Source organism: Scylla paramamosain, chromosome 15, assembly GCF_035594125.1.
Source record: "Scylla paramamosain isolate STU-SP2022 chromosome 15, ASM3559412v1, whole genome shotgun sequence".
Lineage (NCBI taxonomy): Eukaryota > Metazoa > Arthropoda > Malacostraca > Decapoda > Portunidae > Scylla > Scylla paramamosain.
This window is the reverse complement of record NC_087165.1, coordinates 14887761-15031939: the sequence shown is the minus strand read 5'-3', so window position 1 is coordinate 15031939 and position 144179 is coordinate 14887761. Positions and strand designations below refer to the sequence as shown.

General features: G+C 38.6%; 6 protein-coding genes across 23 annotated transcripts in view; 4 read left to right on the top strand and 2 right to left on the bottom strand.

Moving 5' to 3' along the window:
- The window catches only part of LOC135107509 (cell surface glycoprotein 1-like), a 197507-nt gene extending 177918 nt beyond the window's left edge, over window positions 1–19589 (top strand). For 10 of the 14 annotated variants that reach the window (XM_064017461.1, XM_064017462.1, XM_064017468.1 and 7 more), the window contains 3 exons: window positions 13186–13313; window positions 14671–17530; window positions 18366–19589. In XM_064017461.1, coding sequence (XP_063873531.1) covers window positions 13186–13313; window positions 14671–17530; window positions 18366–18625 — 3248 coding nt within the window. In that variant the 3' untranslated portion in view covers window positions 18626–19589. Of the gene's footprint in view, window positions 1–7674; window positions 9201–12534; window positions 12686–13185; window positions 13314–14670; window positions 17531–17643; window positions 17725–18365 lie in introns of those variants that run through there. The other 4 variants (XR_010271797.1, XR_010271798.1, XM_064017460.1 and 1 more) reach the window with 4 other exon arrangements.
- A 7255-nt stretch (window positions 19590–26844) lies between these two features.
- Window positions 26845–72961, top strand: LOC135107507 (SURP and G-patch domain-containing protein 1-like). 4 transcript variants are annotated; one of them, XM_064017457.1, is made up of 11 exons: window positions 26845–27528; window positions 35117–35202; window positions 42542–42729; window positions 46157–46274; window positions 55865–56002; window positions 62634–62830; window positions 65310–65437; window positions 66554–66674; window positions 70401–70561; window positions 71738–71864; window positions 71981–72961. In XM_064017457.1, the coding sequence occupies exons 2-11, from the start codon at window positions 35139–35141 to the stop codon at window positions 72005–72007; spliced, it is 1269 nt and encodes a 422-aa protein (XP_063873527.1). In that variant the 5' UTR covers window positions 26845–27528; window positions 35117–35138; the 3' UTR covers window positions 72008–72961. The 4 variants fall into 4 exon arrangements, with proteins under 4 accessions (XP_063873527.1, XP_063873525.1, XP_063873524.1 ...); XM_064017455.1 differs by lacking the exon at window positions 26845–27528 and adding an exon at window positions 27541–27879 and having other exon boundaries at window positions 55877–56002; XM_064017454.1 differs by lacking the exon at window positions 26845–27528 and adding an exon at window positions 27541–27879.
- Window positions 72962–78676: 5715 nt separating this feature from the next.
- On the bottom strand, window positions 78677–95689 carry LOC135107505 (arylsulfatase H-like). Its single transcript, XM_064017453.1, has 11 exons — window positions 95389–95689; window positions 93848–93951; window positions 93509–93640; window positions 91060–91223; window positions 90698–90868; window positions 90116–90348; window positions 89134–89309; window positions 87710–87894; window positions 86231–86348; window positions 82685–82877; window positions 78677–79249 (listed from the first exon to the last, which is right to left on the bottom strand). The coding sequence occupies exons 1-11, from the start codon at window positions 95550–95552 to the stop codon at window positions 79111–79113; spliced, it is 1779 nt and encodes a 592-aa protein (XP_063873523.1). The 5' UTR covers window positions 95553–95689; the 3' UTR covers window positions 78677–79110.
- Window positions 95690–103500: 7811 nt separating this feature from the next.
- LOC135107504 (ionotropic receptor 21a-like) lies at window positions 103501–115104 on the bottom strand. The gene is made up of 11 exons (XM_064017452.1): window positions 112299–115104; window positions 111404–111549; window positions 111103–111196; window positions 109707–109859; window positions 109007–109154; window positions 108679–108830; window positions 108120–108271; window positions 106077–106386; window positions 105689–105847; window positions 105164–105313; window positions 103501–103917 (listed from the first exon to the last, which is right to left on the bottom strand). The coding sequence occupies exons 1-11, from the start codon at window positions 112788–112790 to the stop codon at window positions 103744–103746; spliced, it is 2130 nt and encodes a 709-aa protein (XP_063873522.1). The 5' UTR covers window positions 112791–115104; the 3' UTR covers window positions 103501–103743.
- A 7268-nt stretch (window positions 115105–122372) lies between these two features.
- LOC135107503 (peroxisome assembly protein 12-like) lies at window positions 122373–136627 on the top strand. Of its 2 annotated transcripts, none has more exons than XM_064017450.1 (9): window positions 122373–122580; window positions 126064–126172; window positions 127434–127636; window positions 130396–130487; window positions 131870–132004; window positions 133456–133618; window positions 134817–134908; window positions 135776–135896; window positions 136447–136627. In XM_064017450.1, the coding sequence occupies exons 1-8, from the start codon at window positions 122461–122463 to the stop codon at window positions 135888–135890; spliced, it is 1029 nt and encodes a 342-aa protein (XP_063873520.1). In that variant the 5' UTR covers window positions 122373–122460; the 3' UTR covers window positions 135891–135896; window positions 136447–136627. The 2 variants fall into 2 exon arrangements, with proteins under 2 accessions (XP_063873520.1, XP_063873521.1); XM_064017451.1 differs by lacking the exon at window positions 122373–122580 and adding an exon at window positions 122583–122702.
- Window positions 136628–141994: 5367 nt separating this feature from the next.
- The window catches only part of LOC135107502 (protein fem-1 homolog A-like), a 15386-nt gene continuing 13201 nt past the window's right edge, over window positions 141995–144179 (top strand). The window contains exon 1 of the mRNA XM_064017449.1: window positions 141995–143902. Coding sequence (XP_063873519.1) covers window positions 142199–143902 — 1704 coding nt within the window. The 5' untranslated portion in view covers window positions 141995–142198. The remainder of the gene's footprint in view (window positions 143903–144179) is intronic.

Here is a 144179-nt window from a genome sequence, read left to right as displayed (position 1 = left end):
CATATAATGTATTTAAATTATAATGCTAGGCTGTCGGAAATATACATCAATAACAACAACAATAACAGCAGCAACAAGAACAACAACAATTGCACGTCTCAATTTTTATCAGAGCCCCAAATGAACATAGTGGCATCCGTAGGTTTTATTGCATATTCACAATTCTTCGCCTTGTGCTCCGAAAAACGTGATGCAAGTACTGGGTCTGCGTTTCGTTCTGTAAGTAGGTGTGAGTGAACATGCATTATTTTTAGTCCTAATTTATTTATTTATTTATTTATTTATTTTTATTTTCACTGTGTTAGAATACAATTTACTTGCAGGATAGACTCATACACACTTGACAAATCCATACTCTCTCTCTCTCTCTCTCTCTCTCTCTCTCTCTCTCTCTCTCTCTCTCTCTCTCTCTCTCTCTCTCTCTCTCTCTCTCTCTCTCTCTCTCTCTCTCTCTCTCTCTCTCTGAACCTCATAAAAATATCAACACAAATCTAATTAATGCAGCACCACAAGTTGGAAATAACTCGCGCGTGACTCTTTGCCTCATTATGCAAGGTAAAAGGAATTAAAGTGAAAGTAGTAACGAAAAATTCATCCCACGCTTCATGGTCTCCCCACCACGGCTTCCCTATCCCGCGCCGTGCCTGTGATGGCTCTGATAGCTGTGGCTTCTGGCTTCTGGCTTCGTCCTTCCCTTTGATGCTTGTCAGTTGTCGACGATGTTTTGATGTGCTGCCTCAGTCACCCCTTGATTTGCCGTGCGGTGGGGCGTTTTATTTGGTGTTGGCAATATTTTGTTGTTACTGTTGTTGTTGTTGATTTATTTTTTTATTTATTTTTTTTTATTTATTTTTTTTTATTTATTTTTTTTTTTAGATGACCATGCTTTGGATCAATTGCATTAGTTTGGATGTGATTTGCATTCATCATTTTCATTATACTGTTATTTTAAGTGTTGCATTTCTTTATACAGAAGTGTGATGAATTACTGCAGATGTATTTACATATATAAATTACTGCTCTCTGCGTGACTTTTTTATTTATTTATTTTTTTATTGTATCGTGTTGACTTCTAAGGTTAGTTACACAATATTTACAGATGTCAGTGTGTGCAGCTTTTATTTTGAATGGACATGTGCTGTGATCAGTTACATATATAATTTTTACTTCTGTTTTCTTTTCTTATATCAAAGGTACTCTACGATTCAGGATTAAAGTGTTTTTATGGGTTTTGAACCAGACAGTTTATCTGCCCGTCAGTGTGTAGCCAGGCGACCATTACTCCTTAGACTTTTTAGTTATTTATTTTCTATGCTTTTATTTTCTATGTTTTTTTAGATAACCATGTGGTGAATCCACTTTCAAGTATTTATTAGTATATTATTTACTCCTTCATTTCATTACATCAAAAGACAATACTGCTGATAAGTTATTTCTTCGAGTTTTGAAGCATTACATGAGCAGCAGGTAATGCAGGCACCTTTAAATAAGCCGTGGTGTGCATCCATACACTTATAGATATTCGTTACCGTGTTTTATTATTATTATTATTATTATTATTATTATTATTATTATTATTATTATTATTATAGAAAATACGTTTTGTGTGTGATGGTTCTCTCTTTTTCTTTGTGTTCTCTGAGATCACACAAGCGGCAGGGAACTCAGTCACCTCGCGGTATATATCAGTATGGGAGGAATTAATGCCACAGACGTAAGCAGAGGAACACTATTTATTCCTGTCACATCGTACGCACTTACCTACATACCTACACACCTCACCTTGCAGCAGCAGACGGACGACCTTGGCGACGCCCTCCTGCCAGTTCCTGCTTTTTAGCCGTGTTTACGTATGCTAATTCATAGGAGTGCTGTCTCTGAGTTATTTTTTACTTTTTACTTTATATATATATATATATATATATATATATATATATATATATATATATATATATATATATATATATATATATATATATATAAAGCTGCTATCCAATATGCTTAGTTGAGATAGTTTATGCAGTAGGAGGAGCAGCAGCATAAGCACAGTATTGCAGTGTTTAAGGTGTGTTGTCTCTGGTTGTAGTCCTGGCAACAGAAGAACGTCAAAAAAACAATTAATAAAAAGTCAGAATACTTCACCAGGTCGCTGTTTCTTGCTCTCCTCCTCCTCCTCCTCTCCTGCGTCTCAGTTTCATAATATACATGACCTCTTCAGACAAGTGTTCTTTCGCTTTCGTATCTCTCTCTCTCTCTCTCTCTCTCTCTCTCTCTCTCTCTCTCTCTCTCTCTCTCTCTCTCTCTCTCTCTCTCTCTCTCTCTCTCTCTCTCTCTCTCTCTCTCTCTCTCTCTCTCTCTCTCTCTCTCTCTCTCTCTCTCTCTCTCTCTCTCTCTCTCTCTCTCTGCTAACAATTCATGATTTTCCAGACTTCTCTTACAGTTAATTTTCTCATAAGGTCTGTTTGGGTAATATTTTATGTGTAGAACTTGGATTTGTTCTCTCGGTGCCTCCCTCGATCCAGGCTGCCACTCTCACGACTTACATAAAGAGTTCTTGGTAAGACATGTTTTAACACACACACACACACACACACACACACACACACACACACACACACACATCAGTGAAGGTGACTAACATTACAGTGGCGTAACTCCACAGCATTCCGCTGCACGACTTACGATGTGTTGCCGTGGCGTATTGTTACATTTCCCGGCGGTAATGGATAGGCAAGATGGTGGGGAGTCGCGAAGGAGGCCTGGAATCTGACATAATGTTTTCGAAGTGAATGAGTTACTTTCCAAAAATTCGCTTCCCTTAATTCCTGGAGTATAAGAAAAAAATACAAAACCACCCATTTTAGAGCATCTTAGTGCGTGTATGTGTGTGTGTGTGTGTGTGTGTGTGTGTGTGTGTGTGTGTGTGTGTGTGTGTGTGTGTGTGTGTGTGTGTGTGTGTGTGTGTGTGTGTGTGGCCTTGTTGCCGTCAGCACCGCGCCCTTACTCCATAGGTGCTTCCCACGTGTTCCCGCGGTAGTGGTTGAGAGGACATGAGTAAAAGCAAGTCAGTAACAAGAGAGAGAGAGAGAGAGAGAGAGAGAGAGAGAGAGAGAGAGAGAGAGAGAGAGAGAGAGAGAGAGAGAGAGAGAGAGAGAGAGAGAGAGAGAGAGAGAGAAGGGGGATGGGCAATAGGAGAGATTTATTAATGGGGTGTGAATGAGGGAGGGGGAAGAAATAATCCAGTCCACCAAAGGGACTGAGGGCTTGTCTTCCCGCCCGTGCCGCGCCCTGTTGGCCCACCTGTCTCCACCTGACCTCCTCCGACACTCCCTTGACTCTGGGGAAGGTGGGGGAGCGTGAAGAGGGAGGAGCACCTGGCTGTCACCTGACTTGTTTTGGGACGACTAAAACCAGCAGTCTCACCAGCGTTATAAATGTCTTCTTTTTCGCAGTTTTTCTGTCCTTTGTGCGATCCACAGAAAACATTAAAAGCTTTTGTTATATGACATCTGCTTGGGCAGATGTCATACCAATACGACAAAAATCAGCTCAGATGCACTTAGAACGGGTTAGGTTGAAATATGTAAAGTTAGATAAAGTTAGCTCGGGTTAGCTTAGGTGAGCTTAGGTTACTTCCCTAACCTAACCTATTTCAAAATGCTGAACTATTCACAAACTATTGTTGATATTCTTTGGATGCAGAAGATTTTCACAGACACATGTTTTTATTTGTTTTTTTTATTATATTATATTTTGTTTATCTATATTTAGGGAATGTTAGGTGATGAAAGATGGCATAGTGTAAGCAAGAGTTATCCAGTGTGGGTCATCCATCTACTCTACTTCTGTTTGTATGTCAGGCAGGTGTGAAGACCAAAGTTCACTCGTTGCAGTTCATGAATCGCCTGCCCGCTCACGGTGAGCACGCTGTCTTCTGTCTTCTTGAGTTGTCGGGCGCCACGTGTTAATTTTCTTTTTCACTCACATTGTCGCCGTGACCTTCCATCCATGATCAGCCAAGCAGGGCTTCCGCCGCCCCGCCGCCCGCAGCTGTGTTGGGGAGGCAAGACCATGCCTTCACTTCCCCCTCAGTGTGCACCACACACACACACACACACACACACACACACACACACACACACACACACACACACACACACACACACACACACACACACACACACACACACACACACACACACACACACACACACACACACACACACACACACACACACACACACACGAAACGAAATTCCTCGCTACTTATACGTTAATTTCTCGCTTTATTTATTTTATTATTATTATTATTATTATTATTATTATTATATTATTATTATTATTATTATTATTATTATATTTTGTTTTATTGTTACCGGTTACGCGTCTCTGCCTCGTGTGTCTGGTTTCTTTCTTAAATCGTGGGTAGTCAAGGAGTCCAGCTCGTTGCCTCATTTTTCCTCAGTCTGCTTGGTAGCATTGTGTAGCAGGTACGCTTCTCGGCATTGTATTATTATTGACTCACGAAAGGAGCAACATCAGAAAATTACTACCTTTGTAAATTGTCACCACCAAGCTTGATTAGGACCTTGGGAATCTCGGAGGTTACTGACTGCGTGCATTGACTGAGGCAAGAACACCGTCTCAAAGTTAATAAGTGTACAGTTACTTAGACAGGAACTGAACTTTCATCTAAATGTCACGAATGAAAATAAATGTAATGAAGTCTTTTTTTTCTCTCTCTCTCCATGGAACCTTAAGGAAAAGAAATCATTGGCGTATATTTAGCGGAAATGTGTGTGTGTGTGTGTCAAGTTATACAGGCACGTGGCGTATGTCCAGTATACTAGTATTTTGACCACCAGCGTTGTCATTAGCTGTTTGACCTGTCAGAGGTTGGCTGGCGGAGTGAAGCATTCCCTCAAGTCATGCCATAGGAGGCTCGTGGGTCACGCGTGGAGCCTCAGCGTGGCCTTGGGAAGTCAAGCAGGGTGTATAGGACAGAAAGCAGTATTGGTTGCATTTTGCTCTTGTAATTACCACCGCCATTATTGTTTTGTAACAGGCATGTGAATATAGTGCAACTTCGATAGGGAATACCAATATGAATGTTGGGATGTGTGAATCTAAGTTTGATAAGAAAAATCTGCGTTTTTTTTTCCCCCGTGTGTGGAGATATTGGCGATTGACTGCTATCGTCGTGCTTTTTCTCTCATTTTAAAACGCATATAAAATTAATATATATACATAGACAACACTCACCGAGAGACCCTTGGAACAGTCAATATCACTATCCCTTGACCCCACAGGACTTCTGATGGTTGTATGGGTATAGGCTGTGGATGTGGTGGGGTGAAAGGTAGGGCGGGGCGAAGCATGTAGTACAGATGCTGGGATAGGGTGTGGTGGTGGTGAAACTGAAAGAGGATTACCAGTGTTGTGAGGGGTGAGTGAGGTTGGCTGTCCCTGTCCCCACTGAGCGCAAGGCAGGGCGGCATGGACCTCACTGGGGAATGCTTGCAGTGTTTTGTCTCCGCGTGTGATGCTGATGTGAAGGTGACTGGCGATGGTTATGAAAACTGTGTCGTATGATACCAGGAAATGGGAAGTGGTTGTACGATTGTAATCTTATGTCAAAGGTGCATACATTTACTGGCTTGGCGACAGACAGGTTAGATTATTGTCATTTCCCCTTGGACTGGCTGACCTGACCTGACACTGCTCAGGTGAAACTAGGAAATCACACCCTCGTGAAGCGGGTAGCGACAGCACCACGTGGTTTCCACCCTCACCTGGTCATGATGCAGGAACATTTTTAATTGTGTGCATGTTTACGAAGAAAAAAAAATCAGTGTTTATTTATCGTTAACCAAGTAAGGATACACTTCAGGATCTGAGAGAGAGAGAGAGAGAGAGAGAGAGAGAGAGAGAGAGAGAGAGAGAGAGAGAGAGAGAGAGAGAGAGAGAGAGAGAGAGAGAGAGATCTTTACTTCACGATTTAGCATTGTTGTTATAATGGTCGTCGTGTGTGTATAGATAACCACATTACGAGGACTGAAAACAGTTGTTCGGCATATTAGTTGTGCTTCGGACCTTCAAATAAAATTCAGCCTTGACTTGAAAGCGGTGGCGTCACCCAGAGTTGCAACCCAAGGTGCTGCTGTTAATGAACGTCAACCTTTTGTTTTTATGCTGACTTTTTTTTTTTCCCTGTGCGACTGCCTGCTATCTAAAAAATAAATAAATGAAATACATGACATTGATTTTCTCCTCACAGGTGCTACATGTTCTTTTTATAACGAGGCCGAGCAGTAAACTGGTCATATGCGCCATAGATCAGTCGTTTTATCATTCTGATGCATCTGTTAATTTTGTAGTAATGGTATTGTGGGAGTTACAAAATTAGATATTACGAGGCAGTGATGGGGTGGAGGAGGCGAGGACAGTCCGCAGCGTGACTCGGCAGGATAAGGACGTGTGGGGGAGGGAGTACGCGCCAAGACTCTCCTTTGTTATTGTGGCGGACTGGGACCACGTGGACCATGTTCCCCTCCCTTCTTCCTCAGCCATGCCTGTCCGCCTCTGCCTCCTCACCCCCTCCTAACCACTCCCTTCTCCTGTTGCCCCTCTCCTCTCTTCCTCCCACCCCCTCCCACTGCATCCCTCCGCGCCATCTCCACCCACAGAACCCAGCAGACCTCTCTCGTGCCCTCCAACCGCCGCCCCCCCGTCTTGTCGTCTCCCGCATCCCCCCATGCCTCTCTTCCCGCACCCTTCTCACGTCCAGCCCGCCAATCCCTGGCCTTTCTTCTCTGCCCAGTCCACACCCTTCTCCCAACGCCCCATTTTCCCCCACCCCCATCACACGTGTCTTCCCTCTTAATCCAAATCTCAGGATGTTCATTATTCTTCACGTTTTCCATGATTTTGCCGTCTAGAAGACATCCCTGTGCGCGTGACCAAGAAATGAATGAGGTTCTGTACTTGCGTCGGATTCGTTTGGTTTTGTTCAGCGTTACCTTAGTGGTTGTCATCTTGGGAGAATATTCTGTGTTCTTTTTTTATTCGTATCAGATTTATTTCTTCATTTATTTGGAAAAAAGAGACTGGAGAGCAGCATTAAAATTGGCATAGAAAAGCTGAACAGGATACCCGCGTTGAGGCTCGGTAAGCCTATTTTAGACCCGGCAGACTGGGACACCTCGTTCCCACCTCATCTGTTCCCATCATTGTCACGCCGCGCCTGCTGCAAACTTACATCACTTTTTTTTCCTCTTCAAACGTGAGTTATGTCTTTATTTATGAGTGATTCCCTGCTTCTTGGTTCACTAATTGGTAACCTGGCTTGCCAACCCCACGCCTCACACACTCGACTGATCCCGCGTGAGGTCCATCTCCCCCATCCCCAGTTTTCCTTCCGTTCCCCCACCTCCCTCTTCGCCCCGCCCCACTTGGCCGCTGCCGCCCTCCAGGTGTTACTGACTCCTCCTCAGCAGCACTGGTCAGAGGTGTGCTCGCTCCTGCATCTAGCATCTCTCCTCATTCACACTCGTGGTGTTTCACTTGGTGGTCACAAGTGTCCTAGTTGTGTGGTGTGTGAGAAGTAGCATTTGCTCGAGTCGCGCCCCTTGAACTGTTGTTACCCTTACCGTATTGCGTGTACCTTCAGGAAATTAAGGACACTGGAAGACTGAGGAAAGCCACCGCAAGGCTTCGGCTTCTTGGTAATATGATTAGTGCCTAAACGACGTGTGTGACCAGAACACAAGAAAACTTTCAAGAGACTTTTTCATTCGCTTGGTGCCAGACTTCATCTTACCTCTGCCCTCTTACAACGCTCGGCTCGCCAAACAGTGCTTGTGCATGCACAAGTGAAATAACGCTGTCAAGACAGATGTGCTAGACTGTCACCGTTCAGTGTTTTGTTTTGGACTGACGTAAGTGGTTATATGCAGAGGTGATATAGGTGCACACGAAATAGTATCTTTGGAAAGTGAGAGTGACCTTAGAGTGCGTGATGCCTAGATGCCACCGTGGCCGGAAGAACCCGCATTTAGCGGGTCACGACAACCTGAAGATCAAAAGTCATGTGACCCGGAACGAAGACGAAACCGCTGCTCGATACGAAAGTCAGACAGATTCCGCTTTGGAGAGCAACTCAACCGCAAGGAGCGGAAGCCAGAGCAAGGAGGAGGCCGGTTCAGAGGCCCCATTGCCCTTGACAACGGGGAAGGGCAAGCGTCACGGAGACTTGCTCTCCCACAGGTTCTCACAAAGTGAAAAAGTCTCAGAGCTTACACTGTCTAACGGCCTGTCTTCATGCCACGATTCTGCGGTATCTAGTTGTGACGGTGTTTCTTCCTGCAGCTCTCCATCTCTTGGGACGTTCTCAGTGGAGAGTGGCTGCGCCGACCAGGACAGCAACATATTAGACCTGTCTGATTCTTCTTCGTATGCCAACACCACTCCCTTGAAATCGTCTGACGGTGTCGCCTTCACGGGACGTCTCAGCCGCAAGAACGCAAGGCGGCGACGCCAGAGAAAGTACAAGAGATTAATGTTAAGACAGAAACGAGAAATGGCAAATCTCAGTTCCCAAAATTCTGGCTGTGAGGATGTGGAGGCTGTAAATCAAGAAGCTGAAACAGAGGTGGGCGAAGAAGTGATTCAGTGCAAGGCAACATCAGCTGTCAGCAGCGTGGATGAGGATGAAGTTATTACTATCATCAACGATAATCTCCAGGATTTGAACGGGTTGGAAAACACGCAAGTGGTGGACTGCATAACTTCTGAAGATAGTGAAGATATTGTGATAGCAGAAATACTTGAATCTGAAGAAAAAGAGTCTGGTAGTCAACGTAACATCCCGAGTCTGGTAGTGGAAGATGAACCAGACACACACGAAACTAATGAGATCCCTGCCGGCATGCGGGAAGAAGTGTTGTTGCACCCTTCTGAACAGCTGGAATTGCTTGACGTTTTGAAGGCGGTAGATAACGATGATCCTGACATTGCTATTTTCGAAATTAAATCGAATACATTGATAGACTCCGAAGACGACGACGAAAGTGGAGTGCATACTGAAGGCAGCAGCGAGGGCAATGGGGAGACGACGGGAGAAGAGTGCCTCGTTAGCGAGGCAGTGACCGAACAGCCGGATGTAGATGAAGCGGTGTCTCCTGATGTTGCGGAAGCTACAGGTAAGACAGGCAAAATCGGCAAAATGTTCAACACTTTTCTCCTCACTTTTCAGTAATTTCCAGCAAAGCTTTAACTTTGTCGTTCTGTCACTTATAAACGTTGGCCAGCACTTTACAAAATCTTAATAATAATAATGAAAAGTGACAGGAAGGGATCTGATACTGACAAGGTGTGACGGGGAGAGGTGATTCTGACATGTTGGGGACAAGGAGGGGTACTACCAACAAACGTAACGAAGATATGGCTCCGACAAAATCCAAGTCAAAATTTATTTCTACCATATTAAGCATATATCACGTACGTACCTATTGTTAGGATAAAAGCCGGACATTGCGCCAGGGAGGGTGTTAGTACTGACAGTTGTGACGATGAGATGAGGACAGGTATGACGGGAGATGTACTGACACGTGTGGCAGCAGGGATGGCATTATGGGAACAGTGGCACTGACAGGTGTGACGGAGAAGTGTGGCGCTGACGGGTGGCACCAAGGGTTGTGACTGACAGGTGACGGTGAGGGGGTGTGGCGCTGACGGGTGACACTAGAAATTGTGAGTGACAGGTGACGGTGAGGGGGTGTGTCGCTGACAGGTAGCACAAGAGATTGTGTCTGACAGGTGACGGTGAGGGGGTGTGGCGCTGACGGGTGACACTAGAAATTGTGAGTGACAGGTGACGGTGAGGGGGTGTGGCGCTGACAGATAGCACAAGAGATTGTAAGTGACAGTGAGAGGGTGTGGCGCTGACGGGTGACACAAGAGATTGAGTGACAAGTAACGGTGAGGGGTATGGCGGGGTGGGTTGCGGTGTGGCAGGATGGAGTGTATCCCAAATATATACAACACGCCAGCCGTTTCTTTCCTGCGTGACTGTATTACTTTTTTTTTTTACCGTAATGATCCCTGAAAAGAATACCTGCAGTTTTTTCTCTCTCTCTCTCTCTCTCTCTCTCTCTCTCTCTCTCTCTCTCTCTCTCTCTCTCTCTCTCTCTCTCTCTCTCTCTCTCTCTCTCTCTCTCTCTCTCTCTCTCTCTCTCTCTCTCTCTCTCTCTCTCTCTCTCAGAAACGGCATAGTTTGTTCTGTACTTGCACATTCTCACTCGGCTTAAGCATCTATCGTAATAAGAGGTTATGTATTTCGGCAGTGCTGTTAATTATCTTCAAGCACATTATTATTGTTGTTATTGTTGTTGTTGTTGTTGTTGTTGTTGTTATTATTATTATTATTATTATTATTATTATTATTATTATTATTATTTATTATTATTTATGTTGCTACTACTGCTGCTGCTGATGCTGATGCTGCTACTGCTACTGCTAATAAAGTTGGCATTTTTATTATTCAGACTGATACATTGTCTGATTGTCTGTTTGTAGTTGTTATCTGATTGTAGTTTGAAATTAACCACGTCTGGTATGAGCACTGCCAACCATCCATTGGAGTTGGTGACGTAGGTGGTATGAGCACGCGTCGCCTCCTTACCTTACCTGCTTGTTACCATCCTTGTCGTAGAGGCGGGACAAACTATAGAAATATCTGCATTGTTTCATTATTATTATTATTATTATTATTATTATTATTATTATTATCATTATTATTATATTATTATTATTATTATCATCATCATTACTGTTATTACTGTTGCTGCTGTTGCTGTTATCATTATAGTTCTTGTTACTACTACTACTACTACTACTACTACCACCACCACCACTGTTATTCTTCATAGATATATTTCAATGCTAATTATACCTAACAATTGAATAACAAACACAGAAATAGAAAATTATGATAGTTTCCTCGTGAACAAAGGAACCAAGGTTGTTATAGAGGCGGAGCAATTATAATAAAGGTGTAGTACTGATTAGGAGCCGGCGTACGTTTTTGGGGGAAGAGGGAGGTGAGTCATGGATTCGTCTCCAGCTAGTGACTTCCCATGAATGATATTGATCGTGGTGGTCCAGTGTAGCGCCCCCTGCCTCGACTCGCTGCGTACTCTTGCCAGGATGCATAAGTTAGCTTCTTGCACGCGAGGAAGAGATCGGAAGACGCCCGGCGCAGGCGAAAGTCTTCGTTGATATTCAGCTGTCACCCCAAGAGTTCATACGGTGATTTCATGCCACGCCGACTTCTTAGTGTGGTAGAAATTAGAGAAAGCTTTCGAGTTGTCTAGTACTGTTGCTGTCGTCACCTTAACCTTATTATATATCATTCATCTCCGTCTTCGTTATCTTTGTCTTTCTTCTGTTCCTTCATCTTGCGTCTTAGATCCTTATTCTACTGTTTCTTTCTCTTCTGACCGCCGTCGCTTTGTCTGGCTTCCTAATTCGTCCTAGTCTGTCATATTTCACTTAGGATTTCTATCGATCTGTCTCACTTCCACTTCCGAGCACCTTACTATTTGTTTTTCTTTTCTTCGTGTGCACCTGCCATTCCCTGTCAAGGCAGAAATAAAGAAGCCTGTGCTATATGCTGACTTCGTGCCCGCAACACCCTTACGTAATGCAGCCACTGGATACAACTCCACTGACGCCACAGTACCGGTACACCTGCCGTGTTGCGGGGGTGAGGGAGACGAAGGCCAGAAGAGTTGGTAGAAGATTAATTTGTAACAAACGTGGATATCTTGGATATTTTTCGTTTTCCTGGTAACCTTGCGATGTATAGTGCGCACAGGTGAACAACGTATGCCTTACCTGACGTATGCATGTATATGGGATAATCGTCTACCTTGATGTTCCATAATGTGACATTACAAATTATTTTTGACTTTAAGAAAGAAACTTGTTTTTCGATCTCTTCATAATTGTAATAATAAAAACAGCAAAACTGATGATATCTGGCACTCGTGTATTTAGGAAGTGTGGCTGCCAGGAGGCTCTTTGCTGCTTGGCTGACGAACCACAGCCGACCATATCCTAGGGAACTCAGCTAACAGTGAACCCCCCTTTAAAGCGAGAGAGAGAGAGAGAGAGAGAGAGAGAGAGAGAGAGAGAGAGAGAGAGAGAGAGAGAGAGAGAGAGAGAGAGAGAGAGAGAGAGAGAGAAAAAAATAATTTGCATGCAACATCGTTAATCATCATAACCTGTAATTGCATGCAGGTCGGCTTATGAGCCAGTATTAACTAGTGTGTATGAATAACGACACTTAGGAGCTCAGTGGTTGTCCTGAGAGGTGGTCTGGGACTGCTGGTGCGGGTTGTTGCTGGGATGGTTCATAGGCTTCTGTTTCGAATTTGCTGATGGTGTTCTCATATGTCATGACGAATCCTGACACAAGAAACCAAAATCAAATATTGTCGCATAAAATTCGGTATAGGAACTTAATCATTGTCTATATGCCTTTAGAATATTGAATCATTCGTCTGGCAGCTTATATTGCACCGGCGGCTCACCGTTAGTTCTTGTCGTACTGCAGGTAACCGGCAGTGTTCTCTTGCCGGCTGCAAGAGAGGGGTGTGTGGTAAAATCTGGTCTTTTCATGAGTGTAAGTGTAGTAACCGACTTATACATGTGATTTTTCCATATTTTTCGTGGATTTAGATGTATATTTTAAGAATTAAGTACTTTATTGGAGCCTATTGGTGATGCAATTTATTCGTTTAAGATTTATAGTAAAACTTCATGTGGTTCCAATGAATCCTTCGGTTATTGCGTTCGCTTTCTTGTATATCAATGGCTCGCAAATGGCCACTTCAGCACCGCCCAGCTTGCTATGTGTGAATATATGAGGACATTATTTGAACTGATGATAGTTGTAATATTTGCCTAGTTTGTTGAAGGCCTTAGGGAGGTGGGCCGAGGGCGGGCTGCGGTGAGCTGTGGCTGGGCTGAGGTGAGCTTGGCAAGAGGAAGGAGTGTCTACCACACGAAGAAAAGAGGAAGTTAGCGTTGTCTTTTGTGCTTAGGATGAGAGATAGGAGGGAGAAGAAATTTAAGTAGGTACAATTGTTGCCACAGTTACTTTAGTGGTTGTTCTTTTCCCAGTTGATGCTGCACTCGCTGAACTCGACAGTATCCCAGACGAAGTGTGTGAGTCGGGCGACGTAGAGGAAGAAGACGAGGAGGAAGAAGAGTGGTCATATTACCGTATGGATCTCCAGACACAGCCTCAGGTGAGTGTGGATTCAGTATTCATCCACCATCTTGCGCTGCAGCGTCATGTCCGGATATCCTCGCCTCAAAGAAAGTATATATTTTAACTTAGCGCAAGTATTTCTTCTAAGCAACCTTACTAACTCTTTCAAAATCAGTTTTCTCTCCATAAGTGTTCCATTATTTGTACGTGGTAACACATTCAGTGATATGTGATGTCCTGTATTAGATGATTGGATATGGTAAATCTGTATGCCATTCACACCATATTACTCCCACACTGTCATAGTTAACCACATGTTTCCTAGCATTTCCTTATGAATGTCACATTTACTTGTGTCCAGACTTTCCATTCAGGGTGTAAATTTGTATTTTCGAGACTTTACATGCTTGTAAATTTAAGGCGTATTACATTTTTTCCCAACAAAGCCGCAGGCTATCACTCAGTACCTCAGGAGTGTGCTCCAGTCACCTACCACAATATTGGAAAACAATTTTCTTCCTGTCTATTTCAGTCTGATTTTATACAGCTTCAACCTGTTAATATTATATCCTAATTACTAACCTTAAATCTAGTAACTTCTTGCTTTACCATTTTTCTCTCTGAGTACCTTAATTTCCCGCTCTTTTTAATCACTCTACACCAGATAGTAATATATGTCGCATATAGCATGTACAATATATGTGTGAAAGTTTTTTGGCATGTTATTAACAAAGATATAGCAATGTAGGTGTTGGTTATAGCCTTACATTAAAGCACTGAGTGTGGCCAGTCTGTCCTAATTCAACACATTTGTTGGCACCTATAATGTTCTCACCATGAGTTTTCTGACCCATCACTTGCCAGCATATATTTTTGCATATTTTAGCTTAAAAATATGTTATTCCAAATCCCTATACAATGGAGGAAGGTAATTTCACTCAAAGGGATGTAATACATCAAGCATTTGTTATGAGACGTTTTGTAATCTATTAACCATCTCTTATTTCACAATCACATGCCCTGAATATATTGTTCATACAGACCAATTATCCTTTCCAACATCCATGTCATTTCAAGGGAGAAGTGTACTGTTTAAAGAAGGAACTTCATTTTTACTGAAGTTGTTGTTAATATTGTAATTTTCAGTCTTGGTGCACATATTTAACCACTTATTCACAGCCTTATGCATGCTCAGTCAAGCTATCAACCATCAGTTTATGCTCAGCAAAGGAATATTATGTCACCCAACTTTACTTTCTTGCCCATTATCTTTGTTATGGTTCCTAGTTTGGGTAATGTAAATTATAGTGTGGGAAGGTGGTGCAATGCACTGGCAGTGATTTAAAATTATTTGATTTGCAGCCATATTGAAATTCATTTTTACCACTTGGCAGGGAGAAGATGTGCTGGTCCCAGGATCTTCAGAGGTGATGGACCAGAACAAAGACAAAGCAGGTGCTCCTTCAGCAGATATTAGTCAGGAGCAACCTCAGGAGCTGGAAACTGGAAATGGGCTAGCAGGATCATCCCAGGAGTTGATGGAAGAAAGTCACACAGATAATGTTAAGACAGATAATCAACCATCTCTGCTTAGCAAATCACCAGACTTGTTCCAGACTGAAGATGCTGCACGATTCAACAAAGAGACAAACTTGATGGAAACTTCCATCAGTAATGTTGGAGAATATCTAGATAATTATGAGCCTTCTTCCAGCCCCCATGCACCTGGAAGTCCCCGCTCAGTGGAAGGATTTGTGACCTCTGTGGAACTAAATACACCTGAAGAAATTGGTGGTGCCACTCATCCTCAGGATGTGAATGGTAGTGGAGTAGAGCAGTCATCAGGGCCTTTCAGTGTGTATGTTAGCTCCTCACCAGAGCCTGTAAGCCTTGATCCACACCTTCAAGCATCAGGAGACTTTGGCAGTGTATCAGAAATGACTAATGGCCAAGTAGAAAATGAAATTGAACCATCAGGAGACTTTTCACCTGTTGAAATAGTCCATGCACAGTCCACAGTGGAGGTTGTTGCATCACCTACTCCAAGTGAAAAGAGAGAGACTGAAGTGCCTGAGGTACCAACATCTCCAACAGTGCCTGTGAACCAGACTGTTGATGTCACTTTCATTCCAGAACCTGCAGTAGAGCCAACTGCAGAAAAACCAGTTCCTGTGTTTATCGATGAAGGTACTCCCGTATCAGAAGGAGAACCAGAAATCCCAAGTAATGTTTTGGCAGACACACACACTTCAGAACCTGTCACTGCTGACCTCCTTTCCAAGGAGCCATCAAGTGAACCCTTCATAATGGAGCAAGCTTGCACTGCAGAATCACCAATCCCAGAACAGCTGCAAGCATTAGTGGAGGGAACTGGCATTTCTCATGATGAAGCACCAATCTCAGAGCCAATGTCACCAGTCTTTGATAAAGCTTCACCACTCATGGAAGAAACACCTGTGGAAGTAGTGCCTCCTTCATCCATGGAACCCTCACTTCTTAGTATTTCTCCTGCCCCAGAACCATCTCCAGCTCTGGCTTCCCCAGTTGAAATGACACCTGCCAAACCTTTATCAGCACCCATGTCTCCTGTCCAGGAACCATCACCTGCACCCATGTCCCCAGTACAGGAGCCTTCACCTGCACCAATGTCCCCAGTACAGGAGCCTTCACCTGCACCCATGTCCCCAGTACAGGAGCCTTCACCTGCACCCATGTCCCCAGTACAGGAGCCTTCACCTGCACCCATGTCTCCAGTACAGGAGCCTTCACCTGCTCCCATGTCCCCAGTGCTAGAGCCTTCACTTCTACCCATATCCCAAGTGCAGGAGCCTTCACCTGTACCCATATCCCCAGTGCAGGAACCTTTGCCTGCCCCCATGTCCCCAGTACAGGAGCCTTCACCTTCACCAGCATCCCCAGTTGAGGAACCAGCTCCAGTACCAGCATCTCCAGTACAGGAGCCTTCACCAAAACCAGTATCCCCAGTTGAGGAACCAGTTCTGGAACCAGTGCCCCCAGTTGAGGAAGCTGTTCCAACACCAGTGCCCCCAGTTGAGAAACCAGCTTTGGTACCAGTATCTCCAGTTGAGGAATCTGCTCCTACACCAGTTTCTACAATTGAAGAATCAGCTCTGGTATCAACATTCCCAGTTGCTGAGCTAGCACAAGCACCAATGCCAGCAGTTCTTGACCATTCACCAGTGCCAGAACATGCAGTTGAGCAAGAACCTCCTTCAACATTATCTCCAGTTGTGTTAGAAACTCAGGCTGGATCTCCAAGTGTAGTCTCTGACATTATGGAAGCTGCTGCACTGGACACAGAAAAAGATGAAATTCAAATAAATGAAGGTACTGTTGTTATTCCTGTGGTTGCCCAAGATAATGTCAAAGAAACTAAACCTGAAGTTGCCAAATCTCCAGCAAAGACAGCAAAGACTCCTGGTAAAACTGCTGATAAAGCTGGAAAGCCAACACCTTCCAGATCAACACCTGGTAAGGCTACACCAACAAGGACTCCATCAGCAAGGACTCCGTTGACTAAACCTACTGAAAAGAAACCAACACCTTCAAGTCAAACACAGAAACCTACAGCTACTAGACCAGCTGCTGAAAGGACCACAGCTGCCAGAACAAGAGTCACACCAACTAGTAGTGCAACTTCAAAGCAGCCCCTAACAAAACCATCCACTAAGCCAGTACCAAGGACCACAACTGCAAAGCCATCAACAACTGCCACCACTAAGCCTGCTGAGAAGAAGGCTCCTAAACCAGCAACCCCTACAGCTCCAAGAGCTGCATTAAGTAAGCCAAGTGCAGCATCAAGTAAACCTGCTCAGCCCAGCACAGCTGGAAGGACCACCACCACAACAACAACAAAGAGGCCCATCAGTGCTCCTACAAAGAGAGTGGAGAAAACTGACACTAGTAAAGTAAATGGTACTGCCACTAAGTCCTCACCAAGAACCACAACCTCACGGCCAGCCACAACCTCCACTGTAACACGTAAGCCAGTATCTGCCACAGCCAAATCTGTACCAGAGAAGGAAACCAAAAATACAACTAACCGCATCCTTTCCACAACAGCCAAGTCTGTCCTGAAGCCTTCACCAGGTACAGCAAGATCAGTTACAAGCAAGGCAACTGCACTTACAAAGACAACAGGAAAAGTAGATGGAACTTCATCTACTACCACTACAGCATCCAAAGCAAGGATGACGTCTGTCACCAAGTCCTCTACTACCACTAAAGCAACAGGTAAGAAATTTATGGATGTAGTATGTTTTCTTCAATATTATATGCCACACACCCACTGGAAAATACCATTAAGGGTGACCACCATGGAAATATCTCCAGCTATCCCTTTACAGGCAGACCCCACTAACACGGTGCTGACTTTCATCCTTCACTGACTTTCTTCTGTGTTCCTCCACTATCCTCTAAAGTCACAGGTAATCTCTCTTAAATCCACTTCATTTCTTTCATTAATTATCTTTCCATTCTTTACTGTACTTGGATGTATTTCTTAGGATGTAACAAAATACTTTGTTAGTTGTTGAAATGTTTTGAACCTGAAAATGTAATTGATCTCCCCAGGCAAATCTTTGTAATTTTATAGATTAAAATTTCTGAAGAACAAGAATTACTTGATGGCAGATTTGCTGAAAAATTTGAGTTCATTGTTTTCACTGTCCAACCATGCTAGTGTGTGTGTGTGTGTGTGTGTGTGCGTGTGTGTGTACAGTACAATACAACAATTTTGGACCCTTGGTCATGGTGCTTGATAATGTAGGTAGCCCTTTTAGTATTAAGCCTCACTTTACAGTTTGACATTACTTAACTTGTGCTCTTGTAAACTCAAGAACATGTAATTTTAAGTATGTAATTTAGATATAAAACCTTCTTATAGTCCGCTGGTATAAATGTTATTTTGGTATAAACTGTTTACAGGACAAAGCTTTGCTTTTTAATTGCTCACAAGGTCCCACCAGATGTATTATCTACCACACTTTGCAAAAGAAATATTGTAATCATGGTATTTGTTTCAGTTAAGTTTAATCTCTCAATAATTTACACTTTTCTGTTATGGCAGGAGTAGCGGCAAAGAAGACTTTGGTGAGCAAGACATCGACCATCAAATCTAAGACAGCAGCAGCAGCAACCTCTAGTAAGATTCAGAAGTCAGAAGTGATATCAGCTCCTGTGACAAATGGAGAGAATAAGATTGCTCATGAAGAAACTAGTGTGGAGGTGATTGAAAAGTGTGCTGCTGAGGATGTTGTGCAGTGTTCCACAACTGAACAAGTGATAAGCACAGAAACTGTGGAAGTAATAGTGAATGGAGACCACTGAGTCATTTAAAGCCTGGGACTTTTATTATTACTCATAATTGCATTTTCAATATTAGGGTCCAAATATATTTGCAAGTAGTGGTCATCCTAGTCTGGTATCTCCATTTTTAAATAGTCAGGCTAACATGGGAAGGCATGGATGTTTGGATCCCTGCTTTTGTATAGGCACGTCCTTGCTAATATGGAAGATAATCCTGCTTTACTAATATGTACAGTGAATGATTATATGTTGGAAAGAATGATTACCCAGTATTGTATGTTGCTTTCCAGTTACTTTATCATAGCCTCATTCATTTTAGGTTCAAGCAAAACTTATTATAGGTGCATTCATGTTCATAATTAGAATTTAAGATGAAATATATGCTGTTTCATGATTTTCCTCACAATAGTATTGCATAGCATTATTCATGCAGTAATAAGATTACAGCTTTAAGTTGAAAAAATGTTTGTATTGTACATAGCTATGAGATTGTGTGAGGTGCTAGTTCTGTGTTGCATTCCGGTATTTTCATCGCTTAAATGTTTTGTACTTGAAATTTCCACCCATCCAGGCTTGTAGTCACAAGTCCAGTAAAGGCACCATGTTTTATACTTACATATTTCATGTTAGTAGGAAGGTGGAGTGAACAGTGAGCAGGTTGATGACAGGTGGAGAATGTGGATTTTACAAGTGGACAAAAGGCCATAAATGGAAAATGTGAAATAAAGAAGTGCCTTTTTCCATAATTTCATTCCAAGTTGTTGCTGAAAAAAAAAAAACAATGAAATATCCTTACTGTAGCTGTCTGCCTCAGGCATTATTTATTTTAATAAAACTTTTTACTTTCTTCAATACTCTGCATTGCCCAAAAGGATTGTATCTTACTAATTTGCTTCTTGTCACTACGATGTTATTGATATCGCACAAGCCTGTGTAAAATCTTAATTATTGTACTCTAATAAAGGTGAATATTAAAAATACAAAAGCTTGATATTGATTTCCGCAGTTATGTTATAGTTAGCTTATAGTTGTAAGATGATGTCAAATTAGGACCAAGAGAGAAGAGTCTAGTGATTTGTGGTATGAATAAATTAGTTGAAAGACATTGGTAACCAAGTGTGGCCTAATGCTACAAGAATCCCTTTGTGGTGGTTCTTCCAGCACAGCTGGTCTTACTATGTCCTTTCCTTCTGGATATGAAGCTGAGCTTTTTACAGTCTTAAGACTGTTAGGGACCCAGTAAAATTTCCAGCAATGGTCTCCACCGACCAATGCTAGTTCACAATTTGTACACATCCTGCGCAAAGGGCCCCACTTCGTAAATGTGTGCAAAAATGATGGACTTTAATATAATAACTAGCTAAAGCACTAGAGTTAGCTAAAAAAAAAATGGCAAGTATACTTGGCATCATAAGATGGAGGATTGTAAATTTGAACCACCAAAGTCTTTACACTGTCATTGTTTCTAATCCCTGTTATGTGATACAGGGTGACAAGCCGAGTGAGTGACACAATGCACTGTGGGATCTATAGGTTCTCAATAATTCAATAGCTTAATACTCATAATAAAAGATACAGTTGCAAGGCTGCAAAAATCACAACTTATCAGTAAGAATTTATCTGATACTCTACTCTAAATTTAAAACCTTGTGGCCATGTGGATTAGCAGAAAAAATAACCAAAAACCTTTGTGAAATTTGCAGTAAAAGTCTGGTTTTAAAATATAAGATCAAATGTTTTAGTTTTGAAAAGTCTACATAGAAATATTGGGATGGGTGGAATGAAAGAATTTATAAATCACATGAATGATAAAACAAATCAAGGTCATAGATTCAAACTAAAGACGCAGCAAAAGTCACTGATCTACTGATACGCACAGGCAATACTGTGTTATTAGCACAGTTCTTGTCTTAAGGAAGTTGATGCTATATTCTTGAGTTAGACCAGTAATTATTTTACAGTACTGGTCTAACTCAAGAACATAGCACCATCTTCCTTAAGACAAGAGCTGTGCCAATAACTTTTGGGATTTTTCTCTCTAAATTCACAGAGAAAGGGAGAACAACTCTAGTCATGAATGATCATCCTGAAGGGCTGAATATTCCACAATTGTGGGAATAAGGCACTAAATGGCATTAAATCAGAAGATAGGAGCCATGAAGAGAGAGATTGGTGCAGGGAAATTAAAGCAAAATTGTCCAGTATCATAACAATCAGTACTGTGTTAGGTTGCCCTGTGAAGTTAATAGTGCATTATTGCCTAACAATAATTATAATGTTGTTATTTGGGTTAACTCAGTTTTAATATTAAAAAGCTAAGGTCTACAGGTAATCACAATCAAGTATAATACAGTAACCCCAAATGAGCAACAAAGAGAATTAATTGAAAAAGTACCTGTCAAGATACTGCATACTTGCTACATCCAGTAGTAATGAAGGAAAGCAAAAGAACACCAGTTGGCATAATATTTGCAGTGCAGTGCTTAGTATGCATGAACAACATCCAGGATACTGCTATGAGAAGTCCTTATTAAAAAATAAATTAAGCTTATGGTACATTGCAATAAAACTATTCATACCAATGTGAGCTTAAAAAAATCTCAATCAAATAGCTGTTGCAGACTGTTGCAAGACAAAAATCTTGTGGTTTTTGTAAGTAAAGAGATATTTATGTAATTTCTTTGTCCTTAATTCCTCCTCCTCTTCCCATTATTCTTCTCATCTCCTCTCCGTCTTCTTCCTTGAGTTATGCAGAGGAAACAATAAATGAGTTATGAAGTTTGCAATACAGATAACAACCAAAGGACATACAACACACTGCGTATAGCCTGGCATACACACACTCACGCTGCCCACACACTCATTAAGCCTTAAACAGCGGTGATCATCTATTTAGGCGCAACCTGGCGGCTTGCTCGCGGCGGCTACCATCTATTAATGTACGTAGGGAGCAAGATATGGAACAATTACGTCCCCATACACATCAAACACATTATAAGTCTATCACCTTATATATATATATATATATATATATATATATATATATATATATATATATATATATATATATATATATATATATATATATATATATATATATATATATAACTAGTAGTTATAACCGGTAATATGTACTATACAAACTTTATAATAAGGTATTCCATTCACCTTATTTTTATCTTATGACCATATATTAGTATTGCATTATTATTATCATTATTATTATTATTATTATTATTATTATTATTATTATTATTATTATTATTATTATTACTATTATTATTATTATTATTATTATTATTATTATTATTATTATTATTATTATTATTAACAAAATTTACTATATTTGTTTCGTTTTCATTTTCAGTTTCATTAATGATAATAATAATAATAATGATAATAATAATAATAATATTATTATTATTATTATTATTAGTAGTAGTAGTAGTAGTAGTAGTAGTAGCAGTAGTAGTATTAACAAAAATATTGTTACTATATTTTTGTCATGAATGTAGTTATATTATAAATCGTTTATCTTTTGTTTCATAATTTAATTATGTGCATGCTGTTGCACTTTATATGTTTAAGTATGTTAACTGTTCCTTGTGATACCATCGTTGCTTTTCAATTATATATGTTCTCTGATTAATTCTTATATTTTTTTTTTTTTTGTGTGTGTTTTTTTTTTTTTCGTTTATTTTATTTTATGTATTTATTTAATTTTTCAAGTAGGCCATTGAGCTCTGCTTATTAAGGGCTATTTCTCAACATAATTGATTGGCTTTCAACCTATAACAAGCATGTTGAAGTATTTAAAGAAATAATTTCAACTGGAGCCTTTTGAGCGTGTGGGGATTGACTAGCTAATGGTAGGTATGAGGGGGAGATAAGGAGAGAGAGAGAGAGAGAGAGAGAGAGAGAGAGAGAGAGAGAGAGAGAGAGAGAGAGAGAGAGAGAGAGAGACAGAAGGTGCGCCGTCCTGGCCGATCGTTCCATTTCATTTCAAACCGGCGAGCGGGCAGGTGTGGACTCTGCCGTCGACTGCGTGACAAAGAAAGGTTTGGGTAAGTGTGGAATAGAATTGTACCACTCTGCTGCCATATGTCTGTTGTTTTGTGGCTGGACTGGACTTTCAACACCTATTCTTATCGTATCTGCCGGTATGTTCTTGTACTCTTCTATTTACTTGTTGAATTATTCGTTTGTGTGTGTGTGTCTATTCTTGCTCTAGCTATTCTCTCCCTTCTGTTCCTCCGCCTTAACCCTCTGTTCGATTTTTTTTTTTTTCTCCTCCTCATCCTCCACCACCCTCTTAATTCCTCCTCCTTTAAATAATGGAAAGTTTTTTTTCCTTGTTCTTTCATTACAAGAACGATTGCGCGCGTTTGTTGATTGAGCCTTTTTCCCCTTTTTTTTTTCCGTTCTCTCCCTTCTCTTCCTCCTGAACCCGCTATTCTCATTCCTTTTTTTACTCCTCCTTACTCTTCTTTCGCCGCCTCCTGCCTCCACCACCCTTTTAGTTTTTCCTTCTCCTCCCATACTAAGGCAGAGAATGCTATGACTATTTATTTTTACAAATTACAAATTAAAAGCGATAAACAGACAATGCGAGTAGTGTTTGCAAGTGTTATGACAAATTGTGTGGTGATAGTGGAAACACCGAGAGGATTAAAACTCTCTCTCTCTCTCTCTCTCTCTCTCTCTCTCTCTCTCTCTCTCTCTCTCTCTCTCTCTCTCTCTCTAAGTATGATGCATTCAGTCTTGCTAGTATTAAAAAACAAGCCATGATTACTTACATACTCATTAAAAACCTCAATCATTTGTTGCAGACCTGTGACAGTTAGACTACATAAAAGAATATCATCTGCATAACTAAAAACGTTAAAAGACTTGGAACCAATAACAACTCCACCATTATACGCTAATAAGGTATCCACAAGATCTTTGTAAAATAGGTTAAATAAAAAAAGATGTTAGTCCACCTTGGCGAGTACCTCTAGAGACTTGGATATCACCAGATAAATATGTTCCCCACTTAACTTGCACCGTAATTGATGTGTACCACGTAAGCAAAGTACCCCAGCAATCCTTAGGAATTGCTCCCATTGCCTTGTAAAAAATGACATCATGAGGTATAGCATCAAATGCTCCCTGGGCATCTAAAGAACATGCATATACCGGTGAGCCTCGGGATTTACGAGATAACATCTTGCGCTAGTACAGCAGCCATATTTGTACTCCGTCCTGTGACAAATCCAAACTGTTGGTCATTCATTTCATAACCCCTACAGTTATCTATAATATGCAATTCAAATATCTTAGAAAATACAGTAGAGACAGTAACTGGTCTGTAATCCCCGGGGGCCGATGGGTCAAGGGTTGCCTTTTTAAGTATGGGTATAAGGATGCCCTTTGTAAATGACTTGGGCACTACATGAAATTGTATGCACAGGGTAAGCATACATCCTAATAGAACTGTAACATGGCTGTCTGTGGCATATTTCAAATGTTCTACCATTATGCCATCCATTCCAGGAGAGCAACCATTGTTTAAAGAAGATATATACCTTCTTACCAAGCGGGCCGAAATCACGGGCTACAGTCGACATAACAGTTCTATATCTGGCGTCGGTTTCTGCCTTCGCACGACGCCTGGTGTCACTGAGGTCAATGAGTCTTCCCAGTTTTCAAACTTATTCCTGAAATGTTGTTCTAATGCCTGATTAGTAATATAATTTGTGTACATTTGATTTTTTTTTACTTCTGCTTGTTCTGTTCAAAATTTTCTTTAAATTACCACTCTTGTATAAAAAAAATTCAACTGAGAAATTAGGTCGTGCAAATCAGTATTCATTGCTCTCCTACAAGCAGCTTGATATGACTTTTTTGCTAACTTGTAACAGGAATAAACTTGGCCCTCACGCGGCCTATCACATGACCTCCATATCCTTAACCAGAATCGTTGTCTATCTCTAGTAACGGTGCAGTCGTGATTCCACCAATTTTTGCTCTGGTAACGACCTAAATATCTGTTAGGAGCATCTAATATCGCTTTTGTACACGAATCATGCATAATTGTACTCAACTGTTCACACATGGAATCAATAACTAATTTTGCCTCATCATGTGTATTAACCTTTGCAACATCAATAATCGGCAGGTTCCGTGAAGCCACCTTCATATGTTGAGAGTAGCGATCCCTAACTAAAACCAAAAAAAACCCGTAACACCAAAAAAAAAATCCGTAAAACTCCCCAAAAATCCGTAAAACCCAAAAAATCCGTAAAACCCAAAAAGATCCGTAAAAACAAAAAAAAAAAAAAAAAATCCGTAAAATAAAAAAAAAATCCATAAAACCCCCTAAAAAATCCGTAACACCAAAAAACTGTAGAACCCAAAAAAAAAAATCCGTAAAACAAAAAAAAATATCCGTAAAATAAAAAAAAATAAAAATATTCGAGAATCCAAAAAAATCGTAATATCCTAAAACTAAAATAATCGTAAAATAAAAAAAAAATTCGTAAAACCAAAAAATTCATAAAACCAAAAAAAAAAAAAAAAATGTCTATAAACCCCCAAAAATATTTGTAAAATTGTAAAACAAAAATATTTACAGAATCAAGAAAATATTCACATAACCAAAAAAATATTAAAATAAAACATACTTGTAAAACCAAACCCCTCCAAAAAATACGTTGCTTATACCAATAGTACGACGATGACACCAAAAGTACATTTGTAATACTAAAAACACACGTGATACCAAAAAATAAACATTCATAAAACCAAAAAAAGAAAATACGAATCAAAAATAAAAATTTTGTAAGACCCCAGATAAAAATAGAATGGATACTGATGCGGAAAAAAAATGTCAGAAACACTGCTAAAAAGAGAGAACCACACGCCACAGACACCGACCACAACAATGAGTGAATAAACATGAATATCAAGTTAACGTAAATATAACTAAATTTAGTACAAAAAGAGAAAACAATTACCGTAATGGAAGCTTCCTGACGGTCACTCCCACCATCCCTAGGCCTTCCACAGCCTTCCTACTGGTATCCTTGTCCTGTCCACCTCCACACACCATCCACAGGCCTTCCACAGCCTTTCCACTGGTCTCCTTGTCCTGTCCTCCTCCCCACACCATCTACAGGCCTTCCACAGCTTTCCCACTGGTCTCTTTTTCCTGTCCTCCACACACCATCCACAAGCCTTCCACAGCCTTCCCACTGGTTTCCTTGTCCTGTCCTCCTCCGCACACCATCCTCAGGCCTACCACATCCTTCCCACTGGTCTCCTTGTCCTGTCCTGTCCTCCACACACAATCCCCAGGCTTTCCACAGCCTTCCCACTGGTCTCCTTGTCCTGTCCTCCTCCACACACCATAGAAACAGACTGGGTGAAGAGTGAGAGAGGAGTTAGGCAAGGCTGTATATTGTCACCAACTCTTTTTAGCCTGTATACAGAGGAGCTAGCAGCCAGGATGAGAAGAATGAATATAGTGGTAAGTGTGGGGAATGATAAAGTATGTGTGCTTCTTTATACAGATGACGTAGTTGTTATGAGTGAATCGGCAGATGAGCTTCAAAGTTTGTTGGATGTTGTAGATGGGTATGGAAAAGACTTTGGAGTAAGGTTTAGCAGTGAGAAAAGCAAGGTAATGATTGTGAATAGGTCACAGGATGAAAGTAATGTGGATAGAGACTTGGAGAGAATGAGTTGAAACAGGTGCAAGATTACAAGTACTTAGGGATGTGGATGACTCCTAGTGGGTGTGCAAAGGCAAAGAATGAAAAGATAAGTATGATAAACCAGTGGGTAGGTCGACTGGGAAGCATGGCAAGGATGAGAGCAAGTAAGTATGACGTGTTGAGAGAAGTGTGGAAGAGTATGGCTCTGCCAGGTATAATGTATGGTATGGATGTGATTGCATGGAATGAAAGTGAAATTGATAAGTTGGAAGTGGGCCAGAATAGAGTAGCAAGGATGGCACTGAGTGCACCGAGGTGCACAGCAGTTGAAGCCTTGAGAGGTGATATGGGATGGAGCGCCTTTAGGGAAAGACTCGTAAAAGCCACTCTTAGGTACAAGATTAAGCTTGAGAGAATGGATGATGCAAAAATAACAAGGGAGGTGTACCTGTGGAATGAAAGTGGAAGCAAATGGAGGAAGAGGTGCATGAGAATGACAGACAGGAATGGATTGCAAGTTGTGTGGGTGATGAGAATGGCTAGGAGAAATCAAAATGAGTGTGAATGGGTGGTAACAAGAGGAGGCAGAGTGGGAGCCGAATGGGATGTGAGAAAATGGAAGAATGAGATAGACAAAGAAGTGAAATGTGTGGGACTGAATGAATGGAAGAATGAGATGGAAAGAAAGAAGACCCTGGAATGGTACAAGGAGAAAGAGGCCCCGAGGTATGAAAGGTGGTATGATGGAAGCCTGGGCGGTGATCTCTTCCGAGCGAGGGCACAGTGTATGGATGTGAATGCAAGGAGTTACAGGTGGTCTGAGCCCCGCAGCAAAGTGTGCCAGATGTGTGACATGGGAGAGGATGAGACGGTGGAACATGTGGTGCTGGAGTGTGTGAAGTATGCCAGAGACAGGAATGAGATGATGCAAGTGATACTGACTGAGTTAGGGCATGATAGGAATGAAAGAGTGGAGAAGACAGGAAAGGAATGGGTGGTGTTGTTGCTGGGACTGTGTAGAGAGGCGAATGAAACAATGATTGAGGCGGTGAAAGAGTTTCTGGAGAGAATGTGGCGTGCCAGATGTATGAACAATTAGGATAGAGGATGCTGTTCGTTTCTCTCTTTTTTTCTCTTTTTTTTTTTCCCCTTCTACAGGAGTTGCCGATCCAAAGGCCTGGCTCAGGAGTGATCCTGTGCCACCTCTACCATCAAGATCAAGATCTGGTGAGTGTCGCCTGCCTGTCACGGCTGTAGTGTTGTGTACTCAAGCCTGCAGGTAGCTTGAGTCAATAGCGCAAGGGTGTCTCGTATGGTGTTGTTAATAGTGCTGTGTAAACGTAGTTAGAAAATGTCTAACAAGTATCCAGTTCAAGTCAGGATGCGGGAAATGTCTAAACAAGAAGAAATTTTGATGAAGAAGAAGCGAGAAATCGAACGAAAGATGAAGGAGCAGCAGCACCATCCCCAGGCCGGGGGCAGGAAGGCAGGGGGCGGCGGCGGTGGCAGTGGTGGTGGTGGTAGCGGGGGAGTGGCAGTTCCTAGACATCCCCCACACCATGAACCAGCCAGCACAAGGTGATATATTAGTTCTGACCTCCAAAAAACTGCACACCAGTTGGTATTCAGTTACTGACAGTAAAAGGTCAAGCCGACACTTTTCTTGTTGATCAGTAGGAATTCAGTCTCATATTCTGATCCATAGTTCGATATATTACAAATTAGTTGGAAACAAAAGTCTCTCATGACAGGTATACATTACGAGCAGGAAGACATTACCTCACAATTATTGGCAAATGCCCCTCACCGGTGCACTTGTTAAGGTATTGGAAGGCATCACAATATGCATGGGCATTGTGCAGCATCTGACAAACTTATTACAGATGCACAATACAGCTTTAGAGGTAACAGGAGTTGCGTCACAAAAATGTCACTTGGATTACCAGAACAGTTGCATGGAGGATGACCACATCTTATGATTCAGACTACTTGGACTATGAAGAAGCCTATTATCGAGTTCCCAATAGAAAAACCAGTAATTAAATTGGAGGTAGTAGGCAAAGAGGGAAAAATGTATACTAAAGTGAATGGAGGGTTTCCTTACTGAAAGATATTACTGGGTGAACATGTCATGCAAGATCAGATTGCTTATCAGTAGTGAGTTACTCAAGAATTAGTGGTTGATATTTATTTCTTTACTAAATATCACTAGTTTTTATGCATTTTCCTAGTTTTTGGGTTATTTTGATCTTTTCTTTGATGAAACCTGTTGCATTTTAGTCTACTCATTTTCAGTCATTATTTAACAAGGTTAACAAATGCTTCATAGGAGGGCTATGAAGAAGAGGGAAATAATTGTGGGTTAAAAAGCAATGCTTCAAAAACAATTTGCAACATGTGTCATCTGCAAAACATCCAAAACAAACAAGGAATTAGAAGATATACCTTAAAAAAATATGAAAAAAAATGTATGAAAAAAGCTCTTTTTCCTGGTCCCAGTGAAATAGAAAACATGTTTTAAAACCTATTTTACCAGTCCCAGTAGAATAGACTGCCCCTCAGGCTATTTTGCCAATAAATATTTTTAATATTATGAAGGCAGGTAATGTTGAAAATAACAACACACTGATTTAACACAAATTTATTAGGTTAGGTTAGGACTTGAACAACATGGATTCTGTAGTGTGTGACTCTTGTCTTCAGTGGGTGTACCTGTAGTGTGTTGGCAAGAGAACCATGCCCAAGGGCAAGTTTTGGATTTGCAGAGACATTATGCCTGAAGTGCTTAAACTATTCAGAGTCTTCTATATTTCTTTTAAGAATTGATGATGAATAAATTATTTTAATTTGTGTTTTAACAACTGATGGTGAAAATAAATTTATGTTAAATCTGTTTGTTGTCATTTTTAACATTACCTGCCTTCATTTACTGGCAAATTACGCTGGGGTTTATCTCATCAGGACTGGTAAGATAGGCTCTTCCAAAAATTTAAGGAAAAAAGTTGCTGTTTTTTGTCGACAAAATTTCCTAATAAATGAATATATAACAAAACCATGGACCCTCTCAAGGACATTAACCCAACTAAAAATAACATAACTTAACTGGGGGGCAGCAAAGACCCCCAATGACACAAATCTAACCAAATGTAACCTAAGCTAACTTTACCAGGAGGACTTTGTCCCCTGCCACCTGGACCCATAAAGGATTGCTTACTGCATGCAATTGCCATAAATTAAATGTATATGTGAGTACAATAAAAATGCAGATGAAGAGTACACATGGAAAAATATGGATACATTTGAGTTGTGTACCCACCACCCATGTAATGGAGCATAATCATTGTACATCTGACAGCAGCTGAGACACTCTTGTAGCTGTTCAATTGTACCTCCCACACCAGTGCTGATCCAGCTCCCATGGAGGCAGCATCTGTGACTGCTCAGTCCAGCTTTGTATGGCCCATTGTTGCTTAACTTTGGACATCTACAATTTTGCTGCTGGGCCTTACCATGGGTCACCATAAGCTGGAAATGGAGAAAAAAGCTCATGCCTTGGCACAGCTGCAGTGGGGAGTGTCAGTGACTTGTGGTGGCTGATCTGTTTTAGTCAGAATAGAGAACCATGATTTGTATGTATATATTTTGTATCATAAATTTCATATTCCATAGAACTTGCATAGCTATACTATGTTAGAAGGTAATTTCATTCTTGGGGATGTATTTACATCTAACTGTAACTAATTGTCTTCATCCTCTCTCTCATTGCCACAGTGTTGCATCTCTTGTTATCTTCTACTGCTATTTTCATGCTAACTAATCTTCTGATCTTGCTAACTGCATGCCTCCCCTCCTCCCATAGCATTGATGCACAAGACTTTCTTTTTTCTCACTCCTATTCTTTCAACCTCTCTAAAGGGCCCAATAAACACTTGGCTGGACAGGCGAAGTGGTGTCACCCCATACACATGCAGGCGGCCTATCTGGCCACCTGCACAAACCAGGACTGTTTAGGCCAAACTGAGTGTGTATGGGATGTTGAGGCAGCCTGTGCATGCTGCCTCATGAACCTGTCATTGACAGGTTGCCTTTGTCCAGCCAGTGTCTGGTCAGGCCAGTTTGAACACATATTTTTTATTTTTTTTCTATTATTATTATTATTATTTTTTTAAGTTTTATGTAGAAGGGACACTGGCCAAGGGCAACAAAAATCCAATAAAAAAAGCCCACTGAGATGCCAGTCCCAGAAAAGGGTCCAAAGCAGTAGTCAAAAATTGAAGGATAAGTGTCTTAAAACCTACCTCTTGAAGGAATTCAAGTCATAGAAAGGTGGAAATACAGAAGCAGGCATGGAGTTCCAGAGTTTACCAGAGAAAGGGATGAATGATTGAGAATACTGGTTAACTCTTGCATTAGAGAGGTGGACAGAATAAGGGTGAGAAAAAGAAGAAAGTCTTGTGCAGGTGGCCATGGGAGAAGGGGAGGCATGTAGTTAGCAAGTTCAGAAGAGCAGTTAACATTAAAAATAGCACTAGAAGACAGCTAGAGATGCAACATTGCGGCAATGAGAGAGAGGTTGAAGACAGTCAGTTAGAGGAGAGGAGTTGATGAGATGAAAAGCTTTTGATTTCACCCTGTTTAGAAGAGCTGTTTGTGTGGAACATCCCCCCCCCCCCCCCAAACATGTGAAGCATAGTCCATACGTGGATGGATAAGACCCTTGTACAGAGTTAGCAGCTGGGGGGTGAGAAAAACTGGCAAAGATGTCTCAGAACACCTAACGTCATAGAAACTGTTTTAGCTAGAGATGAGATGTGAAGTTTCCAGTTCAGATTATAAGTAAAGGACAGACCGAGGATGTTCAGTGTAGAAGAGGGGGATAGTTGAGTGTCATTGAAGAAGAGGATATAGTAGTCTGAAAGGTTGTGTTGAGTTGATAGGTGGAGGAATTGAGTTTTTGAAGCATTGAACAATACCAAGTTGGCTTTGCCCCAATCAGAAATTTTAGAATGATCAGAAGTCAGGCATTCTGTGGCTTCCCTGCGTGAAGTGTTTACTTCCTGAAGGGTTGGGCATCTATGAAAAGACGTGGAAAAGTGCAGGGTGGTATTATTAGTGTAGGAGTGGATAGGACAAGAAGTTTGGTTTAGAAGGTCATTGATGAATAATAAGAAGAGAGTGGGTGACAGGACGGAACCCTGAGGAACACCACTGTTAATAGATTTAAGAGAAGAACATTGACTGTCTACCACATCTGAAACAGAACAGTCAGAAAGGAAACTTGAGATGAAGTTACAGAGAGAAGGATAGAAGCTGTAGGAGGGTAGTTTGGAAATCAAAACTTTGTGCCAGACTATATCAAAAGCTTATGATATATCCAAGGCAATAGCAAAAGTTTACCCAAATCTGTAAAAGAGGATGACCAAGACTCAGTAAGGAGAGCCAGAAGATCACCAATAGAGTGGCCTTGACGGAACCCACACTGACGATCAGATAAAAGGTTGTGAAGTGATAGATGTTTAAGAATCTTCCTGTTGAGGATAGATTAAAAAACTTTAGACAGGCAGGAAATTAAAGCTATAGGATGGTAGTTTGAGGGATCAGAACGGTCACCTTTTTTAGGAACAGGCTGAATGTAGGCAAATTTCCATCATGAAGGAAAGGTAGATGTTGACAGACAGAGCTGAAAGAGTTTGACTGGGCAAGGTGCAAGCACAGAGGCACAGTTTTGGAGAACAATAGGAGGGACCCCATCAGGTCCATAAGCCTTCCAAGGGTTTAGGCCAGCAAGGGCATGGAAAACATCATTGCGAAGAATTTTAATAGGTAGCATGAAATAGTCAGAGGGTGGAGGAGAGGGAGGAACAAGCCCAGAATCATCCAAGGTAGAGTTTTTAGCAAAGGTTTGAGTGAAAAGTTCAGCAATAGAAATAGATATGATAGCAGTGGTGCCATATGGTTGAAATAAAGGATGGAAAGAAGAAGCAAAGTTATTAGAGATATTTTTGGCTAGATGCCAGAAGTCACAAGGGGAGTTAGATCTTGAAAGATCTTGACACTTTCTGTTAATGAAAGAGTTTTTGGCTAGTTGGAGAACAGACTTGGCATGGTTCCGGGCAGAAATATAAAGTGCATGAAATTCTAGTGATGGAATGCTTAAGTACCTTTTGTGGGTCACCTCTCTATCATGTATAGCATGAGAACAAGCTGTGTTAAACCAAGGTTTGGAAGGTTTAGGTCGAGAAAAAGAGTGAGGAATGTATGCCTCTGTGCTAGACACTATCGCCTCTGTTATGCGCTCGGCACACAAAGACGGGTCTCTAACATGGAAGCAGTACTCATTCCAAGGAAAATCATCAAAATACCTCCTCAGGTCCCCCCAATTGGCAGAGGCATAACGCCAGAGGCACCTTCGCTAAGGGAATCCTGAGGAGGGATTGGAGCAATAGGATAAGATACAGATTGTGATCGGAGGAGCCCAATGGAGAAAAGAGGGTGACAGCATAAGCAGAAGGATTAGAGGTCAGGAAATGGTCAAGAATGTTGGGCGTATCTCCAAGATGGTCAGGAATACGAGTACCAGTTGCACCAGTTGCTCTCATGGAGGATACCAAAGTTGAAGGCTAGTTCACTAGGATGGTCAGTGAAGGGAGAGGAAAGCCAAAGCTGGTGGTGAACATTGAAGTCTCCAAGAATGGAGATCTCTGCAAAAGGGAAGAGAGAATGTGCTCCACTTTTGAAGTTGAGTTGACAGTCCAAGAATTTCATATAGTCAGAGGAGTTAGGTGAGAGTTATACAGCACAGTTAAATTTAGTTTGAGAGTGACTCTGTAGTCATAGCCAGATGTTGGAAAACTTTGAAGATTCAAGAGTGTGGGCATGAGAGCAGGTTAAGTCATTGCGCACATAAACGCAACATCTAGCTTTGGATAAAAAATGAGGATAGAGAAAGTAGGAGGGAACAGAAAAGGGGCCACTGTCAGTTGCCTCAGACACCTGAATTTCAGGGACAAAAAGAAGATGAGGTTTAGAAGAGGAGAGATGGCGTTCTACAGATTGAAAGTTAGATCATAGACTGCGAATGTTGCAGAAGTTAATGAAGAAAAAGTTGGGGGTGTCAAGACACTTAGGGTCGTTGTCAAAAGGGCAGTTCGACCTGGGGACATTTGTGGTCCCCTCCCCAGATGAGGACTCCAAGGCTAGTGTAAGAGTTGCCATGATAATTTTGAAATTTTGAGTGAAGGGTGTGTGTGTGTTATTAGGTGCTTGTAGTGTTGTGTGGAGGAAGAGAGTTGTCTTTAGAGGGCAGGCTGTGACTGCCCCCTTGTGTTGTGAGACACAAAAGGAAATGTTCAGTGAGGTCACAGATGGGTTTAATGATAAGTTCACAGTATCCCCTGATCCATAGCTTTAGACCTCACTGGGTGGGAGTAATTATTGCATGGGCATGTAAGGCGGCCTTGATGCCACATCTCTCTGTACAGCACTCAGCAGTTTACCATGAACATGCCTGGCACACACAAAATTTCAAGCTTTTGAGATTTGATATAGGTAGGAATTAATTTTTTATTGGTACTGAAAAAAAAAATACATATATTTCTCTATTTTATTTCTATATATAATGGCACAAAAAAATAGGAGTTATGGCAACACATTAGAATATTGAGCTGCATATTTTAAAGAAAAATATGCTTGAAATGTCATTACATTCAAATTAGTTTCATCCAGAATGTCAGTCTTCCATGCTCAGAAGCAGTTCACGTTTTTATCAAACATGGAATTTTTTTATTTTTTTTATTACTCTTTTACTCTTTCTCCTCTTCTAGATCTTCTGTAATATCTTGTAGGTCACTGCAACCTGCAACAGCTGCAGTTGCAAGTAGGTCTAACTCTCTTGTATCCATGGGAGGCCATGATCTTCATTCTGTTGTGTCTCACTAGAACTGAGCATTGCCTTCAGGCAGGACTGAGTAGTGTGTACACGGCTCGGCCTGTCCACCCAAGTGTTCAGCCCACCTGAGCATGTATGGGGCCACCATATGTGGCCTCAAGGCTGCCTCATGTGCCCAAACATGCTCAAACTGGTCTGACCAGATACTTGCTGGATGGAGCCAACCTATCAGCAACTGGTTTGTGAGACAGCCTCTCCAGCGGCCTGCAGGAAGCTTGCACAGGCTGCCTCAGCATCCCATACACGCTCAGTTTGGCCTGAACAGTCCTGATTTGTGCAGGCGGTCAGACAGGCCACCTGAGCATGTATGGGGCCTTTAATGCAAGAGTTAACCAGTATTCTAAGTCATTCATTCCCTTCTCTGGTAATCTCTGGAATTCCCTGTCTGCTTCTGTATTTCCTCCTTCTTATGACTTGAATTCTTTCAAGAGGGAGGTCTCAAGACATTTATCCTTTAATTTTTGATGACCACTTTTGACTCTTCAGGGACTGGCACCTGAGTAGACTTTTTTTTTTTTTCATTATAATTTTATTGCTCTTGGCCTACTACATAGTTGATTGAAATATAAAAATCCCATTAGAAATTTTAAAATTTTATTTCCATTTGAAAACTTCTGTCCCCAATATAGTAAATGGGGAATGAAGTCCTTGTTGATAGGAATGAGGTGGTGAAAAATGTATGAAACGGATATTATGATAAGTATTTCATAAATGATGAGGCACAGGAGAAGACAAAATAGTGTTTAGTAGAGATATGGAAGGAGTAAAGAGTGAGTGTTTATGCAGAGACAAATTGTAGAGAGGAAGTAGAGAATACTAATATTTAATTATTGTAAAGTGTTTTCCTAATTGCATGTTTTGTTTCAGTGAAATTGAGTTATCTCCAGCAATGAATAAGTTCAACAATGATGGAAGTTTTTTGGAGCAGTTCAAGAAATTGAAGAATAAAACAGGTATGACAAAGTATCTTTTGTTGCTTCTCACACTGGCCTTGCTATCATTGTCATTTTCAACCAGTTATAAAGTTGACAAGGTATAATTATAACCTTGCAGAATTAGCTTCTAGGCTCCAAAGTAACCTAATTTTAATTTAGTGTTTATAAGATCAAAAGGTGAGAATAGATAAATTTGTATGCATAGATTAGTGCAACAAAAATATAAGGTGGATGGTCAGAAAAAAAAAAGTCAGTGCCCTCTCAAGTTGTAAAATATGTTGCTTTTTGCTTAGAAACTGCCTCATCAGAACATTTATCACTTCCATCATAATTATCATTAGTGGGAACAACATTATGAATGACCCATAATGTCTTGTATTTTGTTCCATTTCTTAATGCTCTCTTGCAGCTTTTCAAAATTTCATGATTATGTGCAACTCTGTAGGTCCTTAAGCTTTTGGTTACTCAGCACTTTTCACAACCTCTTTTGTTTCCCTGCTGTCACTTCACATATTTTGTGCATTCTCATTTTTTGTCCATGTTACCAGACTAGTATGATCTGTCCTCATTCTCATTCATTACAAGTCTTCTTTCTTCATTTCACTCTTATTGACCTGTTTGTACTGTAGCACTCGGCATGTTTCATTCAGTATTCTCATTTATAGCTTCAGTATACTTTTTTCCCCAATGCTCTTCATGGTTGAGGCACAAACTGTATACAATGTTGATTATCTCTTCTAATAACTTATTAGATACAGAGTCTATAAATAGAAAGAAAGAAAGAAAGAAAAACTAACCAATTTATTATCCTTGCAACAAGCTGACACAGTATGCTTACATCAGGAGCCTCATGATGTGGCAGTGACCAGCACTAACCACACATCCTGCTGTGTCAGTTTATCAAACTACAAAATGAAGGATCTTGACCTACATGGAATTCTATTTCATATTTTGAAAAGTCATAAAGATCTATCAAATGCTTGACCTGGCTTATAGAAAGATTGTTTGATCTGTATGCAGTCATGAGTATTCCCACTCTTTCATGTTGGAATATGCACTATCTTAATAGCTTTTTCTGTCACTAGAGGACTTTTATATAGAGAAAGCATTTTCTGTGATCTAGGAAAATTATTACCAAAATGTCAGGAAAGTTTCCATAGAAGAAAAAAAAGTTTTCCATAGAAAAAAAAAGATAAATAAATAAATAAATAAATAAAAAATAACAATAAACTAAAGATGCATCATACTGATGCAAAATTTGTGCTGCACCTGCATTAGATAAGTAAAAAGATAATCATATCACAGATAGTTGAATGCTGCTGAAAATGTTTTGAAAAATGCAAGGTGTTTAAGCAAAAATAGTTGATTAGAAAATCACATCCTTCCCAAAAACACTTTAGTAATGATTGCCTTTTATTGAATGTACAAATGTACATTGCTTGTTTGTTCTGCATGGTCAGGCAGTCAATAAAGAGGTTTCCTTGGGCTCAAAAAGTGTTATAAGAAAGACAGCAAAGGAATAGATCTTATGCATGTTCAAACAAGACCTAAATGCTAACGATAACAGAGCACCTGTTCATTATTATTATTATTATTATTATTATTATTATTATTTATTTATTTATTTTTATTTATTATTATTATTATTTATTTATTTATTTATTTTTATTTATTTATTATTATTTTTTATTTATTTATTTTATTTATTTTTTTTTTTTCCTGTGACATTCTGTCGATGTAAGATAACTTTTGTTTCTTCTCACTCAAGCCTCTTTATTTATTCCTTGAAGCCTTGAAATCCATTTTGAAAAGTTGCTGATTTCAGACAAAACAGAGAAAACTTGCTGTTAGATCTGTGCATCTTCCTTGAAAATGCATTCCAGAAAAGGAAAAAGAGTTGGCACTGGCTTGTCAACTGAAGAAAGGAATACCATGGAGGAAACCAAATTGATTGAGTTATTATTAAAGCCATGAAATTATTTATTTATTTATTTTTTTATAGACTTTGTTCTAGCCTCTATACTCTCTCTCTCTCTCTCTCTCTCTCTCTCTCTCTCTCTCTCTCTCTCTCTCTCTCTCTCTCTCTCTCTCTCTCTCTCTCTCTCTCTCTCTCTCTCTCTCTCTCTCTCTCTCTCTCTCTCTCTCTCTCTCTCTCTCTCTCTCTCTCTCTCTCTCTCTCTATACTTTTGCAAAACTGCTCCTGTAGTATTGTGGTTGATAAAATGTCCATCAGTGTCATATGTTCTCTTCCTCATGTTTAGCATTTTGTTGTGTCAATTGTAATTACTGGTATTGGATTATTTTCATTCAAACATTTGCATATAATAGTCTACTCAGATTTTGTAAAATGCTGTATTTTTTTAAAATTTATGTTTCTACAATTGGGTCCACAATTTCTTTTGGCAAGGATATTGACTTTTGTAGCATTGACTAATAGTGTAGCACAGTGTTTTAGATTTTTTTTATATGATCTCACTTTGTTGATGAAAAGTGAGGAAACGAACTCAAATGTCTACCTGTGTACAAAGAAGTGGAGGCATAGTTATTTCATGGTTTGTTTACTGTGGTGTATTTCTGGTAGAATACAGGGTTTATAAATGTCAAGTCTTATGACTTGACAAACAAGAATGCAAAGTCTTGCCAAGCCTAATGAAGAGGTAAGCACAAAATGAAAGAAACATGTTTTACATGTTAATGCCCTTATGAATGATACCTTTCCTTTTAGACCTGTACTTAACTCTCCTTTTTTTAAAACTTATTTGAATACTCAGCTAATATGAGATTTTAGTAAATATAGAAAGAAGTTGGTAATCTCAAGTGCAGGGAGAAAGAAGTGGAGGCAGTAGGCAGAGGAAATACTTGATATCACAAGGATTATAAATAGTATTTCTTTAATAGAATGTCTCTAGAATTGAGATAATATTATAAAAATAAGAAGTGATTGCATCCGGATAGAAAAGTTCTCTTTATAAATTGTTTCAAATCATTGTATCACTTAAATATTAAAGTTAAGTCCTAACCTCACAAAGTAGTATTGCTCTTTTTAGTAATTTATAGGTCATTTATAAAATGTAAAGTCTAAGCAAGTTATAAAAAAATCATGATTAAATACCACAATTAGTATTTTCATTGTTGCACTGTAGTGTTGTGACTTCTAGAAACAAATGCAGTTGGCAGTTGATAGTTAAAGAATTCATAGTACTTGGAGATTATCATTGGAAGGAATTCATCATCATCATTAGCCTTTGTGATTCTACTGCAGGGCTAAGGACAGCTCTAACCTCTGCTCATATCTGCTAGGTATCTGTATATTCAGTGCCAGCCCAGATGAATTACGTATGTCATCTCTTTGTGGTTCTCCATTTGTCTACTCTGTGCTCTTTCGTTTCCTTTTTTCTCCCTGGAAAAAAATTTAAGGGAGTTCCTATTTTTCCTAACCTTGCTTAGGTCTGTGATATTCCATTTTGAATCTCTCTTAACATTTCAAATAATTCTTCAAGATCACCTTCACTTGGTTCATTTGTAACACACACACACACACACACACACACACACACACACACACACACACACACACACACACACACACACACACACACACACACACACACACACACACACACACACACACACACACACACACTCACTCATGTATGGACATAGTGTACATATGCAGTCTCTGTTGTTGGTCTTACTGCTGTTGTGGCTAGCTGCTCTATCATTGTAAGGAATGTGTATTGTTGATCAGATCTGGATCAGCAGTTTCTCAGTTATGTTTGCTTTGATGCCTCTGCCTACCCACAAAGATGTCTAACTCTACATCATTCTCAGAAAGCACTTTTTAAACAAACCATGTCATAATTATTGGATAGATGTCTTAAATACATTGTGTAATGTATTGAACTATTGATTTTTCCAACTTGTTTTTCATTAATATAAAATAAATTAAATAATTGACTTGTGCTTCATTAAAGCCACTTCACGATAAAATAAAATAAAATAAATAAAAATAAAAATAGCATGTATCATATGCAAAATGATGCAAAACATTTTACAAGAGACAGAGATAAATTGTGTGAGAAAATCCTTGTATGTGCATAAATTTTGGTTATATGAATCACTTATCTTGATCAAATAGATCAATATATTTGTCATGTCTTGCATTGCTATAGATGGTGCAGTATTTAGCAGTGCTCCAGAACTTAAGAATTATTTGTTGAACTTATTACTGTTGAATGTTTTATGGAACACATAGGTCTCTAGAAACTTTGTACCCAATTTCTTATTAGTTCTATTATCAAAATTTTATGTTTAAACCCTTGTGTCTGCATGATTAGCTGGTTTTCAGATGGCTGGGACCCAATGCTCTGTATTGATATTCTGTGGGTGAAAAATGAATGCTGAAATACAGTATTATTGATTTCAGATATTATTAAATATTGCATTACAATAAATGTTTGATGCATTTTAATATTTGAATTTTATAATGGCACAGATAATGCAATGTAAGGTAAGTAAGTTTCCATACATCCCTTTCTTCTTGGAGAGGCAAATACAGCAGGCATCTTACACAGACTTTATATGGCAATTTCTTGATAACCTAAATCATACAATTAAACTGACATCTTTATGTTGCAGGTATGTATAGTCTTTAATATGTCTTGTTTTTATGTTGCACAATCTTTTTCCATCCCTAAATTTCTAAAAAGGGCACTTGTGAGTTTTATAATCTTTACTTAATTTGTATTATTTACATATATTTGCACTTGCAACAGTTGACTTCCAACAGTTATACACAGCATCCTGGTACAATAAGAAAAAGTTGCTTGAAATTGATTCATATCTCATCAGATTATATTAAGTATCTCAAAACACTTCAATATTACATTTCTGATTAATATTTCTTCATTCATTTAATATTCAGTGCAAAAATACATTCTACACATACCCTATCCTTATCCTCTCTTTCCATTATATAACCTTAACATTTCACTTTGGACTGCACTGCAACTGCTAGGCTTTACTTATGAGTACTGTGACAGGTGGCTTGCTTATCTTGACCCTTTCTGGTCTGAGAGGTCTGTCTAACTTGTCTTTCTGTCTACTTTTTTATATTCCTGTCTCCTACACCTCATAATATATACGCCATGTTAAAGTGATTTTTTTCCCCAACAAGCCTTTCATTGGTATAAGATTTATTTCCTAGTACTCTGATCATATGGTTTATTTTCCAGTAACTTTGAATGAGGATAATTTTTAAGTGACACACTTAAATGGTATTTTCACCTAATCAGGAATAAGAAGGCATATGTTGTGCCCATTGTCCTTCTTGTCCATGTCATTAGCTGCCTCTCATACATCTGCCCTCAGTGGCCTGGTACTACTGAGTTTCTTGTCTATTACCCAATTCCCCTAGTGAAGCAAGCAGCTTCTAATTTTGTTACCACACATCTCTACAATCTACTGCTCGACCTGACCCCTGGAAGGTACAACAATGATTTGGCCAGGAGCACCTTTTGGTGTCCATCGGATATAAAAATTGCGATTTCAGTCTTAGAAACACCTCCTAGTAGGTAACTTTTGACAGCACATCTTTCTTATTTTATGACATTTCCTCGTCAGAGCAACCGTTCTGCCATATTTTACATATTTTGATTTATTGGCATAAGTGAAGGTTTCTGCCTCGCAAGATATGCAGCTATCGCCACATCACTACAGATCAAGCTCAAGCACAAAAAATGTGTGAATTATTTGCCATAACTCACTTCATATATGGGGTAGCCAATTTTGGTTGACGCAGTCAGACTCAGCAGTGACTGTTGAATCAGGATGTACTGGAAACACTCGAAAAAACAAAACAGAAAATGGTTTTACAATGAGTTGAACTGTGAAGATGTTGAAAAAAAATTTTGTAACATCTTTTACTTATGCTCACTATTTCCAATAGTTAATCATTGAATGCTGAAATATATTATTACATTAAGTAGGAAAAACTCATGTGAACACTATAGTGTGATCAGAATAATCACACAGAGTCATTTATAGCAACATGTCACTCGCTGCAACCATCACAGCGTTGCAACACTTCTTGTGGCATGTGCAGGCGGGCTCTATGACCAGGTCTGCGATGCATCTAAAAATTAGAAACCCCCAGCCACTGTGGGAAGGTCTTTTAAGTTGCTCCATAGCTTTAAGCACCTATTACCCGGTTTTGTGATAGCCACTTCAATATATCCTCTTGTAATCTGCTGCTTTTTTTTCTGGCACTGTTAGTCTTGTAATGACTCACTGAATCTTTTTATTTTCTTCAGTGGTCATGTCTTGCTTCTTAGCAATCAGGGTAGTGATAGATTCTTGTAATCTTGGTACATAACTGCTTTCATGTGTATATTCTTTTTCCCCCCATTTTATTCCTTCTACCTTACTTCATTCTTGTCTCATATTCTTCCTTTTTCATATGTGTTTCATCTCTCTTCTCTTCTCTTGTCCATGTTGAGAGAATGAAAATAAAGAGTTTGTAATGAAAGCATATGTGAATGAAACTAAGTCCTAATAGGAGAAGGGCATTTGGAAGGTGAAAGATTACATGTGTAAAAGAAGTGTAGGTTTAGACAGAATACTTGATCAAGCAAGGAGGGAGTGTTTGTGAAGGGAGAAGTGGAGGCTGTTCTGCCTCCAAGAGCATTAAAGATGCTCCTGGAGAGAGGAAGACTGGAGATAATGATAGACAGAAATAGATCATATATATATATATATATATATATATATATATATATATATATATATATATATATATATATATATATATATATATATATATATATATATATATATACACACACATATGAAAAAGGAAGAATATGAGACAAGAATGAAGTAAGGTAGAAGGAATAAAATGGGGGGAAAAAGAATATAAACATGAAAGCAGTTATGTACCAAGATTACAAGAATCTATCACTACCCTCACATTAGTCCTTTTATGCCATTATCTTGAAAACTGTCAGTGGTTTAACTTGGATCACCTATATGGTGTCAGGTGTTCATGCCCTTTGCTTAATATTGGTCTTAAGGTATACGATAGATAACTAAATTTGGTGAATAAAAAAGAGTAGAGGAATGACTGGGGAAAAAAATAAATAAGCACAGACATAGAAGTGAGGGGAGATGGTGTGTGTTATAAAGAAGCAGCTAGTTATTTGTGCCAACTTTTTCATCCACTGATGGGCATTCACAGAATCTTGATACAGATGAATGGGTCCTGGCCACACTCATTTGCCATCACCTTGTTTAGTAGAGAGAATAATGTTAATGATTATTACATGATTTACTTGTTATTAATTTTACTGAAGTATTACAGAAGTAAAAGAAGAAAAATATTCAACATCACATAAATCCAAATCATCAGGACAAGGCACTAACAAGCTAAAGGCATATTGCCAGAGTGTTCCAAAACAGACTGATGCAGCCCATACATACCCCAGGCAAGATAATGTGTCACCTCCTTATCCAGATGAAGTCAAACCACATTTACATGTTGATGAAAGGGTAAGTACTTTAGGAAGACCTCACTTCACATAAGGGATGCACTTAGAAGTAATTTCCTGCTGAAAGATATATTGAGATTGTGAATAGTAGAATGTATTCTGTAGAAACATATATTTTGGAAAGTTTTGTCAATGTAGATCACCTATGTTAAAACTACATTTTTTATAGTTTGAGACTGAATATTTATGATATATTTTTGTATCATTATCAACAACCCATGCAGATAGGTCATGTAGCAGTGAGTGATAAGTCTTCGATAGCTTGTTCTCCTTTGTTGAGCAAATTTTGTGACTTGCTCTTTCAAGGGACTACAGGAACTCAGTGTGTTAGTTCTATAAAATAAGTTGTCATGATTGAGTCAAAGGAGTTTGGGCTCACTGTAATGTTTTGCCTTCTGTAATAACTGGAAATGTGTCATCATCATCATCATCATCATTAATTATTCTAAAAATCTCTTTACATGCTTGCTTGTATCAGTGTTGTTGCAGTGGTTTGCTGGCTGCACAGTCTCAAGCAACTCTGTGCCCATGCCTGAATTTCTAATGTCCTTTTGGACCTCTTCATTCCAAATTTTTGTTGAGGCTTCCTTTAAAATATCCAAATGCATTCAGATCTCTATTTCTTTTCATCCATTCATTTAATGTCATCCTCTTAGCATGCCCGAAGCACCCTTTTCTATCTGAAAGTGCTCAGTTCCCATCCCTTTCCTCAGTTTGTCATCTGTGACCTTCCTTCCCTTATGTCTGATATCCTTTTGCCTTATTGATCACCAGATAGAGCATCCACATTGTTACAAAGTTATCTGAAGAAAATTCTGTTAAGCTTAATAAAATTTTCCTTTTCCTATATATTTATTTTCAGACCTGCTTTTTAGCATCTCCTTTATAACTGCAAAATAATCTTAAGTATTTAATTTGTTGACCACCTCATCAGAATAGTCATCAACAAATAAAATATTTCTTATGTTGTCTCCATTTTCCTTAATTCTCTCTTCTTTCAAATTCTAAATTCTTATGACTTAATCCTCTAATGTTTTGATACTCAGTTGTGGAGCAACGGTGTCTCCATGTCGCATACATGTTAACAAGCCTTACAGTATTTTATCCTCAAGCATGCTGGGAGATGTATGTTATTTGTGGTGGTTATATCCACTAGCTTAAGGGGTGGTGTAGTTACAAATAACAAATTTTTGGTTCACTGGTACCTTTGTTGTCTCTCGGCAGAAAAGATTCACTATCATTTTGTTATTAGGAAGTGTAAATCAAGTATTCTTACAAATTTTCTTATTATGTTCTAATTCCTTTATGGTCCATACATTGTGGTTGGCTTCACATCTGTACACGTTCTGGCATAAAATGTATTGGCAAAGTCTTAATCTAGAGTTAGGGGATATCATAAAAAAACAATGAAAATTGTGCAACTATCTGACCATAGTATGATTGCTAACCTTGTTAAAAGGAACAAGAAATGTCTTTGGTGATCCTCCTCCCATCAGCAACAAGGATGAAGGGAACAAAGAGGATTCTGCATGCTTGTCAGCTCATACTGTGGACAAGAAAAATGTACATTGATATTTGGTGTTAAGAAAGAGAAAATCCACAACATGTCAGTAAGGGAAAGAGAAGTGAAATGTAGTGACTCAGATGGAACATATATAGGAAGAAAGAAGTAACTTAACAAGTAAAATTGAAGTCCAGAGAATTGAGAAATGCACAGAAAATGGAGGATAATCAGGATTAAACTTAGGTCCCTGTGTAATATTGAGGAAACTAACAGAGTCATAGGAACAACCAGACTCAGGACTGGAAAAATGGGAGGATATAATTATGGACATAGTTTGGCAGAAATCCTGAAGGGAAAGAGAGGAAGAGAAATTCTATAGTGTAATATGTGCTATCCAGCACAAGACACTTGACAAAGCTTTGTACATATGGTTTTCAGGCAGACATGTTAAAGGAAATTGACTGTTAGTCTGATGGTTATTGAAAGCCAAATAAATATTGTAAGGACCTAAAATTAGAAACTTGTATAAAATATTCAGCTCACTGATTGAGAACTGTAAAAGATGATAACGAATACAATTCCTCAATGTAGGCAGTAAGAACAATTTGGTTGATAAAGATGCTGCAGAATGCAATGGTGATATTTCCTCACAGAAGAGCACCAACTTTCACCTCTTATGAGATATTTAAAATTGACAAAACAGGCATTGTCATTATTGGTATTGTTTGCCCAACAGGATGCAAGTAGGTAGAGGAGAGAAAGAAGCATCAGAATTCAAGATGAATGAAGAATGTGAGACAACACTGCTCTTTGGGAATGCTTCAGAAAAAAATGCAATGTTGTTTGGTAGTTTTTAGAAAATATATGAAGCCTAGGCTATTAAAAAAAACAAGTGGAAAAGTACCAATGATTTATTGTTCACAGACAAATGCATGGGACATTAGAAATCAGAAATGCTCAAGGAGTGATTCTCAAGCATTTTCTGTCAGAAATCATTGCTCATTTTAAGTGTCTTCACCTCAAGAAGTCTTATGACTGTTCTATGACTTGTCCTTGAAACAGTTTTGCCATCAGTTAACCCCAAATGTAACTGATCTTTCACATACAAACTAGTGGATTCAGATGCTTCAGTTAGGGATTTCCAGACACTGTTCACTATGAAGGATGTGATGTGTGACACTGCTCTTTCATGAAATGATGCGAAGGAGAAAGCTTTGAGGAAGTGTTGCTGAAAGTTATATGACAAGGTGATATTTTTTTATATGATTGGAGTGGATGACTTTTAAGGGTTCAGAGTGTGCCAGAGGGAGAGAATAAAAACCTTATGCCATTCATAAGGTGTGGAAACAAGTTTGTTAAGTTTTAATTCAACTATTGCATGTCTAAATATAATATTTAGATATTCAAGTAGTACTATACATTTATATTCAGTCCAGAAATGTAAATATTCACTGGTGTAATTCCAGGAGACCTGTCTCTTCATTCCTGTCACTACCAGGCCTATCTTCACTCAAAAATCCCCATAGTTCTTACTCCAGCCTCACTGTCACCCACTTTATTCTCACAACACCTGCTGCACCAAATTCCTCACACTTCTTACCATGCCTGATTTCCTTATATGTATATACATGTAAATATATCCAAGATATGAGGCAGTCTGCATATAAGTATTTCTCATTTATTGGCTGTGAAGTATTTGTTAAAAGTTCATGTTAACAGTTTGAAACACTGAAGTGAATGGTAAGATCATGGATAAATGTACAGTACTGTAAGCTAAGAATAAGAGAAGATTTTATTGGTAGCTTTTTACCTTTCAAGGTATTTAATTTCAGTTCAGTAAATGAAGCTACTACCACAGTCAAGGTATGATCTCACATATTTTGTGCAGAAATATATTTTTTATTTAGTATAATTTTTCTTGCAGGTTGACTCCCTCCCCTTCAGTGAAGATGTGAAAAATGAAACAGAAAATCCTGACTGGTTTCAGGATGCCTTGAAGAGAGCTCAAGCTAAGGCAAAGGAACTCTCAGAAACTCCAACAGGTAAGGGAATATTGTCTTGGAAACGTTCATTGATGTAACGTTCTTACTTATATTTAGCTCAGTACTGCCACACAGTTCACATGCATTGGTGTTTGGATAGTTTTCTCTGCACAGTTTTGTAGCTGTTGTATTTCAGTTTTTCAGTAATCTAATTATTTGCTGAGATACTGAGATTCGAAATGTGCTTTGTTTGAATGTGATGAGAGGGAAATATATTTGGTAGTATATGTGGGATGGCCATACATATTAACAGCTCTGAATGTTACAGTATTATGTTAATATGCTGTTCTCTGAATTGAGTAGTTTCTTGACATGGATTTCTTCAATGAATTTGTACATTAAGAAAGATTTTGGTATCCATTACTCCTGGTGTGTTACTGCAACAGTAATTCTAGGAGTTCCCATATAAAGTTGTTCACATAATTGATTGTGTGTATGCTTTGTAATATGATGATCACCCATATTTTTAAAACAGTTTCTGATGCATCTCTTGATTTCTATTTGTAACTACCTATTTTGCTTTAAGAAGCCATGGTAAGAATGTCTGCAAGTTTCAGAATTTCAGAATGTTGAATTTCAAGGGTTCAACAGTTTGTGCATGAACTATGGCAGTGGTTTCCAACCTGTGGGGTGTGCCCCCCTAAGGGGGCACGAAGAGCTGCCTGGGTGGGGGGGGGCGTAATCACTTCATAAAGTAGAAAAATTACTTAGTAGATAATTATATATCAACATTATTGATTTTGATGAAATACATAATTGGTTAAGTATTGAGAAAACATTTCAGATATGAATTATGAAATGTTATTGTCTAAATACAATTATAAACTATTTCAAATGCTACTAAGTAACTAAGGAATTAAACAACTATAAAAGATAAAGAGAGAAACGTTCTGTAAATATAAATATTGTAATGATTACCAGAAACAATGCATCGTTCGTATGGTTCCCGTTCGGTTCACGTCTCAGACACGTCAGTACTCCAGCTTTGGGAGTCGGCCGTGTGGCCACGCCGCCACAGTAGTATGAGGGTGCGGTAGTAAGACAGTAGCTTTGTGACCGTTCTGGACGTAACAAGTGCCTTGTAAATAACTGTTAATTGCAGAATTACAAAGCTAAGGAATAGTTTTGAGTGTGTGCGTTTGTTTATTTCACTAAACTGTTGAAATATGGAAAAGTATTTGATTAAAGGCAAAAGGAAAGAAACTGAAAGTGAACCTCACTCCAGTAAATGTGATGAAAGTAGCAAGCATACGAAAACCAGAAAGTATGACGACAGCTATCTCTCGCTTGGATTTACATCTATGGTTGTTAGTGGAATGGAGAGACCTCAATGTGTGTTGTGTTTAAATATTTTGGCCATGGACAGCATGAAACCAAGCTAATTGAAGCGCCACTTTGAAACACAGCACCCTGAACATGTTAGCAAATCTCTGGAATTTTTTAAAAGGAGACTTGATGAATTTAATAAACAGAGGCAGGCTTTCACGAAGACATCTACCACAGCTGCAAGTGCTTTGCTTGCTTCTTATAAAGTTTCCTACAGAATTGCAAGATGCAAAGAAGCTCACAACATAGCAGAAACCTTGGTATTACCTGCTGCTATTGACATGGTGGAAATAATGCTTGGTGAACAAAGTGCCAACAAGTTATGCAGTATTCCTCTTGCAGATAATACAGTTGGCAGAAGAATTTCAGACATTAGTGATGATTTATGTGATCAGTTGACAGATGTACTTAAATATTTGCATTTTGGGTTGCAAGTAGATGAGGCTACTGATGTAGTGAAAAATGCTCATTTAGTAACTTATGTGCGCTATATATCTGCCAATGAAATTAAGGAAGATCTGTTGTTTTGTAAACCTATTATTGATAGAGCCACAGCTGTAGAATTCTTCAACATGATTGACAATTTTTTCAATGAACATGGAATAAGCTGGGAAAATTGTGTTGGACTGTGCACTGACGGAGCCCAATCAATGGCAGGACAACATGCTGGACTGCAAGCTTTGGTGAGGGAAAAGGTTCCACAAGCTTCATGGATGCACTGCATGCTTCATAGACAGGCACTTGCATCAGGCAGTATGAATGAAGAATTAGGTAATTTGCTCAAAAAATGTTGTCAGGGTTGTAAATTACATAAAGAACAGTGCTGAACTCACTGCTCTACTGTATTACAGTGAATCACGCTGGCTATCCCGTGGAAAAGTACTCCAGAGAGTGTATTAACTTAGAAATTAAATTGCTACTTTCCTTTGTGAAAATAAAAACAAAGATGGAGACTTGTTCACAGATGATTATTTCATTAAAAAACTTGCTTACATGGTTGATATCTTTGAGAAACTTAACCAACTGAATCAGTCTATGCAGGGGCCCGACATGAATATTTTCACACAGAGTGACAAAATACGTGTATTTATGAAGAAAATTGAGTTATGGAAAAGGAATGTAGAAAATAACAGTTTTGATATGTTACCAAACTTGCAAGAGTTTCTCAAACATACTAGCGTACTAGGTGGAAATGAATTGTTTGCTGAGCACTTGAACACTCTTCTGGGGAAGTGCTCATTTTACTTCAAAGATGTAGACACAAGTGATTAGGAATGGATAAGGAACCCATTTGGTGATAACTCTACAAGCACACTCTACAGCTGACCAAGAGCAACTTATTGATTTGTCATGTGACAGTTCACTGAAACTTGTGTTTGATGCAGGACCTTAGGAAAAATTTTGGTTGCAAGTTAAAGATGAGTACCCTTCCTTGTCAACTAAGGCCATTGACATTTTATTACGTTTTGCGACATCATACTTGTGTGAATCAGGATTTAGTTCAGTTGCAAAACAAAATACCGTTCTCGCTTAGTAATAGAAAAGGAATTATGGGTCTCAATTTCATCACATTCTCTGAGATTTGAGAAACTCTGCTCAGAGAAGCAAGCGCAACCATCACACAAGTAAAGGTAAGCCTATACATTCAGTCATACATACATAATTATGTATTGTATAATTTTTTATCTCTGACTTGTGCCGACTATGACAGTAAATAGCAGTATTTAAACCAGAGTGGAGGGGGCGTAGGGAACTTGTCATTTAATGAAGGGGGGCGAGAATTCAAAAAGGTTGGAAACCACTGAACTATGGGAAGGTTATTTATCAGACCCAGAACTAAAATTGGACATTGCCTGTGTTTGACTTACAAGGGACTGTCAAGTCCTCCAAAAATTTATCTTGCCAACTCAGTTTCCAGGTTTTAGGATGTCATCTGCAAAAGGACCCAGACAAAACAGACTGTAGATGATTGCACGAAGTGTGTGCATAGTCACTAATAAAATTTTCTATTATGTTTTTCTATCTGCGTATCTTTCTATCATATATATATATATATATATATATATATATATATAATATATATATATATATATATATATATATATATATATATATATATATATATATATATATATATATATATATTAAATTTAACTACCACATCCTCTACAAAATAGTTCTGATTTCATTGTTTATTTAATTAAGCTTCCTTAATGTTAGGTTCAAGGAATATCTTATCAAAAAAATATAAAATTAGTAAGAGATAGTGAAAGAAAACAAAATAAAAAATATTCACATGAGAAGTGCTGCTGTATCAGTAAACTCTTTTTCAGCATGTGTGTTGTAGAGAAACTACCATGGGGTCAGGGACTCCCACATGACACACCCTCTACAATATACCTTATGGATAATCAGGTTCTTCTTGCTAATTTCTCTTTCTTGGGCTTCATGATATCTATATTCATGTCTTGTTCAGTTTATTCAATGCACACTCCCTCCTGTGCAAGCAAATGGCATGTGGCTATTTGTTGGCCTTATCATATAACTTTGGCAGTTTCTGACCAATTTTAATGTCTTTTGCACTTTCTTTCAGCTTGATTTTATATATTTTAGTGTATGGATCTTCTATTAGACAAACAGTCAAATCACAGTTACAGTATATATGTATAGGGAACAGGCAAGTCACAACATATCAGCACCACATCTCTAAGAGAACTGATGATGTCGGCTGCCTTCTCACCTCTACCTTGTCTTTTTCCTGTCCTGACTCTTGCCAGTACAGTTATTACCATATCTCCATATCTTCTATATGAATTCATATAGATGATGCAAACATATACCTGGAAAGTTTGAGATGTATGCGCTTATACATCTTATAGGAATATGTTTCAGTATTTAAATATATTTAAAATTAAGCCTTAACCTCTTAAGGACCAGAGGCAGCTATAACCACTTTACCAGGCAAAGACTGGAGGTGATTATAAGTACTTTGTGATTTTTACTCTAAATTTAGTTACTTTTTGTCAATTTTTGGAGTTACTCATTGATAATACTGCAAGCTAGTTAGGCTAATCTCTCAGTCTCTGCTCCACTCTCACCATGTCTGAACAGTGACAGGGATTCTGACAAGTCTGATTCTCTGCCCACTTCCTCCTGCCCTCACACTTCAGCACCACGCATATTACCCATCTTAGTGAGAGTGCAGTAGGGTAGAAACTTCATAAAACTATTTAGCATGTGTGAAGAGAGCTCAGGGCAACCATTTTCACTAGGTGCTAACCATATCCAGTCAAGCAAAACTGACACATGGACAGCAAGTGACACTCTCTCCAAAAGACCCTCCTCTTCAGCTTGCTGTCTCTATAACCACTGCACAGACAGACAACTGGATAGCATAATTAGAAGGAGGAGGACTTGATGTTGAGTACAAAGTCTATTTCACGTGCTCTTCTGGGCTCTTGCAGGCTAAGTTTAAGGTGTGTGTGAATACAGGCTATTTTTGATGTTTAACATTGGAGGACCTGTTCTAGTAGGAGGAAACCATCACCACCAGTCCTTTAGGGGCTAAAGGGCCTTAAATTTTAACAGAGGCTGAATAGCTGAGGAAATTATTGTGTAAAAGAGTAAAAATTATCAAAAATAGTACATTTTTTTTTTTTTTGTTAAAAATGTGTAACAGTCCCTTAATCTTAGTTGATCACTCATTTAACATTCAAAACCAATTAGGTATATAAATTTGGAGGAACTCAAAGCAAAGAATGAAAAAACAACTGCAGGGATACTTTTATATCCTCAATCTGTTTGCCTTTTCTGGTGCCTGTTCCTTGGTACATTGCAAGGGAACAGGTAAAGCAGGATTCTTAACTTGTCCCAGTGCATTTTCATTGCTTACTTCACCCATCTCACTGTAACATATTCATTCAGTCTTGAGTATTATAGCTCTGAGACTTCTACTCTATAAGAGCCTTCTTATACCCACATGATTTGCCTTACTAGTATGTAATAATTTCCTCTAATCTACTCTAATCTACTCTTATGGAACTTTCTGTCTATTCATGTCCATGCATCTAGCTCCATCACATTCTCTCTCTCTCTCTCTCTCTCTCTCTCTCTCTCTCTCTCTCTCTCTCTCTCTCTCTCTCTCTCTCTCTCTCTCTCTCTCTCTCTCTCTCTCTCTCTCTCTCTCTCTCTCTCTCTCTCTCTCTCTCTCTCTCTCTCTCTCTCTCTCTGATTCTACCACTTTCCTTCCCTTTAAGGGGACTACTTGCCAAAACAGAAAATGACTAATCATTAACAGATTTTCATGAATTCGTAATATGTTATATATATATATATATATATATATATATATATATATATATATATATATATATATATATATATATATATATATATATATATATATATATATATATATATATATATACTATTGAAGATGTTTCATGCCAGACTTCATGTGAATTCCATTGTAATTAATTGCAATTGTAATTATTTACTGTTAGAATTATGTGTAGAGCAAGAACTACTGACTAGGAACACAATATTTAAGAATGAGGATGTCTATAGATATACATGGATGAGTCAGGTGAATGGAGTGGTGGAAGACAGAGCACTGATAGATTATGTGATTGTGTCAAGGAATGTGAACAGTTGTTGGATGTGAAGGTTTAGAGAGAGGAGCTGGGGATGGTATGTCAGACCATTGCCTGGTCAAGGGGAAGTTGAGAGTTGACAGCAGATGGATAAAGGCTCAGCAAGGGGATAAGATAGAGCAAGTTTTGAACGTGAGTGTGTTGAAGACGGAGAAGACAGCAGAGTACCAGGAAAAGATTGTGAATGAGTGGAATGTGATGAAAGTCCAGGAAATGGGTAATGAGGAAGAAGAGTGGCAGTGTCTCAAAAGCGCAGTTGTGGGTTGTGCTGAGCAGGTGTACGATGTGAGACGAGTTGGAGATGGTGTAAAGTAAGGTATATATACTATTGAAGATGTTTCATGCCAGACTTCATGTGAATTCTATGGTAATTAATTGCAATTGTAATTATTTACTGTTAGAATTATGTGTAGAGCAAGAACTACTGACTTTCAGTTTCAGTGTCACTGTACAGGAAAAGAAACATATCCATGGAATCTGGCTGCAAAAGAAGGATGAGGAATTGAAAAACAAATGCAGAGAAAGGAGAAACTAAACAAAGAGGGTAGTGCAAGATGAAAAGAGGAGAGCAGATGAGAGGTGGGGTAGTAAGTTGATAGAAAACTTTCAGGTGAACAAGAAAATTTTCTAGAAAGAAGTAGAGGACAAGGAAAGAGACATCTGGAAATAAAGAGACTGTAAAAGTAAGTGATAGGGCAGTGCTGACTGAGAATGATACAATGTTCAAAAGATGGGTCAAATATTTTGAAGGATTGTTAAATATAGAGGAGGGGGATGATCGAATAGTGACTGCTGCAGTTGGTGGATGAAATTCAGTCAACACATTAGAAGAGTTAAACAGCGTACTAATCAAAAGAGAGGGAGTATGAGAGGCTGTGAGGTAAATGAGGAACAGAAAAGCAGATTTGGATGTATATACTGTAAAATACTTGAAGATTTTATTTTATTTTACTCTTTATTATTTTTTTAGGAGGGACACTGGCCAAGGACAACAAACTTGCAAGAAAAAAAGGCCCACTGAGGTGCCAGTACCCAAAACCTTAATTTTATATTTGTAATGTTTTACTCTGTCAGTTATTATCTGTTGTACACTTTTCCTAGTGTATACTAGCCTACATATGAGGTGCATCCAGTCAGCCACAGAGTCATTTCCAAATTTTACTATTTCAGCTAAAATGTCATTTGTGCCAGATGCATTTTTTTTCACATGTTAGGATTGTAAGGACTTACAGGTTCATTCCTTTCAATGATATTTTGTCTTCACATGATTTTAAGGTTGCACATGACTGAACTAAGATACTCCTTTGATCCTTTTATTTATTTATTCCAACTGAGCACATTGAATGAAAGTAAAGTTGGATGTTTGAATTAAGGTATGGCTAATTCCTTAGTGTCATTTTGTCTCCACACTTGTTTTTTAAGGTTGCACATGACTGAACTAATATATTTATTTATTTTTTCTTTCTATTTCTTCATTCTATATGAGCACATTGAATAAATCTATTAAGTCAGCATTAAGGTATGCATTGCGTTGCAGTTGGGCTGTGTCTGCTAAATATTTATGCTTTTTGCTGCATAAGATCCTTTAGCCTGGAACACAGTATGATACCTTGGTTACCACAGTTTACTTTTACTTTATTTTTCCAGTAAACAACAAAAGAAAATGCAGGCTTGTGTGGGGTTTCCTTAGACAACTCTGGTGTAGATTCAAGCTTTTGCAACTTGATTTATAGTTAGATGCACTTGCTACTATACCATATAAGGATATCTTTACTGCTGACAATTCTAACTCTGTGGTCATCTGAAGCCTCCTTTCTCCTAAAGAAACACACACACACACACACACACACACACACACACACACACACACACACACACACACACACACACACACACACACACACACACACACACACACACACACACACACACACACACAGCCTCATGTCTCAATGGTAAATGGGCCAAATCTGTGTTGACTGCTATGGCTGGCATAAGTTTAAACCCCACTAGGGGCTGGTCACCTCTGGGATTCTTCCACTGACAAGCAGAGCAGTTATTGTCTCCCCTGACCAGGGGGATCAGGTGTGTGAGGTCACAGTTTTACCCAGTGGTCAGTAATAATGAGCTCTGAGCTCACGCAGAGAGTGTGACGGCTGGTGGTTGCAGGTCCATTCGTGATGAGGCCTTGGCGAACTACACAAACACACACACACACACACACACACACACCAATACTTTGTTTCCAGTTTCTTTCAAAATTATTTTCTACAAGCAATATTAAACTTATTAAAATTATTGTAACAGATTTGATAGAAATGGTGACGTCACATTCATTATGCATTTTGCTCATTTCCACACCACACGTCAACTTTACTTATATTTTTCTCTGACTTCCTTTCTATGTGTTGTTTATCTTTAGGTTGAAAGAAAAAATATCAGAATCAAGAATCATTATATTTATATACCCATAATATAATATAAACTTGTAACCCAGTGATGGACATTATGAAGTCCTGTATGCTGAATAACACAACATAATATATTTTCTTTTGTTGTGTTTGGTAGGGATATACCCAAGGGATGTCCTACAGTTTTCATGTAGGAATAAAGGAATATCAAGTTCTCTGTTGGAATTGAAAGGTAATAAGAAAATATAAAACTAGCATTGATGAATGCTAATACTGCCGAACAGAACAATAATGTAGTAATGTGTAGTGTGTATGAATAGAGTCACATTTTTTTTGTAGACTGAGCAGTCTGCTTGTAGCCTGTTTTAAGTAATGTTTAATGGTTTCTTTAGATGATTAATACTATTTTAGAGTATTAAACATCCTTAGAAATCACCCTACCTTGGGAGTGCAGGACTTTGTTCATCAGACTGAAAGATCATTGTTGCTTCCAAAAACCATCTAGCTTCAGATATATATATATATATATATATATATATATATATATATATATATATATATATATATATATATATATATATATATATATATATATATATATATATATATATATATATGTGTGTGTGTGTGTGTGTGTGTGTGTGTGTGTGTGTGTGTGTGTGTGTGTGTGTGTGTAATGGTATTATGAATATACTATTAATCCAAAATTATATCTTTTTGCTTGAAAATTATGGGTCATCTTGTATTACCAGCTGCCTCATAAGCCAACACAAATATGGTACCACCTTGAAGAAATTCCATGGGACAGGCATTAGAATAGATTGATGATGAATCTATCAATAGTTAATGTAATTAACATGCACATTATATACATTACCAGTGATGTATGTGTTTCATCTAGGATTTAGTTACATTATTTTCTTTAACTATTTGTTTTATTTGAAGTAAAGAAAACTGATTTGAAATGGATACCTGTAATATTTTGCTCACAGAAGATGATGTAGTGTGTGATCAGTGCAGCTGTATGTTTAAAATAAGTACTTTTGTTTGTGCTAGCGTGCTGCAATTGAATATTCTAACGCTACATAGGATTTTGATTTTTCCATTAAATGCCTATTTATTCTAAGCAGTGTCATTGTTTCTCTCCCACTTCCACATGCTAGGTTAGTATCGAGGCAGCTTTATTGATGAGGTTTGCTAGTTTCTCTCTCAGCTTGTTCCAGTGAAGAGGATTCGAGCAACAGCAAATTTTCTGACATGTCCCAGAGCAGGAAACGAAAGAGCCGCTGGGGAGGCCAACCTGCCCCTGCGGCTGCCCCAGTAGCGCCATTAGTTCCAGGTATTGTCTCTCTCTCTCTCTCTCTCTCTCTCTCTCTCTCTCTCTCTCTCTCTCTCTCTCTCTCTCTCTCTCTCTCTCTCTCTCTCTCTCTCTCTCTCTCTCTCTCTCTCTCTCTCTCTCTCTCTCTCTCTCTCTCATTATCTATCTAAAAGCAGGTTTGCATCAGTTACCTAATGACTATTTTCCTCCATCCTTCTCTTTAAAGCTCATCATACTTTTCTCAGCTTCTTTTGGCTGTCAATTATTTATTTATTTATTTATGTATTTTTTTTTATCTTATTTTATTAGTTTTCAGACTTATCCTTCATGTTTCCAGCATTCCTGTTCATTAATTTAACTTTTCAAATCTACTTTTGTTATGTAATATGACCCAGTTGTTTTGTTTGTTTATTATGCTAACTTTGAGACCAGATAAAGATATAGAAATAACCTTGATAATATATAGGCTGAGATGCAGTAATGAATATAAGATAAAACTTGAAAACAAGTGATGTAATATGTAATTTTTTTTTTTAAATGAAGGAGAAATTTTTTATGAAGTACATTATAAATGTTAGTTTTTTTTATTTATTTTTTTTTTTTTCCAGATTTTCAAATAAGAAAACTATATTTATGTTATTTAAATATATTATATCTGAAGCTGTGCAGTGTAGTGATTTGTTTGTATGATCATCAGCTTTGAGTGGACAAAATAGAACATTCTGACAAGGCACCTACCAGGTATAGAGCCAGGCTTGCCCTAGCTTGAGCACCAGAACATGTTTTTATGACACAGTAAGTTTTATATAGTGTAGATTAGGGATAGACATGCTTTCTATCACTAGTCTTTGTTGATTAGGAACCAGGAAATTGGATATTTCAAAATGTGAATAAACCCAAAAGTGAACAGTCAAGATTTTTCTGTATATGAAAATTATCCACACTTGGAAAAAAAATCTGATATTTGAGATCCTCAGAATCTGAGCATTTGTATACAGAATGTTTAACCTGTATTATGTATGGAGGAAACAAGCAGGAGATGGTATTGTATGAATATTTTAAACCTTCCCTTTTAGGATTTAGGCAGCTAGTAAAAGATCAGATGTGGCTGTTAAGGCAAAGGAGGCAGTAGACACCTGCCGAAACGATAATTACTCCCAGTGAGGTCTAAAGCACTGTTCAGAGGGTGCTGTGAACTTATCATTAAACCCAGCTGTGACCTCACTGAACGTTTCCCTTTGTGTCTCACAACACAAGGGGGTAGTCACAGCCTGCCCTCTAAAGACAACTCTCTTCCTCCACACAAAACTACAAGCACCTAATAACACACACACCCTTCACTCCAAAAATTTTAAAATCATGGCGACTCCTACACCAGCCTCGGAGTCCCCATCTGGGGAGGGGACCATAAATGTCCCCAGGTCGGACTGCCTTTCTGTCGACGACCCTAAGTGTCTTGACACCCCCCTCAACTTTTTCTTCATTAACTTCTGCAACATTCGCGGTCTAAGATCTAATTTTCAATCTGTAGAACACCACCTCTCCTCTTCTAAACCTCATCTTCTTTTCCTCACTGAAACTCAGGTGTCTGAGGCAACTGACAGTAGCCCCTTTTCTGTTCCCTCCTACTTTCTCTATCCTCATTTTCGATCCAAAGCTGGATGCTGCGTTTATGTGCGCAATGACTTAACCTGCTCTCGTGCCCACGCTCTTGAATCTTCCGAGTTTTCCACCATCTGGCTACGACTACAGAGTCATTCTCATACTAAATTTATCTGTGCTGTATACCTCTCTCCTAACTCCTCTGACTATAAGAAATTCTTTGACTACTTAACTTCCAAAGTGGAGCACATTCTGACCCTCTTCCCTTTTGCAGAGATCTCCATTCTTGGAGACTTCAATGTTCACCACCAGCTTTGGCTTTCCTCTCCCTTCACTGACCATCCTGGTGAACTAGCCTACAACTTTGCTATCCTCCATGACCTAGAGCAATTGGTGCAACACCCTACTCGTATTCCTGACCGTCTTGGAGATACGCCCAACATTCTTGACCTTTTCCTGACCTCTAATCCTTCTGCTTATGCTGTCACCCTTTCTTCTCCGTTGGGCTCCTCCGATCACAATCTCATATCTTTATCTTGTCCTATCACTCCAATCCCTCCTCAGGATCCCCCTAAGCGAAGGTGCCTCTGGCGTTTTGCCTCTGCTAGTTGGGGGGACCTGAGGCGGTATTTTGCTGATTTTCCTTGGAATGACTACTGCTTCCGTGTCAGAGACCCGTCTTTGTGTGCTGAGCGCATAACAGAGGTGATAGTGTCTGGCATGGAGGCGTACATTCCTCACTCTTTTTCTCGTCCTAAACCTTCTAAACCTTGGTTTAACACAGCTTGTTCTCGTGCTATACATGATAGAGAGGTGGCCCACAAAAGGTACTTAAGCCTTCCTTCACCAGAATCTCATGCACTTTATATTTCTGCCCGGAACCATGCCAAGTCTGTTCTCCAACTAGCCAAAAACTCCTTCATTAACAGAAAATGTCAAAACCTTTCAAGATCTAACTCCCCTCGTGATTTCTGGCATCTAGCCAAAAATATCTCCAATAACTTTGCTTCTTCTTCTTTCCCTCCTCTACTTCAACCAGATGGCACCACTGCTATCACATCTATTTCTAAAGCTGAACTCTTTGCTCAAACCTTTGCTAAAAACTCTACCTTGGACGATTCTGGGCTTGTTCCTCCCTCTCCTCCACCCTCTGACTACTTCATGCCTCGTATTAAAAATTCTTCGTAATGATGTTTTCCATGCCCTCGCTGGCCTAAACCCTCAGAAGGCTTATGGACCTGATGGGGTCCCTCCTATTGTTCTCCGAAACTGTGCCTCCGTGCTTGCACCTTGCCTAGTCAAACTCTTTCAGCTCTGTCTGTCAACATCTACCTTTCCTTCTTGCTGGAAGTTTGCCTACATTCAACCTGTTCCTAAAAAGGGTGACTGCTCTAATCCCTCAAACTACCGTCCTATTGCTTTTAATTTCCTGCTTATCTAAAGTTTTTGAATCTATCCTCAACAGGAAGATTCTTAAACATCTATCACTTCACAACCTTCTATCTGATCGCCAGTATGGGTTCCGTCAAGGCCGCTCTACTGGTGATCTTCTGGCTTTCCTTACTGAGTCTTGGTCATCCTCTTTTAGAGACTTTGGTGAAACTTTTGCTGTTGCCTTGGACATATCAAAAGCCTTTGATAGAGTCTGGCACAAAGCTTTGATTTCCAAACTACCCTCCTACGGTTTCTATCCTTCTCTCTGTAACTTCATCTCAAGTTTCCTTTCTGACCGTTCTATTGCTGCTGTGGTAGACGGTCCACTGTTCTTCTCCTAAATCTATTAACAGTGGTGTTCCTCAGGGTTCTGTCCTGTCACCCACTCTCTTCTTATTATTCATTAATGATCTTCTAAACCAAACTTCTTGTCCTATCCACTCCTATGCTGATGATACCACCCTGCACTTTTCCACGTCTTTTCATAGACGTCCAACCCTTCAGGAGGTAAACATATCACGCAGGGAAGCCACAGAACGCCTGACTTCTGATCTTTCTAAAATTTCTGATTGGGGCAGAGCAAACTTGGTATTGTTCAATGCCTCAAAAACTCAATTCCTCCATCTATCAACTCGACACAATCTTCCAGACAACTATCCCCTCTTCTTCAATGACACTCAACTATCCCCCTCTTCTACACTGAACATCCTTGGTCTGTCCTTTACTTATAATCTGAACTGGAAACTTCACATCTCATCTCTAGCTAAAACAGCTTCTATGAAGTTAGGTGTTCTGAGACGTCTCCGCCAGTTTTTCTCACCCCCCCAGCTGCTAACTCTGTACAAGGGCCTTATCCGTCCATGTATGGAGTATGCTTCACATGTCTGGGGGGGTTCCACTCATACTGCTGTTCTAGACAGGGTGGAATCAAAAGCTTTTCGTCTCATCAACTCCTCTCCTCTAACTGACTGTCTTCAGCCTCTCTCTCACCGCCGCAATGTTGCATCTCTAGCTGTCTTCTACCGCTATTTTCATGCTAACTGCTCTTCTGATCTTGCTAACTGCATGCCTCCCCTCCTTCCGCGGCCTCGCTGCACAAGACTTTCATCTTTCTCTCACTCCTATTCTGTCCACCTCTCTAACGCAAGAGTTAACCAGTATTCTCAATCATTCATCCCTTTCTCTGGTAAACATCTGGAATTCCTTGCCTGCTTCTGTATTTCCACCTTCCTATGACTTGAATTCCTTCAAGAGGGAGGTTTCAAGACACTTATCCACCAATTTTTGACCTCTGCTTTGACCCTTTTAGGGACTGGCATTTCAGTGGGCATTTTTTTTTATTAGATTTTTGTTGCCCTTGGGCCCAGTATCCTTCCTACATAAAAAAAAAAAAAAAAAAAAAAAAAAAGTAGTCAAGATTGCCAGGAAGTACATGTGATGTCATTATATGAATGAAAGAAAAAGAAATAAGACTAAATTGTAGGGAAGTAAGTTTGCTTAGCTTCTCAGGGGAATTTTCTGAAAGAGTATTAACCCCTAAAGACCAGGGACATCAATCAATTTCATGCCACTAAAGGATTGGGGACGTTGATTGATATCTTTGCTAAAATAAAGCCAAATTATGCTATTTTCTACCTGATTTGCTAGTCCAGGCTATGACTACACTGGTTTCAAGTCAAACAGCAAGGATTGTCAGTCTACAGCTATCCTCCATCATGGCCAGTTCCCAGGAACGTGATTCTGGTGTGTTCTATTCAGCTCACTCGCTCCTACGTTTCCTTACCTCTATGACCAGTTTGATATGGACAGTTAACCACACCATCAGCCATTGTAATGCCCAGGTATGGGGGTGCATAGAAAATCGTGGACAACATGTTTTCTTTATTCGTTAACCATGGCCGGGGCGAGCTGATTGGACACGCAGGCTGAGCCACACTCAGCATATGCTGACAACACCTCATTCAACTCATGATATCTCCATAACTGTGGCACCTACAGACTTCTGGATGGTACCATTCGAAAGACAGGGAGTTGATTGTGGGAAGAGTACTGTTTTCTTTCACTTGTTAATTATAGGTTAAGAGTAACAAGTATACAAAGACAGGCTATTTTACGTGTTTTGAGCTCAACCTGCAGTCCTGGCAGTCCAGTCAAATTACTCCCCTCCGGTCTTTTTAGGGGTTAATTGGAATTTATTAATTTTTGGATTAGTATTTGTATATGAAAATAAAAAAAACTGATTTAGTAAACATTTACACATAACATTTATATATTAAGATTGATAGGGATGTAATGTGATGTAATTATGACACAATAGTTATGAGTGAATGATTTACTATCAATAGCTGTACAAAATGTCTACCAACCATGTGTGAGAGTAAGCAGAAAAGAAGAATAGGTCTCAACAAAGGTTTAGTGGTAAGGAACATGGTACTAGTAAGGCATATGATAGTGAGAAACTAGTTGGTGAGTTAAATGCTGTTGTCAGACATTAATTGGACATCCAATATCCAAAGTTCTTGGAGATGGAATTGCCTTGAATTTCAAAATTGCACAAATTTTTTTTATAATTTACATATATTGCTCAACAATGAAGTAAGGATCCTTCATTACAATGATGATAGGTACAGTGGAACCTCGGGTACTGAATGCCTCCCTTTTCAAACAAATAAGTTTTCTAACAAAATTTTTAACTCATAATTGCTTCAGTTGCTGTACCATAATTCGGTTCTCGAACAAAGTTACTTGATTTCATATACTAAAACACAAAACAAAAGCTACCATGTATTGCTAATTTATAGTTTCTATAAATATTTCCTTTATTTTTATATATTTGGAGGAGAGAGACAGTGGGTAAGACAATAATTCAGTCTTTGAAATAAGGTAAATGCAACCCCACTGAAGAGGTTCAATGTAAATGAACAGTTTTTTGGCTTGCTCAGAAGTAATCCTAAGCTATCTGTCTCTCTTTTGATGACCTACAATGCCATCACTACTGCACAACTGCTTTTCCCAGCAGCAAGATGTTTAAGTGTTATGATGACCTTAATTTTCGGTTCCTCCTCTCTGTGTCACTCTGTAAGACTTCTCTCACTAGATTGGTGACAAGGAGAATACCTGCACAGTCTAAACAATATCTTCTTGTGGGTTCCCTGTCACTAAGTTAATTCAGTACATCTTTTCTGGATAAACAATCTCTGAGCTGAAGATGTGGTGGAGCGGCCATCTTGACAGTGGGAACATCTGTCATAAGCTGCTAAGACAGGGTGGGACGGGTGTCCAGGAACAGATTAATCCATTTTACATTGCATCCTGTAGGAAAATAGTTTTGGTTTCTGAACAGTTTGGATTTCAAATGGCATTCAGGAATTAATTAAGTTCAAGAACCAAGGTTCTACTGTATTATTAAATTTATAATTCTGAGACAAAATTTTTTTCCTATGAACATATTCTAGAAATACATGTGATAGCCTCCAGAATTCCTCAAAAAGTATGGAAGACTGCACTAAGTTGTAGCTTTAATCTGATACTTCTGGATTGTCCAGCTGCATACTAAGTAATATATTTAATTGTATGTATTATGATTAGCTTCCAACTCAGTGTTTTTTCCATCCAGCATCCACTACATCATTCTCGGTGCCAGAGAACCTTATGGATATGGTAGGGGAGGGAGAGCACTTCCAAGCCATCCATGGGGTTATGGTCACTCGCCTGACAAGGAATAATCCAGCAATTGTTGCATATGCACAGAAAGTTTTTGGCTCTCTTGATCTAACAGATGCACAGTGGAAGCAGTGTGAAGAACAAATGAAGGTAAGGCTCCAAAATTCTCTTTAAGCAACTGTTAAGAAAATAAGTATCTTGTTAAACTGCTTTTGTAGACTGGTGAGGTATAGTTTATCCTGAGTTGTTGGTAATTTATGTTCATTCTTGTTATAGAGTTAAACTATTTACAAGTTTACTATTTATTATTTTATTATTATACATGGTAGTGTACCTCTGACAAGCTTTAGGCTGTTATGTTGTATATGTACAGTGGAACTTCGATTCACAAACTTCAGTCCTGAAGGCCGTTCACAAACTGAAATGAAACAATTTTCCCTATAGGAATGAATGTAAAATAAATTAATCCAATAATTGCTTATTTTATTAAACTTTTACAACAGTACTTTGTGTACAAGTTTACACATAAAATCAATGAAAATCACTAAATCTAACACACTCTCCTGCTAATACCCTCATCTCATCTCCTGACATTGTTGGTTTGCGTGTTGATCACTCAAGAGACTTTGTCGCCCAAGACTTTTTTTTTTTTTTTTTGCTCAAAAAATTTGTTTTGTGAAGCAATTTGTGATGAGAGGTGCTCATGACTCAAGGTTCCACTCATGTCCAGAAATTATAGAAAACCTTGTTTTCCTTTTGTATATGGTGATTTTAGCATAAGCAACCTTTTATGTTGGAGAGTTGGCACACAGTTGTTCACTCCATGTTTTCACTTGTTATGAGATACTTAAAGTAACAAGTTTTACTAACAGTAATGACTGTTAGTATATTGTGTATCATTTCAACACAAATAATAATCAGGGCTGTATTATCAAAGATTCTTTGAATTACACTGAGAGTTCTGCATAACTTTGTGCTTATCTTCAAATCATGTTGAAGTCTGGGCTAAGCATAAAAATTAAGCACAGTATGAAATGGTGACACTAAAATCTTACACTTAATTTTGTGTTATTAGTGCAATGTGTTTAAATTTTGGGTGGTAAATAACAAAACTCATCATTGATTTTTCAAGCATATGAATGCATGATTTTGATCTTTTTATAAGCAAATTAAATCACCTGCAAGGCATGAATATTTTATTGTTGTGTTTACGACCTTATGAGGCCGCAGATGCTCCCACTCAGCAGCTCCATTCTCTTCCTGTCCTTTTTCTTTAGTATGGAGGAGATATTGATCCCTGAGGCTGAAAAAGTCAATAGGGGAAATACAACTGGACTGATGATAAGACTTTCCTTCCACATCCAGTTAGCATACAAGGAAAGAAGTACTGTAGCCTGAAGGGATAATTTAGTTCTTGGTTCACTTGGTGGCATAAAAAGCTGCATGGGTCTCCATTACTAAGAAGTCAAATGTGATGCATGGCAAAAAAAGGACACAGAAAAGGCCAAGGTCATCACTGTGGAAGAGTAGAGGTGTACTCGTATCACATATCTGCATAGTTTTTAACATCTGCATCTGCAGTTCTGATAAATTAAGTGCCCATATCTGCATCCACATTGGTAATTAAATAAATATCCGCATCCACACCACACAAAGAGAATGTGGCCGGTACATTTTATAGATTACAGACTACAGAGTGCAAAGCTTGCAAAGTTGAAGAAAATGAATTAATGCATGTTTATTTGATAATATACTAAAGTCACACCTTTTATTAATTTCCTTTCAAATTTACACAACCTAATGTGTCGAGTTTCACAGAAGGGCATAAGGAGGGAGAAAATTTTATATAATGACTATGTAGGTATCATGTAAATATGTAAAAATATGTATGTATGTACTTTGTGATAGTAGAGAGAGAGAGAGAGAGAGAGAGAGAGAGAGAGAGAGAGAGAGAGAGAGAGAGAGGATTGTGAATGTGTATGTGTATGTGACTGAGAATGTGTCTTTTTGTGTGTGTGTGTGTGTGTGTGTGTTTGTCTATCTGTGTTTCTCTCTCTCTCTCTCTCTCTCTCTCTCTCTCTCTCTCTCTCTCTCTCTCTCTCTCTCTCTCTCTCTCTCTCTCTCTCTCTCTCTCTCTCTCTCTCTCTCTCTCTCTCTCTCTCTCTCTCTCTCTCTCCCTCCCTCCCTCCCTCCCTCCCTCCCTCCCTCCCTCCCTCCCTCCCTCCCTCCCTCTCTCTCTCTCTCTCTCTCTCTCTCTCTCTCTCTCTCTCTCTCTCTCTCTCTCTCTCTCTCTCTCTCTCTCTCTCTCTCTCTCTCTCTCTCTCTCTCTCTCTCTCTCTCTCTCTCTCTCTCTCTCTCTCTCTCTCTCTCTCTCTCTCTCTCTCTCTCTCTCTGATGCTTCACTCTTCCTAGGAGTGTTTCCCAAGGAGAAGGCCATAACAGAAAAGCCTCCTCCTTTTTGTATCCACACATTTTCTTCTTGCTTGTTCAAACTCCCCACCAGCACTGACACACATGTATTCACATTGTTTATGTAACACAAATTAATTATTTTCTTTTGTATAGCTTTATTTTGCTTATTAGAATGGTCTTATTTTATTTTTATTACTAAATATGGGCTATTTTTCAGATGAATGTGGTGTTTCAACTGCTTCAGGCTAAGAAAAGAGAATCTGAGCGTTTGGAAAAACAAGGCAAGGTTAAATATGAGTATGATTCTGATGAAGATGTTGATGGTGGCACTTGGGAACATAAAAGGTAGGATCATATAATTGATTGATTTAGCTAAGGGGTTTGTTATGGTCACATAGCTCTTAGGAATTTTAAAGATATAATAAATAATAATATATTTTATAATTTTACTTTTACAGTAACAAAAATAAAGATTCTAATAAAAAGAACCCAAACCCATACAGTTTATAAGTTAAATCAACACCAAGACATAGTACATGCTAACATAAACAATATCTTGCTAATTATCCTGCCTAAGGGAAGAAGAAAAAGGGTGGAGGACTGAAGCTAAGCTTTACAATTACAGTATTTTATGTGAAACTGAATTAAACAGTTGAGATACACCCAGTACTTGCCATTGACCAGCCAAGAGGAGTCAACTCTCGTCTAACCACCAGGGTAAAGGAGACCCAGCAGGTACAGGTCAAAGGTGGTGGAGAGAGAGCCTAGTGTGAATTGCCTGCTCCTGGGCTAGGCAGCTTTGCCATCATCTTGGAATGGGGCCACATGGAGCCTCATGACTGAACGGGTGGGATTGAGACGGGTGAGGTGGCAAGGAGGCTGCTTGGGGCTAACGTGAGGTTAGTGACTGGCAGAATAGGGGAAGTGGTCGTAACACTTTAAACCCAGGAGTCAACAGAATTTGAATTTGATTGCTCAAACAATTGAACTGCAGCTATGCACTGCAACAAACAAAGCACATGTAACTAGTCACATAAAGAAAACAAAAACAACTAAGCAAAGTTTAACACAATGAAAAGCTTGACTATACTTCCAAGGACACACCAGGACACTTAGGTCACACCCCCCTCATCTTACTAACATGCTGATAGGTGAACAGAAGAGGCTTACCCATCTCCACTAATCCCCCTGGAACTCAAACCCAGTCATTCTCAGTGAGGTGAACTTACTGCAAGCACCAGAAATTGTCAGTGCCACATCCTGAGGGATAAACAAAACATGGTATATAAAATAAAGCTCATAGTTTTCAAGGAATGCAACTTATGTTTATTGGAGTTTACCTGTAAGCTGTTTTTGCTATGTTCATCTGATATACTGGATATGTTCATATGCAGGTAAGAAAACTTTGTAGTAAATAAGTACTACCTTTATTATTGTTATACATAATTGTACTGTCTACAGACGAGCTAAGGAGATGGAAGAAACCCAAGCCAGAGCAGCAGAACTCACCACCATGGCAGAAGGAAAACATCATATTGGTGATTTTCTCCCCCCAGATGAATTAGCAAGATTTATGGAAAAGGTGAGTTGATCATCTACTTTTTATTTTTAAAATGGCTACACACTCCTTTATTTCCTTCCTAATTTTCTCACCACATGCTACAGGTTTTCTAAATATACATCGCTCATTATGCAACCTTGGATTATAAATCTTCCATTGATAAATGGATGCTCCTTTCATAATGTTCAAGGTTTGCTTAGCAGCTTTCTTCTTGGCCCATGCCTCACTTTATGCTTTGAATTAGATGTCTTGTCACCATTTTTGAACCTCTTTACCCACCAGTACACAGTTTTCTCTCAAACTCCAGTAATACTAATTGTTTCTTTAACTTTTTATTTCATGGCACAAGGCAACCACAGATGCTATTTCATGGTTTGGTAGCCATTGGTGGGTGATATGGAAAGATATGCAGCTATAACTTGCAGAAATCAACTTGGAAATGCACACATGTTGCTCAGCTCTAAAATTTATACTAAACTGTTAATATGTGAGTTGCCAGATCAAATACTGTGAGTGCTCCAATGTCCCTTACAACTGGATAAAACTAGTTGAATGATGTGTGGACACTGACATTGACTGAGAGTTCTGTTATCTTTTTTACTGCTGACTGTAAGTTACTCTGAGAAAACTGCATCACATGAATGAAAAAAAAGTCATGTGCACATAAAGAATTTAAGGAAAAGACTGTTATACTGTGTTACATCAGGCACTGGACATTGTACTGCATGAAAAGTATGGATACTGAACGATTCTGCTGTCCACAATTTTTTTTTCTTTTTCTGTCTCCTCTCCTTAACAAATTCATGGTACAAGAGGTGTGAGTGAAATAGCAGGAGCATGTGTGCTTCCTTTACTGTGCCTGATTATAGCTGAAACTCTCTTGCTATTAGTGTGTGGGCCAATACATGATATATTCCCTCTCTCTTAAGATCTGACTGTATGGATATATTGCACATATGAAGTGAAGTTAACTAGCTTACAGTAATTTCCACATGAAAAAATAGACATGCCAGTATAAAACACACACACAGATAATAAACCCACTTAGTAGTTAACAAAAAGAACATTTATACTCGGTTCACATTTACACTCGCTCACACTTGTGACACACATGTGCTTACTGAGGTGGCACAGGTGGCACACACTGCTCAGGAGACATGTCTTATTAAAGACCTCCCAGCAAGCATAAAAATGGACAGGGATGAATTTAGTTATTGGCATCTCAAGTGCATCATTCCTACTGCCATAACAATAATGACCAGTATTAATTTCCAGAGTCAGTATTCAGTGTGTCTTTGGTGATGTGTAACCAGCTTTTTTTCGGGTTTAAACACGTATTTTCTTCATGTTGTGGTGTTGTATAGGGCTGAAATTTATGTATATTTTAGGGCTAAAATTATTCCAGTTATGGTGAAATGAACAAGTAAAAATATTTTATGCATTTCTACAATAATAAAACTAACATAACATGAAATTTAGAAATATTCGAAGACAAATATAAATAATAATACCCCAACTTCCCTCAACTCAATGTAAACAAACAAGCACATGGCCCATGTAGTGCACAGCTCGAGAATTGAGTACGTTCTTAGTTTGTTGCTGTTCTAAACACGAAATGGAGCTAACATAGACACCACCACAGAAGAGGACGAGAAGGATAAATGGAGTATTAGTAAAACAGTCCGCCTTGTGGAGCTCTACAAGGAGAAGACACCCATCATCAGGAGAAAATTCCCTGATGTTGGGTGTTCTGCCATGGCTAAAGCCAAGGCATGGGAGGAAATTACAAGCCTCCTCACTGAGCACCTCAGTAGCTGTGAACACCCAGTCAGGGAATGCCAGAAGAGGTGGCAAACAGTTCAGTCTGCCATTAGGGCCAACAGGATGGAATTCAATAAGGCCCAACACGAAACATGTAAGATTAAGATTATTAAGATTATTTAACTGTATGCAACTCTTAGTCATGTTTTAAAATGTGCATTAGTACTCTATGATCTTAGTTGTTCCTAGTAGCATTTTGGTAATATTTAACAAGATCACATGAACATCTTTCAGGTGAAACCAAGGTATTTTGCAGTTTGATATTTTCAGCAACTCAAACCATCATTTCTGCTGCAAGTCAGTAAATTCAACCTTGCAGCCTTATGTAACCTAACATAACCTAAACCAGCTTACCATAACTTAAGATACGTAACTTAACCCAACCAAACTAATAGGTATCATTGATTTCAAGAATAATTTCCAGTGTTGATATTCATTTATGGATGGTGTGTCTAGGGTTGAAAATAATCACACACAACGATGAGGTGTAACAATCTATAATGACAAAATAGAGATGGTTTATCCTTGTGCACTTATAAAATAAAACTGCACTAGCTATTTAAGGTACTCAAATAAAAAGAAATCTTTAGGCAAATACAGTAAGGCAGTGATGTAAACTGATAAACTAAGCCTGTAAGGCATTATTGTTTTTTCCACCTGGACAGGAAAGTTTACATTATTATCCATTATGGAAGCCAATAGTGAAACACTAAATATGAGTGGATATTGCTGACCATTTTACTAATGGGTCTGTTGACATTGCCACTGTCTCTGCCATATTATGATTCAACATAGTGATGCTATTCCTCCTCCCACCAAAACATAACAGGAGTGCCAGTTTGTGATTTGCCAAAGTGAGACATAAAACTTACACTTCAGATAAGTCATGGTGTCCACCATCTTGAGGATTTATGTTTCACTTACATGAAACCATAGTTTTATAAACACAGCCCCCAGGTTATAGTAGGGTGGCCTGCAAGACTATGATTATTATTATAATTATTATTATAATTATAATTATTATTATAATTATAATTTATATAATTATTATAATAATTATTATAATTATTTATTATAATTATTATCAATATTGCTTTTACCATTACTATTATTATTATTATTATTATTATTATTATTATTATTATTATTATTATTATTATTATTACTATTATTATTATTATTATTACTATTATTATTATTATTATTATCATTATTATTAAAAACATGAAGCATAAAAGACTGTGTGGTGGCCATGTGTGATGGCAAAGATTTCATGCTTTATCCACCTGACTCACCAAGGAGGAAGGAGCAATCTCTCTCTCTCTCTCTCTCTCTCTCTCTCTCTCTCTCTCTCTCTCTCTCTCTCTCTCTCTCTCTCTCTCTCTCTCTCTCTCTCTCTCTCTCTCTCTCTCTCTCTCTCTCTCTCTCTCTCTCTCTCTCTCTCTCTCTCTCTCTCTCTCTCTCTCTCTCTCTCTCTCTCTCTCTCTCTCTCTCTCTCTCTCTCTCTCTCTCTCTCTCTCTCTCTCTCTCTAAAACATACCTAGATAGATAAATACACAGATGCACAAACACATGTTCATACTAAACTTGTATCTCTGAATTTTTTGAGAATCTGTCAAATGGATTTGAAACCTCAGTAAGACTGGAATGAGTAGTCTAAGCAGCTCTTATACCCTCTTGTAAGAGATAATACTGAAAAGTGGGATTAGGACCCTCAAACAAAAACTACCTTTTAGAGACTGAGTGAAGTCCTATTGATCTGTTGATGTAAGTATCTTGTTTAGAATTTTTTACAGTACATTTCTCTCTTGTTTAGGCAATAACATAGTAATCACATACTATTTATTTATTTATTTATTTATTTATTTATTTATTTATTTATTTATTTTATTTTATTTATTTATTTATTTTTTTCCTCTCTCCAAGTATCGAGCAATCAAGGAAGGTCGAGACCCAGACCTCTCAGATTATCAAGATCATAAGCTCACTGAAGACAATGTTGGCTACAGAATGCTGAAGAGCATGGGCTGGACTGAAGGAATGGGTCTTGGTGCAGAAGGAAAGGGTATAACCACTCCTGTGAACCAGTAAGCAACCAGAATGACTACTGTTTCTATGTCAGGTACCTGTCTCTGTGTGCTGAGCGCATAACAGAGGTAATGGTGTCTGGCATGGAGGCGTACATTCCTCACACTTTCTCTTGCCCTAAACCTTTTAAACAATGGTTCAACTCAGCCTGTTCTCTTGATATACATGATAGAGAGATGGCCTACAAACAGTGGTATGGTTTCTGCCTGAAATCATGCCAAGACTGTTCCCCAAAAACTGTCATTAGAAAATGTCAAAACCTTTCTAGATCTAACTCCCTTCATGACTTCTGGCATCTAGCCAAAAGTATCTCTAACAACTTTTCTTCATCTTTTCTTCTCTCTTTCAACCTGATGGCATCATTACCATGTCTTTTCACTAAAGTTGAACTTTTCCTCAGACCTTTGCTAAAAAACTTTACTCCAGATGAATCAGGGCTTTTCCTCCTTTTCCTCCACCCTTTGACTATTTCTTGCTACATATTCACATTCATCATAATCATGTTTTCCATGTCCTTGCTGGTCTTAACCCTCTGAAGGCTTATGAACCTAACAGGGTCGTCTTCATTGTTCTCCATAACTGTGCCTCTGCTTTCAGCTTGCTTGATCAAACTCTTCCAACTCTGTCTGTCAACATCTATATGAAGGCTCTTTTGTCATGATCATGCCCTTGGGGGATATTCCCAGAGGGAGTGAGACGTATATACAGTAGTAATAATAATTAATACTTGCAGGTTTATTGGCCAAGAGGCAGAATACACAATAGTGTTTCTGAAGAGATCTTTGGTTTACACTATTACATTTTAACCCTATGTAAGCATCTTACATACCATGATACTTTGGTTGTCACATGGTGCTGACAACTTGCAAGACCAGACACAGGATGATTAGGCCACCCCATGTATTTTTTCAGGAGTTTTGTTCCCCCCACTCCCCCCCCAGCATTGGGATCACAACTCCCAATTTAAACCATGTACCTAATCACTACTAGGTGAACAGGGGCTACACAACAAAGGAGTCTGCCTGACCACCTTTCATATGGACCAGGATCCAATTCCAAAAGCTTGTTGTGAATAGGGCATGCTAACCACTGCATAAATGAAGTAGTGTACAGTGAACTGATACATTAGTGAAGTTGCATGATCTGAAAGTAACAACTACCTTTTATTCAATCAGGAATGGCAGGTCTGAGAACCAGGGACTGGGTGTGGAGAGGCCTGAAACCCTGCAAGAGGAAGACGATGAGTATGATGCCTACAGGAAGCGCATGATGCTGGCTTACAGATTTCGGCCAAACCCATTGGTTAGATAATTTTAGTCTTATGCTTATTTATAGTATTACTATTTCTTCTTAATCTTGCTTCAGCCATTCAAGAATTTTAAGTATTACATACTAATAATGATTGGTTTTATTTTCAGAACAATCCTCGGCGAGCGTACTACTGAGTGTTGTTATTTGTTAGCCATATCGTTATGGGATTAAAGTAAGTATATGTTGCAGAAAAGAAAGAATTATATATTCACTACTTTATACATAGTACATAATGCTTGATCATAAGAGAATACCTGCAGTTAGGCAGTCAAGTTATTATTCAAGATAAATTTCAAATTGTATTTATCAAGAATATTTTGGCATCATACCTAATTTCACACATTTTGTTAGATTAATATATTGTTTAGATTTCTAATCTCTAAAGTTATGACATCATTTGTAGAATAAGTTCTTTAAGATTGTGAAATTGTAATATTTGTTTTGTCACTTAAGTATAAAGTTCAAAACCAGACTCCATTCACTTCTATTCAATTGATGATTTGCACAGTACTGCAGTATAAGAAATTGTATGATAATCTTCTGTTAAAACACACTTTAAGGATACCTTCTTTTTGCATACAATATTTTTTTTTCTGACTAACTATTTACATAAGTATTCACTATAAATACACTGGTTATCAGAAGTTAAAAATCAAAATAATATAGATTATTGTGGCACTTAATGAAAATTCACAAAACTTACACAGGTATGTATGATACATACATGGTTATATGTTATCTCTACAGCTCAACCAAGTGTATTAGTAACAGTTAGGATTCTTATACAAAATTTTTCTTTAGAGAAAACATAGATAGACTGTAAAAATATGGAGCCAGGAGTAAATACGGTGTTTAAAGTCAGTGTCATGATGATGTACCTTAATCTTATGTATATCATGAATTGTTTTGAATTGCTAAAGTACCATGAAAGTACTTTATTGTTAATGACCATGATATGTTTAGTGATTACTACTGTGAATATTTAGGCACTGAATGTGCAACTGAGACAAGTGCACAAGTGGTTAAGCTGCTATTTTGTTTTGAAATATTTTTTTCTGTAATTTGAAATAATAATTATATGCATTCAAGCTGCTGTTTAGAGCCATGTTTCTTTATATATATATATATATATATATATATATATATATATAATATATATATATATATATATATATAATATATATATATATATATATATATATATTATATATATATATATATATATATATATATATATATATATATATACACACCTTGTTGTCCCAGTGTGAGACATGTGAGTGGTCTTAGTCCTACCCAAAGATAGGTCTGATCTCTTTTTTTTGTAAGGGAATGGCTATCTAGGTGATCAGTAGACAACCATAAGTGAGTGAGTGTACAGTAGAGTTATATTGGATGTCTGCATCCGCATCAGTGGAACATCCACATAGTTTTTAATATCTGCATCTATAGTTCTGATAAATTAAGCATCTCTCTTGTGATGAAATAAATATCTGCATCTGCACTACACACAAAGAGGATGTGGTGGATACATTTTATACTTTATCAGCTAGAGTATAGAGCTTGCAAAGTTGAAAAAAGTTAATTAATGCATGTTTATTTAATGATCTACTAAAATTACTCCTTTTCTTCATATCCTCTCAAATTTACACAACCTAATGTGTTAAGAGTTTGGTGAAAGGACAGAAGAAGGAGGGAGAGAATTTTACATAGTGACCATGTATGTATCATGTAAATATTTGAAAGTATGTATGTACTGTGGTAATAGTACTATTGTGTAATATAGCATAATTAATTAAGTATGAAGTGAAGCAGCATGGCTGGCAAGGAAGGAGAGAGAAAAAGCGAGAGAGAGAGAGAGAGAGAGAGAGAGAGAGAGAGAGAGAGAGAGAGAGAGAGAGAGAGAGAGAGAGAGAGAATGCTCCAAAAATCACCCTGCATTTTATACCACGATAGTTAGGTTTGGGTAGGCCTTTGGGTTATGGTTATTGGCACTAGAGTAACATCTAAACACTACTGTTTGACCCCAGAATGAAATATATGTCTATATTTTATTAGATAATGATTATAAATTGAAATAGTGCTAAAATGTATTAGACAATGATTACAAACCAAAATAATGCTAAAACGTAAAAGCCGATTGCTGTGACTGAAGCACATCACTTGATAGCCTTACCTTATGTGAATAAAATTCATGGTAAATTTATTAAGGTAATGAATAGTTTTATACTGAACTCATTGCCATATTTGTGTGAAGAAAGTCGCTGTAGCTGGTTAGGCTTCATGCACTTACCATGAAACATGGCTACGCACACAACCTGCAGCATCTAAATCAGAGACCTTAACATGCACAGGGAGTTGTTTTGCTTACCATTTCAAGTCAACAGCTGCTCAGGGTAGGAACAGTAATAGAAAGGGACGGTAAGAAACAATACACTGAAACTGTACTGAGAGAGACAAAGAGTGGTATATATATATATATATATATATATATATATATATATATATATATATATATATATATATATATATATATATATATATATATATATATATATATATATATATGAGGCGCGCGGTGCAACAACGACGTAACCGAGAAATGGAAGTTTCGAGGAAAAACGCGCTCAAAGTTAAACACTGATTGCGCACAATAGGATACCCTTAAATAAGTAAGTATTATACATCATTTGAAAGGTCTTGGGTAGTTCTGTTTGGGGATGTAGGTTTCGAAGTGATAGGTGACGATTTTGGGTGGATGACTTACGCGTTAATTAACGCGTATACCGTAGGTAATAATTTTTTTTCCCGATATTGTTTTCATTTGTTAATAATGTGTTAGAGCCTATTACACATAGTATTAGGTGAAAGTTTCATGAAGATTGGTACATAAATAAATTTTTTATGAATTTTTTTCCGAGCATAAAAAATAAAACTTACTCATTACCGGCTCATTACCGGCTCATTACCGCTCGACTTTGAGCCTTAGTACAGGTGCTTAGATGGTCGAATATGACTTGGCCAATATCACCACGAGACTTTTACACCCTTCTACCACACGGAGCAGGCAAAAACACGAAATCTCAAATTTCACGGTTACGTCGTTGTTGCACCGCGCGCCTCATATATATATATATATATGTGTGTGTGTGTGTGTGTGTGTGTGTGTGTGTGTGTGTGTGTGTATGATAGCTAATTTAGCATTAAGTTTTTAAGATATTTCCTTTATATCTTATGATTGTCCTTTTTTTCTTTTGTAATTTGGCCTATGACTTTGCTGAAGCTAGTCAGTTTTGCTAGATCATGATTTCGGGTTTCTTAACCCTTCTTCAGTAGCAGTGAATGACACAGATCCACAACATTTGCATTTCTTTGATGCGGATGCAGGGGCGGAGGTGGAACTTTTATTATCTTAAAATGTGGCTGTGGATATTGACACAGATCTTTCATTGTTAAAAAACGCAGATGCAGATTGTATTACAGATATTATTTTCTCAGCCAAGTCTCTGCAGAGGCATAGGTGGAGGCAGATATCCAATACATCATATATATATTATATATATATATATATATATATATATATATATATATATATATATATATATATATATATATATATATATATATATATATATATATATACATACACATACATACATATATATATACACATACATACATACATACATACAGTGAACCCCCAGTTCATTGCAGGGTTATGTTCCAAAGACACCTGCAAAGTACTAAAATCCATAATATATTGACTGATTCAGAAAAGAAAAAATAAATAAATAAAGCCAATAATTAAACTACTCACCTCCTTGGGGCAGTAATGGTAATTAATTTGGCAAATTAGGAACACGTACCATATGCACAACATACTAACCACCACCACCGACCCAACAATAACCAGAATGTTTGTTATATAAGAACACTTTATATAGCACACCAAACCACCACCACCACAATCACAACCAGCACCACAAGGATAACAACCCATACACAACATCAACCAGTGATAAAACCTGCTTCTGCATGATCATTCAACCCAACTACCACCCAAAAGTAACAGAATATACAGCACTCGCACGAACACACCAAACCGCCAGCAACCGAAGTACACCAGAGAGTGGCAATGAAAGTTACTGTGTGCACGGCCAACCAACCAACACCAGCTGGTGCCTACTCTGCCTGCCAACAGCTGACTGATGATGGTGATGGGCTGGGGTGAACCACGCCATTGCCTCCTCCTGGCTGCCATCTTATCAACAAGCAGTGTTGTCAAATATACAGGTGCACCTAAACCCTCATTCTCAACCCACACCACAATTTAGTTTGTATTTTATCAAATATAATAGCCTATTTTTCCTCAGTAAAGTGGGATTTCCTGCATTGTAAAAATAATTAGGTTCCAATAAAAAAAACATGAAAAGTTAAACTGAACCACGATAAACTGGGGTTCACTGTATACTATATTTGCTGGCATATTAGATGCACCCATGCATAAAACGCACCTCTATTCTACAGGGGCGTTTTGTGGAAAAAAATTTTATTGTTTCATTATAAAGTTATGGAAAAAAGTTGTAGTGTGTGTGTGTGTGTGTGTGTGTGTGTGTGTGTGTGTGTGGCCAATGGCCACTGGTCAAGGGCTACAAGAAATTTTAATAAAAAGAAAGGCTCACTTAATGCCAGTTTCCATAGAGATCTCAGATAGAATAATAAAAATCAGAGGATAGTGTCTTGAAACCTCACTCTTGAAGGAATTCAAGTCATAGGAAGGAGAAAATACAGAAGCAGGCAGGGAATTCTAGACATTACCAGAGAAAGGGATGAATGATTGAGAAAGCTGGTTAACTCTTGCATTAGGTGGACAGAATAAGGATGAGAGAAAAAAGTCTTGTGCAGCCAGGCCACAAGAGGAGGGGAAGTTTGCAGTTAGCAAGATCAGAAGAGCAATTAGTATGAAAATAGTGGTAGAAGAGCTGCAACATTGCTGTGATGAGAGAAAGGATGAAGACAGTCAGTTAGAGGAGACGAGTTGACAATACAAAAAATTTTTCATTCCACCTTCTCTAAAAGCACCTCCCCTCCCTCATATGCATGAAGCCAACTCCATACATGGATATACAAAGCCCCTGTACAGAGTTACCAGCTGGGGTGAGGGAGGTAGAAAAACTGGCCAGACGACACTGAATGCCCAACTTCATAAAAGTTGCTTCAGCTAGAGATGAAATGTGAAGTTTCCAGTCATAAAGGATAGACCAAGGATGTTCAGTGAAGAAGAAGGGGGGGCAGCTGAGTGTCACTGAAGAAGAGGGGAATAAATATCTGGAAAATTGTGTCAAGTTGATAGATGGAGGATGGAGTTTTTGAGGCATTGAATAATACTAAGTTTACTCTGCCCCAATCAGAAATTTTAGAGAGATCAGAAGTCAGGCATTTTAGGGATACCCTGCATGAGCTGTTTACTTCCTGAAGGGATGGACCTCTACAAAAAGACATGGAAAAGTGCAGGGTGGTATCATCAGCGTAGGAGCGGGTAGGACAAGAAGTTTAGTTTAGAAGAATAATAGGAAGAAAGTGAGTTCCAAAACCCCTAAAAGAGTGTGTTTTGTCCTTACATCAGATGTAATGCAGCACTGTAGCTGTGCAGTACTACCATCACATCTAAAACCGTGCGTGTGTGTGTCTCTCTCTCTCTCTCTCTCTCTCTCTCTCTCTCTCTCTCTCTCTCTCTCTCTCTCTCTCTCTCTCTCTCTCTCTCTCTCTCTCTCTCTCTCTCTCTCTCTCTCTCTCTCTCTCTCTCTCTCTCTCTCTCTCTCTCTCTCTCTCTCTCTCTCTCTCTCTCTCTCTCTCTGTGTGTGTGTGTGTGTGTGTGTGTGTGAGAGAGAATAAGAACAATCTCAAGGATTGCTAAGTTGAATGAGACTGATTGAGGATAAAAACGGATGGAAAGAACACAAATGCAAAGGAAATGAATGGAGGAAAAGTAAAAAGGAGTAGGTGACTGGAAAAGACAATACTTATTTCTCAATACTTTCTCTCTCCCTCTAATTCTTCACTCACTCCTCACCCTTGCTGCTTATATTTATTAATTTTTTTTCATCCTCATCTTCCTTCACCTTACCTCCACTACCTTATCCCATGTACTCTCCTTCCTCGGTTATGTCCATTCCTCCCCTTTTTCCTTCTCTCTCCTTCCTCTTTCATCTTGTTTCAAACCTCCTCCCTGTCACCTCCCCTCCCACTTATCTGTCAGAGATAAGGGACAAGGGAGAGGAGGGCAGGGAAAGAGAGAAAGAGGAAGCATGGATAGATGGAGGAAGGGAATGGGGAGGGAAGGAGGGCAGGGAATGGGAAAGAAGGAAGGAAAGGAGAGGAGGGCAGGGAATTGGGAGGGAAGGAGGGCAGGGATGGGGAGAGAAGGGAGAGGATGGTGGGAAAGGGGGAGGGAAGAGAGAGAGAGAGAGAGAGATGCATTAGACGCAGGATAATTATTAGATACTTTTTTTCAAGGAAAAAGTGCATCTAATGCGCCGGCAGATACGGTATATAGGTATATACTTGCACAAGTATATACATCAGAATGAGAATAGATATGTCTTCATGCCATGCAGGAGCATATGTAGTTTTTGTGATAACATCTCTGCTGCATAGCACTTTTGGCGAATGAGTCACCAGAGTGTGGGCGTCATGGGCATTTTGATAATCCTGATAGGTTCAAGATAATGCCACTCGTCCAACAAAAGCCATAAAGGCATAAGGAGGTTGCCATTACAGATGGTGTGAGATGAAAGGTCAACTTTATTTTTTTTTATTAATTTATTTTAACAGAAATAAATATGATTGTTCTTTGAATGTAAGAATTTGCTGTAGTCCATTAGAAATAACAGAAGTCAAGCACTATATTATATTTGTGGACAAGACATCCAATCAAAACATTTTAGGTAATTTTCATCTTTAGATTGCAATATTGTTACAACATCATATAGCAATGTTTTCTTTGCAACTGATTAACTAGAAAAAAAAAGAACATTGCTGAAAAACTGTAGACAACACTGTCTTGAATTCCAGAATCTGGAGACCTACTTATGGGAAAATATCTTACATTTCCAGCACTGCAATCATGAACAGATTTTGGTGGAAATGATCCACATACATAAGTAGAGGATAGTATTCTATTGTTACATGCTATAATGTGGGTGCCAGGTGTACATGGCTCTGGTGGTCTCTGTTTTCAGCATGTGAGGCAATGCGGCTGGTAGAAGGGTTTCCAGAGACCATTGGCCATGGTGGAGAGTTGCGAGGGTGGCAGAGTCACTCCCTTTCTCCACTGTTTTACGTAGTCCTTCAAATCATGCACCACTGACTTGTACCTGAACAAGAAAGGAAGAAGAGAGATGGGCTTAAAACCTGCACTACAGAAGTATAAGCATGGCTATTTTTTTTCTTTTCTTAACGGAAATGTTTTTGAAAGTTAGATTTTTCTCATTTAGATCACCTTTCTTAAATGCAATATTTTTCTTTAGGACTGTTGAAGAAAGAGTTGTGTTTTTAAGATCGGATAAGTTATGATCTTGTAAGCCAGTAAAGGATTAGAGAACAGATGAGGACGACTAATGTAAGACACTAATACATGTCCTGGAAAGTATTTTTGTTGGATTTTTTTTTTTTTTTTTATGAAAGAGGGGACTGGTATGGAAGAGGGGACTCTGATCTAGGACAAAAATGGGTAGTAAACAAAAGTCCACAAAAGTTGTTAGTCCCCCAAAGAGAGTATGTAGTCAAAAGGTCTATCAAAATTTGAGGTTAAGTGTTTTGAAACCTCTCTCTCTCTCTCTTGAAAGAGTTAACGTCAAAGGCAGGAGGAAATACAGAAAAAGGCAGGGAGCTCCAGTAAAACGGGATGAAAGAGTGAGAATACTACTTGAATCTTGGATTAGAGAAGTGGACAGTGGGATGAGAGGAAGGAGTAAGTATTGCACAGCAAAGCCGCGGGAGAAAATACATGCTGTTAGTAAGATCGGAAGAGCAGTTAGCACAAAGGTGGCAATAGAAGAAATCAGCACAGAGGGAGAAGCTAAGGACAGGTAGTTAAAGGAGTTGTTGAAACGAAATGCTTTTGATTTGATCCTATTCAAGAGAGCAGTATGAGTGGAACTCTCCCCCCATCCTCATTAATCTGAAACATACTCCATACATGGGAGGATAAGATCTCTGTACTATTTTTAAAGAATTAACAGCAGGAGGTGGGGGTGAGAAAAACTAATGGAGACAGCTCATCATACTTCATAAAAATGGTTTTAGTGAGAGATGAGATCCGAAGTAGAGGATGTTCAGTGTGGAAGAGGAAGAAAATGGAGTGTTATTGAAAAAGAGGGGACAGTTATCTGGAAGACTGTGTCTAGATTTTTTTTTTTTTTTTGAGGCACCAAACATCACTATAAGTTTGCTATTCCCTAATAAGAAATTTTAAAAAGATCAGAAGTCAGGCATTCTCTGGCTTCCTTGCGAGAGTCTAATTCCTGAAGGGTTGGATGTCTAGGAAAAGATGTGGAAAAGTGCAGAGCACTATCATCAGCTTAGGAGAGGATAGGTCAATAAATTTGGCTTAGAAGATCACTGAATAAAAAAAAAAAGTGGGAGACATGACAACCTTGAACACCATAAACTTTGGAGGACAGTGATCGTTTACCACATCAATAGAACGGTCTAAAAAGAAACTTGAGATGATGTTACAGAGAAGGATAAAACCTGTAGGAGTGTAGTTTGGAAATTAAAGTGTTGTAATACTGTGTGAGACAAAACTAGAGTTATAATTTTTGTTTTGTGTGTGTGTGTGTGTGTGTGTGTGTGTGTGTGTGTGTGTGTGTGTGTGATAATTATTGTTGTATTGTTTGTGTGTGATTGTTGTATCATTTATGCATGTTTGTGTGTGTACTTCTGTAAGGTGATTATTTGGTTGTTAACAGGAATAATTAGTGATAAGATTGTTTGCTTGTTTCTATTTCGATAACATGGCAGAAACTGTAATTGTTAGGTCTTTTGGGAAGGACAGGCATTTGGCCTAGCACTCTAGGTACTAGCAGAGAGACGTTGGCAGCGTTAGGCAGGAAGGGTTGGTCGAGCTGTACTATTATATTGAAGTCTGCCGTGAAGCTGGACTTTTGCGTTTTCCTTACCCACTATCCCAGACTCTACCAAATGGTTTTGATATGTCGAAGACAACAACAAAAGTTTCATCAAAATCCCTTAAAATTGGATGACTAAGATTCAGTGAGGAAGGCCAGATCACCAGTAGTGTGGCCACGACAGAACCCATACAGACAATCAGATATAAGGTTGTGAAGTGATAGATGTCTAAGAATCTTCCTGTCAAAGATAAATTAAGAACTTTAGAAAGGCAGGAAACCAAAACAATAGAATGGTAGTGTGAAGAGGCAGAGTGGTCATCCTTTTTATGAACAGGCTGAATACAGGGAAACTTGCAGCAGGAAAGAAATTTAGCTGTTAACAGAAAGAGCTGCAAGACTTTAATCAGGCAAGATGCAAGCATGGAGGCACAGTTACAGAGAACAATAGGAGGGACCCCATCAGGTTCACAAGCTTTCAATGGTTAAGACCATCAAGGGCATTAAAAACATCGTTAGAAAGAATCTTAATAGGAGGCATGAGATTGTTGGAGGTTGGAGAAGCCCTGAATCATCCAGAGTAGAGTTTATAGCAGACTTCAGCTTTAGAAATAGACAAGATGACAGTGGTGCCACTAGTGTATAATAGAAAGGAAAATATTAAGAAATGTTATTGAAGATGTCTTTTGGCTAGATACCTAAAGTTGCAAGGGGAACTAGATCTCTAAAGGTTTTGACATTTTCTATTAATGAATGAGTTTTTAGTTAATTGGAAAATGGTTTTGGCATGATTATGGGCAAAAATATAATGTGCATAAGTTTCAGGAGATGGAAGGCTCAAGTACTGTTTGTGGGCTACCTCTCCATCATGTATAGCATGAGAACAGGCTGAGTTAAACCAAGGTTTGGAAGGTTTAGGGAGAAAGCAAGAAATGTACAAAAACATACCAGACAAACAATCATCTCCATTATTTCCCCAGCAGAATGAAATGGATCTGACACAGAAGCAGTAGTCATTCAGTGGAAAATCTGAATTAAACCTCATGTTCCTCCGGTTACCAGAGGCAAAATGCCAGTGGTACCTCCAATTTGGAGAATCCTGAGGAGGAATAGGAGCAATAGAGCAAGATACAGATATGAGGTTGTGGTCAGAGGAGCCCAGTGGGAAAGACAGAGTAGTAGAATGGAAAGGAAAGACAATCGTTGGTGAACAGTGTAGTCTCCAAGAATGGAGATCTCCACAAAAGGGGAGTCAGGATGTGGTCCAAGTTTGTAAAAAAATAGTCATATATATATATATATATATATATATATATATATATATATATATATATATATATATATATATATATATATATATATATTCAAGGAAGTTTGGTGAGAGGTATACAGCACCAATGAATTTATTTTGAGTTACCCTGAAATCAAAACCGGATGGCAGAAAACTAGGAAGATTCACGAGCATGGGATCGAGAGCAAGTTAGATCGTTGCATACATAGATGCAATATCCAGCTTTGAATTGAAAGTGTGGATAGAAAAAGCAAGAGGGAACAGAGAAGGGGTTGCTGCCAAAAGTCCAGACACCTGTATTTCGTGGAGGAAAAGATCGGCACAGAGGGGTAGTAGGCAGCGAGAATTAGTCATGGCATGGCATTATAGTGTAGCAACGCTATTCTTACTCTGATGAGTCTGGGCTGATTGGCGGGTAGTCCTCGTAAGGATCAGAGAGCAGATCATACAATTCAGGTTGAGAGGACAAGTCTGTGACGTTTGCACCATGGCAGTCACATGCTGTTGTGTGATGCCAGCCACATTGGGTGCTGCCCTTCCACCACTTAGGTTTGGCCAGATGCATCTTGTAAACATGGTCACCTGAAAAAATATTCTTCATGAATGACTGACTGATTTGACAACTAGGCACTATAACTAAAAAGGGTGTTATAAATGCAAAACCATTGTTCCCATCCATTTTGCACAAAATCTTTCCCTAGCTTCAACAAACTTGTGGAACCTCTTGGAAAAGTTGAGTTTTCAGCAAGGAAGCCAAATTACTGAAAACAAAAAAAAAAAAAAGGCCACAAAATATATAAAGCAAATTTTTCTGGATTTTTACTATTTTAGCAAGGTGAAATTCCATCTGCCTCCCCTCATCCTACCTAGAGTGGGCTAACCTAAACTAACCAACATAACCTAAGAACCTAACTTAACTAAACCTAACCTCCTTAGGAGGAGGCAGAAGACAGCTGCTGAAACAATAATTACTCTCTGTGAGGTCTCCAGAAGCACTGCACCAGAACGTGTTGTGAAATTATCTGAACTTATCTATGACCCAGCTAAGATCTCACTGAACATTTTTCCCTTTATGCTTCACAACACGAGGGGTCAGTCACACCCTGAATTCTAAAGACAACTCTCTTCTTTGACACAACTCTACATGCACCTAATACACACACACACCCATAGGTAGGCATTACTGCGATAAATCGTGATTACGATATCAGGTTATCGGTTATCCGACAATTATTTTTCCTGCATTATCGATTCATCGGTATCGCCGATACTTTTGGTCCCAAACTAGCGATAATCGATAATTTTAGTTTCTGGCATGAGCATGTTGAAGTTTTAAACTTTCAAAACCAAATATAGTTATTTTATTCAAAACAGTACTTTTCATTAGAGAAGAGACAGGGTAAACAGTGAATCTGATTTCTAAGTTTTCTAAGATCAAGATAAAAATAAAGATTGGGATTTATCAACTTTTTACTTAAGATATCAATATCGTTATCACTAGTATCGGAATTTTGGATTTATTGATTTATTGGTTATCAGCTATCAGGCAATTAATTTATCTCCAGTTATTGATTATCAGTTAATGCCGATTCAGTTATCGTTATCGATTTATCGGTTATCATGATTTTTTTTTTTTTCTCATCACGCCCAGTTATACGTACACCCTGTTCTCAAAATTAGAAATTCAATGTGGCGACTCCTACGAAAGCCTCTGAGTCACTTTCTGTTAAGGGGACCACAGATATCTATAATTCGGACCGCCCTTCTTCTGATATCAATCTCAAGCACCTCGACTTTTTTTCATTAACTCTTGTAACTTTCAAAGCCTTAGATCTAATTTTCAATCTGTGGAACACCACCTCTCCTCTTCTAAACCTCATCTTCTTTTCCTCACTGAAACTCAGGTGTCTGAGGCAACTGACAGTAGCCCCTTTTCTGTTCCCTCCTACTTTCTTTATCCTCATTTTCAATTCAAAGCTGGATGTTGCATTTACCGTATTTGATGGCATATAAGATGCACGAGCATATTCAGGAAAAAAAAGTTTTACGTATTTAAGCATGTAATGTTTAAAGCAAGTTAGCGTACAGGTGAACAAAAAGCAAGTAATCACAATAGTAAAAATATCCTACATGATTGCAGTAATAAAACAGAGGTAGTGGCCTAGTCATGGAGGCGAAGCAAAGAACGCAGCCCAGCTGCCGAGATGTCAACAACACACTTCGCGCATCACTGAACAGGGCCACGTTTTCATTTTCAACATTTCCTTATATATCGTAATCTGTTTTTTCTCAGTGGCGGGAGTATGTCAGAACTCATCCTAAGAGAGAAATTAATGGTGACGGGAATTAGTTCAATTAAATTATAAGAATCCACAGTATTGAGTGGATGACCCAATGAGGATTCCTTTCTATGCCATATTCTATTAAGTTAGACGTTCTGAGTCGTCTCAGCAAGTTTTTCTCAATCATTCCAGCTGCTAATTCTATACAGGGGCCTTATCCGTCCATATATGGAGTATGCTTCACATGTATGGAAGGGGTTCCACTCATACCACTCTTTTAGACAGAGTAGAATCAAAAACTTTTCATATTATCAATTCCTTTCCTGTAACTGTCTTCAGCCTGTCTCTAATCGCCGTAAAGTTGCATATCTTGCTATATCTTCTGCCACCATTTTTACGGTAATTGCTTTTCTGATCTTACGAATTGCATGCCTACCCCTCCGCATCCTAACTGCAAAAGACTTTCTTCTTTCTCTCACCCCTATTCTGTCCACTTCTCAGATGCAAGAGTTAACCAGTATTCTCAATCATTCATCCCTTTTTCTGATAAAGTTTGAACTCCCTGCCTGCTTCTGTATTTTCTCCTTCCTATGACTTGAATTTTTCAAGAGGGAGGGATCAAGACACTTATCTTCCAATTTTCAATTGTCTTTTTTTTTTTTTTACCTCTGCTTCTAGAATGACACTCTAATGTTTTTTTTTATTACATTTTGTTGCCCTTGGCCAGTGCCTCATACATAAAAAAAAAAAAAAATCCTAACTTAACTTAATCTAACCAGCCCGACCTAACCTAACCAAACCTAACTTAACATAACCTAACATCACCCAATATAACTTCACCTATCCTAACCTAACCTAACATATACTAACCTACTGTAGCTCAACCTAACTACTACCTCTCACTGAAATCACCACATTAAAGGCAGATTCACACCAGCTGTGATGTTATGCTAGCTAGATGTGTGTGATGCAAAGCCACATAGCTTCCAATCACTACAGTATTTTTTACTTTTAAATATGGGTATTCACACCGGACACAATCCTACCCTTGCCAAGTTTACGAGTGTCGCCCACGTGCATGCTGCTTCCTGTTTCCCTAGGAAAAGAATGTGCATGTTGCTTGTTATGGAGCAACTCATAGATGAGGTACAGAAATTCCTTTGCTTGTATGTCAGTCTTGCCAGATTTATTTCATGCACTCACAGCGAGCAGCAATAGTTCTTTTTCTCCTCCTCCTCAAAGAGACCACAAGAGTAGTGTCTCCCATGATGCTGCAAATGCACTGAGCTACCGAATGATGTGGCAGTTGACGCGAGCACCGTTTGATAGCATAGCATCAATCCTGGTGTGAATACCCATGTCACAAGTATCGCCAGCATTGGCCCATGGCATCGCATAGCTAGTGTAGTATTGTAGCTGGTGTGAACCCACCTTAATTAAATAAGGTATGTATCCTATCCACAGCCGAAAAAAATAGACAGATCGGGTGGGAGCATCTATTCTACACATTTACCTTAAAGGTTTCATGGGGAAGGATGTTTTAAGATACCACCTCTCTCTCTCTCTCTCTCTCTCTCTCTCTCTCTCTCTCTCTCTCTCTCTCTCTCTCTCTCTCTCTCTCTCTCTCTCTCTCTCTCTCTCTCTCTCTCTCACCTGTGTCCATCCTTACAGCATGTAAGGACATTCCACAGTGGTGAAGGAACAGCCTCGGTGTCCTGGCCCCCTTGGCTCCCTTCAGTAACACTTCAGAAATGTCTTCACCATCCAGTTCCTATAGCCCAGACCACAAGATTTACTTATTGTCAATATAAATGGCAATATCAAGCATTATTAAGCAGCTCAAAGTCAACCAAAGAAAGTTTATTCTAAGGATGTTGCAACTATGCAGAGGTCGCATTATGATGATGATGTGATCAGCGGTGCAATGTGTTAACATGAGCCGTACCATTATCTTATGAGGTATTATATATATATATATATATATATATATATATATATATATATATATATATATATATATATATATATATATATATATATATATATATATATATATATATATATATATATATTGCAACTATGCAGAGATCGCATTATGATGATGATGTGATCAGCGGTGCAATGTGTTAACATGAGCCGTACCATTATCTTATGAGGTATTATATATATATATATATATATATATATATATATATATATATATATATATATATATATATATATATATATATATATATATATATATATATGAGGCGCTTAGAGCTGGAGTAACGTAAGCGACACTCCGGCCAAAAGTATCATTTTTGTCGCATTGTCTTCCCTCACCTTCCTACTGTGGCGGGAAGCAGAATAGAAGTCAGAATGGACACCGCAATAGGGTCGAAAATCCACCCAAATGCAGTTATCTGCAGATCCTTCGTGTCGTGTCGCTCTCAAAGCAAGGCGATGGATGAGCGGCTGGTGCCAGAATGAACTCCCGCCTAGCAGCCAGCGAGCCAATGACAAGCACGCGCTGTGCTTCACCTGACACGACTGACAGCAGCGTGCCTCCCCCACACCTCACACCCACAGATACTCATGCACCCTCCACCAGCTCGCTACCATTGAAAGACACTCTGCCTTTTTTTTACGCTAATATGCAAGGTTTCATCATTATGGCGGACAACATGCCCCCCAAGGAGCCAGAACCCTTTAGGGGAAGGAAGGGATAAAAACGATAATTTCGGCCGGAGTGTCGCTTACGTTACTCTGGCTCTGAGCACCTCATATATATATATATATATATATATATATATATATATATATATATATATATATATATATATATATATATATATATATATATATATATATATATATATATTTCATTGGAAGATGGCTTCTCATTTCTGCTCCTGCTACTCCTGATACTGGAAAGCATTAGCCTGTCACTTCTAATTCTGACATTACCAGAATATGATAATGTTTTCGAGGGATGTTCAAACAGCCTACATTAATTTAGTTGAGATATGAATTAAAGGAGTGCTTTTGAATAAATAAATATAAATAATTTATCTTCACACACAGCAGGAAGACTAAACTGGCAGTCTAGCATAAGATTGACTGGAAACTTTAGGGGAAGTAGCACCTTACCTTGCCCATGGCTCGAGGCACAAGAGTGTGGAGTTGAGGAAGGCCAGCCAGGGAGAGTAGGGTGGGCAGCAGATCCATAAGGGACGTGGGCGTGTCAAGAGTCACCCCACTGGGGATATGGCCTGGCCACCTGAATATTCCCGGCACTCGGATGCCACCCTCCGACCCACCCTGCCGCTTGCCACCTGGTATAGGGTACATGATGACTATTTTGAGTTTTCAGGTCACTGATGATGAAAGAAGAAATCAAACTCTTTCTACATCTCTGTCTTGTGGTTAGGATGCCATAGTGTCTCAATGCCATCTTTACATCATTTGTGTTGAACTGTTTATGAAATCACCTTAGCAAATCTTTCTATGAGTGAGATATGAACTTGAGGGGAAATATTTTGGAGATAGAGGAGACTGCAACAATGAGATGGTGAGATGTATTTCCTAAATGAGATGTGATCGTGATATGCGATATTTGATGACAAATTAAAGATTTTCTGCACTTTTGTAAGGTATCGGTGCCTTGGGTGTGATGGGTGGATTGTAGGAATTGGGGGGGAAGAAAAGAGGAGGAAGGCATGGAGACTTCTGTTGCCATAATGATGCATGAAATATATTAGTGTCTTTTGACACAATTTTAAAGGAGGATATAATTTTGTGAACAAAAGTCACGTTGCTTAGATAAAATGAGCTAAATTAAGCTGATTTCTCTTTTAGAGAAGATTTTTCCAGCAATTTTGAGTATGCTCTTGAGTATGCTACATTAAGATGAATGTAGTTAATATAATAATAAGAAGGTAGTGATCAAATTTTGTTCTGCACTATAAGGAAGACATTGCAAAGTTGGGAAATAAATTGATGTGAGTCCTTGTAAACCCCGTCTTCCTTATAGTGCACAAAAAAAATTTGATCACTACCTCGGTGTCCTGGCTCCCTTAGCTCCCTTCAGTAACACTTCAGAAATGTCTTCACCATCCAGTTCCTATAGCCCAGACCACAAGATTTACTTATTGTCAGTATAAATGGCATATATATATATATATATATATATATATATATATATATATATATATATATATATATATATATATATATATATATATATATATATATATATATATCAATTCCATAGAAGAGATGGAGAAACAATAGTGTTTGAATACAAGTAAGTCCTGCTGACTGGCCCTGATACAGAGAGACTCAGGTATGCTTGAGCAAGAGAGAGAGAGAGAGAGAGAGAGAGAGAGAGAGAGAGAGAGAGAGAGATCTTGGACTAGATAATACCATCATTTACATATCATTAGTATAGGTCTACCATAAGAACAAAAAAAGGAAAAGGGAAACAATTCTAATGTGCATCACAAAGTTTCAGAAAGTTTCCTGCAAGGCATGCTTTCCTGTGGTGTCTTTCATTTTACCACGATATGTCTGACCTTTGAAGCGCCCGTTGTGTCCTCCAATTCGCTCTCCGTTGTCCTCCACGGCCTCAAGGTGGCCTCCCTGGTCTGATGTGAAATAAACTATGGTGTTGTCTTCCAGACCTAACTCAGCCAGAGTGGCCAAGACCTTTCCCACACTCTCGTCCATTTCCTCCACATTGTCTCCATACCTGCCACAGTGAGGAGCGACAAGGAATTTAGGGCCATCGCCGAGCAAAATTCCTAGTGCATCCCGTATTGAGAAAATTGAACCTAACAAATATGAGGTCTTGCTCAAGGGAACCCTAAGGGTTTAGATCAAGTAAATATGCATCAGTGAACCTCATTGCCTACAGGAGTCACATCAGCTTCAGAGTGTCATGAAAACACTAAGAAACTGAGTTAAAGGCTGGATAGATGAAACATTGTTACATGGACACTTAGGGTACACATGCCCTACTGACACTTTACCAGTCATGGCAAGATGATCACCAAGATCAGTTTTTTGGATATCAGTTCCCCTTATACTAAAGCACACTCTTTGCATTTTCTTGTGGCTCTTTTCTAGTTCTGTCTCTTATTTGAAAATATTCTATCTGATAGGATGTAGCCAAGCCTCTCTCTTTCTGAGGTTTTATGACGATTCCTTCTTTGGGGTCTTGACTGTTGCCTACCAGTGTCATGCCCAGCTTTGGAGTGCCATGGAAGCACTGAACAATTGATCTGAAAGTATGATGAATAGACATATGAGGGCGAGTAGTCGTCAATAGGAAGTGAACCCCTGATCAGACACTCAAGATAAACATGAGAGCCCGACACGTTACTGATCAAAGAAAGATAATCGCCGATTACTACCACGATTTGGGTTGGCGTTGACTGTCCTGTCACTGTAACATTATTCTATTGTTAGCAATTACAGCAAATTATTTTGATGAACTTCAATGACAAGTGAGCTTCAATGACCAAAAGTGAATGTTCACGTTCCAGCCTCTCTAACCTGCCATGCTTGCTTCTGCCTGCCATATGAGGTGCGGAGAACATGGGCGTGTGGACATGACCGAAGGAGTGCATCAGAAAGAAAGGTGTCTTGTCATAAGCGTGAGCCTCCAGAAAGCGACGAGATTCTTCAACTAGCCGTTGGGAGAGTCCGTCCAGCTGTATTGGTGCTTCTACCACCTGGTCACCCCGGAAGAGGCGTGAATTGGCGTAACGGAAAAGCCACGCCGACACCTGTGCAAGTGAGAAGACAGGAGAGAGGACATTCACATCACCTTATAAAAGGGTAGGCAACAGTGTAATTGCTTAGTATTTTTATATGAAAAATTTGCATTTTGACAAGTAGTAACATTGAGACTAGAAGCAAAATAGCCGAGAATTTCCAATAGTTTAGAATGATGGGTAAATGTATGGGAAAAGAAACAAAATAAGATCACTTACTAAAATTAGATAAATACAACCCTCTCTCCACCTCCCAGACACACACACGTGCATGTATCCATTTACGCCCCCCCACCCACCCACACACACACACACACACACACACACACACACACACATAAACTGTTAAATCTTAACCTACACCCCATCTACAGTCAGAATTCATGCTGCTATGGGCGAAAATGAACCAAAAGACCCCGAGAATCAAGTGTGTCGCCAGCAGTAGGAGGACACCAGTGCAGTAGCCCAGGACCTTCCTGCGACTTGCAAGGAAGAGGCTGACCACTGCAGTCATCCATGCCATGGCCAGACCCTGAAGGAGAAAAAAGATACCGACTTAGGGCCAGCTTTTTTTCTTCTCAGTGACTATTTATTTTTCGTATTTCCATTTCTATGCATGCCTAAGATCTTTCCAAGATCTTTTGCTGCAGAATGAGATGAGTAAAATCCAGCCAGATTTTCCTGTTCAAAACCTTTTCATAATTTTGAACTTATTCGTTTTACCTGGAACCTTCGGTCATGCAATGGGAACTTCCAGAAGACGTGAGAACCCCTGAACTCCTGGAAAAGGGTGACAGGTATGCCGTAAAAGGACTGGAAACCATAATTGAGCGGACCTGGGCACGAGCGGCCAAAGAGTGTGCAGTTCATTCCCAGGTGCCACTTTCCTGAAAATCAAAGGTAGTGGTGGTGGTCATGGTGGTGGTGGCTGTGCATGCATATATGTTTGTTTGTGTGTGTGTGTGTGTGTGTGTGTGTGTGTGTGTGTGTGTGTGTGTGTGTGTGTGTGTGTGTGTGTGTGTGTGTGTGTGTGTATTTACCTAGTTGTATTTATGTAGTTGTGAAATACAGAACAAGAGCCACACTAGGCTCGTCTCCATATCGACTTTTATCCAAATTTTCTTTAAATTTATGGACTGTCTTGGCACACACAGTCTCATCAATAAGTTCATTCCACACTGCAATGCTCCTGTGGGGGAACTTATGTTTCTTGATGTCTCTTCTGCATACACTTATCATCAGTTTCCTTCCGTCCTCTGGCACCTCTCGTATCTGACATCACAAGATCATCCCTATCCAAATTTTCCATCCCTTCCAATATATAGTGCTCTTTCCCTCCTTTTTTTTTTTCCAGTGTGGTCAAGCCCAATGTCATCAACCTCTCTTCATAACTATACCCTATATTAGGCTTGTAGGGATTTTAGTGGCAGATCTCTGAATTCTTTCTAGCTTTCAGATATCCTTCCTCATACTTGGTGACCACACTAGTGCTGCGTACTGCAGTTTTGATGTGTGTGTGTGTGTGTGTGTGTTGTGCGTGCAATTTACATACAGCTGTGCTTATCACCCCAGGTTGCCATTCCACTACGGAACAAGCTTATAACTTATAGTGACCGATTTTTGGATGGGACTGAGTCTACTTGCGCTACATACCGAGACAGCGAGGTCACAGCCCTTTGATTTACACCCCATTCCTTCTTACTGTTTTTTTTTTTTTTCGTGGGTTCATCACCCTAGCATGGATAATAGGCCATTTTATTATTTTTTTTAATTTTTTATTCACTATATTTTTCATACTATTTTATTTTATTGCATTTTGTACTTTTTTTTTTATTCATTTTATAATCTTTCAATTTTTTTTCTTTCTTCCCTTTTTTGCAGAGCTGAATTCACTTAATAAAAGGAATAGTTGCACTTTAATATAAAATAATTAAATCCCACCCAGCTTCTTTCACAAGGGCATAATGATTTCTGTAAACCTAATGCTCATTTTTAGAATGCAGTAGTCCATTGTGCGGGGAGCGGATGAACCTCTCATCTCCCTGTCCTCCACCCACTCCTTTCCCCATTCTTTGTGTCTTACAGGGGAACATGGGAAAACTCCACCCACTGGCTCCCTCTTCTTTTTGTTTCCGTGCTGTGTGGAGCTTAGTAGCAGACTGATATCCAGATAGGTTAGATGTACCGAGAGAGCCTGTACTGTGGGAGATGCGTTAAGGGGTCATAATGCGGCTATTGCGTGGTTGGCTATTAGTCATGCACCTCCCAATGTATATTGCTATGACTAGTCTGTGGCTGACCTCTACGCCTTAGAAGGATGTAACTTGTCCTCCACACTACTTGGTATGTTGCTATAGGGTTGTGCGTCTCAATGTCCAGTGTGTGGGGAGCGGACCCTTGTCCATCCCCTCTTTCTTGGAATCTAAATGTTGTGTTAAATGCTACTGACCTTGTTGTTTGTTAGTTTGTTCATCTTGGTCAGAGGACCAGTTTGTGTTGCTCTACAAGTTATGCTATCTGCATTCTCTCCAGGCTTACAAATTTTAAGGGGTTTGAGACTGTCTTCGGAGAAATTAGTGACAAATTAAGCCCAGACTAGGTTTATAACATCCTGTTGGGCAGTGTGTGGACCGCCTGTGGGAGATTTGCCTATGGGGTGTTATAGCCTCATGTGTGTGGCATCTTTTCTGTCTGTTTCTCCCTAGTACATGGCTTGGCAAGTAATTTCACAGTTAGTGTGAGAAGATGATGTTGTATGTTTCTTTCCTGTGATGCTTGTACCTGTGTGCAACCAGTGAACTGGACTGGGTTCACATAGCCCTGCACTAAGCTAAAAAGGGTGGTAACCTAGGGAAGCTGAACTGAATTAGTGGCGGCTGTTAGAGAAGCTAGAACTGGTCGTAATAATAATAGCAATAATATATATATATATATATATATATATATATATATATATATATATATATATATATATATATATATATATATATATATATATATATATATATATATATATATATATATATATAGATAGATAGATAGATAGATAGATAGAGAGAGAGAGAGAGAGAGAGAGAGAGAGAGAGAGAGAGAGAGAGAGAGAGAGAGAGAGAGAGAGAGAGAGATACATAGATATATACATACATATAAAAAGTAAGTAAACATCACTCACCCACGAGACCAGTAGTGTAATTGGCAGCGGTGAGCGCCGAAGCGATGGTAGTCTCGTCCGCAGGAAGTCCGCTCTGGCTGGTTATGTGTAATATTACTGGTAGAAGATAGCCTTCTGGCCCCTCCTCCAGACCTGCCGACGATATAGTGGAGAAAGCATAAAACAGTTGCTAATATTATTATTATTATTACTATTATTATTATTATTATTAATATTATTATTATTATTATTATTATTATTATTATTATTATTATTATTATTATTATTATTTATTTATTTATTTTTTATTTATTTATTTATTTTCCAAAGAAATCCAAGCAAAAACGAGAGACGAGTTACCGTATCGAACTGGGTAGCGGCCTGTGAGCAGAGCGGCGCGACTAGGGGTGCACATGGCTGAAGCTGCCAGGTGGTGCGTGAGACGCACCCCTTCTGAGGCCAATCTTAAATGACGCAATAAAGGCAGAAATCATCATTTTTACGCAAAGGCTCATAAACGTCGTGTGTTAGAGCAGAGGATTATGGTCCAACGAACAGTGCCCATTGTTTTGATAATCATCACTCACTTTTCATGAACGACTAAAGGGAGTGGTTAAAGGGGGTTTACATGGAGCAATTCGTGACTGTTTGCAGCCGGGAGCGAGATGCAGCCGGGATTTGCTGGATTGCCTGGACAACCGGGAAACCTCTCTATAGGTCTGCTCGGCTGCCATCCCGGCAATTTTCCAGGGTCAAATGGGAACAACTATCAATATAAATTTGAAAATAGAAGAAATATTGTTGGAAAGTGTTTTAATAATAACCACTGACTGTACCATTATATGCAATAAATAAATAAAATATTTAAATTTATTTACTTATAAAAAAAAAAGGGAAATAGACGCGAAATTGATTTGTTTACACTTAGGAAGCCAGCAACCCACCATGTGTGTATCAGAAGGTATCATGAGCACCACAGCCTGCAAGGCTATATAGACCAGGAACGATTTCACAGTCATTTCTTCTTTTCCTTTTTCTTCAAGCACACCAAAATCGCAACTATAGCGACCAGCTCGGAGGAAGAGGACTCCACCTTGATTGTTTGTTTTGATGCGGCTATAGAGCCAGCGGCAGCTCTACACCTTGTGAATGCTTTCAGCTGGAATCTGCCTGCTACTCCGGCTGGCTGCAAGCAGCTGGGTGGAAAAACAGCCCCATGTAAACCTGCCTTAAAGGAGGGGATTACACGGAGCAGTTCGCGGCTGCTTGCAACCGGGATTATACAGCCGGAAGTAAGGTGCAGCTGGAATTTACTGAGTTGCCGGCGCAGCCGGGAAACCGCTGTCGGTCTGATCGACTGCCATCCCAGTAATTTTCCAGGATCTAATGAGAACAACTATCGATATAAAATTGAAAATAGGAGGAATATTGTTGGAAAGTGTTTTAGAAATAACCATTGACTATACCATTATATACAATTATTAAATAACATACTTAAATTTATTTATAAAAAAAAAATGGAAAATGGACGCGGAATTGGTTTTACATCGTCACTGAGGAAGACAGCGGCCTAGCATGTGTGTACCAGAGGGCATCAAGAGCGCCACAGCCTGCAAGCCTCTATAGACCGGGAACGGAGTCCACAATAAATTTTTCTTTTAATTTTTCTTCAACCACAGCAAACTCGCACTTATAGCAACCAGTTCGGAAGAGGAGGACTCTATCTTGATTATTTATTTTTCGATGCAGCCGGCTAGCGGTCCAGCGGCTGCTCTCCATCATGTGAATGCTTTCGGGTGAAACCTGATGGCTGCTCCGGGTGGCTGCAAGCAGTCGAGTGGAAAAACAGCCTCGTGTAAACCCGCCTTAACACTGTAGCAATGAGAACAGTAATCTCCCACCTGTCAATGTTAGGTGTCCTGATGGTAGTGTTGCCGTAGCAGCCAATGTCACCTATCCCTAAATCATCTGCCAGAAACATCAACACGTTGGGCTTCCTCTCTGTTCCCGCCACGCTCAAAGCCGCTGCACACACCAGCCATATCCAGGCAAGCACTCTCGTCATTGTGCCTCTACCTCTGGCTACCAAACTTTCTTGCGGACTGACTAAACATCAGGCAGGCTGCTGGGTAACAAACATTGATAGGTCGCTGAAAGTTACCAGTTTGTAGCGGCTACAACTTTTACTGAGTAGTGGATATTAATGAATATAACTTTTTTTGAGATATGTAATCTTATCTTGTGATTTTGTTCTGCTGTATATGTAGTATTTTTAAGTGTGTGTGTGTGTGTGTGTGTGTGTGTTTGTGTGTGTATTTGCTTGTATTTGTGTACATATAACTGCATGGTCGAAGCAGATTTGGCATCATTTTACTTTCTTGCCCGTAGAAAAGTGGCAATTCTTACCTCTCTCATCAGATAGAGCCTTTTATTCTGAATGTTTTCAACCCCATATCTATGCCTCGAAAATTTGTTATAACGCCGCTAGCCACCAAAAATAGATAGGAAGCTGTCTAATACTGCTGCAGTTCTATTTCATATCTATCGGTTTAGTCGGGTTAGATTTAGTTAGGTTAGGCTGGGTTTAGTTAGGTTTAGTTAGCTTGGAATATTAGCAGCAAGAGCAAGATCAAGAACATGGTGGCTATCACAGCTTAAGACGGGCAATGAAGTAAAACTTTACCCCATATTCATGAGAGAGAGAGAGAGAGAGAGAGAGAGAGAGAGAGAGAGAGAGAGAGAGAGAGAGAGAGAGAGAGAGAGAGAGAGAGAGAGATGGTTACGCAACTGATTGAAGTTTTCTCTAAGAAATACTCTACTGCCTCTCCCAAGGTGTTGCAACACATTTCAAACTTCCCATCCAACAAAGCTCAATGTGGAGGTGCCTCATATGCATCACTGACTGGAGGGACTGTCAATGGTAGTAACAATGTATGATGGTTCTGTATCTGGCATTTTACTATGGACAAATATATGAGGTTACTGATGATGGAGCAGTCTCAAGTAGTTCCGGGCACGCAGCGACAGGCACTATGTAACCCGAAAACAACCTTTAATTTTTGTAGGCTCTTTAGAACAGTGTTCTTCAAACATTTTTTTTATCACGTCCCAGATTCATTTTATATACTCACTTGACAACCCTGTACGTCTATTCTATTGTACCTTTATACCACTGATATGGAGATTAATTAATTAACACACACACACACACACACACACACACACACACATACCACGTAGTGTAGTGGTTAGCACGCTCGGCTCACAGCCAAGAAGGCCCGGGTTCGAATCAAAGGGCGTGGCGAGGAAAGTGGGCGAGGCTCTTAATTAACGTGTAGCCCCTGTTCACCTAGCAGCAAGTAAGGACGGGATGTAACCCGAGGGATTGCGACCCACTGAACAAGAGCTTGCGACCCAGTTTTGGGTCCTGACCCTTACTTCGAAGAATCCTGCTTTAGAACGTAGCGTGCGTTGTATGTGAAGTCGCGTGGTTGTGGTAGTGTTTTCCTGATAGTAGTGATGATAGTATTGAGGGTATCCTGGTAGTGTTGGTGATGGTGGTGGTTTTCTTGGTAGTACTGATGGTGGTAATATTTTGGAAGAGGTGGTGGTCTCTTTCTAGTATTGGTGATAGTGGTAATAGCTGTGGTGGTGTTTTCTAGCGGAATTTATGATGGTGATGCAGCGGCGGTAAATACACTTATGGTCCCTTGTCTCTTACCGTGTGGTGTTTCTCATAATTATGTGTGGTTTCGTGAGGTTTAACTCGATTAAACACAGAAGACTTTTCATGTGTATATTGTGCAATAATTGTTATGCGGTATATACAACCAACGACCTCCTCCACAACTATACGTAACAATTAACTCTTATTAGTCTGTTGAAAACGTCTTTTCCTTCTATGCTGTTGGTGAGTTGTGGATAGTGATGTTGGTAGCAGGAGTGGTATCATTAGCCTAGTATTAGAGAGAGAGAGAGAGGGGGGGGGGTGACTTTGGAACGCAGTGGCACATACACAGGTAGGTACACGTGAGTCCGCAACCCGCCGCCCACTCTCGCTGCCGTGTCTCATCTGCCGCCTCCACCGCCCAGGGGCTAGTTGGAGATGCCACCAAATTGACAGCTGGCTTGCATTACTAATACCAACACTAAAACACTAGCATTACTTGAAATATATGTTTGTATGTCGTTGATGAGTTGCTAATGATGTTTCAGTTGTGGGAATATAATTACAGGCTTACTCCGAATCCTAACAGTTAAGTATTACTCTCCACTCAAAAAAGATAATGTTAAAAATAAGTTAACTAGTCTTCTTCTTCGTGTACTAACACCAACTGACACAAATAATAGTACGCGATGGACATCCGTCACCCAACTCCTATCTTGGCCAGAGAAGAAAACCAAGGAGAAAAAAAGAAAAAAAAAAATAGATAAAATAAAATAAAATAAAAATAAATAAATATATAAATAAAATAAAATAAATAAATCAATAAATAAAAATAATAACAAAGTGGTACGATTCTTGGATGCAAAGTCGCTCGATGCTCAACGCCGCTCCCTCGCGGCAAATGAAATTACGTAATCATGTTACAAAAAATATGAGAAACGACAGAATCGCGAAATTATATCAGTGATGGTCGCCGAAACAAGTTGAGGAATTAAAGAGTTGCACCATTGTAGTTGTAGTGTCAATTAAGGTGCATATATTCATTACGTGATGCAAGAGGTGTAGTCGCCTCGTCTTGGTCCTCGCGATGAATTCTCGTGGCGCAGGAACAAGTGCACTTATTGACAAAGGAAATTAATTGGTGAGCAGTCCCAGGTTAACCCTTCGGAGGATATTTATAATTTAATGAACACTTATTAAAGTCGGTTGATAACACTACTACTTCTTTTCCTTCTATGCTAGTGGTGAGTTTTAGTGGTGATTCTTTTCCTTCTATGCTAGTGGTGAGTTTTAAGTAGTGATGTTGGTAGGAGAAGTGGTAGTGTTAGACTAGACGTATTGGTGGTGGTGACGGTGGTAGTAGTGTTGGTATTAGCCTAGTATTAGTGCATCAAAAGTCTCTCTCTCTCTCTCTCTCTCTCTCTCTCTCTCTCTCTCTCTCTCTCTCTCTCTTGTATTTGTTATCGTCTGAGAATTAATAACATTTCTAGCAAGAGTCGGTGGGTGATGTGTAATAGTCAGAGGTCCCGATAAAGTAAACAATAGAGAAGATGAAAGCAATCTCATGTTTTCCGTTAATTTACAATCAATAGTATATTTTACAGTTTCGTTTCATGCCACCACAATTAACTTTTCTCGAATATCCTGCACCAAGGTCACAGCAAGCTTGTTGATGAACGATAATTATAATCACTTAATCTTGAGAGGCACTGAAGAGTTTTGTCCTCGGTGATAAAATCCAACACAAAGTACCAGGAAAGGTGTCTTTTAGGTAAAGTCTCTCCAATATTGGGAAATACTCACGTGATCACGGGAAAAAAATTTACACATGGGGACGTCTCTGTTGAAAAAGTATATATCAATCGATAAAGTGTTTTTTAGTGTATTAATTTCTTTTAAAAGTGGAATATGGTTATTATCTTTGCACCACTACTAAGAATTCAAAAGAATATTTTACAGATATATTTCTTTTCTTTAAGGAAGGAACATATCCGTATTATCAAATAGAAATTCTGCGATTGATTTTTTTTTTTTAAGGTCCAGCCTGTTAGAAATGTTAAAATTTTCGCAATTAAAATTTTCCTCTAAGATTTCATATCATTAAATCATAAAAATTACTGGAAACGCTTTATGGTCAAATATGCAAAAAAAATTTATCCTCGTTATGACAATATTAATAGGGATATTTCATTGCAGCAAGAAGCATTTTTATAATAAGCTGCTCACTTATGGCTGTCTTGGATGAAGAATGAAATATTGCCCGCGCTACGCAGCATTTGTAAGATTATCTGGTCATGAAATAGAAATAATGGAAGAAATGCATATGCGTAAATAAAACTCTCTCTCTCTCTCTCTCTCTCTCTCTCTCTCTCTCTCTCTCTCTCTCTCTCTCTCTCTCTCTCTCTCTCTTTCTCTCTCTTTTTAGCTTAATGCAAAAGAACACTTCCACTACATAGATTGCAATCTGTTTGCAACTCCGAATAATGTAACAGCTATAGTTACATGGGCAATTTTTTTCATTCGAAAGTCCATGAAAAAGATCAGTCGCTATGCATAAATGGTATATTGCAACATTTCATATCAGTATTTCTTCTTCATACGTCACCACACTGTGTAGTGAGGTGTAGGCAGTCCAATACCCATCAACTCCAGCTACTATCGCTACTGTCGAGTTGTACAGTGATAATGTAAAGTGAAGCGAAGTACTACTTAATCACAGAGTTGAAAAAACTGGGTAAAAAAAAAAAATATATAAATATATATATATATATATATATATATATATATATATATATATATATATATATATATATATATATATATATATATATATATTTTTTTTTTTTTTTTTTTTGTGGGGGGGCTTTATTGTTTTTTTTTTGGGGGGGAAGGGGAGGGGTTGTCTATTCTTTTTTTTTATTTCTTCCTCATATCTATATGTAAATCAGTTTAAATAAGCAATTAAAAAGTAATCTAGAGTGAAAGAAAAGGTTTAAAGTGTTATCTGAAGGAGAGCGACTTGTTTAGGTCATGTTAATACAGGTCGGTCCGGTTGGACAAAGCTTGTGTTAATTTGTGCTGTACAAGCTTGGTTACTTTTACATTTTTTTTTTTATGTATATGTAAAGACGGCTTCCTACTTGATGAAGCAGCCTTCCTAGTCTTATTTTTAGCTAAAGCCACATGTCAACGCAAGGGATTGTAATGGGTAAATATCATTGGCCAGAAGTCGTGACGCGTCAATTAAGCCACACCTTTATCAACCATCATCAAACACATGTCTGCCTCCCCATCCCCACTTCTTCCTTGTTTCTACATTTCTCATATCCCCTCCCCATCTCCTCCATCTAAGCTTCTCTCTCTCTCTCTCTCTCTCTCTCTCTCTCTCTCTCTCTCTCTCTCTCTCTCTCTCTCTCTCTCTCTCTCTCTCTCTCTCTCTCTCTCTATATATATATATATATATATATATATATATATATATATATATATATATATATAATTCTCAGTGTATTTTGAAATGTAGCAGTTGCTTAGACAGCTAATTAACCACAATGCAACACTTACGACTATGAGGGTCGGCGTTTGAGGGTCCAGGGCTCTAGGGCTCTAGGCTACAGAGTCAGCTGAATCCCTGTGTCTTATCTACCCTACGCACCATGTTATCAACTTTACCACGTAAACACAACGCTCACTATTTCTCTACAACCAAGCTCTCCACAACTAGTTCCTCTCACAACTTCTCTACTGCAATTAACTACTACAGTGAATTCAGTTTCCTTAAATTCTACTTTTTCCTTCGTGTTACACATGCTTCATATTAGTCTATCGCCACCAGCCTTATAGGACCTTGTGAGGCGACACAGCTAGCGACTACAAAGAGAGAGAGAGAGAGAGAGAGAGAGAGAGAGAGAGAGAGAGAGAGAGAGAGAGAGAGAGAGAGAGAGAGAGAGAGAGAGAGAGAGAGAGAGAGAAGCTTAGATGGAGGAGATGGGGAGGGGATATGAGAAATGTAGAAACAAGGAAGAAGTGGGGATGGGGAGGCAGACATGTGTTTGATGATGGTTGATAAAGGTGTGGCTTAATTGACGCGTCACGACTTCTGGCCAATGATATTTACCCATTACAATCCCTTGCGTTGACATGTGTCACAAAAGCGTCACAAAGCTCTGTGTACCACAGAGCTTTGTGACGCAGACTTCCTACCAGAGTGTGCTCTGTTCGTACAAATTTAGAGTTTTTCATCACCACACTAAAATGCATTAACACAATTGAAAATGAGCTGAAAGTTTATCAAACAAATAAATGAATAAATAAAATACACTCTTGTCAAATAGTATCCCTTCTGAGGAAGACTGATACTGCACCGACATGCATGCAGTATTTTTCAGCATCCACTAAAATCATTACTAGCATCCCAGACACTCTATTATATGCTGTGTTAATTTCATGGTGATTGTAAAAAAAAAAAAGAAAAAAAAATAGTGTGACCGAGTTTGAACTTAAATGCCTCGGGCGAGATTTAAAGGTCATGTATCAGCGCGCAAAAAACATTAAATGACCCCCTTCGTGTAATGATGATGTGGGCCGCGTGAAAGTAATTTACTTATTTATTATTTCTTTTCTTTTTTTTTTTTTTTTTTTTGCATTGCACTCAGTGTTTAGTTGCATATCTAGCAGTGTACTACGGGTAATGCAGATATCAAGGAATGTATCATCCTTGCTACATATCAGACACGAGAGAAACACACACACACAACTTCACTATTCATTTGTTCTCCCGGGATTCAAAGTATCTCAGGTCGTCACCGGATTGCCTACAAGTTTAATTACTGTTGAAGATCTGGAAGGAAAGACAGAGGAGAGAGACATTTCAGCTGGTGAACGTCGGGTCATCTTAGGCGTTAGTATGGACGCAGTTCTGGTGAATTATTGGACAGAGGGCATGAACACGGCGTTAAATAATTACTTCTTACAAATTTTTAAGCAAGAAAATTTTACAAGTCAACCCGAACTAGACCTCATGTTGACAGAGATAGAGAGAAAAAAATTACGGATATTGTCATAACCAGAGAAGACATCCTCAAAGAGATGAATACTAATCTCAAGAAGATAAAATCACCGAAGTCAGACGAGTCTTTTCTTGCATTTCAAAGGAGTGTAGCGAGAGAGTTAGAATACGCTTGAGGAGATTATCTAAAAAGTCAGTAAATATGTGTGTGGCCCCTAATTTGTGAATACAAATCACAGTAAGTAGAATGTCAGACTGCTTCCTTGTTAGTTCATTATAGGCCAGAGGTAAAATCTATCATGGCTAAGAAGAACACGTAAACTCTTAAATAGGCATGTATTAGTACAGATTCCCATCATTGTTCCATTGTAGGTAAATCGTATCAGTCAAATGTTTCGTCCTGTAAGAGGGTACTTGAGGCGGTGGATAACGATGATGACTGTGATGTGATATATCTTCATTTCAACAACACTTTTGGTAGAGATCCCCCCATCAAAGATTATTAAATAAGATCCAAGGTCATGCAATAGACGACAAATGAATTTTCACCAGATAAAAGCTTGGTTTACTTGTTAAGAGCAAATAGTAAAGAAAACACCCAAGAGGGTTGTTGTTATTTCCAGCGCCAGGCCCCCCTGTGCTGGGTCAGCAGTAGTTTTTCATGTAAACACAGGCCTCTCGCCTGCATCTGGTACCCTCTCACAGCTCATGTGCGCGCCCACAGGCGCGTGAGTGCTTGTGCGTGGGTGCATGTGGGTATGTGTGTGATTGCTTGGGTGTAGGTACGTGTGTTTGAGTGTTTGGAGCGTAACAATCAGCATCAATGTTCTTGAATCAGGGATGAGTAACGGCATCAGTAAATTCTGCCGACGACGCCAAAGTAGGACGAATAGTCCGGTAAGTGCATGATGCTCCAAGTCTGTACAAAGAAGGATAAGTAAGATATCCAGATACTGAACACCTTATCAGAATAAGTTGTAGCACCCAAAGTTATATTCAGTGGCAAGGAATAGGGTACGTGGTGATAAAGTAGATGTATAGAAATGGGTTAAAAGGATTCAACAAAGGAAATCTAAATTAAATTCTAGTCAAGAAACGAGTTTGATATTTTGCGAATGGTTATACACTATTCAAATTCAGATTTAAAAAGGATATATAAGAAATCAAATAGGACTGTAGATACGTGAAAAATAAACAAGAACGTAAGTGTGCAGGGATTTAATTGTCTAAAGAGAATATGCATAATAATGTAATTTTATTTGTCGCATTCTGTATTAGAAAAAAAATTTCAAGCTTCATAAAATCACAGAATGTTTGTCAGAATAGAGTATAAAAGAATTAAAGAGTATAGAAGTAGATTAGTAACTAAAGATCATTTTAACCTCTTAAAAGTTATGTTTTGTAACTTGATGAAAATATTCTAATAGTATCCTAGATATAATCGATTTGATGATGTGCTACTGAAGGCGATACAAATTATTTGCGTTTGTTTGCATTTGTCGAACAGTAAATTTCAAGAAGTTTGCTGATTTGCGGCTTATGTAAAATATGAGTTTGCAGATTTGCTTTTTCAGAAATGGATTACTCTTGAGAGGCGTCTCTTGGAAACGAGATTCGTTCCCCTAGGAAGGAAAACGCGGCCAGCAAGAATCCCACCAGGAGGATGAGGAAGATGCCCTGCATGTGGTCCAAGTTAAGTGCAGTGAGAGTGTCCTCCTCCACCTCCCCTTCATCCTTGTCAGCGGCTTTGTTCCTCTGTAGGTTACATAGTAATGCTTTATTAAAAAAAAAATAATAATTGTAAGACCGTTTGTACTTTGTTTTTTTGTTTCCATGTTTACATTTTCAGACACTGTACGAGTATGCGCAACACTAACATATACAAGGTGGGTGGAAAGTAACTCCCTAATTTATATTGTTGAGAAACACTTTCAATTTCCTTTAATTAAAAAAAAAAAAAGTTATATAAAAAGAAAGATTTTAGTAGTATATTTTATTCAAAATTCGATATGGGCTCCAGATTCTGGAGTCGCCCAGAAATCGCGTTCATTGATTTCAGCAGGAACCCTAGTGGGATGGAAGACATAACTTTCCGTATTCTCCCTTCAACCTCTTCCAGTCTTTGGTTTGGTACGGTAGATTACTTCTTTTAACTAACCCCAAAGAAAGAAGACACAGGGTTAAGTCAGGCTCCTGGCAGGTCACTCATACGGACCACGACGACACAACCATCTCCCGGCCAAGCGGGCATCCAACCATTCACGGATGATAAGAGCAAAATGTAGAGGAGTGGCCATCTTGCATGAAAATCACATCTTCAATGTTCTTCCAAGTTCTGATAACTAGTAGGTGGCGTCCCCTTTACTTTATTGCTCTTGTCATTCGTGAATGGTTGGATGCTCACTTCCTCAGGAGAGTTCCTGCTGAAATCAGTGAACACGATATATATATATATATATATATATATATATATATATATATATATATATATATATATATATATATATATATATATATATATATATATATATATAAGAGAACAAGTCATTCCAAGTCGTTAATATTCTATGGTTAGATGCTTTTAACGCCATGATTCAGAAGTTAGAGGCCATTTAAATGTGAACGAGCGAGAGGGAGGGATGGTATCTTCTTCTGATGGGAACTCCGAGGTTAGTGTTGGAGTCACTATTTTTATTTTTAATCTTGAGTGAAAGGTGTACATGTTTTAGGTGCATGTAGTGTTGTGTGAAGGAAGAGAGTTGTTTTTAGAGGGCAGACTGTGACTGTCTCCCTGTGTTAAACGACACAAAAGGAAACAATGAGAGAGGTCATAGCTGAGGCAAAAGGAAGTTTTCAGCATCCACTTAGGCTAGTGCTTGTAAGACTTTCGTGACAGTAATTATATCGTTTTGGCAAATGTCTATTGCCTCGTTCTCATTGTCTGCACAATGCACTCTCCTCATTGAATATCTAAACTAACGTAGCATTTGCTTTCACGGACCTCATTGGAGGCAGCCATTCTCAAGGAGGTTTCAAAAGAGTGACGAATAAGCCCGCTCTGCTGAAGCCAATTTATCACTTCGTCCACCTTCTGCTTGAGCGGAGTGCGGCGCTGCAGTCCCATTGCGATATAATGAGGTGCGAAACACTCCTGCGATCGGAAAAGATGACATTTTTATTCATATAAAACATAATCACAGGAATCTAAGATTCTCTCTCTCTCTCTCTCTCTCTCTCTCTCTCTCTCTCTCTCTCTCTCTCTCTCTCTCTCTCTCTCTCTCTCTCTCTCTCTCTCTCTCTCTCTCTCTCTCTCTCTCTCTCTATCTATATATATATATATATATATATATATATATATATATATATATATATATATATATATATATATATATATATATATATATATATATATATATATATATATATATATATATTTTTTTTTTTTTTTTTTTTTTTTTTTTTTTTTTTTTTTTCTCTCTGTGTCTGGTCTCTTTTGGCATTGGTAGTGGACCGGAAATTTTCCTACCTGCATCATTCTAGTGCGGGAGACGCCGCCTTTGATGAACTTCGTTTGAGCCACGAACTCAACAAAACCTTGATTTTCCAGAAAAACCGCTCTTCCCATCAGTACTTGTCGCAGAGCGTCCTCTTTCGACCCTACTGTTTTATAATTGTCAGCTAAAACCTGGAGAGAGGTATATATATATATATATATATATATATATATATATATATATATATATATATATATATATATATATATATATATATATATATATATATATATATATATATTACGTTTCATTACCTAAAAATGAATGACTATTGTTACATGTACAGATAGTCTTGAGTCATCAGAGCAAGTACAGTGAGCTTGAGACATGTGTTAGACATAAAGGTGTGCAAGAAATTACTTTGACATTAGGATCGCTCGCCTCCACCAGTAATTTTTTGAAGATATCGCCCACACCGACCACATCGAGATTTGAGTCACCCAACTCCCTTATAGTCTGGATGGAGGCGGGAAGTTTGTTGACCAGCAGGAAGGCGATCAGGTTAGTGCAGTAGGCAATGGTCAGGATCATGGTATACAACCACAAGAAGGAAACCAGCACCTGCGTACTACCCCGACTTGGAGGATGCACTTGTGTCTCTCGTAGGTGGAGGCCGTATGTGTCGAGCCAAGAAGAGGCCAGGGAAGGTCTTGCGTCCGTGAAGCCATCACTGAAATCACGCTGCGTTTTTACTTAACACTTTTGCCATATATATATATATATATATATACTCGTATATATATATATATATATATATATATATATATATATATATATATATATATATATATATATATATATATATATATATATATATATATATATATATATATATATATATATATATACACACACACACACACACACACACACAGTTCCTCGACGACAGCTAACACTTAGGAAGAAATAGTATAGTCATTTACTGTATTCTGCGTATTACTGAATATATTCATTAGAGACATGCATGCGATCAGCTGTTAAATAACTATTTTGAAATCTTACTTGGATACTATTAACAGTGAGCTAAATAAGTGTTAATTTTTAATGTCTTTGATCTCTCCTTCCTTGTAAATCAACTGTTTTCATTATTTTGGCACAGTGAGTTTGCAGGCTTTCTCCATTAGGATTTTTCCAGCGTTTTTAACGTGACAATAGTGGTAGAAGATGGCAAGAGATGCAACACTGCGGCGATAAGAGAGAGGCTGAAGAAAGTCAGTTAGAGAAGAGGAGTTGATAAGACGAAATGCTTTTGATTCCACACTATCTAAAAGAGAGGCTAATATGAAATGTAAATACATTTACACCATATATTGTTCTTGGAGTGATTTCATTATATACTTTTAAACAATGGTTTTTGGCTAGATGACTTTACGCCTCCCTTCCCCTGTATAGATTCTCTCCTGGCAAAGCGCCGCTCCCTCACACGGTCCGAAAACCACTTATCTAGTTAACTGTTCTTTTGATCTTAATAACTGCATACCTCCCCTCCTCCTGCGGCCTCGCCGTACAAGACTTTTCACTTTCTCTCACTCCTATTCTGTCCACCTCTCTAATGCAAGAGAGTATTCTCAATCATTCCTCCCTTTCTCTGGTAAACTCTGGAACTCCCTGCCTTCTTCTGTATTTCCTCCTTCCAATGACGTGAACTTTTTCAAGAGGGAGACTTCAAGACACTTATCTATGTTATCTGATTTTTCTATCTGGCATCTTTATGGGAGCTGGCATTCAATTGGGCCCTTTTTTTTCCCCCTTGGACAGTCGCCATCCTACAATAAAAAAAAAAAAAATGAACTCGAAATATTATGTACGTATGTGCCATGCTTTCAAGTTTGAAAATTAGTTAATGAAATTGTGGGTATCTAAGTTCATTTCCTTACTGGAGTAAGTGGCTTTATATTTCAGTGCTCTGAGAATTCGAAATATTATATAGGCTACGTGTCATATCTTCATGCTTTATACTAAGTTTATAAAATTGTGCATATAATGGAATCAATAGTTCACTGTATTACATGTCATGTTTTCAAATTCTTGATCTTAACTTCGGAACTGTGCAAGTCTCTTTTTTCTATTTAATTCTACCAATTATAAAAGATCAGTCCTTTTAAAGAAAATGTTTATAAAAAAAATTTTGCCCATAATATATGATTTCTTTAATTTAATTTAGTCCATGGAAAGATTTTTGTTTTCCTAAAGGGTGCTAAGATATAAATTGTAAAAATACATTACTTTGTATAAACAATAAAGTCGGAGGAAGGGGTGTGTGCGAGTCTGTTAGAAGCGACAGGGGGCGTCATGTAAGACAGTTTGAGAAACACTGCACTAGATCAGTTGAAACCAACTGATAATTACTGTATCATAGTATTCAAGATATGAATCATGAAAGTTCACTACAGTCATGCATACCACCATCCCCCTGCCAGGGTCAGGACGTAAAGAAGAGGGCCGGAGACCAGAAGACCAACGAGAATAGCGATCCAAGTACCCCACTGGAAAGGGAATGAAAGAGCCTGCCATCGAGGCAAGGGTGGCTCCGTCCTGGCCAGGAAGCACGACTCCTACGGGTCCACAGAGTCCCATCAGGACACTGATATATTCGTATTGAAAACATGTCTTTAAATTTGGGTCTAGAAGTTCACATGGTTTATTGTCAAGTATAAGTCACGTCTTGATTATAAATATGAAGGGATCGTTTCCGATCAATAAAACTATAAGACTGGTTGATTGATTAATAGGCGCTCCCTCAGAAAAAAAAAAGATAATAATAATAATAATAATTAATCAATCAATCAATAAAATAAACAATAATAAAAAAAAAACAGACTGACTTATACTGAAGACAGACAGACATACAGATATATAAACTGACACTCCTACATAGAAAGATGAAAATTAAAACGTTAAAGAGACAAGATTTCCCCACTACAATGCTCCACTAGATGCGAAGCCGATTGATACCACTGACTTCAAAATCGTAAGGGAGACTGAAATCCACCACCCCAATTCTTCTGTAGGAGAGGAACAGGTTGGCCACGCCCATGTCCGCCTCATCTCGATCCAGCGCTCCCATGAGGCCAGTCCACGATCCGTCTTCATTCTGCCGCCCCCACAGCTCGCCTTCAGACGCGCGTCGTCGTTACGAAGGAGAGACAAACATGCTAGCTGACTGACTAACTGACAGGCGATGAAGGCAACACAGAAAAAAACGAGAAAGTAGCACGTATATCAAGTATTTTTTCTCTCTTTCCTGAATGATCACAAAATTATCATGGCATTAGAGGTTCTTCACATACCATCTGCTGGCTCATCAAATCGCACTGAGAAATTCATGGCGTGGCCGAGGAGTCTAGTGACCGAGATGTCCACGCCGTACCGGAGAGTTATCCCGCCGTTGCCCGCCCGCTGATACATGATGCTCGGCTCCCACTGGAAGGTCACTGTCTAGGGAAAAAATAGTGACCAAAAAAAAAGAAAAAAAAAATAGCCTGTTAGTCACGCTTAAGACGAATAAATAATAGTTAAGTGCATGCACGCACGCACACACACACACACACACACACACACACACACACACACACACACACACACACACACACACACACACACACACAAAAGAAAGAGATAGATTGATTGATATATGAATAGATAGATATACAAATAAACAAATAAATGAATAAGTAGACAAACTGATACATAAGTAAGCAGATAAATTAATAAATAGATAGATAAATTAATAAATGGACAGATATAGATAAATAGGCAGATATATCAGTTTCACCAAGTGTTCTTCTATGCCTCTTAAAAGGTTCAATCCCTCTCACGTTTCAAGTTAGAGAGGGAAGATTAAACTGATTTACGGATGAACATAACAGGTAGAAATAGAAAGGTGTTTCATAAATGGACTGCCGCGTATGGGCCTGACGGCTTCTTACAGCTTCCGTTATTTTCTTATGTTTTTATGTTTACAGTGTTGTGTCCTGAGGCGCCACACACCCTAAGAGTGACGCCACGCAGGTCCGACAGCTTGTCCGGGAAGAAGACAGGGCTGGAAGTGAAGCCGCGTCCACGCCAGGTAGTGAGGGGCCGCATACCCTTGCCCCAGTAGAGCTGATTGGTGTACAGCCGCCACTCGTGCTCCTGACGGGACTGAGGAGACACCAACAAGGCTAGTATTGTGAAATGCTTTGCTCACTCTTTATTACTATTTTCAAAGATAGCAGAGGTTAGTCGGGTTCATATAGGTGTTTGTTCCTATTGATGATTCCTAGTTTAATTATTACTAGATTCATGGAAACATATTTGAAAACCGCTGTAATTTTCTCTTGAGCCTATGTGAGTAGCCGAGATAATTCGCTGAAACTCTTGAGAACGCTTACTAGTGTCACGTACTTTATTTCAAGGCCTCCGACTTCCCTACTTGGAAGTGTGATTTTTAGTGGGTGTGGTTTGGTAATTGTTGCCTTCGTTTTTCTTTTATGACCAGCTTTTTTCCAACATTTAGAGAAAAGTTTGTTAGAAATACATAACTGACTAGGTACTGTCACGACTCTGCGCTAATTGACGCTCGTTAGTGAGCAATGAACGTATTGTTATGCTGTAGTGAAACAGAAGGCAACATCCTCAGACGCAATTACACACAAGTGATGTATCGGATATCAGCCTTCGCATCCGCCTCTGCAGAGCATCCACAGTGAAAATGCAATCCGCGTTATTATCCGCATCCGCGTTTTGGAACAATAAAAGATCCGCATCTATATCCGCAACCGCATTTTCAGATAAAATCTCCTCCTCCGCCTCCGCCTCCGCCTTCGCCTTCGCTCCAAAGAAACGCGGAGGTTGTGGATGTGTGTGTGTGTGTGTGTCTGGAAAGACGAGTGAAGGAGACTAACTGAAAATGTGAAGGAAATTGAACGTCCCAAAGAGAGAGAGAGAGAGAGAGAGAGAGAGAGAGAGAGAGAGAGAGAGAGAGAGAGAGAGAGAGAGAGAGAATCAGAATCAGAATTCTTTATTCTCCTGTTTCTACATGTTTGAAATATAGTATACATGTAACTTTTTTCTATTTATATCTTTCTTCTCTCTTTTTCTTCTCTGCGGAGCATTGTGTCGCAGATATAACACACCCTGTAGTACTGTGATACGTGTAAAAATTATCCACATCCGCAATCGTGGATATGGAAGTGAAAGAAATTCGCAACCACATCTACATCCGCAAATAATGACAATTTAATAACCGCAATTTTATCAGCAACCGCATTTTATGAAGAAGTCTAAAATTTAGCATCCAATACATAATTTATATAAACACCTACATAGTACACATATGATATAAGTATAAAATTTTTTAGGTGATAAATTTAGAGAAAGGAATGACATTTTCGTGTGGCCGCACCTTGACGACTCCAATGAGGTGTTGAGTCTTCCTTCCTTTGTCTGTCCTTGTCATCATGTCGAGTTGTGACACCGACAGCGCCATCACCACGTACCTATGAGCAGCAGCAGTAACAATATCATCACATGAGTGCAACCATCTACTCCACGAAAGAAAACAAATAAACATGTTTGCTTTTAAATATAAAGATAGATAACTGAATGAGACTGAACACACTAGTGGAAATATCATCAATAGTCCTTTTCTTCATGCATTAACATCCTGCCGGCCGTCTCCCTGACCCTTGTTTCCATCCCCTCACCTGCCGTCATAGTCCCACGCGTCCCGGTCAATATCGAGAAAGGAGATAAGCACCTCCAGTCTGTGTAGCAGCATTACGTAGCCGCGGCAACCTGGTGACAGCCACACCAGCTTCTTAAAGTCCTCGGTCTTCTTCACATGAACCACCTGGAACGAGCGGACATACTCTCGGAATTGTTTGCAAGTGTTTAGTTGGGAGTGGTTGTTGATTGCTCGCAGCGGCACACAGAAAAAGGAGACTCGACTAGGAACTGGTGTTTTGCGAGTTACAACAATATTGTTACCCATTCCTTGTTGAATCAAAAGCATTAAAATTGGTGGAAGACATATTCAGATATTAGGAGATGGCTGATGTACATATTTATTATTATTATTATTTATTTTTTAGAAAAATAAGATACATAGAAAGCAGTGAGCAGCGTGTCACACTTTACCAGCGGACAGAATGAAGAAAGAATGACATCACGATAAACTGAATTTTTTTTTTTTTAATACGTAGTAAATTTTGTGCAGTACGTCAAATTCTTAGATGAGAAATATTCTGGAAAAATATTAAATTCAATAACAGAACATGTAATGTGGCGGAGATAAAGATGAATATGAATTCTACATAAACATTTCCTTATTTGTGTCCGTGAACCATCGTATGCCACGTAGGAATAAATAAAAAAAAATTATTGACATTTATAGTGATGCTTGCGCATGAAAATTTATGAAGTCATTCTTCATGACTTATTATGGAAACATTATTGCTAATATTACAATTTGTCAGCAGACTGGTTGTCACGATCAATCAGAGTAAAAGGTATTAGTTACACAGTGCAAGTCTGTTGTATGTGGTGACGATGACTTGCTTGCCTGTGTCAGCTACGTACACTAGGCCCTCTTGTGCTCACCTGTTTCACGTTAGACAGCGACAGGGCGCCCTCAAGCACCCTAGGGTCACTGTAGCCGTCGTCATAAGCCACCACCAGCTCGCAGGTGCTCATCTGCTGCGTCATGGCCGCTACTAGATGGCTAAAGAAGAATAGATCTATCTTGTTCTCTAAGGGTTTATCAAGATAAAAAAATGAAGTTACGTTCTCTTGTACTATCTCCTCAGTCCCAACGAGCGAACTCTTGCTTCTCTTGACGTATTTGTTGACTTTTGGCTTCATTCTGCGATGATTTGGAGGAAACTTACCAAGCTGTGCGTCATCGTGAGAACCCCACGACTTAGTAGCAAAGAGAGCCCCATGTTGCTGGGTAAGGACACCGTCGAAAACTCCTGAATTAGACCGTGTAGTGGGATGAATAACTTGGCTGTTGTGCTTGCTACTCTGTTGGGTTGCCTGGAGACCCGGACATGTCATAATCATGGCCAAAGCAGCAAGGCTCAGAAAGTCCATGATTTTCGCTGAAACAAAAACTTACTTCCATGGAAAATTATTCGTCAGGGATTGGTAAATTATACTTAATAGTTTACAATATGGACCAGCATCTAGTAGTTTCCATAAATATGATTTAATTGGAAAATAAATGAAAGATTAATACAAGCGGACACATCAAACACGGTTTATCATCAAGAAACCATAAGTAATCTCGAAGTGGAAGCTGCGTTATACCGCCTACATAGCATGACAGAATGGACACTGGTGCACTGTTTGGCGTTCATGTGCGGAGGCTTAGGACTTGCAACCATTTGAAAATAGTCCTTAAGTCTTTAAACCCACAAATTGTTAGATTACATGCGTACGTGTGTGTGTGTGTGTGTGTGTGTGTGTGTGTGTGTAAAATATTACCTTCTAGTGTATCGGAGTTCCCCATGACAGGAATTTGTTCACTCTCGAAACAACGCCCTGTAACCCAGAAACTCTATCACACATTCACCTTTTTTTCCTCACTGAACGAGTATTTATCAGTTTCAAGGTAACTTTAACGTCAGGATCCATATATTGAAACGTGCTGGGGTCTCATTAACACTATTTTCTAAGACCACAAAAATTATTAGTCAGATTTCCATGAAAGTTTTTCCTAAACTATCACTAGGATCATAAAAATCCCTTGAAAACTCTATAATAATAATAGCTTCCATTAGATCCTATTAAAAGAAACATAAACGTTTGCGAATACAATCCTATTGTTCCTCGGTGTTCCTCCAGCGTCAGCCTTAGCAATCGTTCACCTGAGTAGAGCCGTCAGGCGTCGATGAGGGTATGGCCTTTGCTTCTCCTTTTCACCTCTTCACAGACTGGTGTTTGACCTTCTCTAAATATCTACCACACGGCTGAATCACTAAGTTACCTTCCGTTGGCCTCCGCGGTTACCACTTTGAATGTCACGTAAATACATCATCCCTGTTCCGTCGACCGCCCTCAACGCCAAACTTCAACAGGAGTACCAGACCTGATGAAACTGTTATCGGCATGTTATTGGCATGAGAGAGAGAGAGAGAGAGAGAGAGAGAGAGAGAGAGAGAGAGAGAGAGAGAGAGAGAGAGAGAGAGAGAATGGATAACGCAGTCTTGCATTACGTAAAACAAAATAAACCATGCAAAACCATTGGTCCAAAACAGACTGTTGTTGCGGTTGGTGGGGAAGGTGTGATTGTGGACACCGGTGTTATCTGATGAAAGGACATGATTACATGCAGGATGAGCACAACTGGTAGTGTGGCGAGAAGGCTGGTGATATACAACCAGCCTACCCTACAAAAGATCATGTCAAGATTTGACACGATCCATCTAACCTAACCTAACTTAACCTAACCTTCCGTGAACGTACGGTAGATCTGTTCCTGGATATCTGAATAAAGAAATTAAAATCAGTATATGAAAACAGTTATTGAACCAGTGAGGGTTCATAATGGTTAACTAGTGAACAGAAGCTTTTGAATTTAATCAGTTATTGAAATGTCTGGTACCGAAGTACCGAAGTGTTCATGTCAAGAACAACGAACCAGATTATTCCCATGTAAAAGAATAACGAACCGAATAATCTTCTTGTAAAGAATAGCGAACCCTGCTGTGAGTGGGTTTGCTAATCTTGACATGATACGGTTAGGTTAGGTAGGGTTGGGTTAGGTTAGGTTTTTTTTTTGTCAAGGGTTTGCTTTTCTTTACATGAAGACATTTGGGTTGACCTTTTCATTACATGAAGATCATTGGGTTCTCTGTTCTTGACATAGAGATGTTGGGTTCGCTAATCTTGACATGATCTCCTACTACTAACTACTAACTCGTGCACTGAACATGGGCCCGGTCAACTGTGACACGAGCGTTAGTCACCTTACCACCAGACCAATACTTGACTCTGGCATGTTTGTGGTGTGCTAGTCTAAGTGAATAATTTGTATTTTGTTATTTAGTTTGGGCGTCTGTGTCTGATTTGGCGAGGTTATAAGATAAAACACTGTTGCGTCCATGAGCAAACCTTTCAGCAAGTGTATGCAGAGCCATCATCCATCACATCAACCTGCTGCTTCAGCTTCTGAATCTTGAGGAGGAAGATGTCCAGCTTTGTCTGTCCCACACACCCCCATTAAAAAATCTAGGTAGGCTGCCTTGTTCACTAATGTTAGGCCTGAAGTTCAGTCCAGCAACACCGTCATGGCTGAGTTGCAGTACAAATGTACAAGTAGTACATTAGGTCTGACGTAAGAACTGCGTAGCGATTCCTGGGTTCACCTGAGAATTGAGGAGGGATCCAGCACAGGTGTGGTTGTATACCTGCCAAAGAGAAAAGCTTCAAAGTGATTTTGCATTTGTCCAGCAATTGAAGAACATTCGCTTAACAGTTGGTCAATATTCTTTATTGTGTTTTGTTTTTTCGGGCACTAATCATGCAGCAATCATGTAGATAAAAAAAATGGATTTCAAGATTGATCGCCTTTGATCGTTCAAATCCTCATACTGAGCAGCTATTAGGAAGATATCGCTGTGGATATTCAACTTCTGTCCAGCATACTGGCACTATTTATGCAAGCGTCGTCCCAAAATGTTCCGCATATGGTGACGAGCCAAAGAGACCACCGATATTCAGTGATCCAGAATGTGCCAGTATCATACAGTATTGTTATTAGAACATATTGTTGCATACAACTAACAATATATACGCAAAAATAAATTAATTAATTAATAAAAAAGTGACAAGTGAAGATGAGAGAGAGAGAGAGAGAGAGAGAGAGAGAGAATATATATATATATATATATATATATATATATATATATATATATATATATATATATATATATATATATATATATATATATATATATATATATTGTAGCATGAGTTTCCGCGGATATTGCCAGAGGTGAAAATACAGGTTATTCCAAGTTGAAAATGTATTATGCACATATGTGTTTTGAGGGATTGTTTAGCCACGATACAAAATTCAAGTGTGACCTGGCGACAGACAGAACTGCCTGGTCAGGCGGGTATCCATGGCGGGATGTGTAGACCTGGATGTACGTTGGTGAAATAGTGAATAATTCAGTCATGATTTCAAGTTTTGGAGCTTTATCGTATACCGTGATGAGATGAGTGACAACAACGAACCTATACCGATTACTGATAAACATTACACAATGATAGTATGGATGTAATAAACGATAAATGGCAGCATGCCTGCCCGAGTGGGTAGGGGGAAGGAGCGAGGCTAGCAGCAAATCAGCTGATTGTTAGTCAGAAGGAATTCTCTTCCGAGACAGGGACAATGAATGCGTTCAAATTGTATTGCATGACAGTAATGTGGAGTGTGTGGAAATGGTGTTCCTCCGCCATGGATACCTCGGCCCGGCCGTTGTATCTGTGAGCGGAAATACATGGCAAGTAAAACCAGCTGGTTAGGCAGTCTGATCAAGAGATATTTAAATCTGTTGTAGCGTTTCAAGTAGGTTTTGTTTTGTATTGAAATCTCAACTTTGAAATGTCATCACATCTTTAAAAGGTCAAAACAAAGTTCACACACACACACACACACAGAGAGAGAGAGAGAGAGAGAGAGAGAGAACTGCAATATTTCCTTAAAATCCCACCTACTCAACTCCGAATTCTATTCCTTCGTTCCAAGACCTCATCCAACTCTTTCCCATCCCACCACAATTTTTCATAATTGCCATTGATCATTCAATTTGCAGTTCCACAAGAAAAAAAAAAATGAAATGAAGTGTTTTCAGAATTACTGTCAAAAAAAGAATAAATAAATAAATAAACGGAGCATTGTTCAGTTTTTAACTAGATGCTTCCCCAGGCGTGATGGGGGAGAGGTGCGTGATGTATCGTGAAGGGATCAAATTATTGGCTGCTGCCGCTGCCGTTACTATTATTGTTGCAATTGTTGGTTTATCGTTGTATGTGACTATAGCTTTACCAGGTTAATACAGACTGTTACCGCCGGAAGGTGGTGAAGTTCATTTCAGACCCACACAATTAACACGAATCGTTTATTGCATCTGGTCAAAACCTGAAGACATACATTAATGATCATGGACAATATTCCATATGGATGATAAGTTGTGTAACACAACTATGATTCTGCACCTTACAGAAGATGATTACAGACTAATGTGTTCTTACACGGACGGTTGTTAAACTCACGTGTTTTGGGTCTTGGGGAAGTGATCGTCAAACAACACGCACGCCTTTCCTGACGGGTGTTGTAGGTAGTTCGATCTACTTTTATCCCCTGTGGCAGCACACGTCCTTCATGCCCTGGTATCTAGGTAATGTGTTCATATCGTCCTCGGTTTTTTTTTTTTTTCTTATGTAGGAAGGACACTGGCCAAGGGCAACAAAAATCCAATAAAAAAATATGCCCACTGAAATGCCAGTCCCATAAAAGGGTCAAAGCAGTGGTCAAAATTGATGAATAAGTGTCTTGAAACCTCCCTCTTGAAGGAATTCAAGTCATAGGAAGGTGGAAATACAGAAGCAGGCAGGGAGTTCTAGAGTTTACCAGAGAAAGGGATGAATGATTGAGAATACTGGTTAACTCTTGCGTTAGAGAGGTGGACAGAATAGGGGTGAGAGAAAGAAGAAAGTCTTGTGCAGCGAGGCCGCGGAAGGAGAGGAGGCATGCAGTTAGCAAGATCAGAAGAGCAGTTAGCATGAAAATAGCGGTAAAAGACAGCTAGATATGCAACATTGCGGCGGTGAGAGAGAGGCTGAAGACAGTCAGTTAGAGGAGAGGAGTCGATGAGACGAAAAGCTTTTGATTCCACCCTGTCTAGTAGAGCAGTATGAGTGGAACCCCCCCAGACATGTGAAGCATACTCCATACATGGACGGATAAGGCCCTTGTACAGAGTTAGCAGCTGGGGGGGGTGAGAAAAACTGGCGGAGACGTCTCAGAACACCTAACTTCATAGAAGCTGTTTTAGCTAGAGATGAGATGTGAAGTTTCCAGTTCAGATTATAAGTAAAGGACAGACCGAGGATGTTCAGTGTAGAAGAGGGGGACAGTTGAGTGTCATTGAAGAAGAGGGGATAGTTGTCTGGAAGGTTGTGTCGAGTTGATAGATGGAGGAATTGAGTTTTTGAGGCATTGAACAATACCAAGTTTGCTCTGCCACAATCAGAAATTTTAGAAAGATCAGAAGTCAAGCGTTCTGTGGCTTCCCTGCGTGATATGTTTACCTCCTGAAGGGTTGGACGTCTATGAAAAGACGTGGAAAAGTGCACGTTGGTATCATCAGCATAGGAGTGGATAGGACAAGAAGTTTAGTTTAGAAGATCATTAATGAATAACAAGAAGAGAGTGGGTGACAGGACAGAACCCTGAGGAACACCACTGTTAATAGATTTAGGAGAAGAACAGTGACCGTCTACCACAGCAGCAATAGAACGGTCAGAAAGGAAACTTAAGATGAAGTTACAGAGAGAAGGATAGAAACCGTAGGAGGGTAGTTTGGAAATCAAAGCTTTGTGACAGACTCTATCAAAAGCTTTTGATATGTCCAAGGCAACAGCAAAAGTTTCACCAAAATCTCTAAAAGAGGATGACCAAGACTCAGTAAGGAATCACCAGTAGAGCGGCCTTGACGGAACCCATACTGGCGATCAGATAGAAGGTTGTGAAGTGATAGATGTTTAAGAATCTTCCTGTAGAGGATAGATTCAAAAACTTTAGATAGGCTGGAAATTAAAGCAATAGGACGGTAGTTTGAGGGATTAGAACGGTCACCCTTTTTAGGAACAGGTTGAATGTAGGCAAACTTCCAGCAAGAAGGAAAGGTAGATGTTGACAGACAGAGCTGAAAGAGTTTGACTAGGCAAGGTGCAAGCACGGAGGCACAGTTTCGGAGAACAATAGGAGGGACCCCATCAGGTCCATAAGCCTTCCGAGGGTTTAGGCCAGCGAGGGCATGGAAAACATCATTGCGAAGAATTTTAATACGTGGCATGAAGTAGTCAGAGGGTGGAGGAGAGGGAGGAACAAGCCCAGAATCGTCCAAGATAGAGTTTTTAGCAAAGGTTTGAGCGAAGAGTTCAGCTTTAGAAATAGATGTGATAGCAGTGGTGCCATCTGGTTGAAATACTCCCTGGGTCCTTACACAGCCCATCATTATCCATTAAGGGCGGTGATAAGGTCAGCCTCATATCGGCACCACGTCCTAACATGCATCCTTCACCCACCTACGTACTACATCAACACTGACCGTACGAGAAATTCGCTGACTAGGCCTCTTCTTGGCTCTCGCTCTAACCTTCAGGTCCTTCCCCTTCTCATCTACAACCTCGCTCGCTCACTCCTTACCCCTCGCACCCGCTCGGCGGTAACACAGACTATAGCAGTAATGACAAATGAAATATTGCAAGTATCTACTTTGCGTGTTATCCCTCCCCTCCCCATTTGTAAGTGGCCTGCTGTGGTAGCCAGAGTTTTTGTCATTTCATATATATATATATATATATATATATATATATATATATATATATATATATATATATATATATATATATATATATATATATATATATATATATATATATATATATATATATATATAACACATAATATAATGCGGGGCTTATAGATAAGTAATCATAAAGTAATTATCTTTACATGTGTTTTAAATATCACATGATTATTTATTGATTTAGTTTTATTAGTAAATCATTCGGAAAATATTGCAACCAGAACATGTTACAAGTCTCCTATTTGCCCTTGCACTTGCACGTAGCTGTGGATGTCGAACATAATTTTGCAACTTTTCCTAGCGAATATTTAATGAATACTCAAAAACAATTCACGCCCCACCAATACGTATCATATTTCATCAAGACTTCATCGCTGCCTGTATAACCCGGCTGGTTTATTATAGATCGGTTAAGGAATTGATTGGGGAATTTAATCAGTGTTGTAATGTCACGTGTCAAGTGTGAGTACTCGTAAAAGGTAGATGTGTTTGTTAACTGATATCGAAATAAAGAATGGAGTAGAGGAGTTATTTCCAAACACATCCAAGACTCTTGAAAGAGATTTTCAGAAGGCCTCACTTTTATAACAAGATTAATGAATATTTGTCAGAAATGCTACACATACGTGGGATTTATTAGTCCATATACTGCTTCCATACATGGGGAGGTTGAACTTAAGCCCTCCTGTAAACATTGTGGAGTCAGAAGCTTTTCGTATAATGAACTCTCTTCTTATCTTGAATCTCTTGCTCCCTGCCATGTATTGTAGAAACAAAACTATAAACTATAAACTATAAAAGAAGAAATATAACAGCTCCCAGAAATAAAAAGAATAAATACATTATCTTTTAATCATAACAATAATGTTTAGATGAGATGGAGTATGTTCTGTACAACCTGTAACAAACATATGAATATTTCATGCAAAAATGCGGAGCACTGAAGTACTACAGAGGATAACGTGAGAACAGAGGATATAGAAAAATTTACAACATATAGACGTAGAAAATATACGGAATAAAGGATTAAGAGAAAGAATAAAAGTGGGAACACATTGCAGTAAACCAAGACGTCGAGATACGCTGCTGTTGGAAATGATCATCAGCACGTGGTGCAGAAAAACGAAGACAGCGCTTTATATTATATGTACTGCCAAAGTTATCAGACAGTCACCCTGCAACACATATTACCATAGGACAATTCGTTTTTCGATCACTCACATATTATCATAGAAAACATAAAGAAATATTGTACCAGAAGTGGACCAAGAAAGGAGAAAAACACATCAGTGAAGACTGAAGAAACAATCTCTGCTGCCGCTACAGAGGCTAAAGCTCCGCAACATCAAGACAAAGCAGTGTTGAATGAGAGATTGTGTAAGTGGATTGAGAGAGCTGGAGTGTTAGGTAAGGAACAGAATTGGTTTCGTGTGGACAGAAGAGCAGAAGATAAAATGTTTGTGGTGAATGAAATTATTGAAAGAAAGAAGAAGGATGGTAGTAAACTGTACTTAGGTTTTCTAGACATAGAGAAAGCTTATGATAGAGTGAATAGAGAAATGCTAGGTAGAGTCTTAAAAAAACATTAGGTTGAGTGCAAAGATAGTTATCATAGTGCAAAGTATGTATGTGGACACAAGAGCTAGATACAGACTAGGAAATATAGAAACAGACTGGGTAAAGAGTGAGAGAGGAGTTAGGCAAGACTATATTTTGTCACCAACCCTTTTTAGCTTGTATACAGAGGAGTTAGCAGCCAGAATGAGAAGAATGAATATGGGAGTGAGTGTGGGGAATAATAAGATATGTGTGCTTTTTTATGCAGATAATGTAGTGGTTATGAGTGAATCGGCAGATGAGCTTCAAAGTTTGTTTGATGTTGTACATGGGTATGGAAGGGACTTTGGTGTGAGATTTAGCAGCGAAAAAAAGCAAGGTCATGATTGTGAATAGGTCAGAGGATGAGAAAAATTCATTGTGGAGACTGGGAGGAAATATGTTGCGACAGACAGATGAATACAAGTACCTGGGAATGTGGATGAGTCCGAATGTCTGTGTGAAGGCAAAGAATGAAAAGATATGGTGAACCAGTGGGTGGGTCGTCTAGGAAGTGCAACAAGGATGAGAGCGAGTAAATATGACGTGCTACGAGAAGTTTGGAAGAGCGTGGCTGTTCCTAGCATTATGTATGGTATGAATGTGATTGTGTGGAATGAGAATTAATTAGAAAAGTTAGAAGTAGGACAGAATAAAATAGCAAGGATGGCACTTAATGCACTAAGGTATGCAGCAATAGAGGCCTTGAGAGGGAACATGGGTTGGAGTACTTTTAGAGAGAGACATGTAAAAGCAACCTTGAGGTACAAAGCTAGATTAGAGTGAATGGATGATGCGAGACTAGTGAAAAAGGTGTTTTTGTGGAATGTTAGGAGCAGCAGGTGGGGGAAGAAGTGTGTTAAAATGGTAGTAAAAGAGTGGGTTGGAAAGTAGTTGGGCTTTTCAACGATTTGAAGGAAGGCATGTTGAGAGTGACTGGAATATGATTGTCAGAAATGGGGAGGGTTTAGAATGGGATGTTAGAATGTGGAAAAATAAGAGACAGGGTGGTGAAGCATGTGGGATTGAGTGAATGGAAGAATAAGATGGAACATAAGAGTACTTTGGAGTGGTATAGAGAGAAAAAGGCCCCAGTGTATGAAAAAATGGTATGAGGGAAGCCTGATCGGTGATCTCTTCCGAGCGAGGGCACAAGTGCATGGATGTGAATGCAAGTAGTTACAGATGGTCTGAGTCCCGCAGCAAAGTGTGCCAGATGTGTGACATGGGAGAGGATGAGACGGTGAAGCATGTGGTGCTGGAATGTGTGAAGTACGCCAGAGACAGGAATGAGATGATGCAAGTGGTGCTGAGGGGTGGAGAAGACAGGAAGGGAATGGATGGTATTGCTGCTGGGACTGTGTGGGGAGGCGAATGAAAGGATGATTGAGGGTGTGAAAGAGTTCCGGGAGAAAATGTGCCGTGGTAGATGTAGGAACTAGTGGTATGATTAGGAGTGATCCCGAGCCACCTGTACCATCAAGATCAAGATCAAGATTACGAAGACGAGGAAAAAAAAGGCCTGTTGTCTTAAAAATTGTTAAGGAAGAGGATAAACGACGATGGCAGAGTTTGGAGCTCACATAACCATTACAGCGAGAGATCGTCCATCAATTTTTGATGTAGTAGCACAAGACAGCTTGATGTCAACACTAAACCCAGCCGTCAAACACGTCCTGAAGGTTAGTGATAAGCTCTCAGCTACCTGACGAGTGCAACAAAGTTGTATTTTACAGCTTTTTCCTACATTAGTATCCTGTAAATATGGGTAAATCTGCATAATGGAGGGAAATTAGTGCAGAAGGTAAAAATGTACAATAACTGCTTGTCACATTACTTCTCCCATTTCCACCAACAAGCTTGGGAGACCTGTAGGGAATCGGGGATTAGGGGTGGGGGACGCGGAGATCTGGATTTTTATGGTGGAGGAAGCCAAATTTGGCTAATTCTTTATAACAAGTCCGTCCGCCATTCTGTACCCACACCCCTCCAACCCATCAAGCTTGCGTTCTTGTGGGGAATTGGGTTTATTTGGGGGGAGGAGAGACAGCTCCACCCATGGACTCCCGTCAAAGACACTATTCTAATCTAACCTAACCTGGACCATTATAAAGACAATGAATAAATAATAAATTTGCAGTTTCAACCAATACTCCCATCCTATTTATCTCTTTCACCATAGCCAACAAGCATAGGGGCCTGGTGGGAATGAGGGGTTTTTGGGTGGGAAAGCCGAGGTGAGTAATTTTTTTACATTTCTGAAAAGTCTAAGAATGATAAATGGTATACTTCCAAAATGGGAAATTTCTATGCTCTTCTAACCTAATGTATCCAACCTAACCTAATCATGGGGGCATTGCCCCACACCCCCTGGATCCCCCCTTAAGGTCACTAACCTCACATTACCTAACCTAACTTCCTAACCACCTCCATAAAGTAAACTAACTTAACATAACATTTTGTGACCTACATTCTTTCAGTCTTCACTACACACTAACTAATTACTTAACAAAAAAGAAGTTGAGGGAACTGGTGATAAACTGCCATTTCATATATTAACAGCCTGTGCACATCTCTTCCATAGCCATGGTCTAACTGACACAGCACAGTCCCAGGTTCTCCTTCCTCCTCTAAATATACATGCCAATATGTGATTAGCCAACAAATATCTGTGTGGCCTGGTTTGCAGCAGATAACCCCCATGTCATCATAGGTCTTAGCACATGATTAAGCGTCAAATTGCCATCAAGCATGCACATCATTGATAGAAAAACACACAAACACACTCAGTATCCTATGAGAGATAACTGGAGGTGGATCTAAGCTAGAATTGACTAAACATTCAAAATTCTCATCTGAAGTTATTATTAATTTCCATCAGGGTAAATTAGGGCTAGAAATGATCCAAACTGTGAGATGAAGAGGGCTGTAGTTACATACGGTGTATTGGTTGAAACTCCAATAACACCCACAACCCTAACTTGGGGGGTTTAATCCCCAGACCATCCTCCTCCCCCTCCAGTTCTATATCCTAACTCAGCCATTAGAACTGCAATAATAGCATTCACCAGTGTGACTTATAGTTGGTGTGTTACTCCTTCCACACTTGTCATGTTAACAATGACAGTGAATATTTCCATCTACCCTCTCAGTGCTTTGAAAACAGATGGAGATTATAAGTTATTCTGCCATGGAAACTTGTGATTGATGGTGTTTAGAGGTGGTGGCACGTGATTGGACGGAGATTCTGTTGACAGTAAAGATCCTGTAACCCTGGTACCCACAAATCCTAGTTATAAACAATTGGAAGTTGGTGTATTACAGTCATACCATGTGATTCGAACGTCGTTCAATTCAAACAACTCCCAATTCGAACAGGGTTGACAAATTTTGTCCTCCAGTTTGAACCCATTCAAGTAATGCCAATCAGTCACTAGTCCCTCTTGTGTTCCTCTTCCTCCCTTCCTTCCCGTTCTTCCCCTTCTCTCCCTCTCCCTTCCCTGCCCCTTGCCCCCATCCCTCCCCATATCCTTCATCCCTCTATCCACCCTCCCTCCTTCCATCTCTCTCTCTCTCTCTCTCTCTCTCTCTCTCTCTCTCTCTCTCTCTCTCTCTCTCTCTCTCTCTCTCTCTCTCTCTCTCTCTCTCTCTCTCTCTCTCTCTCTCTCTCTCTCTCTCTCTCTCTCTCTCTCTCTCTTGCATTTCCTTTGCCCCATGTAATTTACTCTTCTTTTCTGTCTCTCTCCTCCACTTCTCTGTGTAATTTACACTCCTTCCCCATATTTTGGACTTAGAAAAAAAGTTGTGATGCAGCACATTCCTGGAGCTATTGCAGCCATATCAGATGCATCCCCTCAAATATTTTTATCTCTATAACATGGCCTTGGTTTGTCCTATATGATTATGTAAGTTTTATTGTTGTAAGTGACATGGATGTGTTATAAGGATTTTCCCAAATTTAGATATTCATAAAAAGTCCAAGGATGAGATGCCATACTTTGACAGCTGGGGAAATTTCTAGGGTAATTTTCTAGTCTTTTCCCAGCCTTATTACTCGTCTGTTATCTTCCATTCTTTTGCTTATACCTTTAGATACACCTAAAACATAAATTTAAGGTGGAGGAGAAGTACCCCCATCCTTAAAGGGGAGATGCAGAAGGTAAACCACACCAGATAATGCTAGGTTAAATTACTGTCCATTAGGCAGTGGTTCCTAAACTTTTTTTTTTTAATGAGTACCACTTGGAGGTCCTGTACCATCCTTGCATACCACCTGGTTCCAGAAAATGCATTTCAATCAGATATCAATTTATTTGTAATTAGAACACACAAATGAACTGACAACCAACAAAAAACACATATCGTTAATTAAATTTTAATGTGAGGAATGGAACTGCTTCTTCTCCACCAACTGGTCGATGCATGGCATAACTTTGCTTACAGAACATTGGAAATTATGCGCACTGCACTGTCTCACAAGTTCATATTGAAGCTGGGAGTGTTTGTCAGGAAGTTGGACCTCTGAATGAAGAATGTGGACAGCAAACCTGGCTATGGAATGTTCAAACTCCTAGCAACATTAACACTTGATTGCTGCATTCCCAACAATTGACCTTTATGTAAACCTTGGAAGGTTGGTGCCATTTAGGGCACAGGGCACATGGCCTTAAAACAATGCCCAGAGTCATGATGGCTACTTGATACTGACCTTTAAGAACACAAGCTGCACAGGCTTAGTATAATAGAGATGGGGCACTATCAGTAGACAATAATTCTTGGCAAGTTTCCATCAGTTATAAATATCAATTATGGTTGATATTTATAAGTGTTTACTTTTGAAGAAGTTTGTGGTTTAAGTTTATAAAAAAAAAAAAATGTTCATCTTGAATCATAACCATTCAATACTTTGTGACTTTGCACCACTTTCCATGTGGCAGAAACAGCTTTTGCTCTTTGAGTTTTGTTAATATCACTTGAAATCACATTCAGAATAAAACTCGTTAATTTTGATACTGGAATTATCAATCAGTCTTCCACCATTTAAGAAATATTACTTGGTGAACTACCAGTTAAGAAGATAGGTAGTTTAAGTGAAGGAATTCTGAAACCTGGATGATTAGTTTCTTATATATTTGTATTTCAGTTATATATTGTTTTCATTTCAGGTTGTTGCTGAGAGTAATCCAGAAAGATTTGGTTGGTGTCTTCAGTACAGCAGTGAAGTGTTTATGATATTCAACCTTTTTATACAACACCACTATCTCTCAAATTATGGTGATTGTTCTTTCTGTTTCTGTATTTATATTTGTTACATATATTTTATTGACAACGCAATAAATACATACATACATACAATTCCCAATAATATGTATATATTTTTTTAGCACTTTTCATTTCTTTTGATTTTCTTTGCCATTATTTTGATCCTTTATCAATAAAACTATTTATGTAACTGGAAAAAATATCAATGAATAAAGTGGCTGTGATGGAAACTGAGGTAATAGCCAAGCCAATTGCTACACAGTACAAAAATTACTGGAGAAATTTGATCACAGCAAGGCTAACTGATGATCATTTACAGCAGTATTTGTAAAATTCAGGCCTCATGACCGTCACTTTAGTTACAAGTGCATATTTTAACTTTTTTAAGATTAATAAATAATAAATAAGATAGATGAATGCATCTCCATTGCTTTTCTGCTTATACAGCTCATTCCCACTTCATGATTAATGAATAATAAATAAAATAAGTTAACGCATATCCATTACTTTTCTGCTTATACAGCTCGTTCCCACTTCATGATCGGGCTACATTCCTGAAAAACCCAATCATATAGTGATCCATTGTATATCACTCTTAATGTTGAATAGTAGAAATTAATTCTCCCATGTTTTAATGTATGTAATATGTATATATTTATACATATCATATTAGAATGAGCTATATAAATCATATTATGGAATTAAATGAAGCAAGCAAAGGGTCTGGACACTGGAGTTTGCCCCATGACCAATATTACCACTGTTGATGATCTTCAGCTTCATGTCAAGATGTAGGCTTTTTTCAGGGGACTTTTTTGGGGGGAGCATTTTCATTAGCACAAGATGATGCAGAACATTTACCAGACATGGTTGCACATTAAGATAAGGTTTAGTACAATAAATAAGAGCAGATGAAACACAATTACTAAAGTGTACAAAAGGCTTGATGAATAGTGTGAAAGAGTGGAAAGAACTTTCAATAAAAATACTGAAAGGTAAGTGATAAATTTAAGTTAAAATTATTAACTATTAATTATTATCACAGTAAATGTTTGATTTTTTTTACATAGAATTTCATGTTTAAGTGCATGTGCATAACTTCTATGTTACCACATCTTGACTATTTCTAAATGCATCATTATCCTAGGTCTGGTTATAATTATGTATTAGCATATCTGTGACAGTAAAACAGTTTATGGCATATAGTATTAAACTTGTCCATGAGCAACTTGAATTGTGCATAATGTTTTACTCACATTGTTCTCCGTTGCAGGTTCATCCTTTGCAGAAAACTTTTATGATCTAAAAAGAGTAGAGCTGTCTTCAAAAAAGGAGAAAAAGCCACTTACTTTATCACAAGAAGCATACATGAAATCACAGTTTGCTCTTGTGGCCTTCCCTTACATCCAGACACAACTAGATCAAATTTATCAAGAGCTTCAAGAAAATCAAGTTGATGGAATGCAATCAAACCAGGTTTGATTATGTAAATCACTTAAAAACTTTAGTCCATGTTCATTTGAGACATTCAGCATTACCAGAATGTCTGATCTGGGTTGTTTAATACTATATAAGCATTTTGTGTCTCCACTTTGCCCATCTCTTTATCCATTATATACATATATCACAGACATATTGGATCCACATCCACATTCACATCCTTGGAACATATGCATAGTTTTCAACATCTACATCCACATCTGCAGTTCTGATAAGTTAAACATCCACATCTACATCTGCATCCTCATTTGTGATGAAAATATCCACATCCACACCACACACAAAGAGGATGTGGTGGATACATTTTATATATTATAGACTAGAATACAGAGGGTGTTCGAATTATGAGCAAGATATGTTCTGGAAGGCTGCTCGTAAGTCGTTTTGCTTGTAACTCATCATCATAATTTTTTGGTACAAAAAAAAAAAGTATACATTCTGCAACCAATATAATGCTTACTTGATACTTGATACCATGAGAGAGAGAAAGAGAGAGAGAGAGAGAGAGCGCATGTTGTCTTATGGGTGATGTGATACTACTGAGTGGTGGTAGGCTCGAGGCTTCTGCCATATGCAAGACTCAAATATGCCAGACATACGACCCAGGTTAAAATGAGACTCTCTCTCTCTCTCTCTCTCTCTCCTCTCTCTCTCTCTCTCTCTCTCTCTCTCTCTCTCTCTCTCTCTCTCTCTCTCTCTCTCTCTCTCTCTCTCTCTCTCTCTCTCTCTCTCTCTCTCTCTCTCTCTCTCTCTCTCTCTCTCTCTCTCTCTCTCTCATGCACATATTTTTTCCCTTCTCCCTCTCTCCTTCTTGGGTTATACATGCTTTTATTCATATAATTTATTAAGATGGCTGCTTGAAAGCATAAGACAGGTATGTTTGCCTTTTCGTGGACTTAGTGTAATGGAGCAAGCATTCTACAACATGTAGCACAACCTTTCCATCTCTATGCCTCTCAGAGGTGAACTGGCAGAGGTCTGTGCACCATGGAATCTCAAGCCAGACTCACTGCAGTGCAGTACAATAAGTTTTTAGATTAAATTTAAATTTCAAACAAGCGTCTCAAAATAAATTGCTACAGGGCCTGTTCCCTGGGGTGATGGGCGGTCCTTTGCCATGCTGCTGTGCTGCATGGGTGGTGGCAAAATGGAGTACTAGGTAAATATGGTGTGTAGTGCCAAATTTGATCTTTTGGTTAGCAAAGGAATAATATCAAGAGCACAATTTCATTTTGCAAGTAGACTGCTTGTATTTATGAACATTCATAACTTGTTACCTCAAAACTTGGACACCTTCTGTACAGAGCTTACAAGTTGAAGAAAAAAAATTAATGGATATTCACTTAATTTTCTACAAAAATTTACACCTTTTATTAATTTTCTTTGAAATTTACACAATGCATCAAGAGCTTTGCAGAAGGAAGAAAATTTTACATAGTAACTATGTATGTATCATGTAAAAATATGTAAAGTATCTATGTATGTACTGTGTAATAGTAGAGAGAGAGAGAGAGAGATTATGGATATGTGTGTATGTGTGTGTGTAAATATTTTTGTATGTAAATAATATTATACATGCATTATGCAAGTATGTGTATGTAGACTCTACTCCCTCTTAAAGTTCACAAGAATTATAGTGCTTCATCATTAACAAAAAGTGAGAAAATTTTCAATCTTAAGATTTTTATCTGATAACAGATGTATGTTCCTGTCTTAAAGGAGACACATTGTGGGTATGTTTTGTGTTCATAGCGGTGGGAAAGACAATGATATTTGATTTTAAATAAAAAATCTTTTACTTCTAAACAAAGTTTAGAAAGAAAGAAAACTACATCTTACTGAGTGATATAAACTTTCTATATAGAGTGGAACTTCGTTCCTGGATGCTACTCAGAATCAAAAATGTTTGAAAACCTAAACTATTTTCCCCATACGAATCAATGTAAAATGGTTTAATCCATTCCCAGACACCAGTCTACCCTGTCTTAGCAGTTTATGACAGACACTCCCACAACCAAGATGGCTGCTTCACAACATCTCCAGCTCACAAATTATTTATCCAGAAAGGATGTATTGAATTAACTCATCAGAAGATACTGTTTAGACTGTGCAGGTATTCTCTTTGTCACTGATCTTACAGAAGGACACAGAAAGGAGCAACCCATATACTGCCGAAATGAAGGTGATCATAACACAGACATCTTGATGCTGGGAAATTACAGTTGTGCAGTAGTGATGGCATTGTGGGTCATCAGGAGAGCCACAGATGGCTCTGGATAACTCCTAAGCGCCAAAAACTGTTTGTTTACATTGAGGCTTTTCAACGGGATCCCTTTTATCTTATTGCAAATATTGAATTACTGTCTTAAAACTATACTTTACTGCGTGATATAGATTTCCTATATGCATGTATTACTTCTACATTTGATTATTTAAAATTCTGTAGTTATGGTGGGAATTTTTAATCGCTTTTTTTTTTTTTTTTTTTTTTTTTTTTTTTTTATGTAGACCTTAACTTTATGTTGTGTAATTTTACAAAAGTAAGACTGAAAAATATGAATTGGCAGCACTGAGCATTTATCACAGCAGCCATCTGGCAATAATTGGTGTGCAGTTGGTGTTCTGGATAGGATTCGATTCTTTTGTTTCATTTGGATTTAACATCTATAATTACAGGGCTTCTATAGTGACAGAGGTTATATTTATCATTCATGCAATTTTTCATTGTCTTTCAGGGATGGAAATCAAAGCTTAGATATATTTTTTTGAAGTCTTGGCCCATAGTGCATCTTGCATGGGAGCTCCTCACATTAATTTTCTATGTCAGGTAAGTTTAGTTAATTAAGTAATGGAGGAATTCCAGATTTTATTGGAGAAAATAAATTTTGTGGAAATACATTTTTAAGATAAATTTCAGCACAGCAATAATTTATGATTAGATAAGAATTTCTAATTGCATAATTTCTTTTCATGATGTTTGAAGTTTGTATTTAAGGGCTTTCAAAAATGTTTTTGCTACTGCAGATGAGGCTCCATCATCCTTGTAATTAGATTGTAGGGTGGGAAAAAATAGAAAGTGTCATGTAGCAAGGCTACACAAGGGAAGGAGACATGCAGTTAGCAAGGTCAAAAGATAATTTCACCTTGAAAGTAATGATAAAAGATAGCAAGAAATGCAACATTATGGCAAAGAGTCAGTCTGAGAAGAGGAGCTGATGAGACAGAATGCTTGTGACTTCACCCTGTTTACATGTGTGGTATGTGTGAAACTCCCCCATGTATGTGTAATGTGCTCCATGTATGGGCAGATAAGAGACCTGGACAGAGTTAGCAGCTGGGGGGAGGCCAATTAGTAGAAACTGGAGATGGCTCAGAACCCTGTGTTCATAGGAGCTGTTTTAACAAGAGATGAAATGTGAAGTTTCCAGGCTAGATGTAGTTTTAAAGAAGAAAAAAAAAAAGTCTCACCTACCTCCGGCCAAGAAATCCCCAGTCTGCCTCTCTACTCTATGCTATGGACATTCTCAGACAAACCAAATCACCAGGCACCCTTGAACTCACAGGACAGCCACAGCAAAACCTCTTCCAAGACACTGACACTATACCAAACCGAGATACCAAGCCCCTTGAATCACCACAAGAACAGGGAGCCAACACTAACAGACAAAGCCATGACAACCACACAACGGAACAGTGACTAGCTGACTGACTGGCCTCTCCTAACCTTACTCCTTCTTTATGTTTTCCACTGTTGCCAACGCCCCCAAGTATGTCTAACCTTCTGCACTGTAATTTCTATTTACACCACACTAGGTTTGTAGTAAAGGACAGACCAAGAATGTTAAGTGTAGAAGAGGGGAACAGTTTAGTGTCATTGAAGAACTTTGTGTTGAGTAAATGGATTGAGGAACTGTCATCATAAATCAAGGAAGTACATTCAGAACTTTATGATCACACCTTGTATTATTATTATTATTATTATTATTATTATTATTATTATTATTATTATTATTATTATTATTATTATTATTATTACTACTACTATTATTATTACTATTATTATTACTATTATATTATTATTATTATTATTATTATTATTATTATTATTATTATTATTATTATTATTACCATATCCAAAAAAGGAATTTTTTTTTTATACTAATGTGAGTTGCAGTTCTTTGGTAATTAACATTACCTTTTGTTTTACAGATATGTAATTGGGAAGAGTAAGTTCCACAGTCCTCTCTTATTGATGTGTGGAATTCGATTAGCCACTCTCAGCAAAGAAGACTATGAAATTATTGATGCAAGACAAGAAAATCTTGTGTCATTCAAGAGAGTGAGGTAAAACTTGTTCACGGTACATTAGATTATTTATGTGTGGCTACAGATACTAGTAGAGTTGTTGCTGCCAGTCACCCAATAATGCTACTTACATGCTATATTCTCTCTCTCTCTCTCTCTCTCTCTCTCTCTCTCTCTCTCTCTCTCTCTCTCTCTCTCTCTCTCTCTCTCTCTCTCTCTCTCTCTCTCTCTCTCTCTCTCTCTCTCTCTCTCTCTCTCTCTCTCTCTCTCTCTCTCTCTCTCTCTCTCTCTCTCTCTCTCTCTCAGTAGTTTTGTAACACATAGCATATAATTTCTGTTGCATTTTTTAGGTTGGGAAATACCTTTCAAAAGGTCTTGGAATCAGAGCTCTTTCATCATTAGTTATGTATTTTTTTTACTTGTGAACACAACCATGTCAAATGAAACTTAACTGCTTGTATCTTCAGGCCTTTCCCACATGTGCATGTTATTGCACATAAAGTCATGAAAAATATCAGATGTGATGCTTTGCAGTCACCATTACAATCATTGATTGCAGTGTCGCCAAGCAGAGAGACCTAACGCTATCACCTCTGTCTCAGTTCTTCCTGTGCTCTCACACTGCTTATCAAGTCTTGTGAACACTTAAGTGATTATGCTTCATCTACCCTTATTTCTTTTGCCACTCCTGATCTAAATGTGCAGCCATGTCAACTAAACATCCTGCATCATTTTGTACTAGTGAAAAGACCCCCAAAAATCCCCAAAAAAAGCTGAAATCTGGACAAAAAGCTAAAGATAATCAATTGTAGTGAGAGTGGTGCAGGGGTGAACTCCATTACTTTTATCCTTTGTTTGCTCCAGTTTTTTTATCTTTTTGTATCTTTTATTGCTTAATTTATTTCAGTAATATTTACAAATATGTATTACATATATTAAAACAGGAAAATTTTTTAGAGCAAAAGTAATAGGTTTAGGAATGCATCCTTTTTTTTTTCTTTTTTCTTTTTTTTATTTCCTATTTAACCTTAAGCTCACTACATGATGGATCACTATATGATTGGATTTTCAGGAACATAACCCAATCATAAAGCAGGGGTGGGGTGTATTTTCCCATGCTGGAGAAAATCTCTGGATTGAGGTCTCTGCATTTTAAGAATTAATATAGCTATCAGATACCCACATTCCCCCAACATCAGCATTGTTGGGACACAACTGCTACTCAACCCTTCTCATTGGTAGAGATAGGGCAAGAGAGAAGAAAACTCAGAGAAAATACATTAGAGTAATAATATAATAATCTTACCTATCCCTAACATTCTCATACTGTAGTGGCAGGCTTGTATCTCATGTAGCCATTGTTAGTGTTGTGACCACTTATCAATTTAATTAAGAAATGAATATTGCTGGCTGTCACTTCTTACTCATCTTGTTGATTGCACCATAAAATCTTGCATGCACAAGAAATGGTGATTTATTTTTATTTCCAGAGGTTTACAAGAGTTCGGCCAGTGGACAGTGGAACGCATTGGATCATCCTTAATGAATTCCCTGGAAGTAGGGGCCTTTTTTCTCCAGTTTCTAGAATGGTTCTATACAAGTAATACTACTCCAAGATCAATCATTGCACAGCCCATCCCACCAGCACCACAGGTACTACTATTTTATCTTGAGTTATAGTCATCTAATTAATGGTTTTAAGTATTTTATGTACAATAAACACTTGGTTTTACGGACTAATTTTTGGGGAACTTTATCTGTTAATACTGAAAGTCTCTTAGTGGAGGCAAAAATTTAAAAACATGTATAATAATACCCTCTCTCCTCCTGTACCTTTCCCACCACTTTGTTTACTATCTCTTTAAGTTCCTTCCCTCTCACTGCTTTGTTATTCTCCTTATTTTCCTTGATCTCAAAGGCAATATTTTTTTTTCTTTTTTTACAATTTCTCTTACAAGAGATTTGTTACTCTTGAGAACTTTCACGACCTTCTATGTTATTTTGGCCTTATTCAATTGCTCCTCTATTATTTTCTTAAAGTTTATACTCTCACCTTGTATGGCCTTTTTCTTGTTCATTTGTTTTATCAACTTCTCCATTTTTCTCAAAGTTGTTTTCTTCTCAAAGCCTTTTCCATGCATCTTGCCTTTCACTTAATTAACAACAATTTTAACATTTTCTTCATCTTGCTTTTTATACTCCTCAGTTTCCTTCACAAAAGCATTACATTGCAGTTTCCTTCACAAAAGCATTACATTGATTTTTTTAATTGTTCATTCTCAACTCTCAATTCAGTAATTTCTTTATACTGATTAGTCTGGGCCTCCTCCATGACTAATTCTTTCAAATAATTTTTCTCTGTCACTCACACAGTTCCAGCCTTGTACATGTGGAAGGCAGTGTTTACATATGGTCAAGGTAGAAAGGTCAGCTGGATTTTTTCATCTCATATATATATATATATATATATATATATATATATATATATATATATATATATATATATATATATATATATATATATATATATACACACACACACACACACACACACACACACACACACACACACACACACACACTGTCAATAACATATGATTCTTGGTCATTCCCCACAGATTTCTGACCATCTGACCTTGTCTATTAAATCTGAAATCTGTTAAAAGTGGGTCTGTTAAACCAAGGGTTTAGTATTGTTTATACTTCTCCCCATAAGTTCATAATCAGTTAAACTCATCATGAGGAATATAATCTTATATCAGTAGAATAACAAATGTTTGAATATTTTGAACATTAAAATTTATTGCTAAATTTTATGATTTTGCTTATTTCCAAAATACATGTTTAACAGATGATGGGCATACAGACCAGTGGCTTATCTTCAACTGATTGTCCATTGTGCTTTAAGAAACGGAAACAAGACACAGCATTATCAGTTTCTGGGTAAGTATTAGTATAACAAGTATACTACAAGTATACTTAATTAAGTATAATAAGTATACAAGTCATACACATAGTATGACATGCCAAGAAATTTGGTCTTCACTGAAAAGTGGACACACACACACACACACACACACACACACACACACACACACACACACACACACACACACACACACACACACAAACACACATACTTGAAAATAGGAGAGAGAGAGGGGATTTAATAAACATCTATAGAATGACAAATGGTATGGAAAATGTGGACAAAAAATGTTTTATAAATTTAGACACACAGAGTACAAGGGAACACAGTAAGAAGTTGAAGAAAGTTAACTGTAGAAGAGACATCAAAAAATATAGTTATCCTCACAGTAGTGTGAACAAATGGAATGAACTCATTGAAGATGTCAGTGCTGTGACTGTCCATGCTTTTAAGATCAAACTGGATATATATAGAGATGGGATACTATGAGATTACTCCCTTCCCATAAACCACAACTAGGTAAATATAACTAGGTAAACACACACACACACACACACACACACACACACACACAAAAAAAAAAAAATATATAGATAGATAGATAGATAGATAGATAGATAGATAGATAGATATAGATATAGATATATAGTAACTATACTAAGATAACCTGCTAATCTTTATTATTTAAAGCCTGTTCATAGTTTTCTCTACTCTCTCTCTCTCTCTCTCTCTCTCTCTCTCTCTCTCTCTCTCTCTCTCTCTCTCTCTCTCTCTCTCTCTCTCTCTCTCTCTCTCTCTCTCTCTCTCTCTCTCTCTCTCTCTCTCTCTCTCTCTCTCTCTCTCTCCTTTTTCTTATATTTGAAAAGAAAATTGTTCTGCAGATATGTGTTTTGTTATGGCTGTATCCTGCAGTACGTTAGGCAAGAACAAAAGTGTCCAGTGACAGGTTATCCAGCATCACCAGCTCAACTCATCAGAATATATCAAGCAATATGAGTTAAAGTTTGTATTGCAAATGAATGAATGTTTGTTTTGTTTTAAGCTCCTCCTTAGCTTTCTCCTCCTCCTCTTTCTCCTCCTCCTCCTCCTCCTTCTCCTTTTTCTCCTTCTCCTTCTCCTTTTCCTCCTCCTCCTCCTCCTCCTCCTCCTCCTCCTCCTCCTCCTCCTCCTCCTCCTCCTCCTCCTCCAAAATATTCTTCTTCTTTTATCTTCAAATTAGTTCTTATTTCATATATTGATTCTATGTCCTTCATTTCTTAATTTTATGAATGAATATTTCTTTAAGGACATTAATTAGTAAACACATAATGAATTTTCTTAATATTAATCATTTGAAATCAGTCTTGCATGTATTACTTTTCAGTATGTATAAATGTCTGTAATACATTTTATTTTCACTTGAATTCACCAGCATTAAGTTCTTTTTAACTAATGTTAACTGAGTACTGATACTGATACTCAGCTGAGTATCAGAAGCTTGTTACTAAACCTATACTTAATGTGTATCTTTCCCATCTTTCTATAATCATCTATGTCTGTTTCTTTGTTTCAGTTTATTGCAAACACCACCAAAATGCACAAATGAAGGAAACATTATAGATAGGAACAGATGAAAGATATATTATTTGATGTAATGTGAATGACTTTAGGAGTTTAATGGTAGAGCACCTCTACTATAGTTACTCGTTATGGGCAACTTACAGTGGTGGAATTAAACATAAAAATAATGATAAGGATACTTTTTTTTTTTACCTCAAATGTAGTGCTCTTATCTGTTCTGATCCCCAGCAATGGAATTATCATAATTTCATATTCCATCTTTTTATGATATTAAATTGCTGAAAAAAATGTGATTAGAAAACAACTTAAGACTACTTCCTGTTTTCTTAGAACTTATTTCTTTATTCAGTAATGTGTTCTCTTCTTTTCGGCAGTTTATAAAATGGGAGACAAGACATATTCTAGCAATTGTAGACTTGTCAGTTTGACAAGTTTGAGTATTAAAATTATAATAACTTATTAAGAAAGATTTTATAAAACATGAAAATAGATATTGTTTAGATGGATAATACAGATTCATAGCAGGAATATCAAGTGTACTATAGCTAATTGAATTATTGGATGAATAGTTAAAGAGATGATGGGAATACTGTAGAGACTGTGTATTGTGATTTTATGAAGCCTTTTGAAAGATGCACACAAGAGGCTGATGCAGAAGGCAGAGAGCTATAGAACTGGACATAGGGGTGGATCTAAGCATTTTTTACACACAGGCAACAAAGAATGGTTGTAAATAGAAAGATGATTAGCATGGAGGGCAGTGACCAATGGTGTACCACAAGGGTCAGTTCTTGGCCCATTCCTGTTTGTTTTACTTATAAATTATCTCCCAGAATGCCTGATGGAAGGTAATAAAATTTAATTATACATAGATAAAAGAATATATATATATATATATATATATATATATATATATATATATATATATATATATATATATATATATATATATATATATATATATATATATATATATATATATATATATATATATATATATATATATATATATATATTTTTTTTTTTTTTTTTTTTTTTTTTTTTTTTTTTTTTTTTTTTTGAAATTGAAAAGAAGAGGACAGTCACAAATTACAAGCAGACTTGTTAATATTACATCTCCAGACACAACAATGGCTGCTGAACTTAAATATGGACCCAGCTCCAAAAATTATTAACAGAAAAAGACCTTGGGATTCTTTATTAAAATCCATGGTCCGTTTAACTGAAAAAGTAGACAAGGTCAATAGAACTGGGTGTAATAAGATCATTCATTATTCAAGATACAGAAGTACAGTGGAACCTCATCTTACAAAAGTTTCTGTTCGTGAACAGATTTTTTTAACAAATTTTGCATCGGTTCACAAATGCTGTTTCGGCATGGGAATGCACAAATTCCCCCGAAACCCCCTCAGCTGGTAAGCACAGGCTCAGCTGTGTTTTGGCAGGATTGCTGTGAACTGTGTTCAGCCAAGTGCTGTGTTCATAAACATTACTTTTTGGGTCTTTTCTTGCTTTTATTGAGTTATTTTACTTCTCATTATGGCTCCAAAAGTCAAAAGTGATAGTGGTACTAGGAAGCCTAAGCATATTACTGTGGAATTCAAAAAGAAAATAATGGAGAAACATAAGAAAGGCATTTGTGTTTTCAACATAGCCAGGCAGTACAACATGGCGAAATTGACTATCTCTATGATCTTGAACAATTACTAATGTATATGTACACATAGGGTAACTTACCTTCTCTTTCTCCACCTGTCCGCCTCTCTACCCCGTCTCTCTCCTCCCTCTCTCTATCACTGCAGATGTAAAAAAACATGATGTGGTGCTGTACTATATGCTGAATGTGAAAATCTCCAGTGGGTTTTTGTGTATTTCAGTCTATGGGTGTTTTGATTACATATTGATGTACACCTAAAAAGCTCTGAGAGAGAGAGAGAGAGAGAGAGAGAGAGAGAGAGAGAGAGAGAAGTTTCTCAGTGTTTTTATGGAAGGGGGTTCCCCTTCAAAGCAGTAGCTTCCTCCTCTCCTCCTCCACCATCTACCTGTGCCAACAGCTATCTACAACCATGGTAAAGTACAGTGTAAATTATTTGTAGGTTTATTTAATTTTGTTATTTGCCTTGTGCTAAAATATGATTATAAACAACATGTTGTAAACTGCACATTATTATTATTGTTATTATTATTATTATTATTATTATTATTATTATTATTATTATTATTGTTATTATTATTATTATTATTATTATTATTATTATTATTATCACTTTTGTTGAGTATTACATGAAGAAATTTGTAATTTCCTATGCCAAATCCCATATTGCATTTTTTCTTAAATATTACTAAAGGTTTAATGTAATGCACATAAAAGAATTTTCATATCAAAATTAATGAAATAAATTTGAAAAAAAAAAAAAGCCTAAAAATGTACAGCAGCAACTTATCCAAGTAAACAACTGAAAACACAACATGTGTTGACCAACAACTAGACATGAATTATGATATGAAGACATGGCATACCATCAATATTTCGATCGAATCCTCATAATACTGAAATGTATAAGAATATTGCATGAATTATATTGTTTTCATTCATTTTTCAGCACAGTGAGAATTGCTGTTTGTTCTTGAAGTAATTTCATTATATACCTTTTAAACAATTATTTTGGGCAGATAACTTCACCCCCTCACTACAGTATTCATCTTCTCGCCCCTTTTAGAGCAGCGTGCTCCTTAGATGGGAAACTATTGTATTACAGGGAATATGATTTTATACAGACGTTTCTAGCCACTCCTGGAAGTTGTGTTTGGCTGGGGCTGTGTTGTTAATTTCTCGCTTTTTAGAAACAGGTAATCAGACCTGATGACATTGATGATGAGTAAGTAGATAGGATATAAAAAATTCATTACGGTTAGTAGATTTGCATCCCTTGAATCTTTTTTTGCCTGAAGAGGTTTGACCCTACAGACTGCTTCATTTCATGACTAGATTTTGATTGTTTTGCAGTATTTCAAAACACAAGACACTATAGCTACATCAAATGTTGTTATATGGGCCTGTTGATAGGTTTCTTTGTTGACTGGTATGCTGATTTTTCATTACCAAAATCTCTCTCTCTCTCTCTCTCTCTCTCTCTCTCTCTCTCTCTCTCTCTCTCTCTCTCTCTCTCTCTCTCTCTCTCTCTCTCTCTCTCTCTCTCTCTCTCTCTCTCTCTCTCTCTCTCTCATCTCCAATAACTTTGCTTCTTCTTCTTCTTTCCTTCCTTTATTTCAACCAGATGGCACCACTGCTACCATATCTATCTCTAAAGCTGCACTCTTCGCTAAAACCTTTGCTAAAAACTCTACCATGGATAATTCAGAGATTGTTCTTCCCTCTCCTCCACCCTCAGACTAGTTCATGCTACCTATTAAAATTCTTTGCAGTGATGTTTTCCATGCCCTCGCTGGCCTAAACCCTCAGATGGCTTATGGACTTGATGGGTCCCTCCTATTGTTCTCCGAAACTGTGCCTCCATGCTTGCACCTTGCCTAGTCAAACTCTTTCAACTCTGTCTGTCAACATCTACCTTTCCTTCTTGCTGGAAGTTTGCCAACATTCAGCCTGTTCTTAAAAGAGTGACTGTTCTAATCCCTCAAACTACTGTCCTATTGCTTTAATTTCCTGCCTATCTAAAATCTTTGAATCTATCCTCAACATTAAGATCTTAAACATTTATCACTTCACAGCCTTCTATCTGATAGCCAGTATGGGTTCCCTCAAGGCCGCTCTACTGGTGATCTAACTTTCCTTACTGAGTCTTGGTTACCCTCTTTTAGAGATTTTGGTGAAACCTTTGCTGTTGCCTTGGACATATCAAAAGCTTTTGACAGAGTCTGGCACAAAGCTTTTATTTCCAAACTACCCTCCTACGGCTTCTATCCTTCTCTCTGTAACTTCATCTCAAGTTTCCTTTCTGACCATTCTATTGCTGCTGTGGTAGACAATCACTGTTCTTCTAAATCTATTAACAGTGGTGTTCCTCACAGTTCTGTCCTGTCAACCACTCTCTTCCTATTATTCATCAATGATCTTCTAAACCAAACTTCTTGTTCTATCCACTCCTACGCTGATAATATCACCTTGCACTTTTCCACGTCTTTTCACAGACATCCAACCCTTCAGGAAGTAAACATTTCACATAGGGAAGCCACAGAATGCCTGATTTCTGCTCTCTTTAAAATTTCTGATTGGGGCAGAGCAAACTTGGTATTGTTCAATGTCTCAAAAACTCAATTCCTTCATTTATCAAATTGACATAACCTTCCAGATAACTATTCTCTCTTCAATGACTCTCATCTGCCTCCCTCATCTATGCTGAAGATCTTCGGTCTCTCCTTTTCTTATAATCTAAACTAGAAAATTCACATCTCATCTCTAGCTAAAACAGCTTATATGAAGTTAGGCATTCTGAGATGTCTCTGCCAGTTTCTCTCACCCCCCCCCCAGCTGCTAGCTTTGCACAAGAGCCTTATCCATCCATGTAGCTATTGAGTATGGTTCATATGTCTGGGGGGTTCCACTCATACCGTTTTTTTAGAGGGTGGAATCTAAAGTTTTTTCGTCTCATCAACTCCTCTCCTCTGACTGTCTTCAGCCTCTTTCTCATCACAGCAATATTGCAACTCTAGCTATCTTCTACCACAATTTTCAGGGTAACTGCTCTTCTGATCTTGCTAACTGCATGCCTCCATTCCTCCTGCGGCCTCACTGCACAAGATTTTCGTCTTTCTCTCACCCCTATTCTGGCCTCTCTAATGCAAGAGTTAACCAGTATTCTCAGTCATTCATCCCGTTCTCAGGTAAACTCTGGAACTCCCTGCCTGCTTCTGTATTTCCACCTTCCTATGACTTGAACACCTTCAAGAGGGAGGTTTCAAGACATCCTTCAGTTTTTGACTACCGCTTCGGGCCCTATCCGGAGACCGGCATCTTAGTTTTTTTTTTTTTTTTTTTTTTTTTTTTTTTTTGCCAGTCCTACATAAAAAAAAAAAATATATATATATATATATATATATATATATATATATATATATATATATATATATATATATATATATATATATATATATATATGTGTGTGTGTGTGTGTGTGTGTGTGTGTGAGAGAGAAAAAAAAATGTATTACGAAGATGTATGCGTACGATATTTTTATATTTTCCAAATGTTAGTGAGATATGCGAAATGCATATTAATGTAATTATTGCATATCCCATACTCTTACCTGAGTATTTTCTATGTATATATTTTACGAAATGGTCAAAACGTTGGTATCACTGGGAGTTGGCTGCTCTGCCAATAACAATGATGCCAGATAGAGGTCTCTATTTCCAGTTTTCTGTCATTCTTTTATTCTCTAATGTTTAACTTATCCGAGGTATTTTTGTAAGAAGACTAAAAATATGAACCTCAAGGCTAAAGAGATGGAATTAATGATTAGAAAACGTTGGTGTATATTATAATGATAGTGGCAGTGGTTGATGGCTTGATGCAGCACTGCGCCGCCTGTCTGCAGCCCAGCTGGCAGCAAGGAAGCTTCCTGGGCTAGCCTGGCAGTGTGTCGCCTGCTGTTGTGACGAAAGTAACGGTGACCCATGGCCATCTAGCTTCTGCGTCCCATATTTTTACTATTCGATAAGTGTACAGTAAAATAGCCGCGCTGGATTCCCAAAAGGAAAACTTTTTCGCAGTTTTCAAGCGTAGAATGTGGATTACTGGGAAGGTGGACCATACTTCGCAGAAAGAGCAGATCTTCACAGACTTGTACAATGAGTGTAAGAATATTGCACCTGGAGCTCGTCTCTCCTACATGCTGCGGACCAGGTTGGAACGCCTTCAGAGGGAGGACAGACGTGAGGTGGTGACTCGCACAAGGGATGGTTGTGCACCCTTGTTTGTGGCCTGCAAAAGGGGTAATGTGGAAGTGGTTGAATACCTTATCAGCACCTGCAGTGCGGACGTGGAGCAGAGAGGTCTTTATGAAGTGCCTGATGACCGATCAATTCACAACGTGACACCACTATGGTGTGCCTCAGTGGCGGGCCGCTTGGCCGTGGTGAAGTGCCTGGTGCAGCATGGGGCAGATGTGAACAGTGTATCAGACACAGGGTCCACTCCTGTCCGTAGCGCCTGTTTCATGACACATTTAGATATTGTGACATATTTAGTAGAGAATGGAGCTGACATATCTAAACCAAATTATAATGGTGGTACTTGCCTTATCAATTCTGTGCAGAGTGTGAAACTATGTGAGTATTTGCTAATGCACAGAGCAGATGTCAATGCCCAGGATATCCAGAACAAAACAGCATTGCATTATGCTATCCAGGAGCATCGCTTTGAAACCACACGATTATTGCTTGAAGCTGGAGCTGATCCCCACCTCACCAGCCGGTATCGAGATGATGCCTTACAAACAGCCTGTATCAAGGGAGCATTTCAGATTTTTGAGTATCTGATAGAAAAAGTTTCATATCCACCCAATCGGGTTGCAGATGGTTATGAACTTCTAGGTACCACCTTCTTGGATGAGCATCATGACATTCAGGCTGCCCTCCAGTACTGGCGTCGTGCAGCAACTATCCGTGCAGCTGCTGGTGTATCAAAAGTTGTTCTACCTGCCCGCTCTAATTATCAGAATGCAATTGAGTTCAGGACTGTGGAAGAGCTAGAGGCAGTGGCCACTGATCTTAACAGCTTAAGGACACAGAGTTTACTTATTTGTGAACGTATCCTAGGCACAGCACACAAGGACATGATCTTTAGACTCATGTACCGAGGTGCAGCTTATGCTGATTCCTTACAGTATCAGAACTGCATTGACCTTTGGCTGTATGCCCTGGAATTGCGAATCCGTCGTGACACACTTCTTTTCAACGAAACCTGCTTCACTGCACAAGCTCTGGTGCGCCTCTACCTAGACATGATAGACAAACACAGTTCAGGGGTCATGCAGGACACTGTTGCCTTCAGAGATGCTTATCGCACCCTGAGGTTATTGATAGATCAACTACCAAGTTGCATGGAGCTATTGCGTCTCCAGCCTGTCCACAAGAGACACCAGAGTAACTTTGACCACATGTTGAAAGTAGTGACCCATATGTTGTTTGTCTTACTGCACATCCCCCATGCAGAGGAGCAACGGGAAGAAGCAGTCACAATGGTTAAAGGAGTCGTTCGCCTAGACCCCCGTACCTGCCAGGGAGGTCATTCTCTTCTACATTTAGCAGCCATGAAAACAAATGTGCTCAATAACCATGCCCTGCTAGAGGATGACCATATGACACCCTTCCCCTCTGTAGCAGTGGTCAGCTTTCTACTGGAGTGTGGTGCTCCTGTCAATGCCACTAATGACAAGGGCTCCTCACCACTCTTCATGGCTTCCCAGGACCTGCTCTTCAAACAAGAGGTGAGATTAATCCAACTGTATTATAAATTTGTTGATATTCATTGTTCATGAAATCTGTGTATATTTCACAGTTTTGCAATCATAGCAAGTAGTCAATAAGAAATAATACATAAACCTTCTGGTAGTTTTTGACAGTTTTAATTACATGCTTCCATAAGAAATTACATGCTTTTCTTGTGGATAAACACTGTCAAGATATTGGATTTTTTTATTTATAAAGTCAGACTTCCATTTCATTACATTGTCCTCATATTAGGAAAGTATTTAATTACGATTT

Excerpts from the sequence above, each read along its gene's own strand:
- LOC135107505 (XM_064017453.1), bottom strand. The coding sequence starts at position 95,552 with ATGACGAGAGTGCTTGCCTGGATATGGCTGGTGTGTGCAGCGGCTTTG. Across the intron at positions 93,641-93,847 it reads CCGCTACCCAGTTCGATACG|GTCTGGAGGAGGGGCCAGAA; the intron begins GTAACTCGTCTC and ends TATCGTCGGCAG. Across the intron at positions 90,869-91,059 it reads TGCATGACCGAAGGTTCCAG|GGTCTGGCCATGGCATGGAT; the intron begins GTAAAACGAATA and ends TTTCTCCTTCAG.
- LOC135107504 (XM_064017452.1), bottom strand. The coding sequence starts at position 112,790 with ATGGACTTTCTGAGCCTTGCTGCTTTGGCCATGATTATGACATGTCCG. Across the intron at positions 111,550-112,298 it reads CGCTGTCTAACGTGAAACAG|GTGGTTCATGTGAAGAAGAC; the intron begins GTGAGCACAAGA and ends CGCTCGTTCCAG. Across the intron at positions 103,918-105,163 it reads GAATGGCTGCCTCCAATGAG|AGGAACAAAGCCGCTGACAA; the intron begins GTCCGTGAAAGC and ends TGTAACCTACAG.
- LOC135107507 (XM_064017454.1), top strand. The coding sequence starts at position 27,653 with ATGTCTAACAAGTATCCAGTTCAAGTCAGGATGCGGGAAATGTCTAAA. Across the intron at positions 66,675-70,400 it reads TAGCAAGATTTATGGAAAAG|TATCGAGCAATCAAGGAAGG; the intron begins GTGAGTTGATCA and ends CCTCTCTCCAAG. Across the intron at positions 71,865-71,980 it reads GATTTCGGCCAAACCCATTG|AACAATCCTCGGCGAGCGTA; the intron begins GTTAGATAATTT and ends TTTTATTTTCAG.
- LOC135107503 (XM_064017450.1), top strand. The coding sequence starts at position 122,461 with ATGGCAGAGTTTGGAGCTCACATAACCATTACAGCGAGAGATCGTCCA. Across the intron at positions 122,581-126,063 it reads CCGTCAAACACGTCCTGAAG|GTTGTTGCTGAGAGTAATCC; the intron begins GTTAGTGATAAG and ends TTTTCATTTCAG. Across the intron at positions 130,488-131,869 it reads ACATTAATTTTCTATGTCAG|ATATGTAATTGGGAAGAGTA; the intron begins GTAAGTTTAGTT and ends TTTGTTTTACAG.